At 62.0% G+C, this 104269-nt stretch overlaps 7 protein-coding genes across 7 annotated transcripts; all 7 read right to left on the bottom strand.

The window, feature by feature from the left end:
* Window positions 1–8765: 8765 nt before the first annotated feature.
* Window positions 8766–16882, bottom strand: OPRD1 (opioid receptor delta 1). Its single transcript, XM_050909800.1, has 3 exons — window positions 16851–16882; window positions 10008–10357; window positions 8766–9298 (listed from the first exon to the last, which is right to left on the bottom strand). Coding segments are annotated over exons 1-3 (885 nt in total). The 5' UTR covers window positions 16853–16882.
* An 18907-nt stretch (window positions 16883–35789) lies between these two features.
* On the bottom strand, window positions 35790–42785 carry TCEA3 (transcription elongation factor A3). The gene is made up of 11 exons (XM_050909799.1): window positions 42605–42785; window positions 40803–40865; window positions 40572–40677; window positions 39224–39239; window positions 38798–38872; window positions 38543–38685; window positions 38063–38119; window positions 36942–37096; window positions 36184–36330; window positions 36008–36079; window positions 35790–35871 (listed from the first exon to the last, which is right to left on the bottom strand). Exons 1-11 carry the CDS (start codon window positions 42671–42673, stop codon window positions 35863–35865), a joined length of 912 nt encoding a protein of 303 aa, XP_050765756.1. The 5' UTR covers window positions 42674–42785; the 3' UTR covers window positions 35790–35862.
* A 1540-nt stretch (window positions 42786–44325) lies between these two features.
* ASAP3 (ArfGAP with SH3 domain, ankyrin repeat and PH domain 3) lies at window positions 44326–63028 on the bottom strand. The gene is given in 27 exon segments (XM_050909795.1): window positions 44326–44997; window positions 45254–45376; window positions 45575–45719; window positions 46241–46529; window positions 46627–46870; window positions 47005–47045; window positions 47048–47111; window positions 47256–47323; window positions 47418–47533; window positions 47670–47755; window positions 48027–48207; window positions 48522–48616; window positions 49063–49196; window positions 49315–49502; window positions 49609–49657; window positions 50074–50161; window positions 50678–50747; window positions 51672–51781; window positions 52103–52189; window positions 52318–52393; window positions 53186–53271; window positions 55547–55673; window positions 55917–55966; window positions 56291–56365; window positions 58143–58288; window positions 58700–58772; window positions 62855–63028. Coding segments are annotated over 27 exon segments (3012 nt in total). The 5' UTR covers window positions 62981–63028; the 3' UTR covers window positions 44326–44922.
* A 3615-nt stretch (window positions 63029–66643) lies between these two features.
* LOC127025135 (transcription factor E2F2-like) lies at window positions 66644–69682 on the bottom strand. The gene is given in 7 exon segments (XM_050909964.1): window positions 66644–67129; window positions 67428–67542; window positions 67744–67849; window positions 67852–67901; window positions 68008–68227; window positions 68599–68686; window positions 69632–69682. Coding segments are annotated over 7 exon segments (1116 nt in total).
* A 5800-nt stretch (window positions 69683–75482) lies between these two features.
* On the bottom strand, window positions 75483–81491 carry LOC127024954 (cation channel sperm-associated protein 4-like). Its single transcript, XM_050909701.1, has 11 exons — window positions 81435–81491; window positions 80652–80720; window positions 80416–80562; window positions 79965–80046; window positions 78806–78902; window positions 78396–78516; window positions 77935–78068; window positions 77634–77730; window positions 76926–77131; window positions 76452–76614; window positions 75483–75575 (listed from the first exon to the last, which is right to left on the bottom strand). The coding sequence occupies exons 1-11, from the start codon at window positions 81489–81491 to the stop codon at window positions 75483–75485; spliced, it is 1266 nt and encodes a 421-aa protein (XP_050765658.1).
* Window positions 81492–86032: 4541 nt separating this feature from the next.
* On the bottom strand, window positions 86033–87387 carry ID3 (inhibitor of DNA binding 3). The gene is given in 4 exon segments (XM_050909949.1): window positions 86033–86406; window positions 86620–86691; window positions 86892–87097; window positions 87100–87387. Coding segments are annotated over 3 exon segments (375 nt in total). The 5' UTR covers window positions 87212–87387; the 3' UTR covers window positions 86033–86406; window positions 86620–86634.
* A 10215-nt stretch (window positions 87388–97602) lies between these two features.
* On the bottom strand, window positions 97603–100542 carry LOC127025159 (peptide methionine sulfoxide reductase MsrA-like). Its single transcript, XM_050909996.1, has 6 exons — window positions 100470–100542; window positions 99305–99373; window positions 99052–99171; window positions 98342–98446; window positions 97902–98008; window positions 97603–97761 (listed from the first exon to the last, which is right to left on the bottom strand). Exons 1-6 carry the CDS (start codon window positions 100540–100542, stop codon window positions 97603–97605), a joined length of 633 nt encoding a protein of 210 aa, XP_050765953.1.
* Between the last annotated feature and the right edge of the window lie 3727 nt (window positions 100543–104269).

Raw genomic sequence — 104269 nt, 5'->3', positions numbered from 1 at the left:
CAAGTTGAGATGGGTGCTTGCTTTGTAGGGGTGCGGGGCCACCCTTGGGTGCTGCCGTGGTCCCAGCTTGGCCACAACCGTGTCCGGTGCCGTACGTGGGTGCACACGTGCAGTTGTGGGACACGGCCGCGGGATGGCAGCAGGAGAAGGCGCTGGGGACTGCTGGACTGGGAGAAGTGGGGCAGGGAAAAGGGATGGTCCCCATGGGACCCTCTCTGTCCCCGTGGGACCCCTATTCCTGGCCTATTTGGGCCTCCAGAGACACAGCTGAGCCCACCGGCACGGCTGGAAGGTGTCTTGGCACGTCCCTGCCACAGGCTGGGTGCTCACGGCGGCTCTGTCGGAGCTGGAGCTGAGCCGGACACGTGTGTGTGGGCTCCGGCACAGAGATGGCACCCACGGAACAAATCTCCGCATCCTGGTGTGACCGGAGCCCCCAGTGACTGTTTACTCTTAATTAGTTTGGGAAGGAGCAGGTTCCTTAATGAGTCTCCGGCCAGGGATGGGCTTTGGGCAGTGGTTGGGTACTGGGAGCAGCTCGGGCTGCCGGCAGCCTCTTCCCTCTGCTACTCCCGTGTCTTTTGGGCTGGGGAAGGTCGAGCTTTGATTTGCAATCGGGGACAGCCTCGGTGGGCAGCTGGCGGGGGTCCAGCACGAGGCTGAGGGTGCTGCGGGCACCCACCTCTCCCACCACTAACGGCTGGGTTTGTGTTTGGTGGCTGCAGTGCCAGGCTTGCAAAGGGCTTTGTTGGTTTTTTTTTCCCCATGTAAGTGTGAAGCTGGGATGTGGGCCCATGGGGAGTGCTTTATTGCCAAGGATGGAGCCCGTAATTTGCCGTCACTGCAGGCTGAGCCATGGGCGAGTGTTCACTAATATCGTGGCTAATGCTGCTCCCTGGGGACCGTCACCCTCCATTTGATGCTCCTCCATCAAATGTGACCTGCTGGTGCTGGATACCTGATGGGGAAATTGCTCGTTGTCTTGGGCCTGATTCCCAGCGACAAGCTCAATGTTAATGTCTTGTTTCCAAAAACGACACTGGTTTTTTTATATCCCTTCCAGGGAAAAAACCCACCCCGCTCTGAGTTGCTTTGTCACCCTTTTCCCAAGCCCATCGATGCCGCTGTGACACAGACGGCTGGGCCGGGCTCTGCAAAGTCCTGCTTCGGCGGCTGCTTTTCATGCGTCTTCACATCCTTCGCTTCAAACCTCGCCGACCTATTTAGAGCTAAGAAATGCAGAGGGACTTAATAAAGGGAGACGTGGGACAACTCCAGCATCGGGGCGATGCTGACAAGCCACGGTGGCTGCTGGGCTTGGATGAGCGGCTTCTCGCTCTGCGGGGGCTCCTGGTACGTGGGTGGAAAGAGGCAGCTCCGGCCCCGGCTGGGTTGGGGTTGGGGTTGGATGCAGATGGGTTCAGTTGCCGGTTAAGCCAGGTTTGGGGTTCAGGGAGTTTGAGGTGTGAGTTTTGGTGCAATTCCTGGATAGTGTGGATGCCTGCCGAAGAGGGGAAGGACTCTGTAGAGGTGATGGCCTGTTCAAAACCCCACGGAAAATGATTTTAGGAAGGACAAAACTAGCCCTGGTAAAGGCTGGAGCCCCCCGAGGCGTTGCTGGCAGCACGGAGGGGAAGGGGACGGGCAGAGCAACCGGGGAGGGACCCGAGGGACCCGACCAGCCTGGCCAAGGCACTGCGTCCCGGCGACCGCCCCGTCAGCAGCAAAGTGTTTTGCTTTGCGACCTCCCTGGTGCAAACCTGGGGCTGGCTGGGGTTTGGCTCTCCCCTCCTCCTCACCCCTTCAGCTGCTGGTCCCTGGGGCTGGCGTCTCTGGTGGGTCCAGCTCCGCTCCCAGCTTCTCTCTTACCATCACCTCAGGGCAGCTCTTCCCGATCCCTCCTTCTCAGTCCCACCGTTGGACAGGGAAGAGCTTCATGATGCAAAAGTGAACTGAGAAAAGCCAGTGCAAGGGGCCAAGCTGGTACCTGGGGAGGCTTTTCCCCAGGGAGCCTGGCATGATTACTCTCGTTGCATCAAGAAGCTCCCATCCCTCTGAACCAGGGTGTCCCCATCGGGGTGCAGCACCTTCAGGCACATGGCAAAAGGCCGGGTGGATGGAGAGAATTCCTCCTCCCTTCTGCCCAAGCGGGATTATCCTTGCTTCCTTGGCTGCTGAAAGCCTCCTGCTCGGTCATCCCGTATCACCTCGGCTGTCGGTGAGCTGGGAGCCTCTCGCGGTGGCCAGGCTCCGCTTCTCAAGCACGGTCGATAACCTCTGAGAGCAAACGCCCGCCCGGCATCTTGGCCAAGGGCTGGTTTGTCCCTTCTGGGTCACACTGGGGCAGGGACACCCTTACGGAGGGGTCAGCTCGTGCTGGTCCTGCCCAGCCTCCACTTCCTCCCCGAATTTCCCTGCAGTGTGAGCCAGGAGCCTCCATCCCAGTGCTCCCAGTTGCTCCCCAACCCCTTAGCATGGGCAGGTTTTTGCATCCATCCTCCAGGTTTGGGCAATTTCTTCCAGCCCGAGCAGGACGGGGCTGGTGGTTCCATCCTGCATGGTCCCCCCAGGGCCGGATCCTGCCAGGAGCGGATGCAATTCCCTCCTCCATCTCCTGCAGCTGAGGGAAAAACCCTGATCATTCCCAAATGGGATGGGATTGTTCCCATCCACCCATCCTCGAGGGGCTGGTCCTGCTCCTGGGAAGGGGAGAAACATCCCCTCATGTGTAGGGAGCCTGTTGGTATTTTCAAGAAAGAGGGGAAAACAGGGCTGGGGAGAACAATAGAGTTTAAAATATTCGGAGCTGATGAATCAGCCGGCGTTGTCTTGGGAGCCGGAGTGACACTTCAATGGGAAGTTGCTGGAAATTGGGGGAAGGATGAGCCCCCGCGCAGGGGGGAGAGGGTGGGCGAAGGAAAACAGCTTAATTGAGGAAAGGGAAATGTCTCATTAATGAGGTTTTGCGCCGGCGGAGCGAGGCAGTGGCGTTTTGGGGATGAGGAGGAGGAATTTGGGTCCTGTGGTGGGGTTTGGCGGGGAGCCCTGGCTGTGCCAGGGTCCGGCCTCGGTGCATGGTGGAGGTTTTCCACCGCTGGCGCAGCCAGACCCTTTCTCATTGCCGGGGTCCCCGGTCGGTGGCTCCGATCCTGCGCTCCCGGTCCCCATCTGTTGCTATTCGAAGTGCGTAAAAGGCTTTTAATTTACAGACAAAAGGTGGGGACGTGGGATTTGGGGCTTTTCGCATCCGCGGAGGATGAGCTCTGGTGTTGTGAGGCTCTTTTGTCTCTGGAATAAAAGCACTTTGTGTGTTGTTTGAGCGATGGGTGGGGTGGGTTTTTTTTTTTTCTCGTTTTTTGACATGTTGCTTTTTTGGATGCAATAAATATCTACCTGTGCAATGCTCCTGCAGGATCTGCCGGGAGGGAATTGCGTCGTCAAGAGGGTTTGGGGGATACTGAGTTGATTTCTTGTCCTCCTTTTCCTGCCTCAAGGAGGAAACGAGCTTTAATTATTGCCAAGTTGCCTGCTGGCGGGGCCGTGTGGTTTTCCTTGGGCTTTGGGAGCCGGCTAATTAAACAGCCTGCTGCAGCGTGTCGGGTCGCGCGGGTCTTTAATGATGGATCTGCAAGTGAAGGAGAGAGTTTGGTCTTTGCACCGGGTGGTCTCGCCTCCCTGAGTCCTGTCATTAAGGCTGGGAACCTGGCTGGTATATCCCAGTATAACTGGGGTGCGCAATGGTCTGGTGCGGCTCCTGGTAGAGGAGCGTGTTGGGTCTCTTGGGGACGGGAATCGGGCTGAAATAGCGACGCGTGGAGCTCTCTGCCCCTTCCCAAAACTGCTGAAGTCCTGGTTCGTCTCCTTTAACAACAGGCCAAAAATAGAAAAAACTTCTCACCCGGCTCAGGACGTCCCTCCGGAGCTGGGGAATGGGAGCCCGGCTCCTTCCCTGCGTGGAGGAATCCCGGTGCTCCCACGGGACACCGACGACACCACCACCCCACGGCCGGTCCCTGGGCTCTGCGTGTTCCTCCCAGTCCCGCTTGCGCAGGGAATAAAATAGCACAAGTTGAGCAGAATTTGTAACTATGAAAGGAGGGGGGGGAAAGAAAGAAAAAAAAAAAAAAGCCCTAGTAATTATTCATAGTGTTGAGTTTCTTTTTTTTCTTTTTAAATGATGAATTGCAAGTCAAGAAGCGTCTCTTCAGGGCTGAGAGTCTGAATCCACCCCAGGCTGCTCCGGAGCAAGGGCGGTGGGAGATATCGCCCGCGTCCTCGCCAGGGAAGCCAGATTTACTCATTTCCATATGCATAATAATGCTATTACAAAGTCAGCCTAAACCTGCGGTGCAGACAAAGAAACAGGCGGCTTCGTAATTAATCACACGTGTAGGAATAAAGCCTGTTACATTAGGGTTCATTATTTGGTGGATTAATTAAAAAAAAAAAAAGAAAAGAACATTTTCTGCAGTAGCAAACGTGTTATTGGACTGCAAAGACGGTCCCTGGAAATAGCTTGTAGGTGCGTGGCAGCTCCCATGTGCTGGCACATGTCGCTGCATTATTCACTGGGCTGGCTGCTGGTTTAACTGGGCTGTGAAATCGCTGGAGTCGGTGCCTGGATTCATTTTCTGAGGATGATGGAGAAGGGTCTTGGAGCGGTGCTGGAGCAGCGATGCCCCTGCTAGAAGTCACCTCCGGGCTGGAAATCTGGTTTTCGCATCCACCCCGTGCTCTTTACGCTTTTCCCGTTCTTTGGGAACTCACAAAACACTTCACAAATCGACATGGCAGAAGTGATAAATACTTTAAAATCCAAAGTTTCATTAAAAAGGAGCGCAGTTACAGGCTCCAACACCCCTTTCCATTGCATTTTCACTAAATCCTCATTTGCATTTAAATTACAAATGTAATTTGGGTCGGAGTTTGAGCTGCTGGGCTATTAAAATAAAACTATATCTTGACGACCGGCAGCGGAGCGATGCCTCGAATGCCGCTGGTGCTGTGCAAAGGCTTTTGGTTATGGGGGCTTGCAAAATAACCTCGGCTAAAGGGTCTCAGGGTTTCATGAAGGTGAGTTTTTCCCACTACGGGAGAGTTTTTAAAACTTGAATTTAGAGGTGGTTCCTCTCCCATCACTCCCCAAAACACCACCCTGAGCCGAACCCTGCTCATTTTCAGTGCCTGAGAGTCAAAGGAGAACCGGAAACTGCTTGCTATCTCATCTTTTATTTTATTAATTTTTTTAGAAAGCACGGTTCCTATACAGAAATACCATCGAAAGCCCAAAATCACGAGGGCTGGAGCTGGAAATCCTGGCTGAAGCACTTTGCAAGGTCCCGGTCGGTGCTGCGGACCCGGCAGATTCAGCAGGAGCCCGAGCTCCATCACACACTGAGTAGCAGGGGGCTGCTATAGCGGGGGGCGGGCTGGGGTGACCTGGGGTCACTTTAATTTCATATAGCTATAGACAGAGAGATATACACATATATATATATATAAGTATACAGAGAGTGCCCTCCGAGCATCCCAGCTGTGGCATGGCTCTGCATGGGCAGATAGAAGCTCCCAGCGGTGTTTCCCTGGGTCAGGATTTGATCCCGGTTTCCCAGCCAGAAGGAGGGGCTGGCGGAGCTGGTTTTTTGGGTGGGTGCCGTTGCGGGGAGAAGCTGGATCAGCCCCTGGGTGCCTGCCGGGATGCTGCTGAAACGGGCAGGCGGGTGATGCTCTAGGTCCGTGTCATCGCAAGGGCTCCGGCGCAGCGTTTGCCATCAGCCGTCCCCTTTTCCCCAGGGATATTATTTTTTATTATTATTATTATTCAGCAAGACCGAAGCTAAGAAAAGCCACGATCCTCGCTGTGTCCTGGGCTCTGAGCTCTGCCCAAGCGTGGCTGCATTTAAAAAATAATGACTTGAAGCCTTTTAACCCGCTTTAAGGCCATGGCAGGCACGTTTCCCAGCAGGCTGGGAATTTGGCAGATGGAAAAAAGGCCCCACGGGGATGGGAAATGGGGTGGCTGAGTTTTACGAGGTGGCCGAGCTGCCCGTGGAGTCCCAAGCCAACCCACAGCCCCCGGCACTTGCGGCTCGGTCCCCCCCAACACGACGGCGTGTCCTCGAAGGGGCTGCGCTGGGGCAGAGATGCCCCATCCACGGGGGACGGGGTTCACCTCCCCTGTGTCCCCCAGTTTCTTGGCTGGGCTCTCGGCAGCCGCCGCGGCTGCGGTTGGAAATGCTGTTCTCCTTCGTGCCTTTACCAGCCTTGATCCCGGGGTCGGTATTTCTAGGGGACACTGGCTAAGGCAGCTGAAAGAGATCAATGATTTTGGGTCATCACATTTTTTGGCGGTACCCCCCAAATTGAGATATCAAGCCGGAATTCAGCTTCATGCTGAAGCCTGGAGTGAAACCCAAGATGTCCTGGTCCACAGCATGGGACAGCCCACCCTTGCAGGGATATCCAGCCCCGTTGGGACATCCCACCCTTGCCAAGACCTCGCCATGAACCAGCTCCGAACCAAGAGCCTTTCCCACCACACGCTGCTTGAGGGTTTTGCCCGCAGGGTGGGTGGAAGTGGAGAGCTGAAGGGTGGTCTCCAACTCCTTCTGGACACCTTAGTCTCTCTTCTCACGGAGCTGAAGCTCAGCCTCGTGGGACCCTGGGGGTTTTCCCCCCGTTCCTGCCCTGGAGCCGATCCTGCTCACCCTCCCGCACCCAATGCTCCACGAGCAGCCAGGTTTGCGGCAGCAGGGGATGAGGAGACCAAGCGTGGCTCTGCCGGTGCTCCAGGACTCCATCCGTGCCTGCAAAGGGATCCTGAGGAGCTCTGGGCAGGAGCTGGAGATGTCTGGGCTGATGCAAGGCCAAGCCAGAGGCTTTTGCTCAGGGCAAGGGGACATAGCGTGGGCAGAGGAGGAGGATCGCTCGCGCGCTTCGGCAGCGATTGATTTGAGATCCAAACGGGCAATTTCATCCATTTGGTTCCTTTGAAAGAGAAATTGGTTCTGGCTGCCTCGTCAGTTCTGCCTTCCTAACGGGGAGACTGCAATTTCCACGGGCTCTGGAGAAAGGTAGGGCTGGCAAGGAGAGGTAATGGCCTTTATTAGGCTAAATTGATGCAACTGGAAAAACCAGAGATGCAACCCAGGCTCGCTCCATCCAGGCCGCGAGCTCCAGGTGCACCCGGGTGCTCGCCTGCTTCCTCCAGCTGCATCAATTTGTCCACTAAATGCTATTACCCCTCCCGCCGAGCCGCCTCCTCCTCCTCCTCCTCCTCCTCCTCCTCAGGCCATTTGACCTCCAGGCCACAGGCGTGGCGGTGGGAAGGTGAGAGGAAGGAAAAGTCGTGGCTCTCGGACACCGCTTGCGGCCGGCGTGGGGCTGGCAGGGGGGATTCAGGGAGCGGAAGGCTGGGAGGACCCATCAGTCATCGTTTAGCAGCAGATAATGTGGTCCAGAGGTCCCTGGCTGGTGGCTCCCACAGGATGCGCTGCCTTCGAGCTCGGCCACCTCTTCGGAGGGATGGCTGCTCCATCCAGATGAGTGGTGAGCATGAAATCCCAAAATCTCTGCCTCTCGCGGGCTGTGGGTCCTTTCTCAGCGCTTGCATGACCTCTTGTCCCCGCTTGGGGAATTACGAAATGATGGTGGTATTTTTCCCATCTTCTACTAAAAAAAAACAACCCAAACATCCTATCCTTTTTGGCTTTGCTAAAGGAAATCTGGGCAGTGCTGGCGCTCATCCTTCACCCAACGGGCAGGGGAGGCAGAGCCCTCGCAGCGCCGCCTGTTAGTCCATCCTAATTGCTTTAGCCCTGCAAGAAACTCGTCAAGTCCCCACAAATTGCTCCCTTAATGAGATCTTTCTTCGGCTTAATGTCTTCAGAGGCAGATGGGCAAGGAGCGGTTCCCTGTCACCCTGATGGATGTTGGGCCGGGGGAATTTGGCATCGGCACGCGGACACAGGGTGAGCTTGGGACGTCCCTGCTCCATCCCCACACATGTGCCCTGGCTGCATCCATATTCCCAGCATCACATCCGTGTCTCTGGCTGCAGTCAGAGGTCTCTAAATAATACAGTAATGACATAAACAGTAGAAAGTCGTCCTCCAGGGCCAGTCCCGGTTTGAAGGACCTCCAGTAAAATTTTTACTATGGATCTGGGGCTCTTTGATAACAGGGTCTCTGAAGCGGCATCATTTTCTCTTCCCATCTCTGGCTGTTCTTTGGACGCAGCTCAGAGGGAGATGGAGTGAGGCCCCACCATGTGGCATCACCCCCCGGCACAGTCCCCTTCTGCCACGGGAGCGTTTCCCCTCTTGCCACGGGCTGTGGTGCCATCTTGGCCCTGGCAGGAGGAGAAGCACGTGGTCATTGCGATCATGGTGTCCCAGGACGCTTAGGCTTTGCCGATAGCCGTGTGTTTGGAGGGCGACAGCCCTTGTTGGGTGTATGGGGCTGCCGGCTGTCCCCGGCCGCGGTGGGAGCCGCAGCAGAGCAGCTCTGCCCAGGTTGCCTCTTGTTTTGGTCCTCTCCCTACATTGCTTGGTGGGGGGAATCATCCCCCATCCGCAGTTCTCCAGGACGAAAAAAGTCTTTGCAGTCACTTGCTGTCAGTCTGAACATAAACCCAAGCAGCGTTACCGAGCAGCGCCCGGGCCGCCGCTCTGCTAGAGCTCCGTGGTGGTGACCTGGGTCACTTCTGAGCGCAGGTCATCCCCGCGGTGGCCCCGGCAGCCCCGCTGGAGGCTGCCCACGTCTAGTCATGCCGGCTTGTTGCGGGCTTCGGAAGGGGTGCAGGTGGACACACGCTCCCGCGTGGCGTTTCTGGCGTGGGAGAAGCTGTTCTGGTCCACGCGGGCTCGGAAAGGCAGGCAAAACTCTCGGAAACACCTCTTGAAATTTTCATCCAGGAAAGCGTAAAGGACGGGGTTGAGGCTGCTGTTGGTATAACCCAGGGCGATGCAGAAATGCAGGCTGGCCACCACGTAGGGGTTCTTCTTATCTATGTCCACCAGCGTCCAGACGATGACGAAGATGTGGATGGGCGTCCAGCAGATGATGAAGGCTGCCACCACCACCAGCACCATGCGCGTGATGCGCCGCAGGTTGCGGTCTTTCTCCTTGGAGCCCGAGAGGAGGCGGACGCTCTTCAGGCGAAGGATCATCAGCCCGTAGCAGATGGTGATGACCAAGATGGGGACCATGAAGGCGAAGATGAAGACACAGATCTTGGTCACGGTGTCCCAGTAGATGGGAGGATCGGGAAACTGGAGCGTGCACAGCACCATCCCGTCTGCAGGAGAGAGGACGATCAAAGAGGGAGCCGGTGGAGTGTCTGCTATGAATACTGACTGCTTTCTGCTTGGGCACGGCTGGGCATGTCCATGCTTGTTAAAAACACAAGGAGATGCATGCCCGCCTGCCAGCTCTTTGGAGAGATTCCCCAGGAGCTTTGTGCCACCAGCCCCCTGCCCACGGGGTGCCGAGGGGATGTAGTGGGTGCAGTGACCCAGGGATTTGTTCCCGGCAGAGTCTCCTGGGCCATCCCCAGGCTGTCTCCTCCCAGCCCCCGTGGTGGACACATCCCCATATCACCTTCCACTGAAACCTGTCCGCTTCCTCAAGATGCCCAGAACTTTCCTAGGCTGGCGTCCTCACACAGGAGCTGCGGATCTTAGTGTGGGCCAGCCGGGGACTTTGCAATACCACTGGGGGAGCTTTTAGGCACCTGATTTGCACCCCAGGAGCTGGGGAGAGGCACTGGTTGGACTGGAGATGGGGAAGGGGGAGGACAATTTCTGGGACAGTTTCCAACCTCTGCAGTCAAGATGGAAAACAACACTGTGATGATTTTTCCATAGCAGGGCATGCTTATGGTCCCATGGAGGGGTGCCCATCACTGAGCTCAAACCTGCTACAGGACCAGGTGGCTTGGGTTTGCGAGGTCACCCCTGGGATGGACAGATGGGACAGGAGGGGACCTTTCCCTAGAAGCCACTTGCCTTTTGACTTGGTGACCGCCATGGCCATGATGGGCACCCCGATGAGGGAGGAGAGCACCCAGATGCAGACATTGATGACCTTGGCCTTGGCCGGCGTGCGGAAGTCCAGGGCCTTGACCGGGTGGCAGACGGCGACGTAGCGGTCCACGCTCATCATGGTGAGGGTGAAGATACTGGTGAACATGTTGTAGTAGTCAATGGAGAGCACGACTTTGCAGAGCAGCTCCCCGAAGGGCCAGGTCTCCATCAGGTACTTGGCGCTCTGGAAGGGCAACGTGCTGGTGGCCAGCGCGTCTGCCAGGGCCAGGTTGAAGATGTAGATGTTGGTGGCTGTCTTCATCTTGGTGTACCTGGGGGTGGCAAAGAAGGGAGCTGTTACAGGTGGTCAGGGCTGCCTTACCGTGCCCAAGTACGCGTGTGCACACTCAACGTGATGAGGAGGGGGCACAGCCTGGCTTTCCCTGGCTGCTCGCAAGGTGCCATCACCCTTGGTGGGCAAAGGTACGTGCTTGTGATGTGCCCTTCTGCAGCACCGATGTGCTCAGTGCCTTTCCAGATGGACCAGGGAAGCACGTTGAGAAAGGACTTGTGTCCTGGTTTCGGCTAGGACAGAGTTAATTTTCTTCCTAGTAGCTGGTATAGTGCTGTGTTTTGGATTTAGTAGGAAAAGAATGTTGATAACACACTGATGGTTTTAGTTGTTGCTAAGTAGTGTTTATACTAAGTCAAGGATTTTTCAGCTTCTCGTGCCTTCTTTCAGCAAGAAGGCTGGAGGGGCACAAGAAGCTGGGAGGGGACACCATCAGGACAGCTGACCCAAACTGGCCAAAGAGCTATTCCATACCATATGACATCATGCCCAGTATATAAACTGGGGGGAGTTAACTGGGAGGGGGGATCGCGGCTTGGGAACTAACTGGGCATCGGTCAACGAGTGGTGAGCAATTGCATTGTGCACCACTTGCTCTGTATAGTTTAATTCTTTTAGTATTGCTATTGTCATATTATTATTATCATTATCATTGTTTTTCATTCCTTTCTGTCCTATTAAACTGTCTTTATCTCAACTCACGAGGTTTTTTTCCTGATTCTCTCCCCCATCCCAGGGGTGGGGGGGGCAGTGAGCGAGCGGCTGCGTGGTGCTTAGCTGCCGGCTGGGGTTAAACCACGACATGCGTGGTTTTAATGTGTGTTGAAGTCCCGGTGCCTGAGCATGGGGTTGCACTCACACATGCTGAGCTGGGACCTTGTCAAGCACCTGCAGAACACGGCTTGGACCCTGCCGAAGCGGTTATCCCTTACCTGACCGGGGAGGTGACACTCATTCCCGTGGCTGCCTTTATTCAAAGGAAATCTGAAGAAATTTTCAGAGAAGTCACTTCTCCGATTAAATCGATTTACTCCATTTCCCTGAATCAGTTGCACAATGTCCTTTACCTCCCGAAACCTCCTTTATCTGATTTTCCACCCAGTAAATCGTGATTATCTAGCTTGCTTCCCTGTCGAGTTTACTTGCAGAAATTGGATCGATTATCCCCGGAAACAGGCCATCTGGAAGCAGCCCAATTAGCCAGGCTAAAGCTCCGGAGCCTTTGGGGAAGCCTGGCTGCCTCGGCCACAGCACGTGGCTCAGGGCCACGGCACCGCTTCCCCCGGGGCCATTCGGCAAGGGCTGCAGCCACCCATGGCTGGCGTGCCGGCTCTGGTCCTTGTCACATCACGGTAAGAGAAACGCCCGGTCCTGAGTGCCGAAACCCTTCCTGAAGGGATGAGGCATCGTTTTGGTGGGTGCTGGGGCCGGTAGGGATGGGTGCGTATCCTCGGAGCACCCAGGCCCTGCAAGGTGTTGCTCAAGGTGATGCTTTGAATGGCGTGGTTGCTTTGAAATGGATGCACATCCCCGCTGCCGAGGGGGCTGTCGGGGGTCCCCAAAGGGCAACGCGTTGGGGTTGGGATGGGGCGGCTCTGCGGCAGCCCCCGGTTGTTTGCTAGGCTGAGGTCAGAGCTACGCCAGCAGCTCAAACCCTTCCCTTGCGTTCCCTTCCAGCAAGTCTCCGTTGCTCAGAGCATCCTCTGCAGCCCCAAGCTCGTTTAGATGCACCCTAATTAATTAACAAACGTGTCAGTTTGAACACAAGCATCTCCATGCGTGGCTAACCCTGCCTCTAGCATCCCCGGGGTGGGGTTCGGCCCTAGACAGAGGGGGGGCTGAATTCGGCTCTGGTGCATGGGGGGAGACAACCATTTGGTTGCCGGATGAAAAGATAATTGGCACAGCTCGTAGAACCCCGTTGTGTGACGGGGCACATGGAGTAAATCGGGGTGAGGGGATTGAGTAGCTCCCATCTCAGATGGTTGTTGCTCTGCTGCCCTGGCTGGAGACCAGGAGAGCGAGTTGCCGTAGGAAAGAGGTTCCTGGCCTTGATGGTAATATCCACTCCCTTCGCTTTATCCTTTTCTCCATCTCAGCAGGGTCAGGAGAGCGTGCCGGCAGGGACGGAGACCCACCGGGTTACGCTGTCGGTAGAACCGGGAGATGGAGGCTACAAAACCCATTTCTCTCTGGGAGAAAATAGCAGCTCGGACCGGCACCCAGCTCCAACGGCGTTCCCTTCTCGTTCGCCGTGGCTGCAAATGGCAGCCCCTTGCCCGAGGGTGGAAGTATTTGAGTTGAACTTTCTGTATTTTAAATACGGCATGAAAAATGTCTTTTCCTTGAAAAGTCCTTTTCAGTTCTCTTTAGTGTTATTTTCCAAGCTCTTTTGCAAATGCATCTCTTAGAAAAGTTTCATTCCAGGTGAAACAAAAAGCTGAGAATTTGTGTTATTGTCAGGTTTTGCCTCACCTAGATTAAAAAATAGTCATTTCAGGTGGATTCACACTTCTTTGATCTCTGCTTTTTGAGTATAGTGGAAAAAATGAGTTATTCACGCCGTGCTCTGCCAGCCACGCTCGGCCGTGCTGCGTAAGCACTTCCCCAACCCCTTGCCAGATGTGCTGGGGGCCGGGGGGGCCGGGGCTGTAGCCCCCTCCCCAGGCAGGATGGGGCTGTGCTGGTGAGGGCAAAGCAGCGATGGGGATGACTGGGATGATGGGGATGACAATTTAGCCCCCGGAGCTGGGGTTTTCAGGGCAGGATTCAGCCCCCTCCAAGATTGGGCTGAGCATCAAACCCACTGCACGGGATGGGGGGGTCCATCCTGCTGACACCCCCCCCCCCCCAGGGCTGCAAACGAAGCCACTGCTCCAGGAAAGAGGTTTATCGCCCGCAGTAGAGCGAACCGGCCGCTTCTGCTGATGGAGCTCCCCAGGCTGCCAAACCCATCGCAATTAAGCAAGTGCCTTGATTGGGAAGTTACGCACTTGAACGAAACAATCTGGAAGGTGTTGATGGAGAGATGAGGCTGGAGGGGATGGAGCGAGCGCAGGGCAGCTCCGCATTCCAGCAGCGATGCCAGCATCTGGACTCCCAGGTAGGGAGCCCTTAGCTCTCCAAACCTCTTGGAAAACAAATAAGTGAACGAAACCACTTGCAAAACTCCTGGAGCTGCTAAAAGCCACCGCCTTCAAGAGCCTGGCTTAACAAATCCCGCGCCCGGCAAAGGGATGCCCTTGCAGCCTGTGCGGGAGTTGGCGGGGGGTTGATGGGCTCTGCGGGGATGTGGGCACTCGCAAGCCTGAGCTCGCAGCTCCAAATTACTTCCAGGGGTATTTTTAAAAGCGCCTGACAACGCAGTGGTAATTGCAGTGCCGGTCACCGTCAGAGCTGTTGGCCACGCTGCTGCCGGAGGGTGCTGGGGAGGCTGAGCTCCCTCCGGGCGTGCGGCCGGGTTTTGGCTGCTCTGGGCAAGGAGTGCTTTGGGTTTCGGCTGTGCTCGGCTCTCTGGGGTGCCGGGTGCCCGTTCGGGGAGCTCAGCTGGGGGCCGTGGTGCAGGGTCCTGCATGGACTTGCTCCCTGGCACGCAGGGGCTCTGCGGCATCCTCAGCGCTGCATCCCCAGGGACCCCGAGGTCCCCGAGCCCCGCAGGATGCGTTCCAGCCGTGCTTGCAGGCTGCCCAGGCACCCTGCACGGGCCCCAAGGGCAGTGGGAGGTGACACCGGGAGGTGTCCCCAGGGCTGCAAGGCAAATGCTCAGCATCTCCCCAGCAAGGAGGTCTGAACCCGAGCTGATCCCATTTCACAGCCCTATCCTGCATGGACACGGGCTTCCCCAGTGAAGCCTACCTAGTCCTGGCCTAAATCCTGCCGAGGTGGAGCAACTCGGCCAATGAACCCCTGTGACACTCCAGGCGGGCTTGGCCATGTAAGGGGGGAAGGCACATGCTGGGCTCTGTGTGGGTCCGCAGCCCCTCCTGTCCCAGGGGCTCGGAGGACAGCATTTACTCATTCCTTGGGAGCTGTGTTTAATTCCAGCATCAGCTGGTGGGTCGGAAAATAGGGGGCTAGAAACCACAGTGATGGGCTCTGTGGATGCTGTAGAGTCAGGCTTTCTAAAGCATGGGTAACATTAGGTTACTTAGTGAGTTAAATAGGGAGGATGTTGTTTGCACATTAAAGCTTTCCCTTTAAAATGCCTTCCCTCTTCTCGCAGAGCAGAACCAGCTGGAGGGGGTCTAACAACACTCATCCTTCACCGTGACACCGTACGTGACGTATGTCTTTGCACCAATTACCTTAATTTGCTTTTTCAGTCTAGGGCTGATTTTTAAAGCCACTTTGAGTGGATGGAAAATCCCATCCGGTGTCGGGTAGGGTCAGCGAGTGACACCCCCATCCCGCTGCCCATCCGCCCAACCCTCTCGGGTGGCGAAAAATACGCAGCAGAGGTACCCAAAGAGTGGGGAGCCAGGCGCGAGGGTGATGGGCAGCCCGTCATGGCTCGTGGGCATGTTTCAGGCTGGTTTTCTATCCGCCGGTGAGTCACTGCATTTATTTCGCGTGTGGGCAGTGCTGGGCTGTGCTGACCTCCTGTAACAACCGCTATGGACTGAAAATGCTGGCGGGGGAGGAATGGAAATGGTTAAAAACAGGGATTTGGGGGGTTTGCTTAAAGCCAGCCACAAGCTCTGGTTTGGCCCTGGGGTTTTGGCCCTGGCTGGGGTTACAGCAACCCCTGGGGCAATGGGAATTGGGATTAACCCCATGAAATCTGGGTCCCCCAGGATGAGCCCCCTCCAGCGTGGGAGGGGGTGCTGTGAAGCCCAGGCACCCAGTGAGACCTCTGCTCCCTCCTGCCGGGCTGGGAGGCGGCGAAGTCTCTACGTCGTCACCGACAGCGGCGTGATGGCAAGCACGGCTCCTGCCTCCGCTGCCAGCCGGCCCCGTCCTCCACTGCTGGCGAGGTCTGGGGGCCGTGGAGGGCTCTGCCAGCCCCCGCTGCCGGCGGTGGTCCTGTGGTCTGCAAGACTTGGCTTTATTGACCCATATTAACAGCAGCCTTGGCCGTGTCAACCCATCTTACCCAGACAGGATCAACCAGCGTCTCGGACAAAGGGGCTGTTCGTATGGGCAGGAAATTTTGCACCCCGGCACAAGCGCCGGGCTGGGTACAGCAGTGTCTCGCCTTGCCCAGTCTACTGAAAAGGGGGGCACTGGGGTCCTGTTGCTTGTCCTGGGGTGCAGAGACCCAGCAGACTCCCTCCCTGCCCAGGGAAAGCCTCGGCAGAGGTGCCCCTGCCAGCCAAGGGCCCACCCTAGTGCCTGCTCTCCCACTGCAATGCTGGACGGAGCCAAAGCGGGGTTCAGGGTCCCCCAGCACATGAGCAGGTCTCTCTGCTGCTGGAGCTGGTACCTCGTGTTGGGGGGGGCCGGGGGACAGCTCAGTCGTGGTGCGAGCTGGGGCTGGGCGCTGCGGGCTCCTGCTCTTTGTTAGAGAAAAGCAGGAGCCAGGCGGCTGCGGGAGGTGCCGACGGCATGAACACGAGCTCGCGGCGGAGCCGGGAACGGGCTGGGGTGGGTAATTCGTGCTCTGTGCATCTCAGGTCCCAGCGATGGAGTGGGGTAGGTACCAGTGGGAACCCACCAGCCCCTCTCCCCCAGCTGTGGGGTGGGTGTGCAGGGGACTCGGGACGCTCCCTGCAAACAGGGCAGCTCTTAGCGGTGGCATTTGTGTGTTGGAAATAAATACCCCACCAGCCTCCCGCCTCTCCCAAACCGCAGCGTGACCGGCCCTGCGGCTCCTCGTCCCCCTGCTCCCCACACAGGGGCGAGGAACACGCGGCTGCTGGGGTCAGGGTGTGTCCCCCAGCTTCTCCCCCAAACGCCAGCTCCCGTGCACCCCCCGGGCTGCTCCATGCACACGCAGTCTTTGCTTTTTCCTCTCACGCAGCATCTGGACACCCGCCACGCACATGTGTGCTCACACACACGCTGTTCACACACACACACGTCACACCCATCGGGTACACCCATCTCAGTGCTACCTGCTCACAAGCGCCCGGTGCACACCCACTCTCGCTCCAGCGCACGCTCACACCTGGTGCACACTTACTTCTGCTGCTCTCACACACGGCACACACTCGGTCCCGGTGCACACTCGCTCCTGCTGCTGTCTCACCCCTGGTGCACACCCAGTCCTGGGGCACGCTCGCTTCTGCTGCCGTCTCACATCTTGCATGTGGTGCACGCTCATCCCCGGTGCACGCTGGCTCCGGCTGCTGTCTCATACTTGATCCACACTCTCCAAGGTGCACACTCACCCCCCCATGCACGCTCTCCTCTCACACCCGCTCACCCCCAGCCCTCCCCACGCTCCCTCACTCGCCCTTTTCACGCCCTCCCCGGGGCCGAGGCCGGCGTGGGGTGCCGCCGGGGCTCCCCGCTCTCACCTGACGATGCCGTACATGACCAGGACGTTGCCCAGCAGCCCCACCACGCACACCACGGAGTAGAGCGCAGTGATGACGATGGCGATGAGGATGGAGGTGGCGTTCTTGGCCCGCTGCGGTCCCGTGTCATTGACCCCGTGGCCGGGCAGGGGGGCCCAGGCGGTGCCGTTGCCCCAGGTGGTACCGGCAGCCGTGGGCAGCTCCGTGGGCAGCTCCGTGGGCAGCTCCATGGCCCGCGGCCGGCCGTGGCCCCGCCGTGGCTGCCGGGCGCATCCGAAGGCCGCGGGTTCGAGCCCCGCTCCCGGCCAGCGCCGCCGCCGCCGCCGCCTCCCGCACCCGCGCGGCGGCCGGGGACGCTTTATAAACCCGGCGTGTCCCCCGAGCCACGTGGGGCCGGGGGCGGCCCTGCCCGCCCACCCGCCCCCCCCCCGCCTGCCTCCCACCTCCTGCCAGGCTCCCTGCCTGCACCCCCTCCCGTCCCTGCCTGCTCCCCGCCTGCCATCCTCCCCCCTTGCTCCCTATCTGTCCCCCCGTCCCTGCCTGCCTTTCTCCCCCCTCGGGCCGTGCCTGCCTTTCTTCCCCCCCGACAGGTCCTTGTCTTCCTCCCCGGTCTCTCTTTCCCCCATCCCTGCCTGCCTCCCTCCCATCCCTCCGTTCCTGCCTGCCTTTCTTCCCCAGGTCCCTACCTGCACCCCCCTCCCCCCAATCCTTGCCTCTCCCCCATCCCTGCCTGCCTTCCCCGCCCCAATCCCTGCCTGTCCCCCCTCTCGGTCCCTGCCTGCCGCCCTCCCCCGGAGCCGGCGAGGGCTGCGGGGGCGGCCCCGAGCATCCCGGGGGGCCCCCGGGCTTGAGGGGGGAGTGTGATGTATCTCGGCGCTATGGCTGTTTTGAGTTTTCTTTGTCTGGAAGAAGGGGGGGGACACAAACAGCCCCCATGTCTCCAAAGCAAAGCTGGGGTCTCTCTGATCCCCCCTCCCCGGCCCTGTGCCTTTCCCCCCCTCCTTCTCTCCCCCCATATGCTGGGGGGGGTGGGGTGCTGGATGGATTTGGGGGACCCCGAGGAGGCTTGGGGGGATGTTGCAGGGGGATTCAGGAGGGATGCTGTGGGGTGGGGGCTTGGGGGAGGGAATTGGAGAGACACTGTCGGTGGGGGGCTTTGGAGGGATGCTGGGGGGGAGATTTGGTGGGGCAGTGAGGGGGGTCTGGGGGGTTGCTGTGGGGTGAGGGGTTTGGGGGGGAATACTGAAGAGGGACTTGGGGAGCAATGCTGGGGGGGCTTAGGAGGGATGCTGCTCTAGGGTGAGGGATTTAGGGGGATGCTGCAGGGTCGGGGTGCAAACACGGACCCATCAGCACCGCCTGCTCAGCAGAGCTGGGCTTTGTGGGATGCTGAGGGTCACCCTCCCCTTAGCAAGGGTGCTTACCATCCTTGGGGCAGGACCCCCCCTCTCCGGCAGGTCTGCAAAGCAGAGGCAGGAGCCCTATTTTTCCTGGAGACGTAGCGGATGCGGGGGCTGTGGGAACCCGTGTTGCCCGTGGATGGGTGCCTCCATCGCCTCTTCGCTTTGGGGATGGATTCGTTCATCATGTGCCCTGGGACAGAGCTGGCTCGGCCAGGGAGGATGGTTTGCTGCAATTTTGGGTGTTTTTGGCTCAGGAGGGGCAGGAGCAGGGGACACAAGGACATGGAGGAAAGGCCAGCAGCTGGTTCAACCCTGGAGATGGGGTTTTCAGTCTGCGTAGCGCTGTGCCAACATAAAACTCCTGCAGTGTTGAAGCATCCGGATATTTCATCAAGAGCCTCATAAAAAGTCCTAGGAGAGAATTAATAGCTCTTCATTCATCCGATGGTTCAGACGGTAAAGAGCTCCTGGGCTGCTGACCGAGGAGGCAGCGAGGACGTGCAGTGGGTTTCTGCCATCACAGAGCAAGGGTTTTGGTGGCAGTGGTCCCAGCTTTGTCCCGGAGGGCCGGTGGGATGGGTACGGGCAGGAATCGGGAGCACAGGGATGGCTTTAGTGTGTGATATCTGCCTTGGGTCCTGCACTTTGCATCCTCATGCGATGCATCGGCCTCTCTGCTTGGAGGGTGTTTCCAGTCCTGTGATGGTTTTGCAAGGAAGCACCGAAAGCCCAGGCGGGGCAGAGGGCTACGTCCTGCACGTGCGTGTCCTCCGGGACACGTTTAAACCTCCAGGTTTAAACACCTTCCCGGGGCGAAAACAGCCTCCCAGGCCCAGAGCAAGGCAGTGAGTCTCTGCTGTGCACAGTTCTGACGCAGTCCGGCTGCTGATCGCTCCCAGCGGGAGGGAAACATGAGGTCGGGGAGTACAAAGTAGCTTTTAGCGTGGCTGAGGAGCTCTTTGGAAGAGGGCTTATCCCTTCGCTTGACTCCCGGAATGGCCGGAGACCCCACACTGACCCATTTCCAAGGGGTTATCTGCAAAGGACTAATCATCCTGGCAAGTTCCAGCAAACACGTCCTCTCAGCTCAGCTCCGACATTTCTTTTTTTTTTTTTTCAGCTGGAAAGTTAAAAATAAACCCAGCAGATACATAAAACAAATGGAAAATCTTTAAAGGGCTTTGCTGTTCATCCGCCTGCAGTCAGTTCTTGCTGCTCCGCCTGCCGAGCCAGGCTACTGCCATGGATGTAGTTTCCAAAATTGGGGAAACTGAGGCAGGGAGGTCACGTCAGAGGGGAGAGCATCACCCCATTGCAGTGCCCAGAGCCCGAGGACCGTGCACGCAGCAGGCGAAGGGAAGCGATGGCTCCTGCAAGTCCTGATGCCCATCGCTGGTGCCGGTCAGTCCCCAGCCAGGAGCGAGGGTGCTCGGGCAGCCGGGACTTCTCTCTGCACCCAGAGTTTTATCGGTGCCACTTCATCTTGGCTTGAGTCCTGCTCTCCTATGGGGATTGCTCCTCTTAGGAAGTTCTCCGTGGCATCGCCTTAGCTCGTATTTTCTCCTCCACACTCTGGATAATGGGGGGACGCTGCCTCTCCCACCCCCTCCAAACAGCCCCTGCGCAGAAGAGGAGTTAAATCGAATCGAGGTGGCGAGAGCGATGCTGAGGCTGTCGAGGAGGAAAATTCATGATGCTCATCTGCCCGGCGAGCTGCGGTCCATCTGGGGGGATTTACAGCCATGGCTGCTAAAACGGCAGCGTTTTGATTTACTCAGAGGCTGCAAACTCGACAAAGTGTATTTCACCATGGGAAGACCCTTTTCCCCTCTGGAATTTATTGATTTTAATTAAAATGGCCGTAAAAATAACACACAGGAGCCATGAATCTGCTGTGGCAGGACTCCAGTCAAAATCCATGGGAATCTCTGGAGGTTAATGGAGGGGGAAACAGGGGGGAGATGATTTCTCCCCAAAGATTTTTGGGAACTCAGGAGGACACCAAGCCTCCGTACGTGCTGCTCACCTTGTCTTGCACGGTCCTGTTGGAGAGAGCCTTGCACTGGGGCTCCGGCAACGCCGGGATGGCTGAGTCTTGTGCCGATGGCCACGGGGCCGAGGTGTGAGCTGGGGATCCAGGTCACCAGGGCAGCTCTGCCAGGTATATAACTATAACATAAATATAAATATATCAATATTTATATATTGATATAATTTCCAGTTTGGCAGCCAGCCTGAGTCCTGCCTGTGACAGTTCAGGGCTGTGATGCATAGAGGGGAAGCTACCATTTTTATTCCCCCTCCCCGGTGCTTGACTTCCCTTTTTACTGGATTTTTGCCCAAAATATGAAGAAGCGGTGCTGGGGCAGCCGGGTGCAATGGCTCTCAGTTGGGCTGAGGGTTGCTTTTGGCAAGACAAGCAGCCCCAAGTGTTGGCCGCGCGGGCTTTCCCTGGCTTGCATTGCAGTTCCTGTGCCACTTGCTCGCCTCCCGACGCTACCCGAGCAGGTTTTTTATTTGTGCAGGGTTTTGCTTTTAAAGCAAATACCGCTCAGACCTGGAGCTTAGCATCTGCGATCGATCCTGCGGGGATGGGGACCGACTGAAATGCCACCGTGGGTGCTGCATCTCGGTCCCATCGTTGTCCGTGACCTTTCCTAACATCCTGGCATGACCCGGTGCCGGATGGTACCCCGATGTGTGCGGGCACCTTTTTTCTCCATCCCTTCGCCTGCTTTTCCACTTGCCCTCGACAAAAACATTTTGTGGGGCTCTTTGTCAACGGAGCACCGCATCCCGGGGTGCTCAAGAGGAGCCAAAATAACCCTGCTCTGGCAGCAAATGAATAAACCCCTCAACAAATCCGTAGCACCAGAAGTCAAAATCAGACGCTGCCGGGAAAGTTTCCTGAACGTTTCGTCTGCACCCTGCCAAGAGAGGGACTTTATTTCCACGGCTTTGCTCTTGGTAGCAAATGCAACCCCTCCTGTGGGGAAGGAACGTGGTACGGGGAGGCAATGGCCGCTGTCGAGCCCACCAGCTCCTTTCCCTTCTGCTCGGCGAAGCCGTCTGCCTTCGGGGGTGCGAAGCCGTCGCGGGGTCTGCGGGTGAAGCCTAAAAATAGCAGGATTCGTAAGAGGACCTGGGAGGGGGGGGGGGGATCATCATGCGAGGAGGCAGCTGGGCTAAGCGAGGCAGACAGCAACCTGGGCAGAGCAGAGCGAGCTAAAATAGCTCCTTCTGCTGCGGGAGGAGCGTGGAGGCTGAGCTGCTGGGGTTTTCCAGGTCAAAGATGGGAAGTTGGAGATGGGATCTAGGCTCCCGCAAAGCTGGAAATCTGGGTGGGATTTCTCCCAGCTGCTTGCTGCAGCACCCAGAAAACCACATGTAAAAAGAGCAGGGTTGTGTTTTGCACCCGGTGGGTGCTGCGGGAGGGCTGGTGGGGTGCTCTGCCCTGAACCCCCCCCTCCCAAGGAACAAACCCTGGCACGTCAGCTCCCCGAGCCAGAGAGCAAACGGGCTGTAACCAGCCTGCAGCCTCCCGCGGGGAAGCTGCCCTAAAAGCAGGGCACAAGAAGCAGCGGGGAAGCGCCCAAACGAATCCTCTGTGATTAACTAAGCTGCCAGGTCGGGGCTGAATGCGGCCATGCTGGATCTGCACAGTCCCCACGGAACCCGGTTCCCCTTTGGGCATCCTGGGGAGGGGATGGGTGCTGGGTGCCGGGACCAGCACCAGCCTTAGCGAGAGGCAGGGACCAGGTTACGTGGTGGTGAGAGCAGTCCCGTATGCAAGCTCTCTCATCCCGAAAGGGAGTTTGTCCATCCCTCCCTCCCTCCCCTTATCTAAGTGATACACCAAGGGATTTACCAACCCCACCTGCTCCCCCTGAGCCGCCTTTGTGCTTCTTCAGGGCCTGATTCACCCCATCCTAACAACTCAGCCCCTCCAGGCAGGTTGGATGGCTGTGTTCGGAGGATTTTTTTCTCTCTCTCGTTGCCCCTATGAGAAACCCAAGCGGTCAGTGCGGTGGAGGCACCTGGATGGAGCCCACCTTGTGGTGAACCACCTTTGAGGGGGCTCCGTTTGCACCCAGCTCCCCTTGTTTAGAAGGATGACCTGGGGCATGTGCCGAATCACACCTTGGGGAACTGCAGCAGAAAACGTCGCCCTGTTTTCTGTAGGTCTGAGATGTTTCAGGGGCTTGCAAGAAAGGGAGTGAATAGACCAGATGCTCCACAAGCATCAGCCCAACCGCACCAGTATCCACCGAGCTGTGGGTCCAGACTGTTCCCCCCAGCTCCCTGGGGCTCATCGCTTCCCCTCCCTCCACTGGCAGCTCCAGATAAATTGGCCTTGAAGAGGAAAATGGGCTGATTTGTGTGTTTTGTTTTCCCACGTCAACAGATCTGAATGTTTTCATACCTTGCAGGGCAGCTGCTGGGAAAGAACAAAGCCCGTCCGTCAGGGGAGTTAAAATTAGATGAGATTCTTCTCTGCCTCGCCATTATGTGTGGCTGAATGGCGAGAGGGAGGGTTTTTTTGCGGCGTTATTTCCTCGGCATTGTGTGCGGGGAGGCTGTCTCCGAGGGCAGGGTATTTGCATAGCGGTGGATGATGCTGCGAGATGGCCGGGGTTGGAGCCGGGTCGGGAGGTTGGGTGGGAGATCTCAGCTCGGCACTTCGCAGGCACCGATCCCATTCCCGGAGATCAGCAGTGTCCCGGGGGGTGATGCCATCGGTGTCCTCGACATGTTCTCAGTATCCCCAGGACACAAGGGAGCCTGTCCCCTTACCAGGCTCGAGCTGGTGATGGTGCCAGCCTGCCCCGAGCCCCCCGCTCCCAGCCAGGGCTGGGTGCACCGAGGGTCCTTACAAATACAGGGTGGGGTGGGTGCATCAGCTGGTTCATCCCGTTTCCTTTAAAAATGCCTCCAAACTGATTATTTTATTTGAGGGGTTACTGAACTCTTGTCCTTCACCCAGGCTCATGCTTGGCCCCTTAGCAGGGACGGGGACGGGGCCAGCGTACGGCTCACGGGCACCGCCAGCCTCCCCGAGCCATGCTGGCAGCAAAGGACGCTGCACCATACCCCATCCCCGGTGGACTCAGTCCCCACAGGAGCCTTTTTTTTTTTCCTGATTGTTGCTTATTTAGGTATTTTCACCGCCCCCGCCTCGGTGCCGCCTTTGGCTGACAATGGAGCATTGAGTGGGAACTGGCAGTGTCTCCCTGGATTTTGGGGAGCTGTAAGCCCGGGCTGTCCCCCCCCTCGGCTGGCTCTCGGAGGTGGCATCACTGCTTTCCATCCGATGCGCGTCGGGAGCGTTAACAAACCTGTGAGTCATCTTGTAAATGAACCATCTTGGGGAGGGGGGGATCCAGGGCGGGATGCTGCTCCAAGCCGGAGCTGTGATGGAAAAAGAAAGCTTTGAGCTGCTGGTGGAGGGAATTGATGTGACTGTGAGCCCTGGGCTCCCCGAAGGGGCCGAGGCTGGCTTTTCCCAGGCAGGGAGCAGGTTCCTTGAGGCTGGGACGTGGGGACTGCGTGTCCTGGTGCCGACTGTGACATGGGGACTGCGTGTCCTGGTGCCTCTGGATGGTTGTGACATGCTGGAGGGACAAGGGCCCTGTATGCATGTGCATGTGTGCAGACATATGTGTTGCACTACCAAGGGACAGGGAGGAGTTTTACGGCCGGGTTTCCTAAGGGCATAAGGCCCGTTTGTCTGTCTCCCGTGGGTCTGACAGAGGATTTGCCAGCGCCTGTTGCTGTACCAGCAGGACAGGGCCTAGACCCAGGCCAGACCTGGGTTAGAGCCCCTGGGCCACCTTCGACCACCATGGTGATGAAGGAAGCAGTTTTCTTTCTCAGCATATAAAGTATTTACATTTTCTGCAGTTTTTTAGCTTCCTGCCACAGCGCCCGGGGCAGGGGGGGTTGCTCCTGCCATGACCCACAGTCCCCACAGCCAAGCCACCGCCGGCACATCCACTGCAGAGCCGGTGCCGGGATGGGGCGGACGCATGGGCATTCCCCCCATTGATTCACCTCCTCCGAGGGGCTCCGGGGCTGCCGGGGAAGAAGTGGGTGTCATCTTTGATGTTGTGAATCCAGGTCAGCGCTAACCCAGCTGCAATCCTGCTGCTCTCTAACTGTGCCAAATCACAAGGCGCAGCCCGGCTCCTCTCCCCGGGTGCTTTGGTACCTCTTGCTCCGGGCGCAGAGCTCGGTTCTCCCGTCTACTTGTTCATTCTCCTCCAAATGTCCATGGGATGAGTTGGTTTGGGGTTAGGAGAGGAGATGAAACCTCCTCTCAGTGGAAACCCGGTGGAAAAGCACAGGAGGGTTTGGCTAAGGTTTGCGTTTAGGCTGAAGGATGGAGATTTGGGTGGCTCGGACCTGGAGGCATCAGCATCAGGAGCTGCAGAAGGAGCATCCAGCTCCGATCAGCACTTTGCTTTCGTGCCAGTCGGTCCCTGCAGGGCACCGAGATGTGAAGGTCAGGGAAGCGATGGCATATGATTGAGCACTGGTGGTTTGCAGGGTATTATTTTATACATGTAATTAAGGGTCTTTTCCTGGCTAGCTGGGAGCCTGCACGCCGTACCCAGCAAGTGCCCGGTCCGGGCAGGGTGGCTGCCTGGCCGTGGGACAGCGCTGGGACCAGCATGTCCCCACCACAGTGTGGGCTTGCAGGCAGCAGGTCCCGGAGTGATGCTCGGGTTTGTGGCAGGATCCTGGGAGGTTTTGAAAGATTCTCAGTGGGTCCTGAAGGCAGGACTTGCTGCAGGGAATCAGGCTGCGGCATCCCTCACCTGCATGGCTTTGGGCAGGAGTGGTGACAGCCGGTTCAACACCAGGGCAGGGCTCGCTCCAAAAAGCTCAGCAAAGCTCAGAATTTTTCCTTGATGCTTTAATCGAGCTCTGAAGGGCTCAGGAGTTGGGATCAGCCAGAGCCAGGCTGGCTGCAGGCTTGGCCAGAGCCCAAGCAAAGCTCTTTTGTCACCAGCCAGTCACTTGCTTTCCACCCAGCTCATCCCTGGCTTGTCCAAACAAGATCTCCGGCAGAAGAGCCAACAACATCGCTTGCTGCTTGGGTGTTTTCTTTTGAAACATCCCCCCTACATCAGGAGGCGTTTCAGCCCCAGGTTGCCTCGAACAACACAGGCAAAGGGACCACTGTGTACCCACGCACGTCTCCCTGATGGCTGCTGAGGGCTGAAAGCATCCGGCTGTAGGTACCAAGCCTACTTGTGTCTTCAAATAAATTGCTGCAGTTTGGGGCTTTGGAGGTGGCCAGCCTCTTCCTTGAGAGCTGTAACTACCCGTGGAACGTATGGGAAGCTCCGTGTATACAGTGCTGGTCCCTCCAGCCCTGCTGGGTGTTAAACACAGGCGTAAGGTGAGGGCTTGCCCTATTTCTCACAGTGGCACTCGTGCATCCTCCTTTCCAGGGTGCTGTGAATCGGTGCAAGGGCCTGGCGAGGAGCAAGAGGCAAGAACCTGCCCTCCAAGCTTCAAAGAAGGTGACGAACCTTCCCACCCTCACCGGAGAGCTGCAGAAGGTGCACGGCAGTGTTCACGGCGATGCCGCCCCTGCCATGGCTGCCTCGGTGGGTTCCTCCTCCGGCCCTTCGCCAGCGCTAGGGATTTTGCTTTGCTTCAGTTCCCAGCCTGATAAAATCAGATGCCTGCTGCCATCTGTCCTGGCTTGTCCCGGTGGCCTCGGGAGAGCATGTGGGGAGGGCAGCACCTCCTCCATCCAAAGGGACACAGATGGTGGCTGCCCAATGCCATATTTTTCCAAGACGGCCACCTGCTTCCCTCGCCGCTGCCGGGAGCGATGCCGAGCCGTGGGGCAGAGCTGCTGCTGCAAGTGGGAATGCCAGCGAGGGCTGGGCTGGGGGGGTCCTTGTGGGGTGCTGGCACCCGTGTTTCCATCTTTATTAGCAGAGAGGAGATACCCAGGCACAACCAAGCTGGGGTGGCTTAAACTACGAGTTGAATCCCGTCAGTGATGGGTCTTGGAGGAAATCCCTGGTGCTGAGAGCCTGGCATGCAAGCACTACCGAGGCCCCGGCGGGATGCTGGGCACCCCTGAACGGGTGTTTTGGCTGTCCCGAGGGTGAACTGCCAGCACCGCGGTGCCGGTCCGGGGCTGGGTGAGGGCAAGGAGCAGGCAGGGGCCAGAGGAAGAGGAGCAGTGCCAGCGAAGGCTGCTGCGTCGCCTGTTAGTGCTTCTCCCAGCTTTAAAGGCAGCTCCCCCTCCTCCAGCCTCTCCAGCCCGCAAAACCTGCGGCAGCTGATCACAGAAGGTGATTTCTCTCCCCTTTTTCTTTCTTCTCCTGAAAGGCACAAAAATCCCCCCCTCACTCTGCCTTCTGCGTCTTGTGGATGTGCAGGATCTTCCTCCCTCTCGCTCCCACTCTTCATCCCCAAACCATCACAGCCCGGCATGAAGCCAGGGACAGACTCGGCTCCCGGCCACCCGCTTCAGCCCTCCGGCCATCTCCCCGTCCCCTTCCCGCACGCTGCAGCCTTGGGAAGACATTTGCAGGGAAGATTTCTTCTCTGATTATTGGGCTGGAGTTATTTTTTTCTGGAGAACCCTTCTAGGGCTGCAAACCCACAGGTCTCAGCTGGCCTGTCCCCAGGGAGCGGTTGGCCAGCCCAGCCTGTGGTTAAATAAAGAATAGTAATAAGGAAAAATTGAAAGTGATGGTTTAATGATTGGAACAGCTCTTCTTCCGTATCTATCTGTCTGCCTACCTAAATATAGACATATATTTTCTAAACACGAAATGCCAGCATTCCTGCTCAGAGCCAGGTGAAGCAGCTGAGAGCCAAACACAAGTACTTAAAAGCAATATGAAATGACCGATGCCTAACGAAACCCTCGGGCTGAAGGAAGCGCTCTGCTGATAGGAGAGGTTTATTTACGGGGGAGAGGAAAGCAGGCTGGAAAAAGACTTTTTTTCCCCCCCTCCCAAGGTTTTGGCTGCAGCAGTTTTGGGGGGGGAAGGTTGTGTTTGATGTGTAAATCCCTTCTCGCTCCCCGGCTTGGTGGAGGCAGAGCCACGTCGGGAAGCAGCCCTGGCTCATGGAGGTGTTGGCTTAGCTAAAATTCTGTTGATTTAAGGGATTCTTTTATTGTTTGGGTTTTTAACTCACCCTTCCCGTGCAAACGCGGCTGTGCATCTCCCACAGCACAGCAGGGAGCAAAGCTCGGTCAGGGGTGGCTGCGGTCCCCAGGAGCTGGGGACTCTCCTGTCCCCATCGAGGCAGTGACGTGCACATGTCCATACGGATGCGGCTGAGAGACCGGGAGGGTGGGAGCAGCGATGCTGCTGCGGAAGGCAGCATCTGCCCGTAACCACCTTCAAGGTATTGCTCCAACCTGATTCCCAAGCCCAGGATGGATTTTTCCCACCAGTCTGATGGCGAGACCCATCCTCCTCCCGCCCGCAAAGAGATACCAGCTACCAGGGGGAAGAACAACACTAATAATTGTGCTCCGTTAATGACTTGAAATGTTCCCAGGCTAAGTGCTCCCATTTCTCTGCTAAACGAGCTTCTCTCCATGTCCACCCAACAGCAAACACTAAACCCCCTCCTCCCCGTGGCCTTGGGACCGGAGCTGTGGGTGGATGGCAAGGGGACACGGGTTTTTTTTTTTTCCTTGCCGTAGCCAAGATATCTTATGAGCGAAGCAATTTTTCCTCTCGCCTTTTTCTTCTACCTTCCTCCGTATCCAAGCGCAGCCGGGATCCTCGGAGGGCCTGGATGACTCACCGCGGCAGCGATGTAAGGGCATTAGCACATGATTCCTCCTGGGGCTCTGCATCTCCCATCACCAGGGGTTTTTATATTCAGAGCAGCTCTCCTGCCCCAAGGAAATATCACGTTTACCTGCCGAACGGTTGGGCAGAGGGAGCACGTCCCCCTGACGGAGGGGGACAGCTCGTGACGGAGATGGGTGCTGGACCCGGGGCGGGTGATGCGGGGACCCAAGGGATGCACGTACACATGCAGAGTGCCACGGCCTCGCCGATGCCCACGTTTGCAGCATGACACGCGTGTCCCCGACACAAAGCTGTTGCCCTCACCCTGAGTTATTGCTGCAGGGCTGAAGCGGGTCCCTCCCCGGCGCGGCCGACGGCAGCTCCGTCACCCCTTTAGCCACAATCCCAGCGCAGCGACGGTTGCAGTTAACTCCCTAATTGCACACCGTGCTCGGCCAGGCTGCTTTGCAGAGTGTAATTAATTAGCATTTGCTTCCCTGACGATTGCTGACCCTGCCAGACTTGGGAGTAAATTGGCTGCTGTGGGTAATGGGTTTGCTAAGAGCGGCTGGCGGTGGTGGCACGGCTCCTGGGTAATCACTTCGTTACAGGACGAGCTATTTATATTTTCACTTTGGAAAGACAAGGCGGCTCGTTGGAAGAATGCGGCCTTCAGTGCCAGCTGCTCTCGGCTTTCGGGCTCACAGGGACCTTGGAGAAAGGAGGCACAGACATGGCTGGGGTGAACCAGAGCTTGGGCACAACCCCGACCTGCCATCCTGGGGCATTTTTTTCGCAAGCAAATCATCGGCCAGGGGCTTGCGTGTGGCCGGGACACGCTGGGATGGTGCAAAGCGGGTGGAAAGATACTTTGGGGACGTTGCAGACAAGCAAATCAAGGTTAGAAAATGTGCAAAGATCATTTCTCTTCTGCAGTGCAAACCCTGCCCGGTCCATGCGGTGGGATGCAGAGGAGCAGGGGATGGGGATGAGCCTTGAACATCCAGCTGAGCTCTCTAGCCCCCTCCTCTTTCCCACCACCCTCCCACCCTGGGTGCTCTGCCCGCACCCAAACCTGGCCTAAACTGTGCTAATCCAGAGAGCAAACCGCCCCTGCTCCCCAGCCCTTTCCTCAAGCCGCGTGGCACTTCATTATATGACTCAAGATTAATCTGCCGCTCCTAATTGCCGAGTGCCCGAGAGCTCTTGGCAGGGAGAAAAATAAGTGTCAGATGAAAAAGCCAATGTGTTTTGTTGGGTTTTTTTTCTCCATAATATTTAGGTCGACTTACTGGTGTGGGAAGCGCGGGGATGGGAATTCATGTGGTCTAGGGGAGCGGGGGGGTGGTTTTATAGCATTTCTTGGGGTGTTTTCCCTGGCATCTCCTCCGTCCTGGCCCTGAGAGGGAAGAGCATGCGTGGCTCCAGCTGGATGTCGAGAAAGACTGGGTTTTGTGGGGTTTTTTTTTTGCTTCTAATGGGGGATCTTTGCTCAGTTCCTCCTCCTCTGCCTGTTCAGCTAAGGCAGGGAAAAAAAGTCTCTGCCAAGTGCTGTGATTTTAGGAAGGCTGAGATCAAAGTGCTCTGCAGACTCAGGAAACATCTTCATCCAGGAAACAAAAGGGCACGGGTTTTTCTTTAGGAAAAGTATATTCTGTAATTTTCCATGCAACATGTTTCATTTTAGAAGCAAAGGTTTGGGTCCAATTTGGGCTCATTTCATGCATTTAATCATCAAAAAGCCTGGGAGGAGGTTGAGGGGTGATTTAGGGCACTGTAGAAACATTTCCCTCCAACAGATTGCAAACATTGCAGGTGACAAACTGATTTTTTTCCCCTTGTTTTGCAGGAAAAAAAAACCCCAAATACCCAGTCAGGCCAGAGCCGTGGCTTTGCTCCAAGTATTTTGGCTCGGCCAGGGAAGAGCCGGGCTGGACGGCGGGGCTAGCTTGGGCAATCACCGTATTGTTTTCAGAGCTGCTCCGAAGCAGTTGATTCACTCGCTTCACCGCAGAACAATGAAGGAGAAAGGAAATTGCTCAGTTTGCATCCCAGCCTGGAGCTGGAGCCAGCTCTGAGAGGCTCAGCAATTTTTTTTCCCCTATTTTAGTGGTGTCTGTGTGTTATTCAGTGCCTGGGCTGTCCTGTTGTGATTGCCCCCTATACCCCTGCCTGGCTCCTCCAGGTATTTAGGGACCCACCACACCTCCGTATCCTTTCACAACCGGTATCTGTGGGATCCAGCCCCAAATCCCCACACCCCCCATCCTCCCATGCCCCTTGTGCTCAGGAAAATCAGAGCTTTGGGGTTTAATTAAAACAAAAAGCCAAAAAAAAAAAAAAAAGCCCAGAGCAGCTGAGTGCTTGAAAGGCTCCGACTGAGCCACGGCTCGAAGGAGATGCAGCAGACGTGGTCCCCCTAAAAAATTTAGGGCCTCTATAGCTCTTGCTTTCATCTAGCATCAAGTCCCAGAGTGGAGCCGGGTCTGCTCGGCTTTGGGGGTATTGAGCAGCCCCTTTGGGATTTTGGGAATAGCTGTTAGTATCCCTGAGCTCAGCAATGCTCTGATGCATCCCTGAATTGGGGGGCACGGCGGGTGCCTTTCCCAGCTCACCAGGGCACGGGGAGTTTTCTGGGCTCCCCCCACCTTGCTCAGCACCCTCAGCATCATTCCTGCCCTCTCAAAACAACCCCAGCTCCGCGTTCTCCTGCTTTTTAAAGCAAATCAGCTCGATTCCGGAGCAGGGCCGGCCCCTTCCCCTGTCCCCCACGCCGGGCATGGTTCCTACCATGCCGAGCATCACCTCGGGGACGTCACCCGCCGGAGCAGCTCCGATGCGAAGGCGGGAGCGATGTGGCTCTGCGCCGGCGGAGCTGCGGCGGTTTTCCCAGGAGAGCCGAATCCTGTCTACTGACAACGGCAAAGCAGGTCATGCTGAGAGCCCACGCCTGTCGGGTGGATAAATATTGCATGTGGTTTTTGAGGTCTGGGGAGGCAGCGAGTGCCTGTGCCTGGTGGATAATTACCTATTGATCGCTCAGCTTGCAAAGTAAGAACCTCCGCACGGGGACGGGCAGGGGGGAATCTGCCCAGCCCTGCCAAAGAGCTGGGACATCAGCATCAAGCGAGGAGCTGGAGGGGTGGAAATAACATCTATGAGTCCTTCTGGCTACAGGAGGGGGGATATTCCCTTGGGAAGGGAAGGGCCGTCCCTGCAAACGGGGGCTCGGGCAGCCGGGATGGGGGGTTTGGGGTCTGTTCTTCATCCAGCTTTTATCGCAGAGGCTGCTGATGCTGTCTCAGGTTTTCCCTCTGCCCTTCCAGCGTGCTTTGGCACGTTGCTCTGATTTTTGAAGGCAAATCCTTACTTTGGGCACCTCTTCAGCTCATCCCCCTGAGCCTGGAGCAAGCGGAGGGTCAGTTTAATCTATTTAATGTACATTTTCTTCCCCCACCGCAAATTCGAGCAACCCTGAAGCGAAGGAGGACGAAACAGGATTATACCACAAGGCTAAAAGCAGGGTGCATGGATGGCTCCCATGACGCTGGGGTAAGGAGTAAGGTTGTCACTTGGACAAGCTGCTCCGCCCCGGTGCCGGGGACCAGAGAGGGCAATCCCCATGGCTCTGCAGCGGGAACAGCAGGCAGAGCCTCCTGACCTTTAAGGAGAGGGAAAACAAACGAGCTGATGAAGCTACGGATAAATATCGCTTGGGTTTCCAGAGGCTGCAAGGCATGCGTGCCGCCGGGGTGGCTCGGAGGGCATCAGGAGCTGACGGCTAATTGTGGGGCAGCCCTAACGAGGGTCAGACTCCCGGCGAACACAGGTCTTCGGGTGCATCCTTGAGTCGAGGGCTCCGCCGTGTCCCGCGTCCAGGGCTCGTCTGCAAGCACGGATGGTGCAGGCTTGAGTCCAGCGCCCTGCGCTCAGCACCACACTGGATGCCCCAGTCCCGGGGCTTGGTGAGAGGTCGGTGTGAGCCCCGCCGTCCCCCGATTCCTCACCCTGGACTGAAAACCTGGCAGTGCCGGGCTTTGCTGGCGAGGGACGTGCGCTCGGCTATCCTGACATGCACTAGGTTGCGATGCCACAGCCCAAGGAGTGCACAGGATTGGGCTTAACTGGCAGATCCACAGATGCTCCCATGGGTCAGAAGTAGCCCCCAAAACACTGCCAGCCTCCTGGGGGTCGTGCAGCCACGGCATCACCCCAGAGAGGGTCCGGAGGGGCCCAACACCTCCTCAGTGCTGAGAGTGGGTCCTGCTGCCCAGGGTGGGGGGAGCATGGGGACCCGCACAGAGGGGTAAAAGCCGCTCCAGAACTGCATTAATTTGGTTCGATTCCAACACGATTCACCACCAGCCGCTCCATCCTCTTTCCAAGAAGCCCAGGTGCTTGGCGAGCCCTGGCCGAGGGTCCCCCCGCCAGGACCAGCCCTCCTGGGGCGGGGGTCAGGACCCACCACCTCCCGCTCCATCCCTGTGGACCGGGACCCACCACCACCACGCTTTGGGGGCCGGCAACCAGAGGCAGGGGGGTTAGCGAGGCATCGAGTGAGAGGATGGGGAAATGGAGTTGCCAAGGAAACGGCTGAACAGCAAAGCGCTGATTTCTTTTTTTTTTTTTTTTTTTTTGTCAAGGCTGGAAAAAACGCGGGGGAGAAGGGCAGCGGCGAAGCCCCGCCGATGCGGGCGAGCCGGGGGGCTGGGGTGCGGGGGGGTTTGAACCCTGGGCGAGGCGGGATTGCAAAGCAAAACGTGGCTGCTCAGGTGTCTGTGAGCCGGATTCTGCACCTGCGGGACAGGGTGTCCCCTGGGGGTGGCTCAGGGCAGGCCGTGGGGAAGGGACGCGCGGCTGGTGGCACTGGTGGTGGCTGTCCCCATCACCGCAGTGGCATGGGGGAACCTGGCCGGGGAGGGGCACGCCGTGGGGTTGTTTGAAGTGTTGCAGGTTGTACGTTAAAAATAACACCTCCATCGCATCGAGGATTTCGCGTCTCATGCAGAGCAAGGCAGGGACAGGCAGGAAGAGGCACCAGCCTCTGCTGAAGCTTCAGAGCATCCAAAACCTGGAGACCCGGGGGGGGGGCAAAGCCACCGTGGGAGCCCCCAGGCTCTCCGTGCACCTAGCAGGGACCATACAGGCCTCTCCATCGTTGCAAGGTCATGAGCAGCCCCAGACGAAGCTGGGCCACCCGCTCCCAAGAACTCAGCTCAACCCGGGGTTGGGATAGAGCCCCAGAGCTCCTGAGGGTTCTTGTCTGAGCCTCCCTGCCTGCAGAGGCTGTGCAGGCAGAGGAAGGGCAGGGGAGGGAACCAGCGTTAGCATTTGCTGTTTGAAGCCATGGCTACACCTCTGGAGCACTGATGAAAAATCAGAATTGAAGTGCCCACTTCCCCCAAAGTTCAAGAGAGAGCTCCTGGGCTGAGTGCTGGCAAGACAGGCAGCTGCCAGGTTTCTTGCCTGCACTTATTCCTCGCCAGGCTGGGGGATGCGGAGGGGAGGAGGGAATCGTCACCTGCGGAGGAGAGAGGGGAAGCCCCGGGGACGTGGCACCTATGGGGCTGACGGCTGGGGAGGGGATGGCAGGATCTCCCGGGGGGCTCAGCCAGAGCCTGAATGCCGTCAGCCATCCCAGTTTGGGGAGCGGAAATTTGGGAACTGGGTTTTTGTAACACACACACGCATGTTCATGCCCTCCCTGTGGAGCAGGGTGGAGGCTCAGCCCTGGGGACTGTCCCCAGGAGCCACCCAGAGCCCGGTTAAACCCCTGGAAAGAGCTGGATGCCAGAGAGCTCCTCGCTGTTCCCTGCCCCAGTGACACGCTGTGCCGCAGGGGGCCGGATCCTGCATCCCCACCCAGGGGCTGGAGCATCCTTCAGGGCCAGGAGCTCCCCTGGCCCCGGGTGGGTGGGAAAGCCCTCCCTGGGGGGGGACAACCCTTGCATGGATGGCAGGGGAGCCTCTGGCAGCACCCAGCTCTCCGGTTTGCCTTCCCTGCTCCCTTTCCTCCTCTGGGATTTCTCAGGGCACCTGGCAGGGGTGGTGCGCGGGGTGACATTTCCCCTGGGGACATGTCCCCTGCGGGACAGACGGACACACGGGGATGCCAGGAGCTCCATCACAAAGTGTTTGGGGCCAGGCTCCCTCTGGTATTCCTCAGACACCTTTACTGGGCAGGACTGCAAAAAATACAGGTCCAAATCCCCCCATTTCAGCCTTGTCCCACCCAAACGTGCCCTGTTGCACCCGGGGGACAGCACGTGAGCTCCGGTCCTGCACGCTGCTGGCACGGTGCTGCCCGTCCTGCGCTCCCCTTGCTGCACAAGGTCACACTGATGTTTTATTCATCCCCCGCAATCCACTATATTGCTTAATTGCAGCCACACGCACTTTGCAAGCGTAAATAATTGCCTTGGAGGCTTATTAATGACTTCGGCGTGCTAACGAGCACCGCAGCCCAAAGCGCACTCTCAGGGGGCTCAGGGGTGTCTGACCCTTCCCCGGGCTGCTGGGACCTCTAGAAACTGAGGGGTTAGCACCCAAATCTGGGTGCAACCTGCCTTGAGCTCTGCCTGGGGGAAAAATTCACACCTCAGCACAAGATTAAAAAATTAACGATCGGTTAATCTGACAGCTCCACCGTCCTCCTCCGCTCCTGCCTGTTGGCTTGCGCAGGCGTGGGAGCAGCACCCTCATCCCCCATCCACGGTCAACCATGACCTTGCCTGTGTCCCCATCACATCTCGCTGCCGCCAAATGGAGCCACTGGGAGAGGCTGGTGGTGGTGAGGGACGGGCTCGGTGCCACGAGGCTCCATCCCGCACCTCCTGCAGCCAAAGGTGCGTCTCCCGGCTGGTCCCTGACGCCCTTTCCCTGGAAAACCCTCCCGGCTGTCAGTGAAGGTGCTGCCTTGCCATGGGACAGCCTTCAGCATCCAGACCCAGCCAGGGAGCTGCTCTGGCCTTAATTAAAGGTCTTTAATTACCAGGCAGGTGATGGATGAGCATCAAGCCACCATGACATCCTGAGCTAGGGGCTGGTGGCTTCAAGAGGTGTGCTGGAGCTGGGTGGGGGCTCTTGGAGGACCACGAGGTTTGAGCCAGGGGGTGCGAACCAAGGCACAGGTCCCAACCCCCCTTCAGAAAGCAGTCTGTGCCTCAGAGACAATTCACACCTTTATTGCTCTAGCTGGAGGGTTTTTCCCCACTCCTCTGTCCCTCATCGCTTCTTCTTTCCTGGGGACACAGTGCCCTTCAAGCCAGGATGGATGGTCCTTGTGTCACGGAGCGGAGGGACATGGTGGCATCCCACTGGCATCCAGACACCCTGCAACCACCCCGTCTCCCTCTGTGTCCTCCTACTGCGTGCGCTTAGGTGAGGAAGAAGGTGTTTGGGTTAAAACCTGGCCCTTTCCCACCCCTGGCCCCCGGGACAGTGGCACAGCCCCACGTCCATGGGGCAACGTTCCTCCTGCCCCCAAATCATCCAAGTCCAGGTTTCCTGCAGGGAAGGGCAAGCTGCCCAGGTCAGACCAGTCTCCCTTTCCAGGGATGGGTCTGTTTCCAGTGGGCTCCCAGCACACCCCAAGCAAAGGGCAGGTATTTACAGGGAGGAACCGCTTGAATTCACCAGGGTCTTCTCAAGCAAACCCATCTGTTGCCAGAGCCCGGCTCCCCGGGACCTTCGAGGGAGCCCAGTGCAAGGAAAAAGGGAGCCAGGGTGTAGGGACTGGTGCCGGCCCGTCACCCTCCCTCCCCACCCTGGCTGCCCGATGTGGCTGTCACAGCATCCCATCTCGCACCGCATTCCCTCCAGCCCCGTCACCGGGCGCCGTCAGCAGAACTGCAGGAGAAGCAGAGCCCAGGGGGGTGGTGAGCCCTCACCCAGCCCCCCCAGCACCGTTTAGGGGGGCCTCTGGCACCCGCCAGGGCCAGGGAAGGGTTGGGGTGCCCAGAGCCCCCCCCAGCTGGGCACAGACCTTCCAGCGGTTCCCGCATTCGTTGCACAGCACGAATGTCGTCATGGGCTCGTCGGCGCTGCGTGTCTGCACCTAGGATGGAGCAGGCAGCCAGGTCAGCGGAGACCCCTCCGGTATCCCCCAAATTGGGGTCCCCTGGGGACAGGGGGGAGCCCCGGGGGCTTCACAGGACTGACCTGGTTGTACGTGCAGTTCTTCTTCTTGCACTTGCCGCACTGGAAGAGGTCGGTCACGGTGCCGCCCGTCTTGGCCATCTGGTGCTCCCGGATGGCCTCCTGGGTCATGGTGTTCCTCAGCTCCTTCAGCTCATCGCTGGCCATCTCCTGTCACCGGCACCAGCCCGGCAGCGTCAGCGCTGCTGCGGATCTGCCCTGGGGGCTCGCAGCCAAGCCGGCACAGGGTGCAAACCGCCTTGGTCCAGCACCCTCCCCATCCTCTCCAGGACCAGGACTGATCCTGCTCTCTGTGCTTGCTGGAGGGCTCAGGCCCATCCAGATGAAAAAAATCACCCCATCCTCAAACCTAAACTGCTGCCTGCAGGGACCTGGCTCCCCGCGGAGGGAGCTGGGCTCCCAGGAGCCTGATGTGGGGACCCCAGTTGAGGAGGAGGAATGGGGACCCTCAAGCCTGACTCCTGCCAGTGTGACATCCCACACCCAGCTCTGCAATGGGCTGCGGGGCTCTGGGGGGACCAGGCAGTGCCCCCTGCTTTCTCCCTGTGCCTGATGCTCCCCATGCCCCAGCCAGCACCAGTGTAGGACAGGGAGATGCTGGGACAAGCCCAGTGTGGACATCACCAAGCCAAGACCCAGCCAGCCCTTGGACACCGACACAGCCTCCAAGAGCAGAGGCTGGGGGGGATCTCAGCCCACCCAGAGGCAGCATGGATGGGGTCCACAAGAGCCAGCCCCGTGCCCCCCACCCTGCTCCCCACCTCGGCGGTCATGCGGGCGATGAGGCTGGGCAGGATGGCCCCACACAGCACGTTTCTCCGCAGGCTGGGGTTCTTGGGGTCCTTCAGGTTGCTGATCCTGCTCCGCACCCGGTTGCGATACTTCATGTCCGTGCTCTTCAGCTCCTGGAAGATATGTGGGGTCTGTCAAGGAATCAAGGGGGCAAGGCGGGGGAATGCCAGCCCCGTGGGCACCCGCTGCTGCTCTGGGCTCGGTGGTGCTGATTGTCACCAGGGTCAGTGCCCACATGCACGTGGAGGTGGCCGATCTCCATACGGCTTTGCTCCAGGGGGGACCACGTGTTGGGGGGTCTCCCCCTCCTTGGGTTCAGTCAGATGAAGCACAGCTTGGGATGTGGGGAGGAAAACAACTTTGCGTTTCCCTGCTGTGACACCCAAAGGCTGTCGGGGCACAGGGACTGTCACCAAGCCCTGCGCTGGGACGTTGAGTTCATGGTGCAGAGGACTCAGCCCACTCTCCTCCTCCCAGGCTGGCCAAAAAGCCGCTGGCTGCCTGCACGGCTGCGGGCAGACAGGCTGAGGTGGCAGCTTTGGGGTCCCATGAGACCCCAGGCACACACGGCCAGACTTTGTGAGGCACCAAAAATCGAAGCATACCAAGAAGGAGGAACTACCTTGGGGCTGGTCCCGGTCTTGAGGGGCTGCCAGGAGACCCCCAAGCCTTGAGTTGGGGCTGAACGGAGGTGGCTCCATCCCTGCCAGCGTGGCACAGCCTGGGCACTGCGATGGACCAGGGCTGGCAAGAGACACGGGCACCCGCAGCCGGCTCAAAAAAGAGACCTTGGCAGGGTTTGGGTTTTATTTCCCCAGGGACAAAGGCAGGTCCCTGAGCAGAGGGGTTTGGGGGGGGACACACAGACCCCCCGGACTAGGGTAGGTGCCCAGGGGATGCACTGCTCAGCATCAGCATCAGCCTCTAACCGGGGTCTGGGCTCCCTCTGCAGGCAACAGGGACAGCAGAGCCCGTCACCCTCTGTCCTTGTCCCCACCACCCTCTGTCCTGTCCCCACCACCACTTTTGAGCCCACATGTGTGTTGCCCAGCAGATGGAGCCTGGGGGCTCCCAGCCCCCCAAAGGATATGGTCTTCAATCTCTGATGCCATCTTCTCGCAGTTGACACCGAACTCCTTGTAGTCATCTAAAGGGCAGAGAGGCCGAGGGGTGACTTTCGGGTGTGAAACCAGCTGGGTCTCACCGTGCGCCGAGAAACCCCGAAAAAAAAATCTCAGCTCTCCCACTCAACTTGTCCCAGGCATGCCATCTCTAAAAAAACCTATTTTTACCCAACTTGAACCTGGAATTAACTTCCTTATGAAGATCCCATCTAACCCCTTATCGGAGACCCTACCAACCTCCTTTTTCTTTCATTTTGGGGCTGAACACTGAGCTAGGAGCTACAGCTGCAGTTTATTTGCAGGGCTGAGTTTGCTGCCACAGAGCTGCGGGTGCCCCAGGACGCAGAGCCCTCGCTTGTTATTGTAGGGTTGCTCCTATTAGGGCTGTCCCGTAGGGAGAAACAAACAGCCCAGTTTAGGCTCCAGCACCCCCCAGACTCGCTCACCGTCCATGCGGAGGGCAGCCGTCAGCATCTCGATGCACTTGTCCCGCACCGAGTCCCCCGTGAGATAGCAGGGGGCCAGGAGGCAGGGGCTTGGCGAGAAGGGGGGGCTGGTGGGGGTCCGTGGCGTCTCCGGTTTGGCCTTGCTGCTGTTGGCTCTGCAGGGGCACACGGGAAGGACAGGCAGGCGCCGGGGTCCTCGCACAGCCCCAGGGGACTTGCCGGGTGTCCCGTGGCAGTGGGATGGGTCTCTCCTACCTTTCCTCCTTGCTGTCGCTGGAGTTTCTCCAGGAGCTGGTGGGAGCTGGTGAGGGGCTGGTGCCCACAGAGGCTCTCCTGGGGGTGGCACGGGAGGGGACAGTGGGAGTGACACCAGAGATGGGGCAGGCAGGGGCTGGTGGTAGGACCTCGGGCACCAGCACATCAATGCGAGCGCTCGGAAGCCAACAGGAATCTCCCCGGGGGAGGATTTGCTCCTCATTGGGAATGTCCCAGTGCCCGTGGCAGGATCAGGGCTCCCAGCCATCTCTGCCCACCCCAGACGTGGGTCCCATGGTCAGAGCATCCCCAAAGGGGATCCCCAAAGCATCCTCTGGCTGCCTGGGGACGCCCCCTCCTCACCTCTCCCCTGATGCTCTCTTCTGCAGGGAGGAAGAGGAGGAGACGGCCGAGGTGGTGGAGGACCTCGAGTCGGCAGAGTCTCTCCTGGCAGGTCGAGCCCCGTGTCAGAGGGCAGCAATAGGGACCAGGCAGTGGGTCCAGACCCCCGTCCGCAGCCCAGTGAGGGGCTGGGGTCCGACCTCTCCCATCCACATCCACGCCAGGCACCCACCTCTCTTTCTTGCCATCCAGAGGTGACTTCTTCAAGGACGCAGTGGGGCTCCGGCCATCACTGGACTCTCTTCACCGCAGAAGCCCAACGGAAGGGAGAGATGCTCTCAGCGAGCCTGGCCCCAGCATCCCCCGCTGTGATCCGGTGAGCCGGATCCTGCCTGCCCATCTGCCCACCCCATCCCTGGCCAAGTCATCCCTGAGCCCCCCCAGCCCCCAGCCTGTCGGCAAAGCCTCCCCCAGGCTGGCAGTGCCCGGCAAAGCCCGGCGCGAGGGTCGGTGTGCCCTTTGGCAGGTACCTCTCCGGGATGGAGTCGGCAGGGTGGCCCCGGGGGGCGGCAGCATGAGAGCCAGACTTGCTGGGCTTCCTAGGGACAGAGAGAGCAGGGCAAGGTCAGACAAGCAGCATCCAAACAGCCCTCGCCTAGGGAATAAATAGCTCTAGAGAAGGGAAAAGAAAAAAAAATGCCATTTCTCCCTCCCTTCTCTGAAAGCCACCCTGGTGCTGCCACGGCTGCAGGCAGCTGCCCTCTGGTTCTCCGGTGGTGCTGCCGGCACCCATGGACAGGCAGAGATGGATAAACCAAACAACTTGTAAGGAGTGAGCAGAGGGTGGTCTTGTATCAGCCCCACCAATGCGTTGGCCACATAGCTGGTGCTCCCGGACAGCGAGCAGGAGCCCCCACCTCTCCTTGTGCTTCTCCCTGTGCTTCTCGGCCGGGCTTTTGGGGTGCTTCGTCCCTTCGTTGGGGCAGCTGGGAAAATCCAGCCCCTTCTCCTTCTTCTTCTCCCCATCCGTGTCCTTCTCCTTCTTCCCATCCACCTCCTTTTCCTTCTTCGGGGTGGTGGAGGACTCTGGGGGAAGGATTTGGGTGTCACAGGCATGGCCCAAACCAGCGCAGGGCACCCGGGGAGCTGCATCCCAGGGTGGGGGGATGGCTGGAGGGATGCTCAGCCCTTGGCGGGGGGGCACACACTGATTTACACTGCTCCATCCCGGGGCAAAAACGAGCCCTTGGAAAATCCATCAAGTCCGTGCATCGCCTGGCAGGACTGGGTTACGGCAGCTGCGATGCATGGGAGCCTGATCCCATGATCCCACCCCGACCCCCCTGGAGAGCATCAGGGGTTTGGGGTGCCGGGAGAGCCCGGGGAGGGTTGGGGCTTGGGGGGGTTCCTGCCTCTCCCCGGCATTGCTCACCCAGCAGCCGCTTCCAGTTCTTGATGAGGATTTTGGCCGAGGCCACCACCTCTTCGTCCGAGCAGTGTTTCCTCACCGAGTTGACGGCCACCCCGATCCGCGTGGTCTGGGGACGCACGGCAGGGACGCATCCTTATGGATGTGCCGGCTGGCACGGGGGGGAACAGGACGAGCCACCCCATGGGGTGTCCTCCTGCCAGCAACTGCTGTCCCCCACCCCGACCCCCTCACCTGGAGCAGCTGGATGGTCATGGTGTAGCCGGTGAGGGACTTGAGCAGATCCAGTGCCCCTTCCTAGAGTGGGGAGAGGCCACGGGGGCCCTTGAGGAGCCAGAGAGAAATGGGAGGGCTGTGCCGAGTCAGCCCGCGTCCCCCCTTTCCTCTCACCGGCACCAGGCAGCGCCGGGGAGGGCACCCCAAGGGGACACAAAGCAGCCCTGGGCTGGTCCCCAGGGAACGCCTGACCCTCCGCAGCGATGCGCTCGTAGAAAAATCCCAAATCCAAATCCTGCTGGACCATCCCGGCACGGGATCACGTCTCCTGACTGGGAAGCAGGAGCTTCCCTTAAAGCTCCAGAAAACCCTTCCATAAGGAAACCCCGGGCTGCTGGGAGCTGGGGATGGCCGGGGGGACACCCGAGTGTCCCCACGCAGGGGTGCCAGGGTCCACGGGACACGCACCCACAGGGTTTCAGCCCAATGCTGGGCGTGCAGCGGTTGCAGTGCTAAACATAGCCCCAGCACGGAGCCCTCCTCCTCCTCCTCCTGCCTCCTCCTCCTCCTTCCTGGTATTTTTAGAGCCGCAGGAGCCGACGCCAGCTCGCAGGTATCCCCTCCTGTGAGGGGCACAGCGCCGTGCCGGGCTGGACCCCTGCCCCGCCATGAGGGGCTGGATCAGGCCCTCCCGGTACAACGGGTGCAGGGGACGTCCCCACACTGCGGCCGGACCCTGGCTCTGTCCCCCCCTCCCCGAAGCGCAGGCGCAGGGCTGTGGAGCAGGAGGGCTGGGCAGGATCGGTCCCTTAACCCCGAGGTAATTCCCAGCGGGGAGCAGAGCCCGGGTGGCTCCCATGGGGTCTGCTTCGGTTCCAAGCATTGCCATCCCAAAAAGCCACCGGATCTGGGGGGACGGCAGCGCTGCCCGTCGTCCCCGTCCCCCCCCCCCACCCAGGAGCCTGCACCTCGTTGGGGCAAAGGCCGGCGGAAACGGTCAAATATTAACTTTAAGGGCCGGGCTCAACTCTGCTCGCCCGCACGTAACCGGATGGCCAGGATCCCCGGATGGATCCTCACCTGGCACAAAGGGTGGCAGGGCCGGATCCTGGCTCCCCCCCGGCACGCCGTCGCCAAAGCCACCCGGGGGCCATCGCTCAGCCCCCTCCCCTCCCTTTGCACGCTTGCACGCGCTCGTGCAACAGGCAGGGCTGTGTCTGGGTCTGGGGGGGGGGTGTCATGCCCCCCTCCCCAGGGCAGTTTTCCCTTGCACGGGGCTGAGCCCGCGGCACCGGCCCCAGCCCCGATCGGGTGTTGGTGGCCGGGCCGGTGGCCAAGCACCTGTCGCCCACGTTTGCCCGCGGTCCCGCGCCGCCGAGGGGTGCCTGGAGCCACCACCCCTGGGACAGCCCCCCCCTGCTTTGCCCCCAAATCCCAACAGCCGGGAGCAATGGGGTGCAGGAGAGCCCCAAATTGGAGGTAAAATAAAATACCCCTGGGTGCTGGCTCCGACATCACGAGGCTGGGCTGGGGCAGTGCAGTCAGCGCCCTGGGGTGCTGGTGGCACCTATGGGTGCTCAGCAACCCCCAGATCTGCTCAGCCCCTCCAGGACCGCAAGCAACAGGAGGGGGGAGGTGAAGAGCAAACCCCCCCCTTTCCCTCCCTCCCCTGTCTCGAGCCACGCTGCAACGTCCAAACACGCACGCACACGCATGTAAATATGCACACGCATGTAAATATGCACATGCATGTAAATATGCACATGCGTGCAAACATGCACACGTGTACACACCCACCCCAAGGGGCTCAGCCGCCTTACCGTGCTCTTCCTGGCCACCATCTTATCCAATTTCTTGGCAATCCGGACCAGTTCCTCAGCAGGCCCCATCCCGGCGGCTCGTGGCTTCGGCAGCCGGCGGAGCAAAACCAAGGCGGCAGCAGGCAGAGCTCGGCGCTGCCAGCATGGGGGGGGTTTGGGCAGGGGTGGGAGGGCAGCCGGGTGCGAAGCGGCGGCCGGGCTGGAAAGGAGCAGAGAGGGGGGGAAAAAGGGGAAAAGAAAGGGAAGGGAAGGGAGAGAAAGCAGAAAGGAGGTGGGGCTGTCCCGGCCAGTTATAAACTCCTGCCAGGCAGGCGAAATAGCACGGGGGAGGGCTAAATATAGCCGAGAGCGCCGGGCAAGGCCACGATTGCAGGAGCTGGGGGGAGGCGCGTGCCGGGGTGCACCGGGACGCACACCCGACCCTGCCGGAGAGGAGCCCGGGGGTGCCGGGGGGCCGGAGGAGCTGCCTGCGACGGGGCTGGAGCCCAGCGTTGGCAGGGAGAGGGCCTGGGACGTGGCTTTGCTGCCAGGATGGCTCAGCCGGGCATTCCCGACGGACGCGGGTGCGATGCAGCGCGGTGCAAGCTCTGCAGACCCAGGGGTTGCTCTTTCCAAACCCGGCGTCCTGCGGCAGCGAGTTCCCTGGGGGAACAAGCTGCGATGACAAATGACACCCCAACACCTCCCGCGGCCTTTTAAGCCCAGCAGGTGCCAAGGCTGCACCGGCATTTGCTCTGCTGAGCCCCCCAGGAGCACCCTGTGCATGGCGTGCCAGCCCGCGGTGGGTGCCAGGAGCTCCCCAAGCACCGGCAGGATGGGCAGCAGCGGGGGGCACCACGGCTGTCCCCAGGCTCGAGTGGCACAAGCGGTTGGGATGGGTGGGTGACGGCAAGTGTGCCACTCTCGCTTGTCCCTGCTCCACCACCCAACAGGGGTGGCCGTAGGGTGAGCACCCCGCTCTGTGCTGGGCTGGATCCATCCTGGCACGCAGGGAGGGTGCCCATGCCCCAGCTCGGCCCCACGTGGCACGGGATGGGTGAATGCAAATGGAAAGCCAGGGCTTGCTGGCAGCCTTGCTGCCCAAAACCCAACCTGATGCACCCACACACATACACACAGCCCCCCCAAAACAGTGCTCCCCCATGTGACACCCCCAAAGCCCAGGGTCACATCCTTGACGGGCACCAGCAGGTCACAGAGACACCAGTGCCCAGGAGCCTCCAGGGCACGCCACCAGCATCACCAGGGCATGTCACCAGCATCACCAGGGCAGGGGCTGCACCGCCCCACATGCACCGAGGCACTTACAAAAACGATGGCTTTATTAGAAACCAGAGACAGAAAACATTAAAAAAAAAAAAGACCGTTTTTTGAGATGAAACATTTGACGCACAAACGAGAAGGGGAGAGGGTAGATTGGGGGGGCACGGAGGCAGGTGGCTCCCGAGGGACACCGGCACGGGAGGACATTGGTCACAGAAAAAGCTGCAAAATCCCCTTGAGAGACCCCCAGGGCCGGGGCGGTGATCCAGCACCCACCCCAGGCGAGGGACATGGGGCAGGGGCTCTGGGGTGCCACCTGAACTCCCCCCCCCAAATCAGGGAATGGCATTTTGCTATCAGTTTTAGGGAAGCTTTGAAGCATCCCCAAGCCCCACCAGCCCAGGCAGCTCCCAGAGCCCAGGGGGGCCGGAGACCCTCCAGCCCCCCCCCCAGGCAAGGTCAATAAAAGCCCTTTCCTATTCCCTACCCATCCCAAAGGCTTCACAGTTGGGGTAGAGAAGGCAGCCAGGGGGTACACGGCCACTCCCCAGCCCCGCTCCCCCCAGGCCGGGGAGGGGGGGTCCATGGCTCCCTGGCAGAGGAGGGTGGGGGTCACCGAGTGCAGCTCCCCCATCCCCAAGTCCCTTGGCAGACAGGGGAGAAGAAAGCCCCGGGGACGAGCAGAGCCCACAGGAGGGATGGAAGAGCAGCGGGAGCGGGGGACACTGGGGGCCAGCACAGAAACCTCAGCTCACTAGTGCAGCGAGCGTGGCTGTTCTCTGCCCTACCCGCAGGGCGGGCGGCAGCCCTTCAGCTCCCCGCAGCCGCTGTCCGTGGACTGTCTTCCCAATGGGGGGGGTCTCTGAGCCCCCTTGGAGGCTAGCATCCAGCCAGGCTGGATGGTCCCACGCCAGGGTCCTGGGCACATGTCCCTCGTGGCCTGGCTCTGCCGAGCCCCCGGGGCTGGGGCTGTGCCTGAGCCCTCGCTGGCCGACGGGGAGCTGCCTCTGGTCCCGGCCGAGAGGACAGGGATAAAAGGGGCCACCGCCACCCAGTCAGTCTTGCAAGAGGTGGACGAAGCTGGCTGGGAAGACTCCGGTGCGGGAGCCGTCGCCCTCGATGAAGCCGACCTGGGAGTGCAGAGAGCAGGGGTCAGGGGGGTGGGAGTCCCACCTCGGGCAGGGAAGAAGCTTTGGGGCTGAATATTCCAATTGCCAGGGGGATTTAGAGAGGCAAAGCCATGGTGACACATCAGCAGGAGCCCCCCCAGCCCATGGCACCCATCCATGCCCCCGTGAACACCCAGCCTCCTCCGGAATAGAACTTGGCGGGGGAAAGGAACAGGGTTGGGACCCCAGCATCCATCCATGCCACGCTGACACTCACCCAGCTCTGCTCGTCCTCCTCCCGTGTCACCACGATCACCTCTCCCTTGGAGAAGGTCAGCTCACGCGCTTTGTCCCCCTTGCAGTCAGCCACCGCCTTCACCCGTTTCTGCCTCCCCTTGGCCTGCAAAGGGGTGGGCGAGGGGGTGACAGACCCCCCAAGGCCACCCCCAAGGCGGGTGCAGGGATGTGACACCCCTGATCCCTTCATCTGCCACCCCAGGATAAGGGGAGTTGGGATGCTCGGGGATGCAGAGGGTGATACCTCCCCCCCCCCCCAGTCGCAGCCCCTCTGAGACCCCCCCCAAGTTGTGGCACCTACCGGAGCAAATCTTCTGGGCATGGGCACGGGGGGCACCTTGCTCAGAGCGGGGTCCTCGGGGCCACCGGGGCTCTGGGGGGACATGGCCGACCCCGCTTTGCCCACCACGCCGCTGATGCGCCGGTACGAGCGGGTGCTCTCCGAGCTGCCGGGGACAGCGGGGACAGTGTCACCCCCTCTCTGCTGGTGCCTTCCCCCCCGTCCCCCTTCCCGCGAGGTCCCCCATGGGACCCAAGGGACCAGGGTCCCACCCACAGCCCCCTGAATCCTGATGGAGAAGGGCCCCAGCACCCATCCTCCCTCAAACAAGCCCATCCCACCACAACTTGCAAAAAGAGAGAAAAAACACATTTGATAACTTGCAGGGGATCTTGGTGTCACCCCCAAATAATCTGCGTCACCTTCTCCGGGGACAACCCAGCACCCCTGCAGCTGCCCTTGTCCCCTCCTGCGTCCCAGGGCCAGCATCAACTCCCCTGGGGACTCCAGCTCAGGGTAGGGACCCCTTTGCTCCGTGCCCCCCCCAGGGACAATTTGGGGTTCCCCATGACCGGGGTGGGGGGCCAGCAGGGCTTGAAGCTGACCCTGCCAGCATTATGCAATGATCCCCTCAACACCCAGTGCACCCCCAGGCTGGGAGGGTGGGGTGGGTGGGGGTGTCCCTACCCGAACTTGACGGGGGGGATGTCGGGGGCCATGCTGCCTGGCAGGGGCTGCCCGGGTGGGGGGCTCAGCTCCGGCCCCCGCCGGGTGCCACTGCTGTCCGTTTCTGAGCGGGTCTCCCAGTACGCTGCCCGTCGACTCTCGGTGGGGCTGCGGGTGCCGGGTGCCGGCAGGCCGGCGGTGCCATCCAGGGCGCCGGTGGTGCCGGCAGAGGGGATGCCGCGCAGTGCCGGAGCCTCCGCAGGCCCAGGGAAGTGCGGCTCCGACGCCTGCCGGGGAAGCTCAGGGCGCTCTGGGTTGGGGGGGACGACACACGATGGGGTCAATAAACCTGATGTCTAGGTGAAGGGACAACCCCACCACGGGTGAACCCCCCCACCCTGACTCACCGGTGGGGCTGTGGCCGGGTTTGGGGCGGGAGCCGCCCCGCGTGGGGTTTTTGAGGGGCAGCGGCGGGGGGATCTCCTCGCTGTGAGCCCGGCGGGGCGCGGGGCGCGAGGGCACCAGGATGCTCTCGTAAGTCTTGTTGGTGATGTCCATCCCCATGCAGCTCCAGCGGGTCTGGGGGCAGGCGGGCGGGGGGCTGGCGGCCAGCGGCGACGTGCCCTTGAAAGAGCGCTGGAGGGGGCTCACCTGGGGGCAGACACCCGGCTCCAGGGCTGCCCCACTGCCACCAGCCCCCCCCCCCCCAACCCAGGGTCTGCACCCCTCCAGCTCCCTCACTGGGGATGTGGGGTGTCCCCCCACCGCCACCGTCCGGTGGGTACCTTCTCCTCCAGCTCGTCCTCGCTGTCGTAGGGGAACTCCTGGGGGGCTCCCAGTCGTAGTCGATGTGGATCTGCAGGGAGAGCTTCCCCGCCTGCGCCTGCTCCAGCTGCGGGATGGGGCAGGTCAGAAGGGTCTCAGCACAGGGGGGGACAGGTCCCGGGAGCCCCCCGCCTCTGTGCCAGCCCTCCCCTGGCACTTCAGTCCCTTCTCCCCCCCCCAAGCATCTCCCCCATCCCTCCGTCCCACCTACCAGCTCTTCACACTCGGTGTGCTTGAGCCTCCTCGCCACATCCAAAGCCGTCTCGCCCGCCACGTTCACTGCCCGAGGGACGAAAGGGACCGGATCCAGGTTACAGCCACGCCGCTCCGCTCCCACCGGAGAGCCCCAAAACCCCCCATCCCAGCCCCGTACCCGTGGCGAAGGCGGCTTTGCCCTTCAGGAGCAGCTTGAGGCAGTTGGGCTTGTTGTAGAGCGCGCCGTAGTGCAAAGCCGTGTTCCCATCTTGCGTCACCCGGTCCAGCGTCCCCCTGCGCAGGGCCACCGGCAAGAAATTCAAGGCTCAAGAGCACACAAGCATCAGTCCCCGGCGCTTGTGCACACTATTCCCACGGGGGAGCAGGCAGGGGAGCAGGCAGGGGACACTGCGAGCACCCGGCGACGCACCCATTCTGGATGATGAAGTCCACCAGAGGAAGGGACGATCTGTCGGCGTGGCGCACGGCCATGTGCAGCGCCAGCTCGCCCGGGTCCTGCCACGAGACGGAGGGGACAAGAGAGCTGAACCTGAGGATGCTCGTCTCCCACGAGATGGAGGGGAAAGGAGAGCAGGACCCCAGGGTGCTTCATCTCCTCCAAGATGGAGGGGAGAAGAGAGCTGGACCTGAGAATGCTCATCTTCCCAAGGGCACATCTCCACCCAAAGGCCACGAAAATCCCGAGCACGGGCAAGCAGAGAGGGAAAAAATCCATTTACGCTGCCAGGCAGAGGGAGCGGGGCGGCCGCGGTGGTGTGGGGCTCACCTGGCCCTCGGGGCTGGCCAGGGGCTTGGCCAGATCGTGCCCCTCGGCGAAGGCCTGGAGCAGGGCCAGGAGGTCACGGGCACGAATGGCTTCCCAGAGGCGGTGGGGGTCATCGCGGCCGCTTTTCTGCACGTAGCGTCGCTCCATGTACTTGGCCACGATGTACTCCTTGCGGGCGGCCCTGCGGGATGGGCGGCGTGGTATCGGCTCGGACAGGCACGGAGACCAGACCCACCCCATCCCCGCCACAGCCGCGGGCACCCTGGGCTCCTGCCTCCTCCTGAAGCCTCGGGATCAGGGAGAAACCTCCAAAAAAGGTGCAGATCCCCACCAAAATCCAGGCGATGACACCAGGATCCCCCCCCCTCGCCCATCCCTGGGCTGTCTCAGAGCTGATGGGCAGCGGCACGGGGACAAGGACAGACCACGCACCATGCACTCCTCCTCCTCCTCCTCCCAGCCCACTCCGAGCCCCCCAGCCAGCGGCCGACTCACATGTCGCTGCCGGCCGAGGGCTTGGGGCAGTCCTGCGCGGGCAGCGTGGCCTCCATGATCTCATTAAAGCGGGTGTTCCCGACGCTGACGGCCAGCTGCGGCGAGAGAGGGACGGGGGGTGACGAGCCCTCCTGACCACGCTCGCCCTGCCCCAGCCAGATCCCCATCCCCATCCCGGAGGCAGAGGGAAGGAATCCACTGGATCCACCCAGGACTTTCCTAGTGCAGCATCTCCTCCAGGGATGATGCTCTTTCATGCCAGGGGAAGTCTGTTTTACAAGGCAGCAAATCCTGGGGGGCTGCCAGCATCCCTCCCCTTAGCAAGTGGCTTTGCAGAGCCCCCCCCCAACTTGCCCAGACCACCACGCTGGGGGCTGCAAACTGCCGCTGGGGAAACTGAGGCAAGTTTATGAGCGCTGGAGCAAACTGGGCACAGATGGGATGGAGGAGGAGGGATGAACTCTGCATCCCAGGAGGTCTGGGAGCCGCAGAGGGTGATTCCCGGTGGCCACGAGATCTCTGGGCACGGAGAGCGGCTTACCAGCAGCTCGGAGGTGCTGAGGACATCGAGGGTGAGGGACTGGATGCGGGAGTAATGCACGCCCAGCTCCCGATGGATGCCGGAGCACTCGATGCACGTCAGGATGCCCAGGTTGGTGGAGAGCCATGTGGGGTCTGTGGGGGGGAACGGCACGGGGTTCAACATCACCACCCAGCCCCACGGGATGCTGCGATTCCCCCCCGGGTACCCGACCCACACCCGGGGAGGGGGACGCACCAAGGCCCGACCTACCCGGGGCCCCGCAGTCGCAACACTGCTTGTTTCCCGGCATGTTCTTCACCTCGCTGATGACCAGCTTGGTGAGCTCCTGCACGCCGCCGTCCGCCCCGCCGCCCGCTGCCGCCCCGCCGCCGTTGGGCTCCCCCTTGAAGGCGTTGCTCAGGGCTTCGTCCTTGCTGTTCTGCAACACCGAGACCCACCTGGGCAGGGGGGAGCCCCGTCAGGAGGAGGAGGAGGAGGAGGAGGATGGGGAAGGCAGAGCAGGATCTGGCATGGCAAAGAGTGGGGATGGGCTGCAGCACTTACACAACGCATTCCTGCTCGTCCTCCGCTTGGAAGTGATACGTCCTGTTGTCTGCAGGGATGGGGAGAGGGAGGAGAAGGTGAATAGGGCAATTTGGGGATGCCCAGGATGGCAGGAAGGGGTTGCAACTACTCCAAAGGGGCTGCTTTAAAATAAAATAAAACCACTGCACGTCACTCATCCATCACCCAAGCCCTGTCGTGACCTCTTTTTGTCCTGAGCTTGCTAGATCTCCTTGGGAGAGGTCGGTCCTTCCTCCACAAAGGCAGCTGGGGAGACACCCAGAGCCGGATTAAAAGGGCAAAGGGTGCCCAGGTGCCGTGGCAGGGCTGGCGGAGGGCCAGCCGGCCGCTGGGAAAACCCGCTCGGGATGCTCTCCTTCAAAGAGGGAGTTCCCATCCACAGCTCGGCCGCCTCCGGGTCAAACACACCCACCCCAGCCACGGCATCCCACTCCAGGCACTCACGCGTCACCAGGTCGAAGCATTTCTTCTCCTCGGCGTGGGGCCGCACTTGGCAGGTGAGGAGGTTCAGCTTGACGGGGGGACGGTTTATCTGCAGGGCGTGAGGACGAGAGGCAGGTTAAAGGACTGGGAAGGGGTGGGACGCCCGTCACCAAGCGCGTACCTCCAACGGCAACTCCGGTGGGACAACAACCATCCCCAGATGGTCCCTCTTGGGATAACCGGGCGAGTGGGACCCTCTCCGACCCTTGGCAGGAGAACAGGGCTCGGAGACGTCCCTGAGCCACGTCCTCGGTCCCCGCTGCAGTTCTCAGCCTCCACCGCCAGGGGGCAGCACCACCACCCCCAACCCACCCCGGCCCCTTTTGGCCTTGTCTGGAACCTCAACACCCATCTCGCTGCCCCAGCCAAACCCACCATCCCCTCCCATTGACACCTACCAAACATGGGGGACCCCATTTAGTACGTCTAGTCCCAGCTCATACTAAATTTTAAGCCAGGCAGATTTGCGACCGGTTTGGGCAAAACTAAACCTGAAATCCAACGGACACCACTGCTCAAAGGGTGCCTTCAAGCATCAGGGCTGCAGCCCCCCGCTGCTCCTCACCGTGCTGTGGGAGATGGTCAGACAGCCATACTTCACGCCACACTTCCTCTTCTGCCACACTTTGCGGATCCTGAGGAGGAGGAAGAGGAGGAGTGAGGACACGTTGCACAGCCCCGCTCGCCCACCCACATCCATCCACCTCCCAAACCACCCATGGCAGCCCTGGGCAGAGGCCTGATGGCTTTCTGGATGTGGGGTTGTGCTTGCTGTAACTCACAGAGCACAAAATGTCCCGCTGAGCGGGCTGGCCATGGGCCGTGCTGGCCAACAGCATCACAGATCTGGTAGCCCCAGTTTGGCAAAGCACATAACCACCACAAAACCTGGTGCCCATCACCCAGAGCTCCACTGAGAAGGTGAAGACCTCCTCTTTGGGGCTCTGAGGATTTTATTTTTCCCCCTAGATGATCCCACCAGGATCCTTTCTCCCTTCACCCCTAAGAAACAAGGAATTTCTTCCTCTCCCATCAGCCGCACAGCTCACAGCTCTTCACAGTGAACTTGGCACTGGGCAGCTGTTCCTGGAGCCCACATCCAAGGACACTACACCCACACAGCACCAGCCGCTGTGCCCAGCCAGCCACCCAGGAGAGCATCACAGAAGCACCCTGGGCATCAGAGCCTACTGGGGGCCTTCACATAAGAAATGGGCCGATGACACCAAACCATCGTGGGGGAAGGTCCCCTGCACCACCTCCAAACCTCCTCCTTGCCCAGGTGCAGTTGGAGACCCCCCAGCCCCTGACCACCAGCTCTCAGGTCTCCTCCAGCCTGGGGAAAAATCCCATTCTCCAAGCATTGATGGATGCTTAAGACCAGACGGGACCAATTGCACCTGAAGACCTGTCTTAACAGCGACCAAAAACTTCACTCAAACGGTTCCGCCTTGGGATGTCCCAGCTCTGGGGCCTCCCACAAGCACAATGTTCTCCCAGCCCACAGCAACACCGGGATGGAGCCGGGAGCTCTCTGGGCAAATAACACTCATCCTCACCCATCGCTCTTCTTGTACAGAAATCCCGACTTCTCCGTCCCATACTGCTTGTTCCCTTGGTGCTGGTGGATGCTGTAGCCGCTGCCAGAGTTTTTCCTGCTCAGGTTTTCCTGAGCTCACCGGGGGGAAAAAAAAAAAAGCATTTAAAAAGCAAAGTGAGAGGTGCAGAGGTGGCTGCTGTCCCCAGGCGACCTTGTCCTTAGGTGGGTGCAGCATCCATCGGGATGCCAGAGACCCCCGGCCCCTCCCAGCCTCCGAGCATCTCCCAGGTCTCCTGCTCTGCTCCCACAGATGTCCCCTTTGGACCCCAGCTCCCCTTTCCCTGCTGCTCCCCATCCCCAAGCTAACCCCGGGGCACTCACCCCTCCTTAGCACCCAGCACCCTCCCGACCCTCCTTCCCGGCTCTCCCCAGCCCATCCCGGGGTCTCACCTCCTTGCTCTCCAGCTGCAGGATGCTGCGGAGGGAATCGCGGGTCTGCGTGAGCTGCTTCACCTCCTCCTCTTGCGCTTGGTGGAGCTGGAAAGGGAGGCAGCTGCCCTCACTGCTGCGCTGAATGCGGGCGTTCTCAGGGGCTGGCACGGGGAGGGGGCGGCATCTTGGGGGACACGTCCGAGCGACGTTGGATGGTAGGCTGGGGGACTTACCGCGTGGAGGGACACAGCGAGCTTCTCAATGAAGGGGTAGAGGTTCTGGGCAGCCTTCCAGCCGTCTTGGAAGAAACTGGGCATTTATTTAATGTGATTAAGATGCAGATGGGGAGGAGGGAGGAAAAAAAAAAGAGTTTTTTTAGAGAAAACGTGGCAGGACACCATAGCAACCCCCCGGGGAAGCTGCTCTTGCTTTGTGGCTCCCCTTGCTACTGAGACCTGGAGAGACCCCACCAAAGGCCAAGCCCAGCCCATGGGATCTGGATACTCCAAATATTTGGGGTGTTTGGGATGCAGGATTGGCCTCTTGTTCAATCCAAGCTCATCTCACTGGGGACCAGCCCTGCCGGAGGCCAGATCCTGGGGGGTCTCTGGGTCATAGCCCCAGTCGACGGCACGCTCTTAGCCAACGTGACTGTCCCCTCCCTGCCTCAGTTTCCCCACTCGAGAGCTGGAGGAGATGACGTGACACCCACACGCTGCTACTCCAGCCTCATGGAGCAACGGGAAAGGCGAGAAGATGTTAATCCTTGCTCCAAACACCCTCGTTACGAGCCCCACGGCTAACGGCGGAGCCGCTCGGCTGAACTCATCCCTGGAAATCTATCCAGAAACCAAATCATCGGATATATCCCGAGCCAACCCCCTTCCCCCAGCCCCCACGGACACGTTTACAGCTCCTCAAGCCAACAAAGCACGTTTCAACTCCTCGGATGCAACCAGAGAGCGACAGGCTCTGCCCAGCATCTTCACCAACAGCGTTACGGAGCTGGGATGGGAGAAGGTGCCCCCAGGTCCTCGTGGGACCTCCCAGGGGCGATGACCGACCCCGGGGATGAACCACCTTGACCCGGGCGGCACCTACTTGTGCTGAGCGTGGAAAAACTTGATGAGGCTCTGCAGGAAATCTGGTCCCTGCTTCATCTGAGACTCGCTGGCTTTCAGCAGGTACTGGAGGAGGAGAAGACACCCAGTTAAGTGACGGAGACGAGGACCGGCTGAAAATATCCCAGAGGAAAGAGCAAGAGCCTGCCCAGCCCTCGCCTCCCTTCCCGGCGCGGGGAGGAGGGTTAAAACGCTGGCTGGGTTTCAAGAAGTCGAGTCACGACGTTGGATTTGAAGGCAGCTCGCTGGGGACCACCCTCAGAAAACCTGGCTCTGGAAGTCCTCCAAGCCCTGAAAAGTTCAAGGACTGAGGCAGGCCCCCGGGGTTTCCAGCCGAGCATGTTTCTCCCGCTGCTCATTACTTCTGGAGTTAATAAATAACCAAAACCCAAGGCAGCTCGCGAAGGGGGAAGAAAAAAAAAATAAAAAAAATAGCCCAAATGTTTTTTAAGACATGACCCCTTTGCTCCCAAAAAATCAGATTTCAAGCAGCGAGCGCCTGCGGCACATCAGCCCCGGAGGTCTGCAGTCCTCGCGGAGGTGTCCCGCGGGATGGGGAATTTCAGCTTTATGCTTCAAACCCATCCATCAGCTGCAGGCAGAAAAGAAAAGACCCAGAGCCTTGCTCACCCCGAGCAAAATAAGGGGGGGGAAGAGATTTTCCCGCTGCGAGCTCCTCTCCAGGCTGGCGCAGCTGCTGGAGGATGGTGTCGAGTGGGAGGCGAGGGGAGGGGAAGGCAGCCCTCAGCTCCGGGGGCTTTCCGTGGTGGGGAAGCACCATGGCAGGATAGAGCCCCTGGGATGGAGCTTCCTGGTGCCCCGGGCACTCTGGGCACCCCTGCCCAACCTGAGCTGCGGAGGGTTGTTAAATTCCTCCATGCAAGCTGGAGATGCAAAGCCAATGTAGGATCCAACCCGGAGCCCCGGGGTGCCTGGCACCAATTGCACCCCCTGAACAAAGTCCCAGCTGGAAAAGGCCACGTGTGCCCGGCTCCCGTGGGACTTCCCTGCCCTGCCACCCACACCCCGGGGTGACGGTGGCAGGGGAGGGTCCTGGCCAGCGCTGGTTGAGACCCACGAGCCAAGGGATGCTGCCAGCATCACCTGGGTCCGGGCCCAGCTGCATCCCTCCACCCCACAGCCCCTGGGGGGTGTGAGATGGCCCACGACGGGGAGATGCAACCACCCCACACAACACCCCTGGGGTGAAATCGGATCGTGCCCCTACTCCAGCAAGCAGCAAATACCATCCACCTATAAACCTACATGCAACACACCCGCCCCAGCCCTGGCCAGCCCCCTAGAAGAGCTGTCCCCGTCCCCCCCCTCCATTTCCAGGCAGGCTCCCCGGGAAAGCAGCAGCTCTCATGCACGCCGGCACACACACACACGCACGTGTGCCCGCTCACACGCAGCCGCTCTTTGCAGGGTTGCCGGCAGCGGCCCCCTCCCCGGCCGGGCTGCAGCTCCCGCGTTTCCATGTGCTGTTATTTATTTCACAGTGGTGCTATTCAAGGGAGTGACTCATCTGGCCGGGTCCCAGCTCCCCGGCCCCGTGCCCAGCCCCGGCCCCGCTGCGGCGGGCGCAGCCTCCTCCCTGCACCCCCTGCCCTTTGCCCGAGGTGGGGGGGGGCACGGGGCCGCAGCAGGCTCCGACTCTGCTGCCTGGCCCTCGGGGACGTGGGAGACCCCTGGGACAACCCACTGGGGACTTGTCCCCTGCTTTGTGTCACTCTCAAGAGGTTTACGGGGCTGCTGGGGTGTTTGGAGCCAGGATACCTGGGTCCCTCCTCGCTGAGGGGTCTGACATCGAGTCTCCATCCTTCACCTATTCCCATCTCACCTCCCGAGCACGGATCCCCGGGACCGTCGGGAATCTGGGGCCGCTCGTGAGCCCTCCTAACCACAACCAAGAGCTTCTTCAAGCGCTTTTGAGAATAGGGCAAAACCGCAAAGCCAACCTCAGGAATGTTATCCCAAAAACTCGCTTTTTGCCCCAAACGCCAGCCTCTGCCTTTGCAGAAGGGTAGGAGCAGGGCTGGGAGGATGCGGCTGCAACCCCCAAGTGCCTCACTGCAGGGTAACCCACGGGTGCCATTCACAGCCGCATCCCGCAGGGACCCCAAACTGGGGACAGGGTGGGGATCCCTGAGCCAGGACCACGCAGGGACACGATGGGATGGGGACAGCCGAGTGTCCCACACAGCACCCACGTGGGGCCGCTTTGGTGGTGGGGACGGGGGACAGGCTCCGATGTCCCCATGCAGCTTTGAGCAGAGTGATCCTCTGTGTCCCCCCGGGGCCGAACAGTCCCCTTCCCGCCCCCCAGCACAGCCCCTACCTCACACATGTGGAGCTGGAAGAGCCGCCGCTCCTTCTGCATGTCCTCGGCCACCTCTGCTGCGGACGGCTCGGCCTGGATGACCCCCGCCAAACGGGCTCGCTCCTTCTCCTTCTCCATCTTCCCCCTGCGGGATGGGACGGCAGGGGGTTGGGGACAGCCCTGCCCCAAGGGCTGTCCCACGCCGGGGGGCTACGGTGGGGATGGGATCAGGAGAAACATCTCCAGCCCCTCTAGCTGGGAAAGGCTGGACCGGAGCCCTCCTGATGGCAAACTGGCATCGATCGGTGCTGGGCTGCAGCCCCGGGACAAAACACCTTTGTGCGGAGAGGGATTAGGCAGATTTTGCCAGAGGCAGCAGGTTCCTTACACTTTGGTCTCGTAATCCTTCCAGGCCTTTTCGATCTGCTTCTTGGAGTCCTGCGGCAAAAGGAGAGAGGGGATGGCAGCCATCAGGGAAAGTGAAAGACCCGGTGGCACCGAAGCAGAATCCCGCGGCTGAGGGCTTTGCTTTGCATCGCTGCGCTGTGCCCTGCTCCTCGGGGACAAGGGACGTCCCCACTGGGTCTTCACCCCTTGCTCCAGTCCCTTCCAGCCCTCGCTGCTGCCTTTCAGCCTCGGGCATTTGCTCCTTCCTTCTCCTGGCCGTGGGCTGAGCCCCTAACGGGGTTCTTGCTGCAATATGTCCCCAAATGGGTGACCTGCAGGCTCAGAGCCTCGGGGACAGTGCTGGAGGGGACTCACCAGGCGGCCGTCCTTCAGCTGCCCCTTCAGCAGGCTGTCCAGGGGGAAGGAGACGATGTTATTCAGGTTTTGCACCTGCAAAGCATAGAGACGGGGTTACCCCACGGGGGTCCCCACTTCGAGGAGCCGGAGCCCCAGGTCCTTTCCCAGCACTGGGGGTCCCCCCCCACCGCCGGTTCCATCGCTGCCCCGCAAAGGGTTAAAGAGGCTGGAAGCGGGGCCGGATCCAGGCACGGGGCAGGCTGGGGCTTGTCGGAGCTGGCTGCAAGATGTCTGACGCTGGGCCCTTCCCACAAACCACATCAGCACCGCGGCTGCCAAAACCAGAGCTGTTCCCCCTCATCGCCACCCCATCCCTGTCCCCGTCCCCCCACGGCACGGCACCCGGCAATGCCACCAGCCCCGTGACGCAAAGAGCCCTCACCCGATGTCAAAGGGGCTTCCCAAAATGTCCCCCTTCCCTGGGGTCTGGGGACAGCAATGCAGCCACTGCCATCCCCACCAGCACCGTGCTGGGGTTCCGCAGTGGGGACGCAGGAGCCCACTCCGGTCCTGGTGTCCCTCTGTGCGCCCCGTGGGGTAGCACCCCATTTTAGTGCTGCAAGAGCAGCTCCAGCACCCAGGCGGGACCTCCTCACTGCACCCAGATTTCTTTTAAAGGCTCCCAAGGTTTTTGGTCCCTGGCAGCACCCAGGGAGAAACCCAGCTCCGGGGCATGGGACCATTCCCAGACCAGGCGGGATGGGGCACCCCGCTTCCAACAGCGCCGGGGGGACTCCGGGAGGGGAAACCTGGCTTTTCAGATCCAGTCGAGGGTCCTGGCACGTAACCCCGCTCCAGGGAGAGCAGGGGGAAGACGGCAGAGGCAGTGCTGTTCCCAGGGCAGCAGCATGTGGGGCGGGAGGTGGGGGGCCAGTGCTGCCCTCGCCCAGGAACCGGTCCGACTCCTCCGCCGGGACGTTCCCGCAGAGCCCCCCTGGAGCATGGGGGTCTGGCTGGGCTGGGACAGCCAGGATGGGGAAGGGGAGGAGCAGGGAGGCCCAGACTGGGGTAACTGGGAGAGGAAGATGCCGAAATCTGAAATTCTTGCTGGGGGAAGGGCAGCAGAAATAAATCTCCTCCTTAAGCAGAGCCAGGAGCCAAAAAACACCCCGGGGGGGGGGGGGGGGGGGGATTCGAAAGGGACCGGAGAGGGGGCCAGCGGCACGGGACCCCCCCAGGGCTTTGCCGCTGGGCGTGCACGAATCCACCTCCCTCCAGGAACCGACTTCTCCACCGGAGCCATTCCCGTGGCGGGGAAGGCGCTGCCGGCTCGGCTCACAGCCGCCTCTGCCTGCCTGCCTGCTTCCCGCACGGCCGCGGCTCCCCAAGGCCCCGCTGTGCAGCTCGGCGTGGCTTTGATTTACTTCTTGGCAAACGAGATCAGAGATGCAATTGATGTGAGAAAAAAACAGAAAGAAAGAAAGAAAGGGAAAAAAGAAAATAGCAGCCCCAACCACCCATCAAATCCCAGCGTCGGCGGCCCCGGCGGAGCTGGGAATGAGCTGTAAATCCAGCAACGGGGGTATCGGATGGTCTGGGAGCACCGGGAGTGCATCCCCGAGCCCAGGATGGGAGCTGGGGATTGCTGCCTGTGGTGGAGGGCAGCTAAACTGGGAGGAGGGGGGCTGCACTGGGTGGTTTTTCCAAATCCAGATGGATCCTGGAGATTTTCCCTAGCTTGGCAATAGCCAGATGCAGAGAACGGCCTGAGGTTGTACCGGAGACGCCGTGAATCCCACGATCCCCTCCCGGGTGGTTAAAGCCTCCCCCCAATCTCGGCAGCGTGCCGGGAGGATGCGGGGCGGCTCACCAGGTTCTTGAAGAGTGCGGTGACCTCGCGGGTGAAGACGGCCAGGTTGAGGAAGCCGGTGGAGAGCTCGTGGTTGTTCTGGGAGAGGTGGTTATTGCCGAAGTTCTCCAGGGCTTCGCTGTACTGCTCCTCGTTCTCCACATGGGCTGCATGGAGAGACACCGGTGAGGGACATGGGGTGGCCCTGCAGCACCCCTTCGGTGGAGATGGCCACATCATGAGGTCTCACCAGCACCCATCTCCCCATCCCTCCGCAGCAGAGCTGGCTGATCCTGCTGCAGGACAGCAGTGGTGTGCCCTAAACAACCTCCCTAAGGTTCTCAATTTCCCTTTTCACGTCTTTTTAAGACAGTTTTTGGCACCCTATCGTGTTGCCAAGCTGGCTGGCTGCAAGCACCCACATCCCCCCAGGCTGGCCAGCACCCATGGCCACCCCGCCGTCCAGCTGCATCACCCCACGGACAGACGCGACCGGTGTTGGTGAAGGATGGGACCGTCACAGACCCCGCCAGCCCGGTGGCCTGGGGATGCCCATCAGCTCTCGAAGCACAACTCACTGAGCCCGGAGATGTGAATGGCTTTCACATATTTCCTGATCCTCTGGAGCACGGCTTGGTCCCCATCCAGGCTCTGCGAAAGCGAAGAAAGAAAACAAACGGAGCTCATTAGCCCTGCCAAGCGGGGCCGCCGCTCCCCCCAGCCCAGCTGGCCCTTGCAAAGGCGGCTGCTCTGCCATGCAGATGTGCAGGGCAGCGGCCAAGCTCCCAGGGCTGGGAGAGGAGCCGGAGGCATCCCGGGGACGCCGGAGCCTCAGTGTCCAGCCGATCCCCTGCCAGGCCTGCGGTCCCCACGGCTTGGGCTGCCAGGCAGGGCTTTGGCTGCCCCTGGAGAGGCCGGGTTCGAGCAAGACGGTAGCAGGGGGTGAGAGGCTCGGCCAGCACACCCAGCATCTCTTTGGATCCCAGCAGCTTCCAGCAACCATGGAAAATGCCTCCCTGGCTCTCACAGGGGCTGTTTCAACCAAGGAGGGGATGAAGCATCACGTAGCACGAATACACCAGCCCATCCCCGCCACCCCAGCACGCGTCCCCATAGCTCGGGGCCAGGCACGACGGCAGAGACCTGCGAGGGTGCCCAGCTCCCCGCAGGGATCCAGGGCAGAGCCAAAAATGGGACCCACCTCTCACCGATGCCCGACAGCGACCTAAATCACATAAATCCCACAAATCCCACAACCGGGGATGCGGCTTTCCACAACCCCCCCAGCTCGTGCAGGGTCTTGGCCATGGCCCCCAGCACCGTGGACCTCCCCGCAGCCCCCACCAACTGCATTCTGCGCTCGGTTAGAGCATTGCCCATCCCCAGCCCGGTCCCCCCATCCTCGCTCCATCCCTTCCTACCCGGGCAGCCCCCATTTGCCCCCACCGAGCACCAGGGCAAACTGAACCCCAATGCCAACCCAACGCCAACCTGCCCGCGGCGCTGCCCGCAGAGCATCGTAGCCGAACGCACGCCAGCCCCAGCCATCAGGAAAGGGTTAAGGGCAGCTTGGCTGCAGGTACCAGAGGCATGATAACAGGCTGGAAATATTTAGAGGGCGTGAACAGCAAGAAGGGCGAGGGATGAAACCGCGGAGGAATTACAATAAAGAGGCTCTCTCTCTCTTGCTCGCGCTCTCGCTGAAGGTTTTCGGGCTGATGTCAAGGCCGATTTCCTGACAGCGGGATCAGCCTGGCTTCAGCACCGCTCTCCGAGGCCCTCCTCGTTGGACTGGGATGCTGCGGACGAGCTTTGGCCAGGATGAGCTGGCTGGGAGGGGACCAGGGCCAAGGCAAGAGCCAAACCCCCGCCCAGAGGGGTCTTGCAATGCATCTACAATGGGGAGGATGTTGGGGTGCCCCAAAGCCCCCCATGCCCCCTCTCTGTACCAAATCTGGGTGCCCCAGGCTCTCCGGAGCCATGGGCTGGGGCAGAGGCATCCCCTGCCTCGGGGGGATGCCAGGGCTGGATTCCTGGATGCTCCAGGCTTGCAAACCTGGCATAGCCTCAGGAAGGGAAACTGAGGCAGCATGAGATGCTCTGGATGGATCACTGTGCAAGTCAGGGAAGAAGCTCCTTCGAGTGTCTGGGATGGGGCAGCTCAACCCAGTGCCAGCTCATGGCCGCAGGAGGCTGAACACGGGGCCAGTGTGGAGCAGGGACCGGGGACGATCTGGAGAAGGACACGGGAGCTTTCAGGAAGGGGTCTATGAGTCGACCGGTGGGGACAGGGCAGGCAGAGCTGGGCACCAGGGTTGTAAATGCAGAGGAAATCACTGCATGGTGCCGCCCCGGCTGCGGGCATCACTGGCATCCCCGGCATCCCCGATGTACCGGGCTGGCTACCAGGGACACGGGCCTTGGCTGCACGGGGACAGCCCTCCAGAGCAGGGAACAGCGATGTCCAGAGCCCCCCACAGCACCCATCACCCCCCAGCAAGCTCAGGGACGAGGGCTCCCGGTCGGGGGAAGCTGAGGACATCGGCACAGCGGGGATGGAAGCACGAGGGATCCCCGTGGGGACGGAGGGAGGGACGGATCCGCACCTGCACCGCAGCCACCCGGGCTCACAGCCTGGGGACCCCGAGCAGCCACCCCCACACCCCGCCCGGCCCCGGCGGGATGCTCAATGGGGGCCATTCTTCTGCCTCCCCCCCCCCGCCGCCGGCTCGTGCCGCCCGGCGAAGGAGCGGCCGCGGGTGCCAGGGGCCGGGGTGGCGGCGCTGCCGGGCTGGGAGCAGGATGTGGCACTGCCCCGGGTGCAAAGGGCAGCACGTGGCGGGGACACGGTATTATTTACATGGTGACGGGGTGAGCTGGGAGCCCGACTGCCAGCTCTGCCACCGAACACACCAACGGCCTCTGCCATGTCACCCTGCCCTGGCCCGGAGGTGCCCAGTCCCATGCACCATGCACACAGCACCCAGCTCCAACCGCCAAGGGCTAGATCCGACGTTCCAGCCCATTCCAGAGACCTCGGGTTCTGCCTCCGCAGCAGCCCCAAGGACCCCGAAGTCACACAAGCCCCCTGAGAGGGGAGAGCCCTCTTTAATCCCAGGAGGGAAACTGAGGCACGGAGCAGCACTGGGCAACACCAATATTTTCCTCAATGGCGAACACCAGCCTCCGGCCCTCGCCCGCTCCTGTCCCCCCAATTTGGGACTGGCTTCCAGATGGGTGCATGTGGCCGTGCCTTGAAGGCAGCAGTGCCCTGTCTTGGGGACCGAGTGGGACACGGTCACCCCTTCCCACCCAGCAGCCACTGGAGCAATACTGGGAACCCTCGCTCCCTCCTGCTCGCCAAGCCACCGGCCAGGATCTGGGGTGGTGACAGGGAAGACCAAGGCTCGGTTTGGTCACAGAGAGTCTCTCCGACTCCCCAGCCCTCCCCAAAGCCGCCGCTGTTTATTTCCCTTGCCTGATGCTATCGCCCCATCAGGGCTCAGAGGGCGGCGTGGGGCTGGGGCTTGTTGGGTTGGATTTCCCTCTTCCCCTCGCGCTGGAGCATGGGGATGCCGAAGGCCTGGCAGTGGTTCGGCCCCCACGAGGGTCCCCCGCAGTCTCCGCTGGGATGGGGGGGCTCAGCCCTGTGCCCCCCATGGTATGCACGACAGCAGTCACGACTCCCAGCTCTCAGCCACGCTCGCTGGAGCTTTAGTAAGCAAACCCCGCAGAGACCCCCGCTATTCCTGGGGGACGCCTCTCCCCCCATCCCCGTCCCCCTTAACCGCAGCCTCTCCGAGCAGCCAAACGAAATTCCTGCTGCTTCCTCCTGGCTGGAGCTGCCTACCCCTTCCCAGCTGAGAGGAAGATCCATGGCAGCAGCCAGCACGTGCTGGTGGGGACTGGGATGCTCCACGGTGAGTCCCCAAATTTCCAGCCCAGGGACGCCCATCCCGCTGCCCCTGGGGATCCCGGCAGCCCCGGCACCTGGAGCCCCACGCTCCCCGCCAGCCCTGGCTCTCCTTCAAAGCCATTCCTTCGCTAAGAGGAGTTGGCAAAAGCCACGGGACCAGCTGGAAACCGCTTTTATTCCAGGCGGGAGAAGGGGGACGAAGGCACCCCGCCACCTCCGCCCTTCCCGTAAACGCTGCCGGGGATTTTGGGGGGGAGGCTAAAAAATACTCCCCTGGCTTTAATCGCAGGGGGACACACACACCCCCCCCAGGGACACCGCATCGCATCAGGGCTGGCTCCAGCGTAGGAACTCGATCGCGGCCGGAGCCGTGGGGCTGATGCTCTGCCCGGCCCCGGGGGGATGCCCTGGCCCCGAGTGGCACCTGGAGCTGGAGACAAAAAACCTTTAAAGGAGGCTTTAAAGGAGAGTTTTGCCCATTTCTGCAGGCCTTGACCCCGAAAAAGCACACGCTGGGGCTGCTCGGAGGATACAACCGGCCACCCTGGCCCGAGGGTCCCAAAGCACCCGCTTAGGGTGACGGCCAGCACAAGCCAAGCCGTGCCGGCCCCCTCCCGGGGGTCTCGGGGCGAAGTGGGGGACCCCAATAAATAGAAGCCCAAGGATGGGAGGTGCCCCCCGGGGTGGGCACTGGGTGCTGGACCAGTACCTATGGGTGCCAGGAGCTGCCCCAGCGCGGGGTGCAGGGAGCGTTCCCAGGCGGGGAGCGCAGCCCGACCTCCCCCCCCAGCATCCCCCCCCCCCCGGCCCCGCTCACCTCCTCCAGAGCCCCCACCGCCCCCCGGCACTTCTGCATCTTGGAGGCGAAGGCGGCGGCGGCCGGGGAGCTGAGGTCCTCGCCGGTCACGGCCAGGAACTCGGCCACGCTGAGCTGCTCGGGCATGGTGCGGGCGGCGGCGGGGGGGAGAGGGCGCGGCGGGGGGGGGCGCGGGGAGCGCGCTTGGAGCGCACCGGGAGCTCCCCTGCGGAGCGCCCCGGGGGTGCGGGAGAGGCCCGGCTCAGCGCCCCATGCCCAGCACCGGGAGCGCCGCGCCGGGGAGTTTCTCCCTCCGCCCGCCCGCTCGCTCGCTCCCTCCCCGCCGCCGATCACGTGGGCGGCCCCGCCCGCCCGCCCGTTAAAGGCGAAGCGCCCCGGTGCTCCTCTCCACGATCCCCACTCCACCCCCCCCACCACCCGGTAACCCCCCCCCCTCCGGGCACCGGGAGCTGGGGGGGTGCAGAGTCCCGAGAGGAAGGGAAAACCCCGGGGTCTCGCTGGATCCGCACCCCCCAGCCTCGCCCCGGCACCCCAGCACCCACCTCACCCAGGCACAGGCCGGCGAGCACCCAGAGATGGGTGACAACGCACCGGGTGAAAGAGCAGCACCATTCCATCCCAGCACGATGCGAGATGGAGAGGAGCAGAGGAGGCCGGGAGCGAGGTCCCACCCGAAGCCCAGCTTGGGCACACAAGTAGCACAGGGATGGCTTGGGATTAAACCCAGTCCCCCCAGAACACTGGTTTAACTGGAGGCCGCCCTCACCCTGCCCTTCCTCGGACCCAGAGGGGGCAATCCCTCTTTGGGCAGGGAGCGATTCCCGGAGCCCTTGACTCTTCGCAGGGGGCTCGGAGGGGACCTCTGCAGCCACCCGGCCCCTCGCCTCGTCCCGGCCCTCACAGGTCCGAGGAGCTGGATTTTGATGTCCCATTCCCTGGTTATTTGCTCTTCCCGGAGGATGGGGGAGCCCGGACACCCCGCAGGCAGGGGCTGAGGCCGGGCACACGCCGAGTGCATCCCGCCACGGGGATGGGGCTGGTGGGAAACTGGAAAGAAGGGGACAAAAAGCCTCAGCCATGCTCTGCGGGGCTGGTTTGCTACAAGAGAGGACGATGTGGGTGCGAGGTTGCTTTGCAGCCCCCCCACGCCCCTTGCTCCTGCCCCCCGCACCAAGCACCCCTCACCCAGGGTAGATTGGGGGGGTGACAGACCCCCACTCCCTTTACTGAGCCTGGAGTGGGGCTCAGTAAAACTCAGGTTTGTGCCTAACCAGACAGAGCCGGTCCAAGCCCTGCTCTAATCCAGCGTTACTGGGGTGCTGGGGGGGACAGGGACGCGGGAAGAGCCGTTGCAGGCCGTAGGGTGAACGGTTGCGCTTTAAAGACTCAATCCTTCAGGTACCGGCAAGCAGCGGTGCCCACGGTTTGGCCTTGGGGTGCAGTCTGCCAACCCCAGTTTGGGGGGGGGGGGGGGGCCAGCACCCGCCTGAGGTCCTGGGACATCTCCCTCGGCAGGGCTCTGGTAGACACAGGGTTAAGAGGCTGCAGCCCAGGCAGGACGGGAACAGGCAAAATTTGGGGGTTCCCGATGGGTAAGAGCCCCCCAGCAGATAGGCACCCCCAGAGCCTCCTTTGGGGGACACGGTGGGGAGGACGCTGGCCTCAGCAGAGCGGCCATAAGGGCAGCCCAGGGCAGAGGCTCACAGCAGCGTGGGCCGGGCTTGAACACACCCCCCCCCCCCCAAATCTTGCAGCCCCCCCGGGCAGGGCCGAGACCCCCCCCTAGACCCCCCCGCTTCTCCCCGGTGTACCGCGGGCTGGGGACAGCCCCTTTGCTGGGGTGGCCCTGCCACCTCCTGGCCGGCCTGGGGACTGCGGGGGGGGGGGGGCAGGGGGGGGTGACACGATCCGGGGACACCCCCCAGCTGCTCCGGGACACGCAGCCCCACGGGGGATGGGGACAGGACCGTGGCCACAGCACTCTGTGCCACTCAGCCGGCTTACCTGGCCCGGGGCTCTCCTCCTCCTCTTCTTCTTCCTCCTCCTCCTCCCCACCAGCCAAGCGATGCAACACCAACGTGTGCCACGACCCCAGGTACCACTGGCCATCACCGGGTACCACCGGCCATCACCAGGTACCACCGGCCACTACCATGCCACCAGCACTGTTAGCATCACCAGGTCACGACACGACTTGGCAGGGGTGGGTGACCTTGGGCAGCACCCTGGGGAAGGACCCTCCACAGGCATGGCCCCACCAGGGTCTCGCTCTGCAGCCTCCAAACCTGCCCTCAAATCTGGGTGCGCAAGCCCGTCCCAGCCCCGGTACCCACAGGGACCCGGCCCCCGGCCCTGGGGCTTTTCCCACGCTCCTGGTTCAAGGGGCTCAAGCTTTGGCAAAGGCTCATCCCGGCCAGATTTGGGCTGGAAATCACCGATCTGCAGCAGGTCGGACCTGTTTCCCTCACTCCAGCCACGGCTTCATCTCAACCCACTTTTCCACCAGCTCCTCCGGAGCAGGCTGGCCAGTTAAAAGGCCCCAAAACAGGCTTTTTTACACTGAAAACAGGAGCAAAACCAGCCCAACACCTCCTTCCTCCCAAACCACTCCAGCATTTTGCTGCTTAGAGGAAAAGAGCCCCTTATAACTCCAAAGTTTTATTTTATTTCATTCCCTCCCGGGCAAAAAACATCAAGTGCCACAAGTTTTTCCACGCCAAAACACACTCTCACCCACGCCGCCTCCGAGCCAAACCGCAGGAGAACAAATCCAAGGAAGGACAACTTAAATACACTCGCTTAAAAATCAAAATACCAACCCGACCCTCGCCAGCGCCGTGCCAAAAGGGGCATCCCATATAAATACAGTGCAATAATTACATATATTTTGCAATGGCACAATTAAAAGCCGTATCCAGCCCCATGTCCGGGGGTTCATCCCACGCTGCTTCCCAAGCCCCTCTCTGCAGGTGATGCTCCAGCCACCAGTTGATAGCATCCCTCCTCCCAGTACACTCCAGTTTCGGTACCCCCAGCACCAATAGCTCCCAGAGGCTGAAGGGAGCTGGTACGGACTGGGGGAGAGAGTCTGCAGTCCCCTGGGAAATACAGCTCCGTGTCCTGGCCAGGGATTTGCCAGAGCCGCTGATTTTGGAGGCTGCGGGTGCAGTGCCCGCACACGAGCTCCATCCTCTCTTCACCCAAGGGTGACTTCAGCTTTGCTGCCTGATTATTTTTTTAAGGATATTCCAGCCACGGCGGGAGGAAACGCTACTCGAAATGACCCGTCATGACCATGAAGAACCAGTCTAACTGGGGAGAAACTGGAGCGGTCCCAAAACATGACACCCTCCCAACACGGCCCATTCTGGGCAGGGGTTTCTCTGCCACCCAGGGGTGCCCTTAACCCACCCCGTGCACCCAAAGGCACCCCCAGTCCGCCAGCAGCCCCGGGGCAGTGCAGGGTTATGGCGGGGAGCATCGGCACTGGCACCCCACGCTTTTACGGCCAGCGTTGGGACGGGACCTGGCTGGACCCTTCCCAGGGGCTTACACCTCTCCAGGGCGCTCCCAGAGCCCAGCGAGGTGACAAACACAGCCCCCAGGTGACAACCAACCCAGGAGAGCGAGAAGAAGCCACCCAGGGTGGCCGACACGAGCCCCTCACCACCACCCTCAGAAAACCCAGCACTCCCCGACCCACCCCACGCTCTCCAGCCGCCCTGCAGAGACCCCACACACTTGGGACACAAGTGACTGGAGGGGACAAAGGCAATGGGGGGGGGGGGCTCAGTGCTTCAGCAGGTCCCCCAGGTCGTACGCCTCAAAGAGGTCACTGACGCCCTCACCCTCCAGCCCCCAGAGATAGTCGTCCTGTTCCAGGGGGGGCGAGAAGGTGACGAAGGGTCCCGAGTCCAGGTGGGGGGGGGCGCAGGGCAGCTGGTCCTCTGTCTGCTGCAGGAGGTGCGGGGGCGAGCCCAGGAGCCCGGCTTCCACCTCCAGCAGCGAGCTGGGCCCCCCTGGGATGGTGAGAGGCAGAGGTGGAGAGGAGGAGGGGGTTCCCGTGCCCCCCCAGCTCTGGGGAACGGTGTGGGGCGGCTGTGGGGCTGGTCCGGGGCTGTTCAGCAGGGAAGGGGTTACGGCGTGGTCCCGTGGGGAGGTGGCGGCAGAGGGGACACTGTGGTCCTTGGTGGGGCTCTCCTCTGTGATCTCCTCCGGGCAGAGGTACACCTCAATGGGGCCGTTGGTGCTCTTCAGGTGGAGCTGGAGGTTGTCCTGGGGGGGGCAGAGCAAGGCTCAGGGGGGCAACCAGGGCACCCATACCCCACCCCACTGCCCCCAACCCGTGCGGGGTCCAGGCAGGGCATTGCAACCCCTAAAGGACCAGCTCAGGGTCAAACAGCCCCATGGAGACACCCCAAAGCCACCCAAGGCCACGCTGGGCTGCACCCTTGGGACGCCCCAGATGAACCCATCAAGGACGATGCAGATGCAGCAGCACCCACAGCAGCACCCACACCCCAGCCCTGACCCTGCTGCAAGGGGGGAAAACAGCTCCCGACCCCGCACGCACCTCGCTGAAGTCCGGCACCTCCAGTTGCGTCTCCGGGGGAGCCTTCACGGCGATCACCGTCTGCTCCTGGAAGTTGCTGATGGCGCGGAGGTCCTGGTAGGTGACGTACGCCAGCGTGGACGGGGACGAGGTATAGGAAAACGAGGGGCTGCGAGCAGGATGGCTCAACCCCCCCCATCCCAGCAACGGCCTCCGAACATCCCCCCAGCCCAGGGGAAGCCAACTGGAGGAGAAGGGGCTCAGAGGCGGTCCCCAAGACCCTGTCCCCTGTCCCCAAGACCCTGTCCTCCCTCCCCATCTCCCCCAGCAAGGATATCTCTGGTTGGCTTCGTCGTCGGCCAGCTGCCGGAGCTGCAGGGCGCAGTCCTGCAGGAGCTGGTCCAGCGTCCTCTCCGCCCTGGCCAGCTCGGCCAGCTCCCCCGCAACGCCTGCTGCTTCGTCGTCACCGCCGTGTCCTCAAAGATCCCCGTCCCCCTGCCAGTGGAGATGGCACCTGAGTGACAGCACACCCTACATGTCCCCGAGCTATCTGTCCCCCGCCCTGCCCCGTCCCCACGTCCATCCCCCCAGCACCACCTACATCCACTGGATGTTGTTCTTGGACTTCTTGCGGATGAGCTGGATGCCCTCCAGCACGTTGGTGATGTCGTAGATGCGACGTTTCTGGACCTCCAGCACTTCGGCCGCCCGGTTGAGATCCACGACGCCATCGGGCGACTCGCTCAGCAAACGGATGAATTTTTTGGTGAGCAGCCCCAGCGAGGTGTCGTAGCGAGTCTTCTCCCCGGGAGACTTGGGGGCTGCGGGAAAAAGAGAGACCCCCCACCCCCCCCATCCTCTCTTTAGCCTGGACCATGGGATGGAGGTGACACGGGGCTGGACACACTGGGGACATTAAACACTGTACGATCCCTAACCTGGTGGGGAAAATAACCCAGAAATAACCCCCCCCGGGGAGTTTTCTGCCAGCGCAGTGAGTTGAATCGGCTCAAAGAGCTGCCGAGCAGCAGCAAGGAGGGGCTGAGGAGCGGGTACTGCTCCCACGGTGCCACCTCGGGTCACTTTGGGTGGTGCTGGAGGGGACATGGCAGCCGCTCTGAGAGAAAAGAGAAACGGGGTCTGTCCCCCTCCCAGCTCCCCCCCCCGCCCCGTCTCGCCCAGCACCACTTACTCCTGGGGCTGGGGACCTGCGCCAGCGTCCTGCCCTTCCCCTTGGGCGTGCGAAATTCGGGGCCCTCCAGGTCCAGCTTCCTCTTGGCCTGGAGCAAGAGAGAAAACCCCGCATCGGGGCCAAGCCAGACACCCCCCCTGAGCCCCCCCCAGACCCTCCCTGGGACATCAGCCAAGCCCTGGGTGCCACAGCCTGGGGTGGGGGGATCTTGCAAGAAGCTTATCCGGTTGCAAAACCCCTTCTGGGAAGGGCTCCTGCAGCACCCGGCAGGGCGAAGGGCCACCGGGAGAGCTGGGTGGGGAGGAGATGGGGGGGGGTCCCAGCACCCATCATGGCTTCCTGCCCGCTTCCGCCGCAGCGCCCCGGCCCACCCCAGTGCTCCCCTGGCAGCCGCGGGGAACCCACCGGGATTTCCCCTCGCCCCCAGCTCCTGGCACGGCTCCGTGGGGCAGAGCCCTGGGAATGGCGGCAGCTCCAAGGCCGGATCCTCGCCCTCCCACCCTGCCAGATGGCTCGTTGGGGTGCGGGGTTTCACCACCACCACCACCACCCCAGCCACGGTTGGAGGCAGCCGAGGGCACCCAGCTGCCACCGGCACACCTGGGACCGGCTGGGCTCAGCCCTCCCCGGGGACCTGTGGGTGCCCCGGACACGTGCACCCAGCTGGAGGGAAACTGGGGCGAGGCAGGGTGGGGGGGTGAGGCAGGGTGGGTGCTGGGTCCTGGGAGCGGGGACATCTCCCCGTACACGCTGTCCCCTCACCAGGGCAAGCAGCTCCTTGAAATCGCCCCCAGGGGACCCCCCCCCAGCAGCATCACTTGGGGAGAAGAGATCCAGGGAAGAGGGGGGGTGCAGCAGCGCGGATGCAGAGAGGAGCTGGAGGGGTGTCACCAAACCACCCCCTCAATCTGTGCAAATCCCCCAGCATCCCCCCACATCCCCAAATAGGAGCAGGGGGACTTTGGGGGGACACTTCGGCTCAGCAGCAGAACACAGCCCCCCCAGCCCCATCCCGTACCCCCCTCCCCAGTACCTGCTCCCAGGCCGGGCTGTCCCACAGGGTCCCCCCCAGCACGTCCCGCATGGCGCCCAGGTCCCCGTGCCGGCTCAGCGCGGCTCCGACGGCGGCTCCCTGGGGAGCACACCCCACTTTGTGGGGAAGGGTTGGGCACCTCGGCAGCGTTCCCACCCGAGGGGGCCGGCGGGAGAGGAGCCGGGGGCTGTTTTCCGCCCCCCCAGGGAGCCAGGTTAGTCCCGAGCTCCTGTGGGAATCTGTTCCCTCCCTCCCTTCCCCGAGCAGGTTTTCCCCAGCGAACGCGCCTCCATCCCCAGCCCCGCGCCCCCGGATCTGCCCCCGAGCTGCCGGCACCCCAACGGTTAACACCGAGTGCATGGGAAACACCTGCCCCGGATCAGACCCCGTGCATCTGCCAGCACGATTTGGGACAGGCGGGGGGCATCAGCCTGGCCCCCCCCTTCTGCTGGCACCCAAACCCTTGCTTCTCCGGACACCAATGGCTGCGGCCACCCGTGTGTTCCCATTGCTGGGGGCGGGGGGGGTGGGTCAGCTGCACCCCATCTGCCCAAGCAATGGGGAAACTGAGGCACAGAAGCAACCCACAGCAGGTCCTCCTGTCCCCGACCCCCCCAGGGCCACAGCCACCAAGGTGGTCTCCCCTCCCCATGCACAGGAAGGGAGAAAGGGGGACCCCCTGCTCCCCGACGTGCAGTTTGGGATGTGGGGGGGGAAGCTCGGTGGGCTCGGGCAGGGGCAGGACCCCATGGCGCTGGGACACACCAGCGAGGGACAATGGACAAGGGGGTCCCTCCTGTATCCCAGCTGCTGGCCCCCTCCAGCCGGGCAGGATTAGGCACACGACAGCTGAGCGGGGCACGGCGAGGGGCTCCCAGCACCCTGCCAGGGCCGGAGGGGTTGGGATGAACCAGAGCAGATGGGAGGGCAGGACCCAAACCCCAAGACATCCATCCCCCCCCCCCAGGGCATGGCGGGACCCCCCCCACGCTGCTTGCCAGCCCGCTTCCCGCGTTGTGGGGACATGCCAGCTACACCCCGATATGATGCTGGGGGTGGGAAAGGAGGCTCGACCCTGCCTTGGGCGAAGGCAGGAGCTTGCTGGGGGGGGTAAGGCAGCCGGGGGGGGGCAAGGCAGCCCGGGGGGGGGGGCAAGGCAGCCGGGGGGGGGCCCCAGGCCGGGCCCCCTGCCAGCTCTGCCTGCCAAGCAGCCCTCAGCCCAGCCCTGGCGCCAGGGGCTACACCCTGCGCCCAGCCCAAGCATCAGAGCAGCCCTCTCCCCCCCCGGGGGGGGGCCGTGGCGGGCTCCTCCTGCCAACGCTTGCTTTCAACAGCACTCGCTGCCTTCTCCGGGCTTGCCCGGGCCCTGCCCGGCCCTTCTGGTTGTGTGTCGTCCCGTCCCCCCCCCGCCTCAACCCCCCTCCTTGTGCCAGCCCCACCACCCCCCCTCCCAGGGCGTGGGAACGAAGCGCCCGGGGATGGGCAACCCGGAGTCGGCAGGGGACCACGGGGCACCCCGGGATCGTGCCACCACGTCAGGGATGCTGCTCATGCCAAGGAGCTGCTGGATCAGGCCCCCCACTGTGTACGGGATGGTTGAGGGCTAGCGGGGCACAGAGCAGGGGACAGGGGGATGTAGAACCCCCAGATTTGGGGGGGGGCAGAGGGGTTTTCAGCCCCACAGTGGGCAGGGGAGGGAGGCTGACCCCAGCCCTGGCCCCGGGATGGGGAGACCACCCTGTACTGGGGAGGAAGGCAGTACCCCCCAGCCCAGGTACTGCTCCCCAGTCCGAGATGCAGTCGGCATCACCATCCACTCCAACAGCCCCATCCCAGCACAGACAGAGGGGGAAGGCCTGGCCGGAGACATTCCCGGGTGGAGAAGAGCTGGAGGCTGTAAAAGCCAGGGCCAGAAGAAGCCCCTCTGAGGGCAACAGGATGGCCACCACCCTCCCATCTATCCTGACCCCCCCCTCAGCTCCCTGCACCCTCAAAAATCCCCCCTCCTGCCCATGCAGAAAAACCCTTGATGGGATCAAGGCGGGACAGGATCACCCTGGGTCACCCCAGCAGAATTCGGGGTGCTGCTGAGCAGTTCTCCCGCCGGGGAAGGGCTCCAGCCCAGCACCCACAGGGGCTGCCACTCTGGGTGCTCTTTGCACGGGCGGCTCAGCCCTGCCAGCTCGCACCGAAACCACGGCGGACTCTGAACACCCTTGTCCCGGCACAGAGGAGGCAGGGAAAGCCGGGACCCCACGGTAGAGACATCACTCTCTCCGGGGCTCCTTCACAGCCCTGAGCCCCTATAGAGATCCCACGGCCCCTATAGAGACCTCACATGGCCAGGAGCAGGGCAAATACTCAGGGTGGGATTGGCACGGGGTAAAACCGCTCCGAAATATGCATTTTTCATGGGGGAAAATGCACTTACCTGCTCCAGGACACTCAAATCAGAGACTAAGGGAAATCTGAGACTTTTTTGGACCATGAGAGACAACCCATCCCGCTTTCCCGCGGCCAGACGCAGGGTGATGGGCTCCCTCCAGCTGGACCAGGTGACCCCAGATCATTTATACGGCACAAATCCAGCAAGCAGGTGGGAGCGGCCGCAATTGCCCTGCTCGGGAATTGGGAGGAAACGCTTATTATCTGATTGCCTCCGATCTGCACACAAAGGTTGTGCCCATAAATGGGGTGGGGGAGCCCCAGCTGCCGGGGCTGCGAGCGTCGCACCGGGGTTGGAAATGGGATCTCCAGTGCCGGTAACGGGATCACGGCATCGGAGAATGGGATGGGGACAGGGGGGGGAACGTCGCTTGCAAGCCACGAAGGGGGATGCAGGAGCACTTCCTGCCCCCAAGTGTCACACGAGCCCCCCCAGACCCCGTTCAGGGGACAGTGGTGGGCAGGAGCACCCTGAGCATCTCCTAGCATGGGTGATGATAATGATGATGGTGGTGGTGATGACAAAGAGGCCATTAGCCCAAAACCTCTTGTTCCCAAGTGTCACTTGGGGACAAGCACTTCATGTCCCCAAGCACTTCATGTCCCCAAGCATCACTCGAGCCCCCCCAGACCCTATTCAGGGGACAGCTGGGGACAGCTGCAGGCAGGAGCACCCTCAGCATCTCCTGGCATGGGCGATGATGATGATGGTGGTGATGCCAAAGAGGCCGTTAGCCCAAAACCAGCTCTGCAGCGACGCACGGAAACGGGACTGTGAGTTTGTGGGGTGTCTTTAGGGGAGGGGGCAGCGGTGCGGGTCTCTCCTTAAGGAACAGCCCCTGGCAGTGCATGGATGCGGCATCTCACGCGGTTCGGAGACAAAGAGGCTGAGGAGGAGACAGGTGGTCCCGGAGCCCCCTGGGATGGGGCTCACAACGGCCCCAGCCAGCCCCACAGCCCTGGCACGAAGCAGGGAGCAAAGACACCCCCTCTCCCCCAGCCGCGGCAATGTCCCCAGCTGGCACCGAGCATCAGGGACCAGGGAAAGGGGGGGAATAAATAAATAAATCAAGCCTTGAAAAAACTAAAAGTTAGCGGGGTCTGGGATCCCTCCCAGGACCCGGGGAGAACAGAGGCTCACAGTGAGGGCTGGATACGTGCCCGGGCTGGGGTGGGCAGGAATTAAATGCCAGCTGCCAGCGGAGCCGACCGGCTGGGGGCTCGGTGGGGGCCCTCCAGGAGGAGGGAAGGGCTAGGCAGAGCTGCCCGTGCACCCCGATGCTGGGCACGGGGCCAGCGCCCGCCCAGGGCCTCAGTTTCCCTGTTTAGGGACAGCGGGTGCCGGGCTTTGCAAGCGCAGCTCTGACCCCAGGGCTCAGTGACAGGGACACAGGCAGGGCCAGCAACCTCCTCCCCGTACCAATCCACCCAGCTCCCAGCGTCAGGGTCCCTGCTTCAAAGCCTTGGGGTGTCCCACGGAGGATGGGGATTGCTTCAAATTCACACCCCCCCCACCAAAAAAAAAAAAACCCAAACCAAAAAAACAGGCATTGCAAGCCCCGCTGTAACCGCAGGCAGGAACCAAGCTCGGGCAGCGGCGCTGAACCACCCCTGCCCCGCGTCCCCCCACCTCCCCGGGGTGACGGGTCACCCCGGGGGATCACAGCCCCAAAGCGGGGAGAGCCAGCGGGCAGGGACGGTGCCCCCCCACCCGCAGCAGGCAGGAGCGCTGCCTGCACCCAGCCCTCGCTTCCTTAACGTGGAAAGAGGTTTGCAAAGGGCCTCAGCGCCACGGCCGGACTTTGAGGCACGACCAGAACTGTTTGCAAGCCGGAGAGAAGAAAAAAAAAAAGGCCGAAAAAGGCTGAAAAGCGGAAGCCGGGAGCCAGCTTTGCGGACACACAGGGGCGAAGGGAAGTTGAGAAATGTATGGGCCATTTCACTGCGACTTCTGATTTCAAACCTTACCCTCCCCCACCCCAAAGAGATCTTAGGAGGGTGCAGACCCCAATATAAGCTGCAAAATTTGGAAGGGGGGGTGTGCTGTACATCCTGGGGTCACCCACCTCTTGCTCCCCGCCCTGCACGGAGCCCCCAGACCCCCGTCCCACCGAAGCGGTGCCCAAGGAAGGGATGGGGTGCAAGACACCTTACCGGCAGCCGTCCCACCGAGGCCGAGCGGAGGGTCCTGAGCTGGGGGCCCTGGGGGGTGGCGTAGAGACACCCCCCCCGGGGAGCAGGGAGGCTGACAGCCGCTGGCGTGTAGACCTGGGTGAAGCAGCTGGCAGGTAACGGGGGGCTGCCCAGGTTGGAAGCCCCCCACTCCACGGAACCCATCACCGACATGACCTTCTTCGGGTGGTGGTGGGGAGGCGGGGGCGGGAGGGCGGCACCCCCCCTCCCTGGGACGGGGGACACTCCCCTGGGGAGCCGCAGCATTGCAAAGTCCTTTCCGAGAAGGCCGGGCCGGGGGAGGGGGCAGAAGCACCCCGCGATTTGGCAGCAAGTGGGGGGGGTGTCACAATCTCAGCGGTGGCATTTTTGGGGAGCAGGGGGGAGGGTGTCCGCCGGGCCCTGACACCGGCCAGTCTCCAAACCCTCCCCCCCAAAAAAAACCTGCAGAGAAGCAACGCAGCGGCGGCCCCACCAAAACCGGGTAGAAAAAACCGCCTTTGGCCCCAAAAATCGCCCGCGCTCGGGCCGGATGGGGCCGGGGCGGCCCGGAGCTCGGCCCCGCCTCGGCCCGGTGCCCTCCGCACCCGGCTCCGCTCCTGCCCGATCGCGCCCGGCCCCGATCGCTCCTTTTCTCGGGGTGGTTTTTTTTTTTTCTCGTTTTTTTTTTTTTTTTTTTTAAGCGCCAAACTCCGTCCCGCGAAATTCGGATTTCCCGCGGAAAACGCCGCGCGCTGATTGGCTGCCGCTGCCGCCGCCCCGCCTCCCCCCCGCAGCTGCCAGCGGCGCCGCGCTGGGAGGGGCCTTAAAGGGGCCGCCGCGCGGCGGCGGGCGGAAAGGGAGGGCGGGGCCCTGTATGCAAAGCAGGGGCGGGGCCTCTTGGGACCACCTGCTGGGGGGGGCGCCTGGGATGGCAGTGGGGGTCATTGGGGTTGCGATCGGGACTGGGACTGATTTTTTACTAATTACTTATTTATTAAAGGACACCCCCCCCCAATCTGGTGGGGGGGCTGTGACACACCCCCACCATCCCCATCGTCCCCCCGTCCCCAGCTGCAGGGACCCGGGCTGCGGGGGGTTGCATCTGGTTGGGAGACAAAACATTTTGGGGTCCTCCAGCCAGAGGCTGCCTGGCAGCACTGCCCCCCGCAGGCAGGGAGCAGGCAGGGGTTGGCGCTGTTTGGGGGGGCAGGGACCTCCGAGGGACTCAGCGTCAGCAGATTTGGCCCCTGGTTCACTCACAGCAGCTCACCCAACCCACCACCCACTGTCCCCAGTCCCGGCCATCGGCCACCCACCACGTGTTCTTGGGGTGCACCAAGTCTTTCTGGCAAAGGGGAGGGAGAAAGAGGGGGTGAAGGGCGCCCAGTTTGGCCCACGGGGTGTTTCAGGGTGCAGCAGTGGCAGAAAGCACGAAGGCAATGGCGAATCCCTGAATGAGGGCAACTCCGAGTCTTACTGGGACCAGTAAAAGGCCACCACGGCCACGGAGCTGAGCTACAGTTTAATCCTGCTGAGGCCACCGAGCCGTGGCGGTTGGTTCCTCTCCATCACCTGGTTCCTCTCCATCACCTGGTTGCCCTCCATCCGTTCTTTCCTCTCCATCGTTCTCCTCTCCGTCGACCTCCTCCCCAGCACAAGGCAACTTCATGTCCAGGTCTGGGATGGGGATGTTCAGGTGCAGAGATGGACTTTCTTGCAAAGAAGCCTCCTGGAAGACAGATGGACGGACAGACACACACACCAGCACCGTGGCCTCTGCTGTGGATGAGGATGGACACCAGACCTCCAGACTCCAACTCAGCTTGCGGGGGGGGGACACCCAAAAATTTGCCAGGAGCCTCCGATCCAGGACAGACATTTGCCTCCTACCATGCAAGGGCTTTGAGGCAGAACAAAAAGCCTGGCAGCAGTAAAGCCACCGCGCGGCTGGGCACCGTGTCCCTCTGCCAGGAGCACGGCCGAGCTTGGCAGCTCAACCCACCCAGACCTTCATCTTCTTCCCCCCTACAGGGAGAAGGCAACTGCTGTCTCCATTTCGGCGCACAAAGAGAACGCCGTGCCCGGCAGGGTGGATAAATCGGTGTCGCTTGGCTGCCTTGGGCTGGCTTCAGCTGGGTGACCCTTGGGACAGGGACAGGGACATTGAGGTACGGGGAGGGCCCGGGTTCTGGGGGCTCGGGCTGGCAGGTTGTGCCCCTACCTCCTCCAGTTTGGACAAAGTGGAGATGATGTCCCCACACATCATCAAGGTGACCTCGCTGGGGTAAGGGCTGTCCAAGAAGGCGGTGTAGAGAAACTCCCGCTGAATCAGCTCGTGCTCCTGCGCCACATTGAACTCGATGGCCCTCACCTCCTCAACTACGCTGGGAGACACAGCCAAGGGAGGAGTTAGGAGCACCCTTCCACCCACAGTACTTAATACCTGCTCAATAAGCCTTCTCCAGGCTTTCCAGCCATGACTTTCCACCAGCAAAGTCCTCTCCCACACCAGAAGCCACAGGCTGATATCTCCCCGTGACACCAATGCCTCCAGATGGGTGACAGCCCCCCAACCCAAAAGGGACAGCTCTCTCCGGAGAGGTGTTGCCTTGGCTGTGTATAAATGGGCTGATTCCACCCCATCCACCCTACGACCAAGCCAGCAAAGAGGAAGGAGGTTTGCAGCAGGTCTCACACGTTGAGCTCCTCACGGATCTGTTTGTACTCTCTGATGCTCTCCTTGCTGCTTTCCAAGAGGCGCTGGACTTCATGCGAGATCTCCTCGCTCAGCGTGCCCAACCTGCTGTAGGTGAACAGGCCCTGGGAGATGTACATGGAGACCCTGTCCCCCATCACCTTCGGGCTGAGCTGAGGGTCCGTGTTGGCTTCTCCGCCGTCCAGCTGAAAGGGTTAACACAGCGATGTGGCTATGTCCTCTCCTCCGCTGGCTGCAGGCAAGGACCAACCCTCGTCATCAAACAAGCCAAGCCCGGAGTCCAGCATTACGGAGATGGAAATCCTGGCCTTTAAATGCTGATGGTGGGTGCAAAATGCAGATCTCTGCTACAACCAGCTTCAAACTGCTGGAAAATCTCCACTTCTAGCCTCCTCCCCTTCTCCCATTGATGTTTTCTGTAAGAAACATCCATTTTATCAAAATTCTCCTAGCTTTTGGCTGGGGAGGAAGAACCATGCAGCTCTTCTCCACCCAGGCCATCTCTACAGGGGACCACCAAAACACGGCCCTTTCAGGGTGGGTTTGACAGATGCTTTCTGCCCATCCTTGCCCACAGAGCCAGCCTGCCCTGGCTGCCTGGTCCTGGCTCTCCTCCGAGCTGGGCCCCTGCTCCCTCCGCTCCTCCTTGGCATGGGTGAAAAGGGATTCCTACAGGCTGGATGTCACCATGGCCACCAGCAGGTTGTCGCAGATGAAGGCCTCACTCGTGACGAAGATGATGAAGTAAATGGCCGCCATCATCTTCAGGGTCTGCCCTTCTTCCCTGTTGGGGACAGGGACCATCTGGTTGACGGTTGGTGGTGGCCACCTCCCCAGCACCAAGCCCCAAGGGAGCCTCTCAGCATCCATGAGGAAGGACCCCCCCCCATGTGCCCCACATCCCTCCTGGGGTGGGGGGACACAGCTCAGCCCCAGCCATCCCCAAGCCCCCGCCCCGTGGTGGGCTCACACCCTGCTGCGTGCTCACTGGAAGGCCTCGTAGATGTCCAGCCAGCCGTCCAGCGTGATGCAGGTGAAGAACGAGTACGGGGCCTTCCCCACGTCACCAAAATGGGCCGGGACAGCCTTGCCAAACAGGATGATGCCCAGCGCCGAGAAGATCTGCATGGAGACAGTGATGGGGGTCCCAGCACCTTCCCCACGCTGGGACGGATGCTCAGCATCCTCCAACCCCCAGCACTGGGGCTCCCTAGCATGAGCAGGGTCTGGCCAAACTCCTCATCCTCAGGCTGGGATGCTCCAGCATCCTCAAGCCTGCCGGAGAGGTGGGATGGACCAACATGGTGGGAAAGGACCATCCTGCTGCTGGCTCTGTACCTGCTGTCCCCACGGTCCCCGAGGTGCCGTGGCCAGCGCTGGACCCCGTTGGCCAAGATGCTTCCCCAAGCCGATGCTCCCAGCCCAGGCAGGTATTTCCCGGCCGCTTACCAGCATGGAGATAAAGAGGATGAACCTGATGTTGCAGAGGTCGGGGATGACCTTGAGGATGGCCTGAAGCACCCTGGCCAGCCCCTCGACCAGCCTGCGGACCTGCAGCAGCCTCATCAGCCTGGGACAAGGCGAGAGATCCCATCACTGCACTGACCGCGGCGGGGGAAGGAGCCAGGAGACCTGGATCCCCTCCTGGCCTCTCCCCTGAGGGTCTGGGGAGGGTCTGCACTGCACCCCCAAACCAGGGTAAAAAAGTGTGGGTGAAGAAGCAAGCGATGACGTTGCCTTTCCCAGTGCAGATCCAGCACGTGGGATGGGGGCACCACGCCTGGGCCACAGTATCTCTGCTCAGACCAACACGGGGACACCAGAGGCTTTGGGGTACGGCACCCCCTGCCCTCGCTCACCTCGGGATCTGGAAAATCTTCTGGACATTCAGCTTGGGGATCAGGGGCCCCACCATGAGGCAGACCATGAGGAAGAAGTTGAAGGTGTTCCAGCCATCTTGCGGGCAGAGGAGCAGGGGGCTGAGGCTGCACTTGTGGACCCCAAATGAGGGCCCTTCCCCTCATGTTCCTCCTCCAGGAACATCCACAGGGGAGAGGGGGCTGCAAGGGGTGCATGTACCCCATGGCTTTGCCCGGGGGGGCACAACTGGCCTGGTAGCAGGTGATGGGCCACCAGCCGAGCACAGGTGGCCAGCAGGCACAGCAGCCCCAACGCCAAACGGCCCTGCGCCTGGGGTGGGGACACTGGAGGAGGTCCTGGTCCTTCCTGGGGGGACACCGGAGGAGGTCCCAGTCCTTCCTGGGGGACACCAGAGGAGGTCTCAGTCCTTGCCAGGGGGGGCACCGGAGGAGGTCCCGGTTCTTCCTGGGGGGACACCAGAGGAGGTCACGGTCCTTCCTGGGGGGACACCAAGAGGAGGTCTCGGTCCTTCCCAGGGGGATACCGGAGGAGGTCCTGGTCCTTCCCGGGGGGGGCACCGGAGGAGGTCCCGGTCCTTCCCGGGGGGTACACCGGAGGAGGTCCCCGTCCTTCCCAGGGGGGACACCGGAGGAGGTCTCGGTCCTTGCCAGGGCGGGCACCGGAGGAGGTCCCGGTCCTTCCCGGGGGGGCCGCCCCGCAGCCCGGCTGCCGGCAGCCCGGCGGGGCCGGCGGTGAGCCGGGCTTTTCCTCCTCTCCCCTGGAGACGGCAGCAGCGAGCCGCGGCGGCGGGGCCCGCACCGCCCCGGCCCCCCCCGGCACCGGCACCGGCACCCGCACCGGCATCCCGGGCCGCCGCGGCCGAAGCCGATAAGGGACCGTGGGATGGAGGGATGCAGGGATGGATGGACACAGGGATGGAGGGACAGAGGGATGGAGGGATGCAGAGATGGAGGGACGGAGTGATGGAGGGACTTAGGGACGGAAGGATGTAGGGAACAAGGGATGTAGGGAGGGAGACGGGGGATGCAGAGATGGAGGGATGAGGGACTCAGGGATGGAGGGACACAGGGACGGAGAGATGCTGAAGGCCTCCAGCTCGGCTCGCCACAGCTCCCACCTTCCAGTACAGCCAGAAACCTCTGAGCCAGTTGAGCAGGACCTCAGTGACCAGGGCCACCAGCACGACGCTGTCTGTGATATAGCTCAGCCAAAACTGGAACTGGAGGGAGAAGAGGAGGAGGCGAGAGCACTGCCGGGCCGCAGGGCAGGACCAAGGGACACGTGGCAATGGCCCATTGGGAAACCAGCTGAGGTTCTCCCATCGGACCCACGTTGGGTGTAAAATACAAAGCCTTGTGGATTCTCCAGTGGCTAGTATGGATGAATTCACTGCCCAGATGTAAGCATGGTGACCCCCTCCCCATGCACGAAGCTCACAGGGAAGAAACCACGTTGGGGCAGCTCTCTGCCGTCGAGCAGGGCTGCGGGGTTTCATGGATCCATCCCGGAGGCAGCAAAAGGGCCGGGGAAAAGGCGAGGGAGCGGGAAGGGGCAGTGGCAGGCAGTGGTGGGCGCAGCCGGCACTCACGCCCCAGGGCAGCGTCGTGGGGGTCTGGCTGGCGATCAACACCTCATTGATGACGATGAGCACGCACAGGGTGAGCTTGACAGCAGGGTGGGTGACCAGGCGGCCCACCCCTACCCTGGCCATGTATTCCTTGTGCTCCCAGGGGTCCTGGAGGGGGAAGGCAGGGTGGGGAGCCCAGGCGGGGTGTCCCCGCTGTCCCGGTGGGCTGTGGGTCCGGCACCCATCGCCCACCCCACCTCACTGCACACCACATCTCTGAAGTCGATGAGCAGCCGGTGCGGCTTCGTGTCCGGCTCCCGCTGGCGCTGGTGGCAGGGAGGGGACAGACGGTCAGGCAGGCCCTGGTGGCAGTACAATGGATCTGTCCCCCCCCAGACCTGGCTCCCCCCCCCCCCAGCTCCCCCCCAGCCCGGGGTGACAGCAGAGCCCCCTCACCCTTCTGTGCAGAGAAGCCATGGTGGGTGCTGGCAGCAGCCCCGGGCACCCGCTGCAGCGTGACCTCACCATTCCAAGGAGCAGCAGAATGCGTGACATCACGTTTCCATGCCCTGTGACATCACTGCTTCTCCCCAGCAAGGCGGGGGGGCATGGAAGGGGGAAAGGCCCAGAGGAGCATTGTGGAGGCAGAGAGGTTAACAGGGACTCAGTCTTCCAAACTGGTCTGGCTCCAGTTTGAAATCAGAGGGACAGTGGTGGCTTCAGTGTCCCTGTGCAGCCAGGGAAAGGTGAGGGGACAAGCGACACATGCCAGCGCTCCCAGAGCCAGGCTGGGCCAGTATCAGCATGGGCCTTTCCCAGTTATCCCAGCAGTGCCCCTCCTCTGTCCCAGTTTGCTTCCTGGAGCTGCAGCCACTTCCCTCTATACAGATGGGGAAACTGAGGCACGGGGGGAGCTCAGGGACCCAAAGGCCCCAATTTTTTGTGGATGGAGAAACAGGTTTCTCTGCTGATTCAGCCCCACGACTGGGATGACCTTCCTCGCATCGCATCCGTCCCCCAAACGCTCCCCCATCACCCACCCCATCCTCACCCACGGCCAGGGCCACCCCCAGGAGAGCCCATGGGTCTACCACCATGTCCCCATGGGTGTCAGTGGTTCAGGTCTCTCTGGGTAATCAAGCCCATCACAAAGCTCCGTGCTCCAAATCCCCTCGTTAATTAAAACCCAGCAGTAACGAGCCTGCCTTCCTCTGCTCCAGCCTTCTTCTTCCCACAGCCCCAGCCCTGGCAAATTTTGGGGCTGTGTTCAGCCGCGTGGGGAGCCCTGGTCCCTCCGTGGGACAGAGCCCGGATGTCACCCGTGGGAAAGGGAAGGCGAGGTGCTGGCAGGAGCATGCAGGGTGGCTGCCAGGATGCTGGGTGGTCTCCAGCGAGGTGGGGAGGGGGCTTTGCTTTCCCCACCTGTAAAATGAGGGGGGACAACCCTGTTTGTTCCCTGTTAAAGGGAAGGGGCAGGAATAGCTCCCCCCCAATCCCATAGCACCCCCAGGAGCTCCAGCCAAGGGGGTGCTGAGCTCCACCATGGCTCGCTTTGCAGGATGAGCCCTCCTGGCCCGGCAATTAGGAGCCTCTGGGGTGGAGGGTGCCAGAGGAAATCTGGGGGTGGTGGAGGAGGCTGGGGTTTTGTTCACCCTTTCCCCACACTGGAAATCCTGAGCGTGCCTCAGTTTCCCCACTCAGCGCTGGCGTGGGAACTGGAGCAGGGCGAGGCATGAGCAGGGTGTCGAGGGTGCCGGGAACGCCCTGTGCCGGGCAGGATGGGGCCAACGGGCTGCGTGGGGCCTGTTTGGGTGCCATCCCCAGCAGAGCCCAAAATACACCGGCGGCCCTGACTCATCCCCACCCATGGAGTCAGGCCGGGCTCCGGCCCCTCGGCACCATCACCGGGGCCGGGAGGAGCTGGAAGGGCCCCAGGGTCCCCCCTGGGGAGGGCGGCTTCCAGGGCTGGGAGCAAACCCATGGCGCCCGGGGTGGGGGGCCAAGGTGCTGGGGGGGGGCTGCGTGTTTGGATTTGGGGTGCTGTGCGTGTGCCCGCGTGTGGATGCATGTCCCTGTTGGCGGGGTTGGGGTGTGCATGCGTGTGCATGCATGTGTGCGTGCATGCATGTGTGTGTGCATGTGTGCACGTGTGTGCATGTGTGTGCCCCTGTGGAGGGGGTGCACGTGTGTGTTGCACCCCCGTTACAGCCCATGTGCATTAGTGCATATATATGTGTGCACACACGTGTCTTGGAGGAGCACGTGTGCAGCTGGTGCCTTGCTGTGGGTGTGTGTGCACATGTGTGTCTGCCAGAGCGTGCATGTGTACACGTGTGCATACCCTCATTGGGGTGTGTATGTCTGCTCGTGTGCGTAAGCGTGTGTGTAAGCGCCTGCATGCACATGCAAATGCACGTGTGTGCACAAGTGCATGCTTGTGTGTAAGTGTGCATAGGCACACGTGTGCCTGCAGGCATGTAAGTGCACATAGGCGTGTGCACGCATCCATGCATGTGCACAGAAGTGCACACACGCTAAGCGCACGCACATAGCGCAGGCTGCAAGCGCACCCACGTGCACCCAAGCCCACGCGGGAGCGCGCCCAGCCGTGCACGCCCGCCCAAGGCCACGCGTGTGCGAGCGCTGCATCCGTCCCAGCGAGGCGGCGGCCGGCTGGCGGGGAGCCGGGGTGGCGGGGAGCCGGGAAGGGGGGGGGGGGGGGGGGGGGGGGGGGGGGGGGGGGGGGGGGGGGGGGGGCGGAGGGGGGGGCCCAGGCCTTGGCCGGGGCAGGCAGCGGGAGGAGGAGGAGGGAAGTGCGGCTCAGACAGTGCGGCGCCAGCAAACACCTGCAAACAGCTCCGGGCACACAATGGCAAATACAGGTGGGGAACCGCGGCCTCCGTCAGCGCAGCCGATTGCATCAGACTCCCGCTCTTGCCAAGAGGCGAGCGAGCCGGCCAGGCCGGCCACCAGCACAGCGGCTGGGGGACGCTTGGCCTTCACCCCCCCTGGGTTATTTTTTGGCTCTCCTCATCCTCTTTTTGCACCCATGCAACGTAGTTGGGAAGATAAAAGCAAAGCCTAGTTTGTTCAGCGGGGGGGGAGGGGGGGGGGGGGGGGGCCGGGGCATTTCTTGCACTACATCTGCCCCGCAAGGTAAATCCCAGCCCCAGCAGGGCAACGGCATCTATTTTTAGTTGTGTTTTTTCCCTTCTTCTTTTTTTTTTTTTTCTTTTTTCTTTTTTTTTTTTTTAAATCAGGATTTCCAAGGAAAGCGTCGGCATCACGCCACAGCCCAGGCTGGGGGTCCACGCAAGGCTTGTGCCATCCCCGGCCATCCCCAGGGCCTGGGAACAGCGGGGCGGCTGTTCCAGGAAAGGCGCCGGGATCCATCCGGCACAGGGGAGGAGGCGACGGCCCTGGGAGGCTTCCTGGGAGCCAGTGCCAAACCCTCGCCCTGCCAAGCCCTGGGGCCCCGGGGAGCCACAGCCCCCGGCCTTGGCCGAGGGAATCCCCTGCCCTGACCCCCCGGCGAGGGGACGGGGACAGGGGGCCACCTCCGTTCCCCCAGGCCAGGAGTCCCTCTCCGCCTCTCAAGTGCCGTTTCCATCCCAAAAACCCCAGCAGGACTGGTTTCTCCCACCCCACCAGTGCCTGTCCCCACTTCTCCCAGTAACCCCAGCCCCAAACTGGGCTCATTAACTACTCCCACGGGTCTGGAATCTCCACCGCCATCACCCCAGCTGGGGGACCCATTGCAAGCCAGGGTGCTCACACCATGGGGAACCCCATTTTGCAGCTACCGAGACCCATCCCCGTCCCCTGGCTTATTCCCAGGGTGCTTTTCCCACCCATCCCAATTGAATCCCTTTAGCACGTTGGCACTGGCACAGCTGGAGGACCACGACACCGGGGGTGAGCATCGGGCCGCTCACCCCTAACCCACCCCTCGGCTTTTCCTCCCAACCTAAAAGCCAGTGGAGATGGCAAAAGCCTATTTTTAGCCGTTAGGATAACATCAGCTCGGTTCCCAGAAGCAGTGGTTTCCAGCCGGATACCCTCACCTGCCTCCCACCGCACCGGGACAGCCCCGTGTCACCCCATCCCACCCCACCCGTGGGTGCCAGAGGGTAACCTGCCCTCGGGGAGCCCAGGGACATCAGGCTGGGAGGAAGGAGGAATATTCCCAGGGGTTCCTGATCCTGTTGGACCTGCTGTTGCTTTTCAGATGCCCCACGCGCTACTTTTCCCCGTGGAAATGCCCACGGACAAGGGGTGCTTGGTGGGTGCTGGCTGCACCCCGAGCTCACGTTGGCCATCACGGTGATGGGGGCTGAAGCTGGTGCACGTGGGGAAAGGTTTGCATGACCCTGTGCCCCAAGACCCCTCCTGCCTTCTTCCTCCTCCTCCCATCTTGCAGCCCCTGACCCAGCTCACCTGGAGGCTGCAGCACCCCGAGGACACCCCAATGCCACAGGGTGAGCACCCACGGCAGCAAAGCCAGAGCCCAGCACAGGGGATGAAGAAGATGGTGCTACAGGTGGGGGATTTTTAACTTCACCCCAGGCAGAGCAGCCAGCTCTGACCCCGATTACAGGCAGGCCAGCACCTTCCCCAGGGAGCAGGATCTGGCCCAGCTGTGCTGCAGCCACAGGGCTCCGCAGCCCAGCCAGCCGGCAGGTCACATCTGCTCCAGGGCCAAAGGAAACCACAGCATTAATCCAAGGGGAGGGACAGGCATTTCTGCTCCCCCAACACCCCTTCCCTGGGGTACTGCCCCCCCCCCCCTCAGCCCCCCGGGGGGGGCAGTTCCAGGCCAGGCAGGGGTGTGCAGTGTGGATGCCACCTGAGGAATTGCAAGGCTCAGAGCAGCCCCAATTAGAGCCAGGGCAGCTGCAGCCCACAAACTCCCCTTCCCTTGGAGGGGGGGGCTAGCCTGGGGGAGCAGCATCACCCCTTCCAGCCCAAGAGAAGCTCAACTCCAGCCCCAGGGCACCAGGCAGCCCCCTTTTTTTTTTTTTTTTTTGCAAGGCAGAGAGTGGAAACCCCTGGAAGAAAAAAAAAAAAAGCATCTTTTCCCCGCCTCCCAGGGCTCCAGCTACACCTCCAGATGGTCCCCGGGGCTCGGCAGCGTCTTCACTCCTTCCATATCAGATAAGCAGAGCAGCACCCAAAATAGCTGGCAGACACCTCAGCCGGGAGACAGCAGCCTAGGGTTAATTCCTCCCATACCTGAGCTGACATTTCAAAGCTATTAAACAATTAATGAGATTCCTACCGTAACCCTAGAAGTTACAATCGGCGAGAAGGTTTCAGGGGCTCCCACCCCCAGGGTGTTGCTCTCCCACCCATGGGTGCACCCCGGCTCCCTCCACCCCAGGGATGGGGAAAACACATTCAAAATGACCTGGTTTTTTTTTTTATTATGTAAAAACGGTAACTTTTATAAAAAGTTTATAAAGCAAGTACAAGGCATGTTCGCAGAAATTCACCTTCCTGCACAAAAGGTACAAAACGTTATACTCTAGTATAGAGCTGCACAATACACGAGGCCGCGGCCCCAGAGAGTTTGGTTCATACTCGAGGATGTCCCCTCCCTCCCCAAAACCCCCTAATTCCCCCTCTTCCCCCCCCGCTTCCCCATCCCATTAAACACCTTTCAAAAAAGGACTCGCTGCTATAATCCAAAAATATACAGACAACCGCCTCTTCATCAGTCTATCATTAAAAAAAAAAAAAGGTCTCTCATTTAGGTTCGGGTCCAAAGTCCTGCTAAAGCCGGGATGCTGCGCTCCATGGGGAGGGAAGGGAAGGAGGGGGGGGGGCGAGGAAGATGCTGGCGGTGGAGGGATTGGGGGGGGGTCGGGACCAGCCGCTCCCCGCCTGCGGTGCCCGGGCCCGGGGGAGGCGATGCCGGGGCCGGTAGGTCGCAGACAGCCCGGCGCCACGGAGGAAGCTGCTATTTACCTCCGGCTGATAACGAACCAGGAACCGACACTCGCTGCCTGTTTGCTAATTGGCACCGGGAGGAGAGAAAAGAAGGGGGGGGGGGGGGGGAGGGAGGAAGAAAAAAAAAATAGAATTAGTGTTGTGGTAACTCTGCGTTTGGGGATGGGAATTTGGGGGTCGCCCGAAGCGGGGGGAGGCGGGGGAGCGGGTTGCATCGGGGCCGGTATCGGTCCCCTGGGGATGCGGGTGCAGGGGGGGATTGGGGGGGACACTCACCTGATGGAGGAGCCGTTAGTGACACAAACTTCTCTCGTCTTTGGAGCAGAGTTCAGAGGCGAGCTCGGCCGCCTGCAGAGAGCGGGGACAGGGCTCAGGGCCACCCCGGCGGCGGGCGGTCCCCATCCCTCCCCCTTCCCCACCGCGCCAGGACCACCCCCCCAACCCCCCCCCAACGCATCCGTGCCCCTGCATCACCCCCAGCCCGACATGTCCCCCCCACCCCAACCAACATATCCACACACACCCCCCCAACCCACAGCAGCCCTTACCTTAAGGGAGAGCAGGGTGGCCTCGGAGGAGGGGTCGCGGCCCTTGGCCCCCTCCTCCAGCACGATCTGGAGGTCGAAGATGTAGTCGATGACATGCTGGAGGATCTCCACCTGGCTCACCTTGGTGCCTTGCGGGATGCCCGGCACCAGCTCCCGCAGCTTGGAATAGCAATCGTTCATATCGTAGAGCAAGTTCATGGGCTCTCCAAGGCCGGGCTCTTGTTGTTGCTCCCCCGGGCGATGGCCAGACTCTGCTCCGAGAGGCAGCAGACGGCCTCGTAGCAGCTCCGCACGGATCGCACCGGGCTGATGGCTTTCATGGTGGGCTTAGAGCTCGGCTGGGGATGCAGGAGGGGGCCGGGGGGGAGGGGGAAAAAAAATGCCTGGTCGCGTCCGTGGGTGCCGCGACGGCTTGGGGCTCTGCTAGGACCTCCGAGCACCGGGACCACCAAAGCTTGGACTACCGAGCCCCGGGACCGTCAGCCCTCGTAGCCCCGACCCCTCGGACCTGGCTGGCGCACTAGGGAGGGGGCAGCCCCGCGCCGCCCATTATATAGGCAGCCCGCGGGGCCCCGCCCCTGCATGCAAAAGAGGCGGGAGCCACACCCCCTTTTATGTAAATGAAGCCTTAAACCCCACCTTTGCATCTAAATGAAGCGAGAGGCACCACCCCCCCCTACCCCCCCCCCCCCCCAAAAAATGACCCTTGGTGGCCGGGGTGGCCCCACGGGGGGGGGGGGGACGGACACGACCACGCAGGTTCCCCACCCCAGAGCCAGACCCCAAAACCACCCCCTTGGCGGGGGGATTCCCCCCCCTAAACCCCTTGGACACCCCAACCTCAGCCTCCCCCAAACTGCCCCCCCCCCCCCGCCCCACCAGATCCCAGTGAATTCCCCTTTATTTTTAGGCAGGACGATGGGGGGGTTCCCCCCCCCCCCCCCCCCCCGGGCCCCGTTTTTACCGGGCGATCTCGTAAGGAAATTAGTGCCGCCCTGTTCCTCAATCCGCTTCTCATCTGACCTCCAGACTTTCTGGCGTCAGGAATTATCTTGTGACCAGCAGAAAAAAATTAATTGCGGTAAAACTGAGGTTACGATGGAGAAACCAGATTTAGGTCAGCGACTGCGAGAGGCCTGGAGGTTTTTTTTCTTTTCTTTTCTTTTTTTTTTTTTGGAGAGGGGGGAGAGGAGATTTCTAGGCAATGGGGGGGTATTTCAGTAGAAGCGATGAGGGGGGGGATGAAGGCAAACACCCCCCACCCACCCCTCTTCAAACCATCGCTGCCTCAAAAAGCCCAAAGCCGGAGAGAGAGATCTGGGGTGGCCAGTGCCCACGGGTGTCACTGCAGCGGGTGGCGGTGGCACATGGAGGGGTCCGGGGGGGGACACACACGATCCCACAACACCCAGATTGCGAATCCCTGTTAAAATCAAGGGGCAATACCCCCCGGCCCCATCTTGGTTTCCATGGGGTTTGGTTATGGGGGGGCTGAGTGCAGGAAGGGGATGTTACAGCTGAGATAGTGGGGGGCACCCTGGGACCCCGGGGGTCCCAGCTAATGGGGGGTGCGGGGGGGGGGGGTGGCAGAGGCACCTGGACCAAATTATGCCTGCCCACAGCAGCAATTTCTTCCAGATCTGCCCAAATCCCAGTTTGGTGGTGCTGGGTTTTGTTTCCCTCCTTTGCAACCCCCCCCCCCCCCGGGGGTCTGGGGGCCACAGGCCGGGGGGCAATGGCTCCCCCCCGCTTTTTTCCCAGCCCAGGAGCTGCTCGATGGCCCCCCAAAACAGCACGCAGCCAGTTTTTGAGTTGGATTATTTTTTGTCTTTTCTTTTCTCCCCCCTCCCCCCCCCCCCCCCCCGAATTTCCTGGGAAATCGCCTCCCTGTGAAAGGTGGCGGCTTGGGAAGAGCCATAACTACCCTCATTAACCTGCTCCGCGGCAAGCGGCAACAACCAGGCCCCCCCCTGAAAAAAACAAGAAAAAAAATTTAAAAAAATAATTTAAAAAATTTAAAATTAAAAAAAAAAATTAAGAACTTATTTTTTTTTTTTAAATTACAAAACATTTTAAAAACTATTTTCAACCCACCAAAATGCATTTTACCCAGTTAAGGGACACCCCCCCACCCCCCCCAAATCCCCAAAGCACCGTCTCCACTGACCCTGCTTATTCCCATGCCCGGGTGTCCCCCCCCTCCCGCTCCCCGCTCCCCATTTCCCAAGGGGGGCAGAAGGGGGGGGGGGGCTGAAAGGCTGCTTGGGGGGGTGGGGGTGTTGGGGGGGGGGGGAGGAGAGCTTTTGTTTGCAGGGGGGTTTTGTTGGCGGCGGTTCCCACAGGCCCTGCTTGGGCGGCGGGACCCGCTGCCTTTGCCCAGCTGTGGCCCGGGCCCTCCAGCTGTGTTGATCTAACTCCCGGCCCCAGACAGCCTGGCGCCAGCCCTGTGCACGTCATGCATTCACACAGGGATGCGTGGCCAAGGCAACCTTCCCCCCCCCCCCCCCCCCTCCACACACCCCCCCTCAATCACACCCCCCCACCACCACCATGGCCACGCCGCTTCGAAATTTCGGGGTGTGGGGGTGTGGGGGGTGTTGCGATTCTGGGGTACCCCGAGCGCGCGAGCGAGATGGGAGCGCGGGGATGTTTTTCTCTTCCCATCACCCCAGCTTTGGGTCACCTCTCTGGGGGTCCTAAGTGTGTGTGTGTGGGGGGGTGTCTCACAATTTTGGGGTGACGTCCCGCCGCCGGCTCGGGGTTTGGGGTGTCCTCGCTCCGCGGCTGGGCGGGGTGGGGGGGGGAGCGGATTTCTTGGCGCGGAGGAGGGAAAAGGGGGGAGGAAGGGAGCGCGAATGCTCCGGAGTGCGATGATTTCATGGTGAAAAGGGCCCACACTGGGTGTTTTATTAAAAGAAAAAATAAAAACAGGAGGAGAAGGAGTGGGAGCTGGGGTTTACCCGGCCCCCCAAAACAATGCAAAGCCTCTCCATGTCCCCCGGGGGGGTGACCGTGTCCCCCCCCCTTACAGCTCGGCCATCGGTCCCGGCAACCTTTCCCCCTTTCCCGGGGATGGGTCGTTAATCCCATGCGATTTGCCCGCGCTGCAAATATCTGTGGAGGTCCCCACAGCTTGTCACGCTTCGTGGGGGGGGGTCACAAGCAGCTGCCCCCCCCCCCCCCCAGTCCACCCCTCGGGCTTGGGTTTGGTTTGATATATTTATTTTTTTTTCCTTAAATAAGTCGGTACAGGTGGCAGGATGCGAAGGACGTAAAGCGGAGTGGAAGGGGCCGGATTCAGCCCGGCTGCTGCAGGGCAGGGAGGGTGAGCGTGGGGGTCCCAGTGTTCCTGGGGGGACAGCACCGACATTTTTGGGGGAATTTCTTGTGTTTTGGAAGCCAGAGGCTGCCTGGAAGCGCTGGCTGCGGGGAAGTGATTTGGACGGGAGAGGGGAGGAACGGAGACGTGGCAGAGCGCCCAAGGCAGCTACAAAGGGAAGGGCTCTTCCCCAGGGGTCATCTGGATTCGCTTTCGGGATAGGGCTGGGGTATAAATCCTGTCTCCCTGGGATCTTCGGAGACCCTCAGGATCCTTCGGGAGCGAGGGAAGCTGGGGGACGCGGCCAGCCATGCTCCGGCTCGGCACAACGTGGGAGCGAGAGCTCAGAGCGACTGCTTTAATCCATCGATTTTTGGAGATGCTTCAAGCCAACCACCCAGCCTGGGCATCCACATGGCACGGCACGGCATGGCACGGCATGGCACGGCAGCGATCCGAGGGAGTTTCGGCACTGGAGAAGAAATCCGGATGGATGCTCAAGGGGAAAAAGGGATTCTGGCTCCTTAAACCAACTCTGAATTCTCCTTCCCACCTCGTCCCCAGGGCCGTATCCAGCACGGGGAGGCAGCCCGGTGCCACGCTGGGCTGTGCCGCGCGGTGAGGTTTGGTAACCGTGCTCCTCCCCAGGGTGCTGGCTCTCCCTACGCCCCACTTCGCGCTGGGGCCGAGTGCTCCCGGATGGGCATGGATGGGCATGGACGGGCAGGGACAGGCAGGGACAGGCAGGGACAGGCAGGGATGGGCATCATGGTCCCTCTCCGGCTGTTGGTCACACGGAGGACATGCCAAAAGGCCCCAGCGCGGTTTGGCAAACCCGGCCTGCCTTGAGGTTCCCATGGCCGTGGTGACAGCCCTGTCCTGGGCCGTGATGTCCCAGATTTGGGGGTGTTTTGGGATAAACGGGATTATAAATTGGAGCTGCCGGACTTGGATGGATGTACATCAGCGACACGAGGCTGACAGCAGCCCGCGTGGGAAGGAGCCCACCCTGCCTTGCCCCGTGCCTCAGTTTACCCCTTCACCCACCGCAGGAACCGCAAGAGCCAGACAACGCTGGAGGCTCCAGTCCGTGCCACGCAGGATGGGAAGGGAATGTGGGGAAAACTTGCGGGGGAACTAAGGAGCGGCAGTGCCAGGAGCAGGCACCCAAAAAGGGGCAGTGAGCCCCGCTCTGAGCCTGTCACTAGGAGACTGGATCCGGCCCCGGGGAATGTGCAGCTGTTTGTGCAGGGGATTAGCCCCGGGAACCCCCTTTGGCCCCCGTGCCAGAGGCAGGGACTGAGCATCCCATCCCGCAGCCGCTCAGGGGGAACCCGGCCGGACCGAGCCTGCAGGCAGCGCCCAGCACTGCAGGTTGAAGGGCACTCCCTGCTGGGTATCATTAGGGGCCAGAGTGAACGCAGGGAGGTGTTACCTTGTTCCAGAGCACCCAGGGGAGGGAGAGGAGCACACACATCCCTCTGGAGGGAGCCCATGACCCCAGCCTGGGCCAGCTGCCCAGCCTGATCAGTAGCCAGCAGCCGTGCCTCAGTTTCCCCAGACCCCCTCCTCCCCTCCGAGGCAGGGCCGGGGCTCCAGCTCCATCCCCTGCAGCACCGGCAGGGCCAGAGGGAACCGCGGCTTCCTCCGGGGAAGCAGAGCCGCTTCTCCAGGGCAAACCCTGGGCACCCCCAGCCCCCCGGAGAAGAGAGGCCGGGAGACTCGGAGCATCCCCGGGTGGTACCCGGCCGCCGCGGGGGGAGGCAGCGGGGCCGGGGGTCCCGCAGGCCTGGGGGGCGTCGGGCGGGCGGCAGTGGCCGTTCCCAGCGCCGGGATTCCCCGCAGCTGCTTCCTGCCGCCCTATCTCACGGGCGCATCTGGGGGAGCCGGGAGCGGCCGCCCCCCCCCCGGCGCTTCCTGCACTGCCCCCCCCCCCCAGGCCCCGGCTGCCGTTCTCACGGCCTCCCCCCAAGGCCGGCCGGAGCCCCCCGCTTCCCCCCCACCCCAGTGCCCACCCTAGGCCTGACACTGCAGCAGCCCCCTGTGTCCCATCTGCACCCCTGGGGGGTCTTATCCCCCCCTTTGAGCCTTTTGGGGCATCCCCGGTGCTGTTGGGGGGCTGGAGCATCACACCCCCATGTTACCCCAACAGGGCCAAGGCTGACCATGGGGTAAGGCCAGCTTGTGCCATGAGACCCCCACACACACACACAGGCCCGGGGGAGGGGTCTATGGGTACATGTGGGTGCCCCCAGCAGGGTGGGTGCCGAGGTGCTGTGCCACCGCTGCGGGTGCACCCACAATTTGGCGCTCAGCCCCCCCCCTCTTTGCTCTGTCCCCTTCTCCCTCCACCCTTTTGATTCCCCCCCACCCCACCCCATTGCATCCATCATTTCCCCTGCAAAAGGAGGAGGAGGAGGATGGGATGGGGCTTGGGGAGGGGGGGGGGCGCGAAGGCTGCAGGTGTGAGCACCCCTACTCGCAGCTCCCGGCCGCTGCAGGTGTGGGGACACTGGTGACTCAGAGGAGCCCGGGCCCCACTGCCACCGCCACCAGGGTGGCAAGCGAAGCGCCTCCCGCCTCCCACGATATCCTCCCGGGGCCGGGGTGCGGCGGAGGGGGGGGGGGGGGGCGGGGGGGGGGGGGCAGCAGGCACCCAAAGCTGGCACCGCCTCCACCACAGCCCCCCTCTCCCAAAGGTGGGGTGCTCCAACCTGGGATGATCCGGAGAGGGGAAACTGAGGCACGGGGAAGGGGAGCCCAGCCTGGGTTTTGTGGGGGTGGGCAGGTCCCGGGAGGGGTTTTTGCTGTTCCCCCCCAGCACCCCCCCCAAAATCCCTCCCTTTCTCAGCCCCCCAAATTCCTCCCCCCGGGTCCTGCCGCGCTGCAGGATGTGGCTTTGCCAGGCTGCCTCGTTACACCCAGAGAGACCGTTACAACTCATCACACCCCCCACCCTGCGCTGCCCAGCCCCGAATCATACCGTCCCCAGCAACCCCTCCCCTGCCGAAAACCTGACCCCCCCCCACCCAGCACCCTAAAACCCCCCAGATCCTCCCCAAAAAAACAACACGAGCCCCTGGCCCAGCCATCCATCCCCACCACCCCTGACCCGGCCGGAAAGCCACGTCCCACGGCATCGCGTGGAACAACCCCCCCACCTCCCCCCCCACGGAAAAACACGGAGGGGGGGGGGAGGAGGGAAGATGCTTTATCTCGGCCCCCATCGGCCCCTAATAAGGCAGCTTTATTTTTAGCGAAGGTGAAAGCCAGAGCAACCAGCTCAAGAGCTTTTTCCACTCACATCTGCATTTGTACAATTTGGGTTTCCTGTCGTGGTTTCGGCGCTTTTCAAACCTGCCTGAATTGTTATTTTGTTCGCTCGGCAAAGAGCCCTGCAGATACCTCCCCCGGTATAAATAACGCGTGAGCATCCCCTCCCCGACCTCCCCGCTCATCCGGCCCCCGCGCCCCCGCCACCCCGCTTTCTCAGAATGGGATCCGAGCATCCCCGTGGGATTCGGATGCTGGCGGAGGTTCGGGGCTGGACCGCATCCTTCCAGCCCTGAACCATGTCTTTCCAGCCATGGATCATGGCTTTCCAGCCCCAGCGGGGTGAAGCAGCCGCTTTTCAGACCCTGAGTGGGGAAACTGAGGCAGGGAGGGAGTCAGCGATGGGTTTGGGGATGGGGAGCTGCAGCTTGGCCCCCCCCCCCCCTTGGATTGCTCGGTCACGCTGGGTTTAAGCAGGAGGTGAAATGTGTCAGGCAGCAAAATTGGGGGACAAAGGGGGGCTGAGACCTGCCCAACTCATCCCAGCTGTGCCGGGGGATGGGGCAGCTCAGCCCCCCCCCCCCCCCCCCCGGTACAGGCACTGGTGGGGGACAGCTGGGTGTCCCCCCCCCACCCCGGCCGGGAGCATGGCCCCCTCCCCGCTTCCTCTGACACAGAGTTTCCATCCGCCGGAGCAGGTGCCAGGTGAGGGGCAGGGGGGGGGGGGGGGGGGGGGGGCACGAGAAGGGCCCCCCCCATCTCCTCTCCTTGAGCTGCATCCCTGCAAGGCCTCATCCAGGAAAGGGGGGGACAGGAGGCTTGTCCCCCCAGTACGTCCCAGTGCTCCTCCAAACCCATTGGAGCTGTGGGAGCCCCCCCCATGCTGCCCCTCAGTCTCTGGGGGGACACGCCAACACAGCCTCCCCCACCCACCCACCACGGTCCCTTAAACCCCCCACTCCCCCCCCCCCATCACCACCCACCCCACCTCCCTCCCCCAAATCCAGCCTGACCCGAAGGGTCTGTCCCTATTGCAGGGATGGGTGCCCCTGTGCCCCCCACCCCCAGCTCTGCCCACCCTATTCCCACCCCCCCACCCCCAGCACCCTGGGGACAGATCCTGCCTCTCCACGCCGGCACACACAAATACACAGTTCAGACCTGGCTCAATCCCAATGGATATCAGAGAATCCAACATCACCCCATCCTCCCCGGGGGGCTCCAGCCCTCCTGGCCCCATCCTGCACCCCAGGGGGATCGGGGGGGCAATAAATAAATCCCTGGGGGGGGGTGATGGAGAGAGATGTGATGGTGGAACCCAGGGGCGGGAGCGGGCGAAGCAGCGGCCGGTGGGTGCAATCCTGGCTACGCACCCACCCTCGGCGAGTGGGGATGGGGTCGCAGGGGCAGGATCCGTCCCCCGGGACACCCCAGCCCTGTCACAGCCCACGTGCCTGTCACAGCCTAAGTGATAAACCCCGGGGAGATACGGCTGTCACCTCCCGTCCCCTGGGCAGGCTGCCTGGGCAGCGGGGGGAGGCACATCATCCCAAGGGATGTCTTCTTGCACTTCCCTATCCTTTGACCCCTCTCCTGGTCCCATCCCCTGACTCCAGCAGCTGGGGATTTATAAAAAAAAAAAAGAACAACCCCCAAATCGTCAGATTTGGGCACCCTCCATCCCACCCATCTCCCCCCATGAAACCCCACCGGGGTGCCCACGACCTCCCCGGCACCATCCCGTGGGATGAGGAGGATGCCGGGGCGTGAGGCTGAAGGCCAGGGTCCCCTGTCCCCTGTCCCTGTTTCGTTCTTCTTTAACTCCTTCTTCAAAGCCAGGCGGTGCGGCAGCTGCGGGGCCAGGTGCCGGAAGCCGACCTGCGCTTGCTTTCTCTCTGCTTTTATTTATTTTTTTCACTCTCCGTTGACCCGGAGAACTTCACTTTCTAAAAAAAAAACGTCCCCGTGTCGTGTCCCCCCCCCCTGCGGGGTTGGGGACAAGCCCCACGCCGGGCTCGGCTCGCACCCTGTGATACGGGAACAGGATAGCACCCAGCCGCGCATCCATCCCTGGAACTGGAGGGGACACCCAGCACCCAGCTGGGATGTCAGCGCTGGCCAAGGACGGGTCGGGAGGTCCCTGGCATGTGGCACCTGGGGCACCCAGGGGCTCCCCCGGGCGCTGTCACCCCCCTCAGCCCCCCCCCGAAAGTTGCATCTCACTTCTCGGCTTTCACTCACCCTTGACAACCTTTTGGGGGGGTTTCAGCTTTATTTTCATTTCTTCTCAGCCTTTTCACTGTAAATCCACCAAACCCAGCCCCCAAATCTGCCTGTGCAAGAGAGGTGCTGGGGACACTGAGACAGGGACCCCCCTGCCCTGGGGGGGACACATCATGACACCCCCAAAACATCCCCTGCGGGCTGGTTTCCAGCCACAGACCCTCCCTGGGGACACTGAGGTGTTCCCAGCCGGACCCAGCCCAGGCTCCTGGGTGCTGAGTGGGTGCACGGGGCCCACAGGCTGCCTGGGTCATGGGTGGGGGTGGCCTTAGGACCCCCACCCAGGAGGGTACCCGAGCCAAAGGGACCAGGACCCATCGGGGAGCCAGGGCAAGAGGAAGAAGGACGGGTGAGCCTCGCAGATGTTCTTATCACCTTGGGGGGGGGGGGGGCTGTGCACGGGGCTCTGGGTGCCTGAGCAGGGGGGTCGCTCCCCCAAAGGGGTGCAGAGGGTTTAAGAGGGGGCAGGGTTTGGTGTTGAGCCTGGGGGGGCTTTTGCTGGGAAAACTGGGAAGGGGGGAGCAGCTGGGCTTCCTGCACCCACGTCCCTGTCCCTCCACCCCTGCAAAGCCCAGTCTGCCCGGGGACAAGGTGGGACACAGCCACTGGGACCCCGTACCCCTGAGAACTGGGGGGACGGAGACCGCACTGCTGCTGGGGAGGGACCCCCCCCAAGGACGGGGACACTGCAGACATTGCAGGGGTGACACAACCCCATGCTCAGCCTACCTGCCCGCTCCAGCCACCTCCATTGCCACCAGTGGGGCCCCCCCAGCTGCTCCCCCTCTTAACCTGCCCCCCCCCAGCACACACCTGGGGCCAGTTCGGCTCTAACTGGGCTCATCGGGGCCGTTAACCCTTTGGGAGCCAGCACGGGGTCTGTCCATCATTGCTGTCACTGCAGCGCCGGGGCGAGGGGACACGGGAGGAACGTGCTCCCCAAATCGCTTCTGCCCAGGCCAGGGTGCAGGTCTGGGGACTCGGGGGACAGGAGGGATGTGGCCTGGGGACGGGGGACAGGACGGGGCCCAGGGCATCCCCCAAAGGCAGGGGGGCAGGCAGCAAGCCTGGCCCCCACAGAGCGTCCCCCCCATATGACGTACGTACCTACGTGTGCCGTGGGTACCTGTGTGCGCCGCATGCCCCTGTGCACGCGTGTATACGTATGCATGTGAGCTGTATGGCCCTGCGCATGCATGTAGGTGTACGTATGTGTGCCCTTGCGCTTGCACACACGTGTGCCCTCCGTCCCCGTGTGCCACCCATACCTGTACAGGCCCTGCGTGCCGCGTTTCCCCGTGCGCACGCATGTACCGTATGTACCGCACGTACCGTATGTACCGTATAGGCGCGCAGCCTGCCTGCGCCGCCGCTGCCCCCTGGCGGGCGGGAGCGGGCGCGGCCCGGCACTGCCCCCTGGCGGCAGAGCGCGGGACTGCAGCCCCAGGAGCCGCCCAGCCCCACGGACACGGCCCCCCCCGCACCGCCAGCCCCACGGGCCCTCACCCCCCCTCAGACCATCACATCCATTGCTCCAGCAGCCCCACGGGCCCTCCAGCCCCTCCCGTTGCCCCCCCACCCTGAGGCAGAGCCATGGGGGTCCCTCCCCATCCCAGCAAGTGTGTCCCCCCCCCCAGCCTAAATAGCCCCCACGCTACCCATGGGACTGGACAGGGCAGGGTGGGGGGCACACGGTTTTAATCCTGCCGGGGCAATGGGGAGCGGGGGAGCTGCAGTGTGTGGGGCTGGCCGGGAGGTGTGGGGCTGGCTGCTGCACCCCGCCCTGCCTGCAATGCCGGGGACATGGGGACAAGCCAAGGTACCCGAGGTGGCCCCTCAGGGTGTGATGGGGCAGGTGACACCAGTGCCCTTCAGGCCACAGGAGCCCCCGGGCACCTTGTGGAGGTACTGCTGGTGGTGGTCCTCGGCGTAGTAGAAGTCACCGGCCGGCTCGATGGCAGTGGTGATGTCCCCCCGCCGCTGCTCCCTCAGCTCCTAGGACAGTCCCATAGTGATGGACCCCCCCCATCCCACTGCCCCACAGCATGGCATAGTCAGGGCAGGGGTTTGCCCCATGCCCCGGGGCTGGGGGAGGCAGCCAGTGTCCCCAGGGGGGTCCCGGTGTCCCCATCTACCTGCTGGTATGCCACCCTGCTGCGGAGGGCAGCTGCCTGCTGCTGGGGGCCCAGTGTGTAGATGACGGAGCGGTACTGGGTGCCCAGGTCCTCCTGCTGCCGCATGCCTGGGGGGGGGAGCACCCAGGAGGGGGTTATGGGGCACCCCCTGGCCCCACCGGGCACAGTGCAGTGGGCACTGCCTTCACCCATGGACAGGGGAAACTGAGGCACAGGGGCCAAGGCATGGCTGCAGAGCTGGCTGTGGGGGGTCCTGCTAAAGGGGTTGGTGAGGGGAGTCTCTGCGAGCCTCCCCGCACCCAGCACCAAGGGATGGAGATACCAAGGACCCCTGTTGGAGCCCGTTTGGGGTTAAGCCCCCCCATATCAGGGCTCCAGGGCTGCCCTAGGGCTGCAGCGGGACCCATGGCCACTGCCTGGCCCCGGCACCTTGTCCCTACCTTGTGTGGGGTCGTGGTTCTCCCAGAAGACTTTGAGAAGCTCCTCGTAGCTGATCTTCCGGGGGTCGAAGATGACCCTCACCACCTCTGCGTGCCCCGTCAGCCCTGCGGCGAGAACCAGCCCTGCAGCGCTACCAGGGACAGCCCCTCACCGTGGCCTCCTGCCCTCCAGCCTCCCGCTGCCCCGAGATGGGGGGGGGACAACCATCAGCTGCTGCACCCTCCCGCTGGGAGCTGAGATCTGGCAGATTCGTGAGACTTGTGCGAAGCAGGAGCGTCAGCAGGGCTGGAGGGAGGGAGCTGGATACGGAGGGGCTGCAGCATCTGCTCACCCCCCAGGACCCCCCAGACCCCCTTCCCTGGGTGCCTGGTGGGGATGGGATGCCCAAGCCCCCCTCCTGCACAGGGATAAATCCCTGGCTGGAGACAGCAGCCGGGATAATATTTCCTGCAGATGGCTAATCCACTGCAAAATGTCTCCCAGATAAGCTGGGCAGCCGTCTGTCCGGGCTGGGGGGTTTGGGGGTTGGGGACAAGGGGGATCAGCATCCGACAGACACCAGAGAGCATCCCACGGGAGCCCAGGCCAGGGCAAGGCAGGGGCTGTGGGACACCCCTGTGGTGCTGGATGGGGACATCGCCCCATCGTGGGTGCGGGGGACATTGGGGGGTCCCTGTCACAGCACGGGAGGAGAGAAGCCCCTCGTTACCTGTGCGCACTTCTTCGTAGGTGGGGTTCGGGGTGAAGCCTCCTGCGTAGCCCACCTGGGTGGAGAAGACCCCCGGCATCTTCCAGAAGAGCTGCTCCGCTCCCCAGAAGCAGCCCATGCCTGCGGGGGGACAGGCAGGGAGCGGGCAGCTGGTTGCCCTCGCTCAGGGGAGGGGTGAGCTGGGCTGGGGGGGCTCTGGGGGCAGCCCTGGCTGCCGGGACCCCCCTTCCCTGGCACCAGAGGAACCACTCACCAAAAATCGCTGTCTGCATCTCCGCTGGGAAAGGTGGGAGCGTGGGGTTCCCGCTGACAGCATGGGTGGCTGCAGGGGGGACATGGGGTCAGGACCCCAGCCTGTCCTGAACTGCTGTCGTCTCTACCTTGTGTCCCCCCCCCAAAAGCAGTCACTGACCCTGTCCCCGTCCCCTCCAGCTCCTTGGCCCGCCTGGCCTCTGGCCCATGTCCTCTCATGGTCACCCTGACCCTGTCCTGGCCCCTGTGGGGGTCCTGGGGCTGTCACCCTTCCCTGGGGATGCGCTGGTACCCTGTGCCCTGCCCAGCACTGCCCCCCCTGCCCCGGGAATGTCCCCCTGCCCCAAGGATGCTCTGGCTGGGGGCAACCTGCCCAGGGCTGGGGAGACCGGGGGGGGGGGGGGGGAGAGGGGGGAGCTGTGGGCATCCATCCCCCCAGGCTGCTGTCTCCTAGCAACCCCACCGGTTGCCATGGCGAACACGTCCCCCCATCTTCATCCCCCCCCTGCTGCAGGTGTGCACAGCGGTCCCACTGCCTCCCACTGCCTCCCCTGGCCCCCGGGGAGGGGGGGAAGGATGCCCCCCAGGCACCGGCCTCCCATACCAGCACAGGGGGTCCCAGGGGAGTTTAAGGAGGGCAATGCCAGGGCTGGCACCGGCCACCCAGACACCCCCCCGGCCAGCAGCAAAGGGAAGCTGAGACCTGGCCACTCGTGACACTTGTGGAGCATGAACACCCTCCATGCTCCTCACCCTCCTCCTTCCGGGGCTCCCAGACCCTCTGTGTTCCCCCCAAGTTCCCTGTGAGGATGGTCCCTGTGAGCAAACTAGGGGGTTACAGCGTTCCTGGGGGGGACAGAGGAGCCCGGCCCCCCCAGCACCCCCAGACACGTCCAGGTGATGGTGAAGGTGGGGGGGCACTGGGATCAAAATACCCCAGCGATGCGGCCCTGCCAGCACCCTGCCCTGGACCTTTCCCTGCCACCTTGCTCTGGGGACAGGGCCACCGACATCCCCCCGCACCGACACCCCCGGAGCAGCCCCCCAAAACCACACAAGGGTGCTGGGGGGGGGAGGGGGGGGGGCTCAGCAGGGTGCCACCCCCCTCCCTGTCCCCAGGGACCCCCCTCGCCGCCCCCAGCCCAGCCCGATGCCCGTGTTGGTACCTGCCACCAGCAGCCTCTGGGCTCTGCCCGGCAGAGCCTCGGCGGGGCTGGGGAGCACCCCAGCACCCGGCATGGCCCCCGCAGAGACGGGACGTCCCGCCGAGCCCTGCTGCACCTTTGGACTAGGAGGAGGGAGCTGTGGGTGCTGGGAGGGGCACTGGGAACACTGGGAACACTGGGAGGGAGAAGGGTGCAGGAGGCTGGGGAGGCAGAGCCTGGCCCCAGGAGCGGGGTCACTGTGGGGGGCACGGGAGGGGTCGTCCCGCTTTGTCACAGAGACACAGTGACAGGGGACAGGGTGCATGGCCCCGGGGGGAAAATCCCCCCCCTGCGGGACCCCCGGGGGTGTTAGCGTGTGAACCAGGGGCAGGGGCGATGAACCCCGACCCAGGGTGGCGAGGGGTGGCCGGGGCGGGGGGTGATCCCGGCGGACGGGCAGAGTCCCGCTGTGTCCGGCCACCCTGTCAATCGTTAACGCAGACGAGGCCGGCGGTGCCCAAGGCCACCCCGGACAGAACCAGCCTTCCCATGGTGCTGGTCCCTCCCAGCCCCCTCTTTGCCCCCCAGGCAGCACCCAGCACCCTGGGGCTGAGGGGGTTGTGGGGTGGGGGGTCCGGCCCCTTCATCTCTGCCCAGGGATGCCCGAGGGCTCAGCAGGGCAGGGCAGGGCCTGATCCGGACCCCCCCCCCCCGGAGAGCCACGCTGCCTGCAGGCAGCACCGCATCCGAATCCATCCCCACTTTGGGGTGTCCATGAGGGCATCCCCCACCCGCTCACCTGCCCGTGCGAGGAATTGTCCCCAAATCCGCTGGGTTTAATCCCAACCTGACCCTATGCCAAAAAGCGGCCCCCCCATAACTGCCCAGCCATGACCCGGGCAGGCGATAGCCTGCCGCGTGGTCCCCCCTTGGTGGATCCCTCTGCCCCCCGAGATCCCATCCCATCCACCCCATCCCTCCCATCCCACCCCACCTCGCCAGCCTGGCCCCAGGCAGGGGGACGAGGGGTGACCCCGGGGTGGGGGGGGGGGGGGGCAGAGCAGGGGGACACGGGGACACCGTGTCCATCTTTGAGCCCACCCAGAGCCCCCCGCATCGGTAAGTGCCAGTATTTTCCTGGGGGGCTCCCGTCCCCTGTGTCCCCCCCCTCCAAGGCTGGCGGGTGCCGGGGCCGAGCAGGGAAGGGTTAACCCCACACGCACACCCTGCACACACGCACACGCGGGACACACCCCCCCCACACCCCCACACCCCCCCTCATTCTGCCTGGGGGCCTGTCCCCAACCGCTGCCATCACCCGGGCTCTGCCTGCGGGTGCCCTTCATCCTCCTCCTCCTCCTCCTCCTCCTCCGGCCGGGGAGCCCCGCGGGCACCGAGGTAACGGCGATGCGGGGGGGGGGGGGCACGTACCGATGGCTGCTCCCGGCGGGAGGGGGACACGGTGCTGCCCGGGCACGACCCCCGGGGCTCCGGGGAGGGGGGGGGACACACGGGGAGCGGGGGGGGGGGGAGCCCGGGCGGCGCAGTGCGGCTGCTCCCGGTGGGATGCGGGATGCGCTGGGGGGGTGGGATGAGGGTGCTTCCCCCCCCCCCCCCGCCCCGAGAGCCCGGGGGGGAGAAGGAGGGGAGGAAGGGGGGAGGGGGCTGAGGGCCTGCAAGGAATCCCCCCCCTGCCCCCCCCCCCCGCCCCCCGGGAATGGCCCGAGCACCCCGTTAAGAAAACACCCCCCCAAATTTTCCTCCCAACTTGGGAATATCTGCACAGCAAAAATCACGGGTGGAAAGTGGCGTTTACTGGGGTGCACTTGGGGTGGCCCCAGGGGGATGTGGGGGGACACAGGGCTGAACCCCCCCCCCCCGATCGCTCCAGCCCGGTTCCAACCGGGAAAGGACAGGGCAGGTCCCGGCGGGGAGGGGACGTTACCTGTGCTGAGTTTGTGAGGCCTCAACTGGCCTTTACCTGCTGCTGTTTGGGACCAAGTCCTGGCCTGGAGAGGGGGACGGAAGGCTGGGCCATAAGTTGGGAATTTGAGGCAATTTCTGCCATTTCGGCTATTTTGATGCTAAATGCCTTGTAGAAAAAGAGCAGATGAGGTTTCATTGGGTTTTACGGCCCCCCCCCCCCCCCCAACCCTCTAGGACCAGCATTCCAAAACCCACTTAAATGCATCCAAATTCACCTCGCTTTAGCTGGTCTTCCAGGACCTCCCCGTTCCCCTGCAACCAAGCAGCCCCCAGCCCCCCCAAATCCCTCCCGGACTGATCTGCTGGGGAGTTTAAGCCGGGAGGAAGATGCCCCCCTGGGGTTTCAATGGCTCTGAGGGTGCAGATGGCTTGACGAAAGCCAGGGGAGGTGAGGACAGCTTGGGGGGGGGGGGGGGGGGCTGGGGGGGGGAATTTGCTTTTTATCTCATTCAAAAATAGCTGCCCCGGCGCTGGGGGCCGGATCCTGCGCAGAGGGGTCAGGCAGCCACCTCCCAGCTGGGCCTGAAGGATGCGGGATGGGACCGGATCCGGGGGTGCATCTGGATCGCAGCCCCCCCCCCCCCCCCCCCCCGCATCTCACCCCAGCCCCCACGGCCGTGCGATGTGGGGCAGAGAGGGTCTCTGGGGAGAGTCTACACAGCGGAGAAAGAAAGATCATATAGGGCTCCTGCGGTAACCCTATAGAAATCGGGTCTGTGGGGGGGTATGGATGCATCTGGGCTTCTATAGGGACAGGGGATGGGGGCAGTCCCCGTCCCCTAATCTGCCGTGACTCTTGTTCCCCCAGTGCCAGCCCCGGTGGGGGGCACAGCTTGGTCCCAGCACAGAGGGGGTGATGGGGGTCCCGGGGCCGAGGGGGGCGATGAGGGTTTGGGGATGGAGCAGGGACCCAGGGACCCCCCCCTCCACCGCCGCACGCCCCCAGCCATCGGCCCCAGTGTTTCGTGTTCACCGCGGACCTTGATTTAATGTCACACAATTAAGGCACGCGGTGAATGCCAAAGGGGGGGGCCGGCCTGGGCTGGGGGGGGGGCCGCGCTCACCAAAGGAGGAGCGTGGAGATGCCAAAAAGCCTGAGCAGCAGCAGCACCCCATCGCCACGGGCCGGTAAGGGAACGCGCTGCGGGACCCCCAGGGAGGAGCAGGGCTGGGAGGGGGCTGGCACCCCCAGCCCTCCTGCTCCCCCCCCCCAGCCTCCCCATCTCCCCCCAACTCTCTGCAGCCCTGTTTGCACTCCTGCCCCCCAAACCCCACCGGCTGCCCCCCAACCCCATCCAGTCCCACCGGAGACCATCGGGGCAGACCAGGACCCCCAAGCTGCCCCCCACCCTGACCCCCCCAGCTCCACCAAGGATAGGAGAGGGGATGCAAGGACAGGGCACCCCCAAACTCCCTCCCAACCCACAGAGCCCCAACCACGGACCCTTCCCGTATTTTCCCTCTCCAGGAGTGGGTGCTGCTGCCTTCAGAGGTGCCGGAGCTGATGGGGTGGGAAAGGGGAACACAGGCAGAGGACATTTTGGAGGAAGGGAGCAGCCAAAAGCCCTTAATGAGCCTTCGTTAGCGGGGCAAGAGGAGAACGAGGAGAACAAGGATCGACCCCGCTGTGTTAACACCCTTCTCCCGGCAAGTCAAGAGCAGTGGGGAGGCATCAGCCCCCGTCCCACCACCCGGCCCCTCCGCACCCAGCACCGCCGGCTTCCCACCCGGCTGCTCCCGGCTGATGGGGGAAGAGAAACGGTGACAGCTCCGGGGCTTTTTTCAGCCAAACTTTGCCCAGATGCTTTTGCAGCCCCAGTGTTCCCCTGAGCTGC

Source organism: Gymnogyps californianus, chromosome 22, assembly GCF_018139145.2.
Source record: "Gymnogyps californianus isolate 813 chromosome 22, ASM1813914v2, whole genome shotgun sequence".
NCBI classification, from domain to species: Eukaryota; Metazoa; Chordata; class Aves; order Accipitriformes; family Cathartidae; genus Gymnogyps; species Gymnogyps californianus.
Note: the sequence above shows the minus strand (reverse complement) of the source record. Positions and strands in the feature narration are given on the sequence as shown.

What these genes read in the sequence shown, in the direction of transcription:
- TCEA3 (XM_050909799.1), bottom strand. Translation starts at nt 42,673, where the DNA reads ATGGGGCCTGCTGAGGAACTGGTCCGGATTGCCAAGAAATTGGATAAG. An exon ending in TCGCCCGCATGACCGCCGAG is followed by an intron (nt 36,331 to 36,941) that starts GTGGGGAGCAGG and finishes TGCCGGTGACAG; the next exon opens with GAGATGGCCAGCGATGAGCT. An exon ending in AGAACTGCACGTACAACCAG is followed by an intron (nt 36,080 to 36,183) that starts GTCAGTCCTGTG and finishes GCTCCATCCTAG; the next exon opens with GTGCAGACACGCAGCGCCGA.
- LOC127024954 (XM_050909701.1), bottom strand. Translation starts at nt 81,491, where the DNA reads ATGGTGGTAGACCCATGGGCTCTCCTGGGGGTGGCCCTGGCCGTGGGT. An exon ending in ATCCGTGAGGAGCTCAACGT is followed by an intron (nt 76,615 to 76,925) that starts GTGAGACCTGCT and finishes TGTGTCTCCCAG; the next exon opens with CGTAGTTGAGGAGGTGAGGG. An exon ending in CTTTGTCCAAACTGGAGGAG is followed by an intron (nt 75,576 to 76,451) that starts GTAGGGGCACAA and finishes CCCCTTTGCCAG; the next exon opens with AAAGACTTGGTGCACCCCAA.
- OPRD1 (XM_050909800.1), bottom strand. An exon ending in GGCGGTCACCAAGTCAAAAG is followed by an intron (nt 9,299 to 10,007) that starts GCAAGTGGCTTC and finishes TCTCTCCTGCAG; the next exon opens with ACGGGATGGTGCTGTGCACG.
- LOC127025159 (XM_050909996.1), bottom strand. Translation starts at nt 100,542, where the DNA reads ATGCCGGGTGCTGGGGTGCTCCCCAGCCCCGCCGAGGCTCTGCCGGGC. An exon ending in GAACCACGACCCCACACAAG is followed by an intron (nt 98,009 to 98,341) that starts GTAGGGACAAGG and finishes TCCCCCCCCCAG; the next exon opens with GCATGCGGCAGCAGGAGGAC. An exon ending in GCAGGGTGGCATACCAGCAG is followed by an intron (nt 97,762 to 97,901) that starts GTAGATGGGGAC and finishes GGACTGTCCTAG; the next exon opens with GAGCTGAGGGAGCAGCGGCG.